The following is a 121,896-nucleotide window of genomic DNA, read 5'->3' as shown; positions in this document are numbered from 1 at the left end:
CAAATAATCTTCCTGTTTAGGGAGGTAGAGGAGTGCAGTAAAGGTAATCCTGGCGCTCTGTTGCTGCTGCATGTTGCAATAAACTTCTTAAAGTAGTTGAATTCAGTCAATAAGTAGGCCGCCGCCTAAATGCACTTTTTGTATCATTGTCTCATCTGTATGACTTCCTCTGGGGAAACTATGTCTCTCTGAATTTGTAATAAAAACAACAATGACTTTTCACTATAACGATTACAGTTTCTGAGCTTGGTTCCTAGTTTTAGGAAATATATAACTTAAACTGGTTTACATATAATCTGAAACTAAAGTGGAAACATTCAGGACTGTTACTCCAACATAATATACATGTATTCAATCACTGTACTTTACTACACTAAAACTTTGAGTACTTCTGAAACTGAAACTACTTTCTACTTCACCACATTTTAGAGGAATTGGTTGTTTCTTTTATATTTCACAAGATTTATCTGACAGCTAGGGCCTTCTCATTGCAGATTTAGATTATCAAAACATAGTATTTAACAAATTAAATGATGCTTGTTTTCTTGAAAATTAGAAATGATCCCCACTAGCTGCAACATTAATGTACACACTAATGCATCCATCGCATGTAATAATATGGTATGTTCCTTTATTGCTATGCATTGCTTTTATTTTGAAGAGCATTTCTATATTTTTGCTGCTGTATGACTTCAGTCTCATCATCATCAACACTACAACAGTTTTATTTCTACGCACAGGGGGGCGTGTAGACTGTCACTGGTCACATGACCCGGAAAATGTGGGGTTTAATTCCTGTGTTGGACTGCTCCCAGCTGCTAAGCCTCTGCCCTTCGCAGTACAAACCCTCCATCGCGACCCCCAAGGCGGACTCTCCTCCTCACACCATGTCGGGTAAGATTCTCCGGGGCTCCGCGACACTCACAGCCGCTAACTGATACCGGAACCAGGCCCGTTTTCCGCGACTGGACCGGGGATGCGCATCCTGCCCGGTTCTCCCGAAATATCGCGAATTTTAGATCAAACGCTGCAGTAAACACCTGCTGCCACGCGCATGCACTGCTGCTGGCACGCGGACATAAACGAGGCGATGAGTTTTATTATTAGAGCTGTAATGTTATATCTTGCGGACATTGAAAAGGTATTTATGTTATTTTTTTGATATGATGAATTGCTGCTGCGGATTGGACCTAAGTAAAGCTGTCGACAATAAAAACGACACTTCCGGTTACAGTTTACTAGTGAAAATACAACTAATGTTGAGTAACCTAAAGCTGAAATGTAATAGTAAAGACTAGAGAAAGAAAATACAATCATTTTCTAAATTATATATTTTTTATTGTTTTTCATCTTTGCTCTATAATTTTGAATATTGCCTAACCACTACTGAAATCAATATTTGAGGGTTTAAATAATCAGATAGATTTTTTATTTAACACATAGCCATATTTCATATAGCAATCCTTAAACTTTGGTTATAAAAGATACCTCAGAGGTTGTATAAGTACTCGGATCTTGTACTTGAGTGAAAGTAGAAGTACCAGAGTGTAGGAATACTCTGTTACAGTAAAAGTCCTGCATTCAAAATGTTCCTCAAGTGAAAGTAGAAAAGTATTATCACCAAAATATAGTTAAAGTAGTGACAGTGAAAGTAGTCATTGTGCAGATTGGTCCATTTCAGAATAATATGATATGTTTTATAATGATTGATCATTAAAGTGTTCTCAAAGCTGGTAAAGGTGCAGCTAGTTTGAATGACTTTGTATACTGCAGGGTAGCTTGTGAATTTACTCCAGGTGGAACTAAAGTCTGATTTAACACTTGATTATATTTCACATCATTCATCCAAATCTGTAAAGTAACTAAAGGTATTAAATACATGTAGTGGAGTAAAAGTACACCATTTACCTCTGAATTGTAGTGAAGTAGAAGTACAAAGTAGCATAACATGGAAATACTCAAGTAAAGTAGAAGTACCTCACATTTGTACTTAAGTACAGTACTTGAGTAAATGTACTTTGTTACTTTACACCACTGGATACTTGCAGATGTAAAAGCAGGAGTATACACGTGCACAGTACTGTCACTTAAAGTATCTCAATCATATCTTTAATTTCTTTAACATCACCAACATTTATTATAACTAATATGATCACACTGGCGGGTGTTGAACTAGATCTGATGTTGAGTTAAACGAAGTCAGAGTGGAAGTGCAGATTGTGAAACTGCCTGTCAGGTTGTGGGAAAGTGGAAATGATGTAGGCCCGCATTGCATCACCAACATTGATGATTTCTCCATTGAAATTTTATCCGGTTAGCTAATCAAGACAGAACAGCAGCAGTATGCAGCTTCATTATCTTCAGCACAGTGCTATGAGTGAAATAGATTTTAACTGATCGACTCACTCACAAGAAAGCAGATAATCTAATCTCCCTAAATGTTGCACTATTCCTTTAAAGTGACTCCTGCATTGTTACACAATCTTGAGGAATAAATACATTGAATCAAAAACTGTGTGTTTAAAGGATTAGCTTATTCATTGAATAGTCTACCATCAAGAAAGTCATCTGCAATCATTTTACTGTCATTTATGATCAGTAAGTCAAACTGGTTGTAGTATAAACACAACATTTTGAATTTACATTCAACATGATTTCATTTAAAGAACATGTATTGCTGTTACTGAAGCTTATGGTAGTAAATGAAATGTGTATTATATATTTTGAGTAGTTGGTCCAACCCAAACAAGCAATTTAAGGAAGAATGATTTAGCTTTGGGAAAATGCTATTATTCACTTTTTTCAAATTGACAGCTTGATAATATAAACTACTTTTAACAATTAAACCCATATCTCACTTTTGTTTTATTTTGTAAAGTAGACCCTCTAACTTCCTGGGTTAATGTGAGGTCCTTAAAGTAACTTGACATGTTGTTTCTCAGTGCGGACGTGCGCCACAGTGCGTGGCCTTGAGGTTTTTGTTTTTTTTACATTACGAATAAAAGGCTCTGGTGTAACACCTCTTACTGTATTACTATTAGACATCCCTAAAAAAGTATAATTAGGAAAATAAACGGTTTGCTCTACTAAAGGATGTATAACAGTAACTATACAGCCAGAAAGAGAGTACTACATTAGCATCATATTAAGATTAAGTTACATACAGGAAACAATGTGAATGTCTTTAAATAAAACTTACCATTCAATCTCTAAGCATTGATTTGCACACAGTAATACATTTGACACATAACATAGAATATACTGGATATAAATGTCCCATATTGTTCGTTAAATACTCCATTGTATTTTATATTGGTGCACTCATGCTAGATAACAATATTGCTAACAATTTAAACAAACTATACTTAAAAATATCTGTCCTTGTGATTTTAAAAGGCATCAGACCCAGTAGTAGGTCATATGGCTTTCCTGTACGTAGCCTCAGACGACTCTGTGGGAACTCGACATGTTTCCTGTTTGGCCTGGTATACTCTTTTGATAGTTTATAGTTCCTCGAAACAGACCCTAGCAACCGTGCGTCTCAGATTAGGTTTCCCAGAAGCCCCCGACCGCAAACACATTCAGCTTGATGAATACTACACTATTTGCTGGCTCTGGACCAACTCTCCGTGGAGCAGAAACACAGAGTGCCCCCTGCTGTCCTTAATTTATGCATGGGGGGCACATCAGACACTGAACTTCATACAATAGGCCTGACGAGGAATTCATTAGGACAGAATGAGACCGTGAGTGTCACGGTTCATGTTTGTTCTGGACGAAAAAGCGGAAAAAAGAGCGCTGATTTCATGCAGTTTACTGTCAAATTAGGAGACAGAGGCACTGATGGTTTGAGCGGAAAGTCTGTGGTGGAAAGTACACAACATTTAGCTTTCTACTATTCCTGTCTGGGGGAAGTTGACCTACTTTAATACCAAGTTGAAATGCTCAAAGCTCGCTGCAACAGTCCTGTGTGAACAACACAGACATTATCTTTTGAGGTTATAAAAACATTTCTAACTTAACTGGGGTTTATGTGAACATTAAAGTTCGGCTGTATTCCCCTTGACCTCTCTTATGGGAGAAGATGTTATAAATAGTCTGCTGTGGAATTTAGTGGTTTTAATGCTTTTGCAAACCATCCAGAAATGTTTTCCCTTATGAAATTCATGAGTTGTTGGCTGTTGTAAACCCATATTTTCACCAAAAATGCCAAACAACATTTGACTGATTACTGAGGTTGCTGTTCTGCAATATATGATCACATTTGACACCTTGATAATCCGAATAAACTGCATTTGTGTGTGTGTGTGTGTGTTTCTCCAAGCAGACCAAGCTTTTGTGACGCTGGCCACAACAGATAACTACGCCAAAGGAGCGATGGTTCTCGGTCAGTCGTTACGAAACCACAACACAACCAAGAAGCTGGTCGCTCTCATAGGGCCGCATGTTGCAGAACCTTGCAGGTAACACACACACACACACATGGCTGAAGGTTGGTGAAAAATTGTCAAATGGCAATATCCGACTAACACAAATCTCACCTTCTGTGTTGTAGAGATGTACTAGGAACCATTTTTGATGAGGTGCGTGTGGTGGACGTCTTGGACTCGGGCGATGTGGCTCATCTGTCCCTGATGAAACGTCCGGACCTGGGAGTCACGTTCACAAAACTGCACTGCTGGACCCTCACACACTACAGCAAGTGTGTGTTCATGGACGCAGACACAATGGTGAGAAAACAAAGCTGACAATAGCAGAGAGCGTACAGAAGAAGCGACAACAAATTAAATAGTCTTCATTGTCCTTTGATCACAAGATTCAACAGAATGGAATTCGGACTTTTTTTCAGATCCTAATTTTGCGTCACAACATCTCCATTTGCAACAAGACAAGAATTAAGTTAACAGACTTTGGACATAAATTACAATCACTAAGGACAATGTTTTCAAGACTCTTTAAGATAGATTTGACCTAGAATTAACTTTGCATTTAATTTGAATATTGACTAGTGCACAAGAGTGCTTCAGTCTTTTTTAAATCAAGGGACCATTTCATATCCAATTCATGGCACATTGATATATATCTGATATCCTTGCAGTGATATAATCGTTCAGCTGCATGACAACTGGCTTCAAGTTTAAACACCTGTCTCAGACTTGAATGAAGCTCCTTATATTTGCAGGTGCTGTCAAATATAGATGAACTCTTCGAGAGAGAGGAGTTATCAGCAGCGCCGGATCCCGGTTGGCCAGATTGTTTCAACTCCGGGGTGTTTGTCTTCACACCGTCCAATGAGACGCACGAGAAGCTGATCACGTTCTGCAGTGAAAACGGCAGCTTCGACGGTGAGTGTTTCTGTTCTGTTGCACACGAGAACATAATCTGAAGAGAGTAGAGGAATGCATTCAAGTGTAAGCAATATGAAGGATAACTCACTAGTGAAATACTCTTGGACTGCAACGTACAGTATCTCTGAGCAGGGGTGACAGGCTGGACAGAGCTTATTTGAATAAACAAGAGTATATTACTTTATTCCATTGGTGAGGACCTGAGACCTGAGTCTATTTGACATGAATAACTCGTGGCTTCCCTTGGCCTTCTGACTTATACATATTTGATAGTTTGTTTGGAGCCCGAGGTTTAACAAGTACTTTAAATCTCTGTCATTTCGATTCTTTCAATCGAGTTGCAGGAGAGAACCTTAAAGCCCAACGAGTTACGTTACTGAGTTTGAAGCATACAAGATCTACATGGTGAACAACAAATTGTAGTAATGAAAAATTGCACTAGATTGGGTGAATAACCTAAACTTGCATAGGACAGAAAACTCACAGTTTAGGACTTGTCAGCCTTGATTTGGGCCGTGAGTGCAAAGACTTGAAACAAACCAAACTCTGATATATTCCACAGTTTTTATAAGCCGTGGTTTTATTTCGGCAGTGTAAACATGAACCAGTTAACTGCAGGTGTGTCCTCAACCATTTGTAATGAGAAAAGCATATATTTGTTAATAAATAATGCATACAAATGTCCTGCAACCTCTCTTTCTCTTCCCACACAAACGTATAGTATAGTATGTCCTCATTTCAATCTGACCTGGTGTGACCTTGTCCTCACATTGCCTCCTCCCCTCTGTTTGTCTGCATTCAACTCGTTTACATAGATCAGCCATCTGTAACATAGATCTGCATTCCTCTCAAGGCTTTGTCAGCATTCTTTTTCTAGTTATACGAGTTGGAAAAGACACATTGTTTGGGAATGAGTGTGGCAGGTTGACCATTCAGGAATTCACTATAGTTTGAATGTGTTTCTGCAACCACAGAAGACAAATCTGATCAAACAAGCTGTCTTTGAACTCAAGCAGAAACATTTTAAATGCATTTGTGTGTGTCTTCATGTCTGCAGGGGGAGATCAGGGGGTCCTCAACAGTTACTTTAACACCTGGGCGACGAAAGATATTTCCAAACACCTTCCCTTCATCTACAACCTCAGCAGTATCTCCATCTACTCCTACCTGCCAGCTTTCAAACAGTCAGTACACACACACACAACACGTTGAACATTTTCATACGTTCATGTGTAGCCTTGAGTAACTTCAGGGTGCTTCTTGTGTTATGAGGCATAACGCTTATCCAAGGGTGTGTGTGTGTGTGTGTGTGTGTGTGTGTGTGTGTGTGTGTGTGTGTGTGTGTGTGTGTGTGTGTGTGTGTGTGTGTGTGTGTGTGTGTGTGTGTGTGTGTGTGTGTGTGTGTGTGTGTGTGTGTGTGTGTGTGTGTGTGTGTGTGTGTGTGTGTGTGTGTGTGTGTGTGTGTGTGTGTGTGTGTGTGTGTGTGTGTGTGTGTGTGTGTGTGTGTGTGTGTGTGTGTGTGTGTGTGTGTGTGTGTGTGTGTGTGTGTGTGTGTGTGTGTGTGTGTGTGTGTGTGTGTGTGTGTGTGTGTGTGTGTGTGTGTGTGTGTGTGTGTGTGTGTGTGTGTGTGTGTGTGTGTGTGTGTGTCAGACAAGAGTTGTCAGGTCAAAGGTTGTGTGGGGGTGGGTCTTGAATTACAAGAGTTGCTTTAACTTAGGAAGGTGTGTGTGTTACAAGAGTTGTCAGGTCAAAGGTTGTGTGTGTGGGGGTGTGTGTGTGGGTGGGTCTTGAATTACAAGAGTTGCTTTAACTTAGGAAGGTCAAATCCCATTTTGCCACAAACTAATTAAAAAAGTGGGACGACTGTACACTTGTTTCCTTTCTGTTAAAATCTGTACTGCATGTGTCTTTCTCTTCGACAAAGTTTAAATAGGTTTGCACTCACAAAATTAAGTTTCACAAAACTAAGACTCTTTCGTCCCTGCCGCCTAAAATAAACAATGCCTGTTATGTTTTCACAGGTACGGCCATGACGCCAAGGTGGTACACTTTCTGGGAAAAGTGAAGCCCTGGAGCTACTCCTATGACAACCAGAGGGGCGAGGTCAGAGGTCACTCCCTGCCCCCTGACCAGTGCCAAATGCACCCAGACTACCTGCTCCTGTGGTGGCAGCTGTACGCAAAATCAGTGCAGCCGTTACTGCAGCATGCCTACGGAGACTCTCTGTTCACGAGTGGCTTCGTGGAGGGCAGCGAGGAGGTACGTGATGTTTGAGTGTGTGAGAGAGCCAGAGATGGCAAAAGTACACACATCCTTTACTCAAGTAGAAGTACAGACACTCGTGTTTAAAAATACTCTGGTAGAAGTAATGACACATTTCCTTTACTCAAGTAAAAGTAAAGAGGGCTTTGAAATGTACTTCAGTAAAAAGTACCCATAACTACCAGCTGTTTTAAAGAGTACCTGACCTCCCTTTATATTAATAGAACAATAATGTCATTGTTAGCTAATGAATGTTTCCATGCTGAACAACGGCAACATGACAACGTTTTCATTGGTCCCTCTTCTTTAGAGAAGACCAGGAAATGATGGATACACGGATCGTGTTCAAATCAATAGGCACGCAATGACTCTAAATAATAATGATCACGCCACCAGACACACATTCAAACTAAAGGAACCAGCCTGTTTGGAAAATGTAAGAAGTAGAAAGTACAGGAATTTGTGTTCAAAATGTAAGAAGTCAAAGTAAAAAGTCGTTAGAAAAATAAGTAGTGGAGTAAAGTACTGATACCAGAAAAATGTACTTAAGTAAAGTAACGAAGTATTTGTACTCCAGAGAGAGCGATCGGTCGTAGGCTGTGGGGGATGAATGTTTCCAAACCTAGAGGAGCATTCTGGCTGTGATTGCGTGTTTCGCCTGTTGCATAATTATGACTGTGGTGAAACCTGTTATTACGAAGTGAAGTCTGCTTTCTCTGACACATCTTCAAAATGTGCAAATCTATCATTCAATGTTCCAATCACCAAGGGCCACATGATGACGCCTCTTTCACTGGGGCTTAAAATGAAAACACTGGCTACTTGAGGTTGCGACAAAAGCAAGAAAAAGTCGATTTGTTCCACATTCCTCAGCACCGATCCGTTGCCAAAAGTGAATGAATGAATAGCTCACTGTTGTCGATGAAACATGCAGGATGCTCGGTCTCTAGCAAATATTCACAACTTCACAGAGGACCAGGAAGTTACCAGGCGGTCTGTCGTAACAAGGGCGGCAGTGAAATGATTTGTCAGAACCTGCAGAAGTTTCCTGAAACTGACTGTTTGAATCTTGTGTCACACCGACAAGTTTATACCGGCCCATCATGGGAAAGTCCTTGAGTCTATCAGTGGCTTTGGCTGTGTGTTTTAGTGTTTAAATAAAGGTGTTTACACTTGATTTAAGTGGGGCCAAGAGTGGTAAATGCGGAATAACGGCGCAATAAGTCAGTCAGTTTACCAAAAAAAGGCATCAATATTAATCAACCTGACTGAAGCTGAGTGACAATCTGTGTCATTACTCATATTACAAATTCATATCATTGTAAAGTTTGCTACCATGTTACCGGTCATATTAGACCAGTTTGGGCTGTAGCAGCAAATCCCCTGAGTGTATAAGGGAGGTTTTGTTGTTTCTTTCAACATGTACACATAGTCAAGATTTTAAGTCCACCTCTATTTAAAAATGGGTTTTAGAGAGTACGCATTTATCTGCTAAGGTGGCAAAAGTTTCTTTGTGTTCAGAGTTGAGGAAGTGTACTGTTTACCAATATGTTACTTGCAGGAGTTAAGGTGTCTCCAGTGCACATACACTTTTGAAACTAACATGATTAGGGTATTTATAGATTCTGGATTTTCTAGGTGGAGGAGTAAGTCAGTAGGTAGTAAGTCAGCAATATCCAGGATTTGTTTACATATTTGAACTTTGTTGTGGACTCTTTTCTCCCTATGTAATGTCCATTATGTTGGGATTGGTATTCACCTATTGATCTACTATAGAAATCCAGATGTTATGTAAGGATAAACCGCTTTTATCATCTGAGAAATTCCACTCTTATCTTAAGAGTGTTGTCAAAGGTCTTGTTTGTACTTCGACCGCCCTGACGAAACGCCTCCATGAACTGATTGTGGTTAGAAAACAGCGGTCAGTTGAGCATGGCTGAGTGTGGGGAAACCTGTCCTTATAGAGTATTGCTGCAGTCCTGTTTAATTCAATCATTCATTCTCTGTCCGTCACGCAGGGAGAGCTTCACCAGGATGTGAGAGAGCACCCGGCACCTCCACCCCCCCAAAAGCTTTCATCAGATGAGAGGAAGCAGCGTTGGGAAGCGGGCCAGATCGACTACATGGGTGACGACTCCTTCGCCAACATCGAACGAAAGCTTGACTCCTTCCTGAAGTAGGAGACCGGGGATGGAGCACGACGGACAGAGAGTGTGTGTGGGTGAAGATGTAAGCACTGCTCGGCCAATCACAGGGGCTCGAAGGGCAGGTGACTGGATGAATGCCTGTGTGCAACATCCAGCCTCACTCTCTGCATCCTGTCTGTGTGTGTGTGTGTGTGTGTGTGTGTGTGAGAGAGAGCTGAAATTTGAAGATTCCCATGCACTTCCACCATTCATTCTTCCCTCAAAAATAAGTCTGATATTTCAGGGAAACATGCTCAGTCGCTTTCTCGCAGAGAGCTAGATGAGAAGATTGATACCACTCACATGTGCTAATTATTAAAGGTCACCGATATGCAAAATCCACTTTTTCATGTCTTTTCTACATCAACATGTGTCCCCTCTGTGTAAAGAGATTCTGAAAGTTTCAGGAAAAAAGATTCTCTCTCTTTTTGTCCTGATCCATTTATATAAAAACCTGTCTGAAAATGAGCTGATCAGATTTTGGCCACTTTATGATGTCATAACGATTTTTTGGCTTGTGTAACCATTAGCCAATCAGCAACCAAGGTAACCCCCCCCCACCTTATCACCTGAATCTCCTCCTAGAGCACCATTGTGTTCTTTTTATCCAAATATCTCTCAGAGGGGCGTGGGGAGGGGCTCCTTATTTTCATCTGAAGTAACAGACAGAGAATCAGCACTTTTGAAACAGGGCTGAAACAGAGAGGATTATGGGATGCTGCAATGATCTGTTTGGTGTTTCAGCCAATCAGAGACAGGCTGTGTGTATATCTGAGACCTGTAATATATTGATGAAAAACAGTATTATAGGGGACCTTTAAGCTAATGCTAGGAGCCTCTCCCATCTGTGGGCTCAGCACTGTGTGAGTGACTTCATTAACTATATCACTCTGTATTCAAACCTTAACGGAGAAAGAAACTGAATTGTTTAAGAATCCCACAGATATATGCTGTCTACACGGCAACAAGAAACGCTCACAAGACACAGTGTTCTTGTGGCTTCAACTTCTTGTGTTTCTCTAAATGTGTGTAAATGTCTTTTATTCTAAAATTGCACAACTGTCGCAAAACAAAATGTCTCCCTGGGATGAATAAATGAATCTAATTCGGATGATTCTGATTCGGCATAGCTATAAAAAAACGTTATCAATCACTACCACGTTGCATTATGTTGGATTGATCCGTTATTATTCGGTTTATCAGACTATTTATTGGCCGAAATCAAAGCAGAAAACATCCGTGTTCCCATCGTGGTATATTCTTCTCATCCAACTTAAGCAAAGCGAATAAGCGTACTCACCAAAATGTCGCTCTTGTCCTCTAAAGTGTTCTTGTGAAACAGTCTGGAGTCTTCCTAACCTGTGGGAACGTTAAGCCACAGCAGAAACAAAGAAGGAAAAAAAAATGTGCAGACAGAGCCTACTGTTGAAGGGAATGTGGATGATTTTGAACTCCTTTCTTGCAATAAGTCTCTTTATCTAACCCACTTAGATAGCAGATATGCAGCAACTGGCTCCCCCCCCCTTTTCCCCCAAATCATGTCAATCTCGCTTCAATCCGACAGAGTTCACCTCACCAGAGTACCTCTTATTCTGAGCCTCTGACACTCACCAGCTCCCTGTGTCTTCAGCTTTGTATTGTCTGGTTGTGTATTTAAAATGTGTTGCATGGCAGCATAGGTCAGTAATGAAGTACTTCCACACACATCCTTCAGGGATAGTTTCGTATTTATTTGTGTGGGATTTAACAATAGTGCGCTCCCCAGACATCTGTCATCCGTGTTATGTCCTCGGCAGACCCCTCATCGGTATATCATGGCCCCCATTGTAATCACTTCCTGTCTGTAGTGTTGCCAGCTGCCTTATTGCCACTGTTTACAAAACCTAATTTACTGTAACTGCTGCTAGTAGCACAACACATGTGCAGAGTCCCTCATTTCCTGTTACTGAAACCTCCTTACTTCACTCCAGCTGTGTGCCCTCGAAGAAACCAATCCCAGAAGCTCCTCACATGACTCTCCTCACTCCATTAAACTCCTACAGGAAGCTGGCATGGTTGAGATAAAAATCAAAATGTGATTTTTTTCCAAGCTTGTCCACCTGGTAAATCCCCAATATGCATGAGTGTGGACACGGAACAAATCGTAGTGACTTCAGTAAAAGCAGATCTGTCCTGTTCCCCATCCAGGAACTGTACATCCCTGTTAAAGCGCTAATAAAGAACTGATGGAGAATCACATTTTGTCCATAACCCCTGTCACAAGTGTCTTTTTTTCATGATCTATAGAATATTGAATACATTTAGAGAACTGCAGGAATGACTGAAACCACAAATGAATAAGGATTGCTGCCCTTTAGGTTCCTTCATCTCGAAGTCAGTGGATTTTTTGTTTGATACATAAAGTTATGGTCAATGGCTAACACAAGCTTAAGCGATATTTACATTTTCAGACATAAAATACGTTGGGAACGAGGTGTTTAATGAGATTTCATAGTGTGGGAAAATCCAAAAACTGTCAAAAACTGTGGTGTCATTTCATAAGCCTAATTTTGCTTTTTACCTCTGCCAATTTCACTCATGCTAACAATCATAAATATGAATTTGGGAATATTCTCTTGCTGGAATAAACGTGTAAGTATTATGAACGTCTTTTTGCCACAGAGTTATTCCATGCAATTATCCACAATCTATTCGATATCTTGATTTTTTTGTCGAGAGAGCTGGAGTTGGCTCACAAAAAATGGGCTGCAGCACGTTCCAAGATTTGTTCTTCTTTATATGCTATCTTTATATCGCTTGTTTGGTTACTTAACCCTTAGATGCACAAGTGGGTCTTTTTGAAGTATCTTTGCAATTACATTTTTTGTATCATTTCATATTCCAGCTATTCCTCAAAAAATATGTTTTGGATATCATGCCATTCACATTTTAAAATTTACATTTTAAGAAATTGTAGTTTTTGTGTTACTACCCCAAGCTTCCATAAGTGGGTCAAAAATGACCTGCATGCATTTTCTATGGGATCCTATGGGAACCTTTGATTCTTATCACCTGTTGCTGTCAGGAATACATTCACTGTAGACCACACAGACTACATCACAAGTGACACCTCTCAGGAAGATTATTTTACACAGCAAGATCTGATACCTGTCAGTATAATAAAGGGTTCATACACTTTTTCCCCAATGATTATCAATGACTTCTCCATGACCTTTACCTAATTTTCCATGACCAAAGAAATTACTCTCAGCGGTACCACTGAAAATGGTTTATTTTAACATGGAACAGGAAAATAAGGTCTGCATATGAAACATGTTGTGCCTATCTAAAACAAATCAAATAGTTGGCTTACTAGCTTCTACACGCTAAAGCAACTCAAATCTCTCACCAGCAAAATACCTCGTCAGTTAAATGCCATTTTACGTTTCATTACTATGCGATACAGTATTTATTATCATTATAGTATTACTATTTTGACAATTAGATAAAATATAAATTATATTTGATGCAACTTTAGTTACATTTCCATGACTTTTCCAAAACTTTGGGAAAAATATTGTTTTCCATAACTTTTCCAGGGCCTGGAATTAGCATTTTGAATTTCCATGACTTTTCCAGGTTTTTAATGACCGTAAGAACCCTGAATAATAATAATAATAATAATAATACATTATATTTGTATAGGGCTTTTCAAGGACTCAAAATCGCTTTACAATATAAGCGAAGGTTAGGGTGGGGGGTATAGGACTATCAAACTTGATCAACCGGCATGGATTGATGGGGGGTGGGCTATGAGTAGACAAGAGGAGAAGAGATGAGTTTTGAAAAGGGACTGGAATACTGTGAGGGTCTCAGAATAGCGGAGATCTTTGCATCGATATGTTCAAAACGTTTTTTCTTTCAAAATGTAAAAAAAATGTCTAAAATTATACATAGTGAAAAATTACATATAAAATATTTCTAGTGTGAACCAAAATATAATACTAAATATTATACAAGTGATTTTTCTTAACCAAAATGACAAACATGGCATAAAAACACATATTATTCTAATACGGGTCCTTTGTGACCCACTTATGGAAGAGTGTAGGGTCCAGTCACTCGTGCATCTAAGGGTTAATCAAACTGAGTCATTGTTAACCAGAATTGACATATTGATAAAATCAGATGCACACGATTGTGTTGTTAACAGATGTTTCTTTAATTTCATGTTTTTGGTTAGAAAAACACAGAAGTTCTGAAAGCAGCTCTATGTAGAAACTACAAATGTACAATATCAGCAGACTGCATTGAATCCAGAGATGGTAAAGAAATAACAGACAGGACATTTACATCTTCATGGCTGTTAGATTTTGCATCTCAACAACTCAAGGTGGGAAAACAGGTTTTCCTCAGTCTTTACTTGGTAACAAAAGGAATTCATTTTTCAACTAAATCCTTATCAACCGGATAATCACAGCTTTGTCCAAGAACAACTCGTATTAAGCATCACAACTGAACCGAAACAACAACTTGCAAATGGGTTCGTCATGTAAACACTACAGAAACTTTAACCGTTAAAGAAAACAACATTTGATAAACTATGAATGCAAAATGTTAGCTTTACAAAATGTGTAAAAAAATCTCCGCAGCCCTTCAGATGCGAGCAGTCCGACCGTAACGACATTTAACATGTGAACAATACAAACAGTAGAAATGTACTCGAGTCCTCTACAGCTCCATCAGAGCTTTGATGTCATCAATGCGAGACGTTTTCCTGTCCGTGTTCGTGGAGCCAAACGCCTTGTCCACCAGCTCCTGCTTCTGCTTCTGGATCTTCACCATGGTCTCCTCCACTGAGTCCTTCACAAGGAACTGCAGCAACAAACAGAGGAAACATAACATATATATATATACATAATGAATACATGTAAGTCTTAATGGTATAATAAGTATAATTAAACGGCGCATACTGGAGCTGCTTAGGAACATGTGAGATACACTGAGCTCTGCAGCAAAACACTAAAACAAAAGTACTAAATAAACTATAGATAGATAGATAGGTAGATAGGATAGATGGATGGATGGATAGATGGATAGATGGATAGATGGATAGATGGATAGATGGATAGATGGATGGATAGATGGATGGATAGATGGATAGATGGATAGATGGATAGATGGGATGGATAGATGGATAGATGGATTCGATGGATAGATGGATGGATGGATAGATGGATAGATGGATAGTGGATGGATTAGATAGAGGCATAGATGGATAGATGGATGGATAGATGATAGATGGATCGATAGATAGATGGATAGATGGATAGATGGATGAATGATGGATGGATAGATGGATAGAATAGTGGTATGCGATAGATGGATAGATGGATAGAGATGGAAGATGGATAGGATAAGATGGATAGATGGAATTGATAGATGTGATGGAATAGATGGATAGATAGATTAGAGGAATGGATCGATAGATAGATAGGGATCGATTTGGATAGATGGGATAGATGGATAGATAGATGGATAGATGGATAGATGGATTAGATGGGAAAGTGAGATAGATAGATCAGATTAAGATGGATAGATGGATATAAATCGATAGATGGATAGATGGATAGATGGATGGATAGATGGATAGATAGGTAGATAGATAGATAGATAGATAGATAGATGGATAGATGGATAGATGGATAGATGGATAGATGGATAGATGGATAGATAGATAGGTAGGTAGATTGATAGATAGAGAGATAGATAGATAGATGGATAGGATAGATAAAATAGCATTACAATACAATTAAAAAAGTTAAAGAATATAAAATAAAAATATATATAGATGGGGAAATACACATTTCAAGTGACTAGTTTTCAGTAAATAGTAACTCGTTTTCAGACCTTGGTGACGACCACTCTCCTGGTCTGTCCCAGGCGGTGGCAGCGGTCGATGCACTGCTCCTCGGTCGCAGGGTTCCACGCCTTAAACACAAACAATCGAAAGTAAACATGCAGCTTTTAACCCGGTAACATTTCCTCTGCAGGGTTTCTTCAGTTATTAAGAAAATGATGGCTCAAACAGAAGTTACTGTCATCAGTTATGGCATCTGATGTGTACAAAAAGAAACTAATTTGTTATGCTGTTTGCAGAGATCTTCTTTGTTTAATGCAGGTGATTTACTGCCTAGTGTTGTCGTGTGATCCCTGCACATATACTGCTGTATATACTGTATTTACGCTCAGTGTATTTATTCTTATTTATACATTTTACATCACATGTGTCAAACTCAAGGCCCGGGGGCCAAATCAGGCCCTTGGTGGATTTAATTTCGGCCCGCAGGATAATTTCTAATTACTATTAGATCTGGCCCGCCGGTATATTGCACGTACACCTTCACTCAATCCTGAGGGTCTCCTCAGCTCAGAGCCTGACCCCAAACATTGATGAACTTGCACCCAAGATGAGATGCCAAGTATCTGGCTTGAACTAGCATCACAGAGCAGCACACTGAGTTTACATGGACGTTTCCTTCTGCACTTTGTTTCTTCAGACAACAGGGCATGTTTGGTTTTTTCTTTGAGGGAAATAGTTTTGTTGAAGCTGTTGTTGGCCTGTGGAAAAATGTAATCATAAGAAATGACTCTGCAGATAGAGCCATAAGAAATGAATGCAACTGATTATTTAATGTTTAATGTTGTTTTTATAGGCAATCATTTAAGCTTTGTTAGTTCCAGGTTTAATATGTGCAATAAGTTCATTTCAATAAGTTCTGCAATAAACATTGAACCAGTCCGGCCCTCAAATAGTACCCATTTTTTAATTTTGGCCCACTTTGTATTTGAGTTTGACTCCCCTGGTTTACATCTATTTACCTTTACTTGTATCATTTATTTTGTACAGACTGCTGATAGATGTGTATACAACTGACTGTTTGCACTCTGGTTAGACCCTCTTCATTTCGTTACACTCTGCTTGCATTATGTTATGACAATAAAGTAATGTAATCTAAAAACACTGCAGAAGATTTTAAATCCGTGATACAATCTGAGTACACTGTTACACTACACCCTTAAGGAGGCACAAGTGCCATCAAATCATGAATATAGTGAATATAATGTTCACAATGCCAGTAAATACTATGTGTGATTATTATTACTTATGTATTCTGTTGGGGAATAATTTGCTTAGGTATTCAACCTTTGACACAGTTAATCATTTTCTCTCTTTACCGTCTCCTTCCCCACGGCATAGGTCTACGGCCTTGGGTATTGCTGCTATCTCTCTTAAGGAGGGGCAGCTTGGGCGCATTGTTGTTGCCAGTTTATGACCGAGCACAAGCCGCCATGAGGTAGTTTACTGTTCAGGGACGCAGGTTCCTTGCCGCACATTCTTTTCTCTGGACGACAGCTCTAGTTAGATTCAGGGTCCATATTTGTTTAGTCTCGCTGATAAAGAATGTTGATTATTACACTCCAACTAGTTAAAACCTGGAACTACAGAAAGAGGTCTTCAGAATTGATTGTGGCATCTCAACCGTGTGGTCAAACCGTGGCCCGTGACATGTCTTGTGAATTGTCCGGCCGAAGCTCCAAATAAACCGTCAGTGTTTGCCATCAAAGCTCCAGCTCTCCTCGTGTCTCTCCGAGTCCTGACTCCTATTGCTTCAGAAGTTTCCCCACACATATTCTATCTCCCATTGTAAAGCGTCCTTGGGGTTTCTTGAAAGGCGCTATCAAAATCTAAATTATTATTATTATTAATGTACTTACGGGGTCCATGAGGAACACATGAGAGGCGGCGGTCAGGTTAAGCCCCACCCCCCCAGCTTTGAGTGACAGCAGCATGATGGAGGGGCCGTCGGCTGCAGAGCTCTGAAACTCCTGGATCACCTGAGTCCTCTTCTTTTGACTCATGCTGCCGTCCAAACGCACAAAACTGAAACCTTGCTCTCTGGGGAAAGAGGAAGGAGGACAATAACGTTACCCCAAGAAACAAAAGGTTATTATTTGATATAATCTGTTTTATTATCTACCTTGACGAGCATAAATATAGAGCGGAACAAAACGAGTGTTCAGTAACCAAAGAGCAGAATTTTTTCATATATTAGTATATATTATTATTCATTCAGTATATTACATGATTTAATGGCCCGCTAAATAACTGGATGGCCTACCTGCCTGTCAGCCTTCCATCTGTGCACAAACTTATCTCGTGCCCTCATTGGTCATGGTGCGCGTTCGTGTGTGTTGGAGGAGGGGCTCTGTAAGGAAGTGGCAGATTTTTTCCGGTTGTGTATTTTCAAATTCTAGCGATCTCGAGCTGGTTTCTCCAAAATTACCTACCCCACCTTTAATATATATTAATACAAGTATATAACAACAACCCCTACTTCCACTATGGTTATTGAGTTAAATAAAAACAATTGTTTGTACATCCGAGAGCTATTTGAAGATTGAATTTCCCATCCTGCACCCTCCTGTGAATGTGTGTGTTACCTGCACGTCTCCTGTGAATGTGTGTGTTACCTGCACGTCTCCTGTGAATGTGTGTTACCTGCACTGCACGTCTCCTGTGAATGTGTGTGTTACCTGCACGTCTCCTGTGAATGTGTGTGTTACCTGCACCTCACCTCTCCTGTGAATGTGTGTGTTACCTGCACCTCTCCTGTGAATGTGTGTGTTACCTGCACCTCTCCTGTGAATGTGTGTGTTACCTGCACCTCTCCTGTGAATGTGTGTGTTACCTGCACCTCTCCTGTGAATGTGTGTGTTACCTGCACCTCTCCTGTGAAAGTGTGTGTTACCTGCACGTCTCCTCTCCTGTGAATGTGTGTGTTACCTGCACCTCTCTTGTGAATGTGTGTGTTACCTGCACGTCTCCTGTGAATGTGTGTGTTACCTGCACCTCTCTTGTGAATGTGTGTGTTACCTGCACCTCTCCTCTCCTGTGAATGTGTGTGTTACCTGCACGTCTCCTGTGAATGTGTGTGTTACCTGCACCTCTCTTGTGAATGTGTGTGTTACCTGCACCTCTCCTCTCCTGTGAATGTGTGTGTTACCTGCACCTCTCCTGTGAATGTGTGTGTTACCTGCACCTCTCCTGTGAATGTGTGTGTTACCTGCAGCTCTCCTGTGAATGTGTGTGTTACCTGCACCTCTCCTCTCCTGTGAATGTGTGTGTTACCTGCACGTCTCCTGTGAATGTATGTTACCTGCACCTCTCCTGTGAATGTGTGTGTTACCAGCACGTCTCCTGTGAATGTGTGTGTTACCTGCACCTCTCCTGTGAATGTGTGTGTTACCTGCACCTCTCCTCTCCTGTGAATGTGTGTGTTACCTGCACCTCTCCTGTGAATGTGTGTGTTACCTGCACGTCTCCTGTGAATGTGTGTGTTACCTGCACGTCTCCTGTGAATGTGTGTGTTACCTGCACGTCTCCTGTGAATGTGTGTGTTACCTGCACCTCTCCTGTGAATGTGTGTGTTACCAGCACCTCTCCTGTGAATGTGTGTGTTACCTGAGTGGGGTCTCCAGTATGGTGAGGAAGCGTGTGAACTGAGAGATGACCAAACACTTGATGGTGCTGTCTTCACATCGAAGCCTGAGCAGGTTTCCCATCAGCGCCTGCACCTGCAGACACAAAAGCACACTTCAAAAAGGAGGAAAAAGCCATTTCTCACAGGGGAGAATATTCAGCCATTTCCCACTACTTTTTAGAGTGAATTCTATATCAATTATTAGAGATGACGTCACAAGAAAAGGATCAGAAGAGCAAGTTGAGACACTTGCTTTTGACGGCGCGCTATGCATGGGGCACCCTAGAGGGGGTTTCCAGACATGTCATTGCAGCTGAGATGAGAACTCTCCATCGCATTAGTCCTTAGCAATATGCTGCGCCTCTCCCCATGTAGGGATGGGTACCGAGCCCCGGTATTAAACGGGCCCCGGGCCGGAATTATTAAAGACAGTGGTAGAGACATTTAAAACATATGTCATATGTATTATTGCTACATGAACATTATATTGCAGTTTTAGTTTCGCCAACTCCGTTTCTAATATGCAATAAGACTACAAAATGCGTCTATGATGTATTTCGATCTTTCCAATCCAGACGAGAGAGCTCTCTCCTGTGTGCGAGGGGGCAGTTTGTAAAGGTCTCCTGACTGTGTTACAGACTGTCATCCTGGTTAGTGGTTACTCTGGGTTCTGTCTTCAGGACAGAGTGTTGGATTTTTGTTGTTAATCGGATGGGACTTGATTGGATTCAATATTAGAGTAACTTTCTCGCTGCTTCAAATATAGCCTACACTTTGATGTTTTGGGGTTAGCTGTCAGTTCAATCCGGCAAATTATGGAATTTAATCTTTCATCTTCCATTGACAGTTTATTGATCATTGATCAGATGTTGATCTTGTTAACACTAGAACCGCCAACGGGTACATTTTACCCGCAGCTGTTTCTTGATTGTATGTAACTTTTTTTCAATAAAATATTGAAGTCTCCCAGTCTGTGACTTTTCCTGAAGGTGTGTTATGTATAGGGTTGCAAAGGGGCGGAAATGTTCCGCCCCTTTGCAACCCTATACATAACACACCTGGAAAGTTTCCATGGGAAGTTAAGCTGGGGAATTTTGGAAATATTCCATGCAAAATTAAACAAAAAACATGACATTTCAACAGATCTTTTTTTATTTTTTTTTTTAAGTAGAACAGAACAAGTTTTAATTATTTTATTGAACAATTAATTGTTTCATTTAAGAACGAAAACAGGAATGTTGAGTTAAATATTACTCATCTGTGCATGTGATGGAGGAATGCACAGTACCTGTAGGAGGTGTGGTCTCAATAGCCATGCAGTAAGCAGTGTGCTATGGCATGGATATTCAAGTGTACTTTAATGGCATCTGTTTGTTTTAGTCAAGATTATGCTAAAATATACTTTCCCCAACTATATTTAAGTTCCCTACGAAGAGCCAACCTTCAATTTAGAAAATTCCCAATTTATTTCCATGGAAAGTTTCCATCTTTGAAAATTCCCGGAATTTTGCAACCCTAGTTATGAAGCACCCTATGTTGTTATGAATGCTCAATATGAAGTCAGATTGAAAAAATTGCCCAAAGAATTGCCATTTATACCCATCAGCGCCAGCGGGTAATATTTACCTTATAGAAAATGTAGTGATTTTCGCGCTATTGATCTCGCGCGAAAACATAAACATGACGTGTTGCTATAGCAACGCCTGTTGTTTACTGCGGTTCCTTATAGATAGAAAGAGAGATAGAGAGAGAGAGAGAGAGATAGAGAGATAGATAGTTATAGATAGATCGAGAGAGAGAGAGATAGATAGATAGAAAGAGAGATAGAGAGAGAGATAGAGAGATAGATAGTTATAGATAGATAGATCGAGAGAGAGAGATAGATAGATAGAAAGAGAGAGAGAGATAGTTATAGATAGATAGAGAGAGACACTTTGCACATAACTCACGGTAGCGATCTTTTACACTTCATGCTATCTGCATGAAGTGTAAAAATATGAAAAGCTGAGAGTCCACAGATTCTATTGGTATAAGTTTCATCACTGTGCGATCAGAACTCACTGTTAACCCTGTGTTCTAGTATGATAAATAAAAGAACATTGTACCTTGAAAATCAATGCATTCTTATAGCGGGTACCCGTTGGCGGTTTTAGGTATACAGCGACCCCTGGCGGTACTAGTAAATATAAATAATGAAATAGACTAAGTAAATAATGCTGCGTTATTAAGCACACCATTTCATACATCTGGTAAATATGCTATTAAATGATGATAAGAATGTTAAAAGCTTCAAGGCAAGACTGAAACGATACACACAATTGATCAGAAAACCAGCCGTCCAGCCTCAGAGTGTGCGGTGTACCTTCGAGCTCGTCCTCCACTTGTCAGGGTTTGCACATTTCTCTTCCTCCATTTTCTCCTGTGGAAACTCCACCAGCTCATTGGCCTTGATCTCAGTCCGACAGAGAGGACAGCGCGCGTTCTCCTACACACACACACACACACACACACACACACACACACACACACAACACACACACACACACACACACACACACACACACACACACACACACACACACACACACACACAACACACACACACACACACACACACACACACACACCACACACCACACATCACACACACACACACACACACACACACACACACACACACAACGCACACACCACACACACACACACACACACACACACACACACACACACACACACACACACACACACACACACACACACACACACACACACACACACACACACACACACACACACACACACACACACACACACACACACACACACACACACGATTAGCAGCTAAATAGTTGATTACATTATAGTTAAAACTAACTGAACATCAGAGGTGGGAAGTAGTGAAGTACAAATACTTCGTTACTGTACTTAAGTACATTTTTCTGGTATCAGTACTTTACTCCACTACTTATTTTTCTGACGACTTTTTACTTTTACTTCTTACATTTTGAACACAAATACCTGTACTTTCTACTTCTCACATTTTCCAAACAGGCTGGTTCCTTTAGTTTGAATGTGTGTTTGGTGGCGTGATCATTATTATTCAGAGTCATTGCGTGCCTATTGATTTGAACACGATCCGTGTATCCATCATTTCCTGGTCTTCTCTAAAGAAGAGGGACCAATGAAAACGTTGTCATGTTGCCGTTGTTCAGCATGGAAACATTCATTAGCTAACAATGACATTATTGTTCTATTAATATAAAGGGAGGTCAGGTACTCTTTAAAACAGCTGGGAGTTGTGGGTACTTTTTACTTAAGTACATTTCAAAGCCCATACTTCTTTACTTTTACTTGAGTAAAGAAGTTTAGTCAGTACTTCTACTTTTACCAGAGTATCTTTAAACACGAGTATCTGTACTTCTACTTGAGTAAAGGATGTGTGTGCTTTTGCCATCTCTGCTGTCAGCTGACACTTCTACTACACCCCCTGCCGTGCATGTACCTGCTCGCTGCTGATGACCTGGGCGATGCAGGGCCGGCAGTAGACGTGGGCGCAGTGTGTGATGACGGGCAGACGCACAGACTCCAGACACACTGAGCACTCCTCATCGGAGCCGCTGGCCAACACCGAGCGCAGCTTCTCTATCAGACGCTCCCGCAGCTCTGCAGGCGTCGCTGCAGCACCTGCACACAAAACACTGCATTTCAGACGTTTACAAGTGGAAATCAACAAAAACAAAATACATTTTCTCGGACATGATATGAGGCCAGGGCTGGGGCTACAATTAAGGACACAAACACATTTTTATGTTTAAGAAAATGTATAAAGAAAGCGTATTTAGACAGTATGGAGTTGACTTTTGATTGTGTTCTGGTTTTATGTTTCAGTATTTGTAAGCAACTGTGACTGAAAGAATATTGATTTTATTTGACTTTTTAATAGTTACTTCATTATTTTTTGTTGTTCTTTTTTTTAAGGAGGGGCAGGTAAAATACGACGTTCTTCTCCCTGCTCCTTTCCACCATGCGCTATAAAAAAAACAACCAGTATAAGTGTACATGTTTTGTAAAGTGTACATGTTTTGTTTTAAAGGTCCCATGTCATGGCCATTTCTACTGATCATAATTCCATTGTTGAGGTCTACTAAAATAGATTTATATTGTGCAATTTTCCAAACTCACATTGGGTTCTCATACAGCATCTCTGTATAGTATGTGTATTCACTCTCTCTCCTAAACGGCTTGCTGGAGCTCCTGCCCCCCCCCCCCCTCCCTGTGAGCCCAGTGGCCGTCTGCGAGACAGCGAGACACAGCGAAACCCAGCCCGAACACACACACACACCCGCAGCCTGGCTGGGAGTTTGTGTGTGTGCCCAGGCTGAGTTCCGCGGTGTCTCGCTGTCTCGCCGACCCCACACCAGTGAGCCAGCTCACAGTGTCCCGCTCCTCGCAGCAGCGAGCCTCGCAACGTCCCGCCGAGTGTGTGTGTGAGGAAGTCCGCGGATTGGTCCAAACATAACGGCTCTGCTGACGTAACGTAACGGCTCCGCAGATTGGTCAATTTGGACCAATCTGCGGAGCCGTTACGTTACGTCACTATACCCGAAATACGTCACTATACCCAAGAAGTAAACGATGGAAAAAGAGAAATCCCCAACGAGGCGTTCTGGGGCAGCATAGACAGGTCTTTTCTCTGGTAGAGTTTTACTCGCTACAGGGTGTACTTTGAGGGTTTGGGACTCTGCAGACCGTTTACATGCAGAAAAAGCTACATAACACACAAGGGGACGGGTAATAACCGGAAAAGCATGACATGGGACCTTTAAAATAACTGCCATGTGTGGAATAAACAAATAAATAAATAAATGTTATGATAAATGTATGGTTTAATTATGACACAATAGGAAGTTTGTATTCTAAGATTAAACACGTAGGGTTGGTTAGTTTTTTTCACCTCACAGTTTATCTGCTAACAAAATAGAGTCAGTGTTTTTCTTGCCTCAATCTTAACTTTTTCCCCATGTTGTAGTAAATGTGTCTCCGGTGCTCCATGACAGCGTACAGCAGGACAATCTACGCATCTATAACTGGCTATACAGAGGTGAACTGGAGTCTTTTTTGACATAAAGTATAATATATCAACCAAACAAACGATTCACAAGAAATGTCCAGGCAGCCTGTTGGGTTCAGAAACTACACTACACATTATTCTTGCATGACACGACGGGTTTTACCCAGGTCTGAGGATGTTTTTGCCAGCAGATCAGGGTGGCAGCAGTGCTGACGAAGCCTCATCAGGATGGCCAACACATCGGCATAATTCCTCAGGACTGTCCCTTCAGCTACGTACCTACACACACACACCCACACACACACACACAACAGTGCACAGTGGAAAAACAATGTCTAACAAACTTGTATTACCAGCTGCATGTTCTGTCGAAACAGCCACACATCAGTTCAGATTAGTCAAATCATGTTGTCGAATTATTTACGCAACGCATGCACAGTGACACGTACCTGCCGATGGTGTTTCTTCCCTCGTTGCGTGCCAGCTCGTACTCCTCTCTCTCGGTCTGGCTCAGCTCCACCTGCTCCACGCTCACTGTCTTCTCCGGCAGAGACACCAGGGGGCGCCCGTCCTTCTCACTGCTCTTCGTGCGCCTCAGGGTGATGCACTTCACCAGGGTCTGAAGGTTCCTGTGCACAGTATCGACTGCCTGAGACTTGAGCTGTGAATTACTGCTTTTACAGCTTGCTCTGTCAGTTGGTCAGTCTATAAACATGTCCCCTCTTTTGGCGGCTACATTTTAATGACTTGGCATGGAGATCAAGTGTTTGTGAGGGTGTGTGTGGATGATGCATGAACGCATGGATGAATGCTTGTATGTTGTGTTAGCTATTAAAAAAATCACGCCTGTTTGATATCTGATAGAATATGACAAATACTAACTTAGAAACTTTCATCCAACTCTCACTCAGTTTGCTACACCAGGTAATCAATACAGTTTGTCTAGTTTGATGTCAAATCAGTTATAGAAGAGCTTTGAATGTCATAATATTGACGCCTGATAATCTGATTTCCTTGACACTGAGTGTACACAGTACGTAGCGCCCTCTGGTGTCTTATTACTGCATTGCATCAGTGTAATATAATTTAAGATAAGATAAGTTTAAACTTTTTAAACTTTATTGATGTATGGATCTGTGAGCACTCACTGCAGGCCGGCTCTGTCCCCCTGAGTGACGGGTCTCTGGATCACTCTGTTCCACCACTCTTTCACATCGAAGGGCTTCAGGCGCAGGAAGGCCAGCAGCATCCACAGGTCCTTCACACTGTTCTGGATAGGAGTACCTGGAGGGGAGAGAAGAAGAACATATAGAAACATTTGGTGGCTGCCTTAAAGCTCCCCTATTATACTGTTTTTCATCAATATATTATAGGTCTCAGATATATACAAAACATGTCTCTGAAGTGTTTGGCTCCAAATACCAAACAGATCATTGCAGCATCCCATAATCCCCTCTGTTTCAGCCCTGTTTCCAAAGTGCTGATTCTCTGTCTGTTACTTTAGATGAAAATAAGGAGCCCCTCCCCACGCCCCTCTGAGAGATATTTGGTTAAAAAGAACACAATGGTGCTCTAGGAGGAGATTCAGGTGATAAGGTGGGGGGGGGGGGGGGGGGGGGGGGGTTACCTTGGTTGGTGATTGGCTAATGGTTACACAAGCCACAAAATCGTTATGACATCATAAAGTGGCCAAAATCTGATCAGCTCATTTTCAGACAGGTTTTTATATAAATGGATCAGGACAAAAAGAGAGAGAATCTTTTTTCCTGAAACTTTCAGAGTCTCTTTCCACAGAGGGGACACATGTTGATGTAGAAGAGACATGAAAAAGTGGATTTTGAATAATAGCTGACCTTTAAAACTGAGGCTATCTGTGTGTACTTGAGTATGTCATTTAAACATTCAGGCAGAATACGTCTAAAAGTTATAAAGAACGAAAGTTGTATTGAATTTTGAGCATGATTATATGGAGTTGATGATCAATGTTTCTGTATCTGTATGTTATGTACTCTGTGTGTGTGTGTGTGTGTGTGTGTGTGTGTGTGTGTGTGTGTGTGTGTGTGTGAGTGTGTGTGTGAGAGTGTGTTAGGTGAAGTTATACCTGACAGAATCCAGCGCCGCTGAGCTTTGAGGTCGAGCACAGCCTTGCTTATCTGTGCATTAGGGTTTCTGACAACATGTCCTTCATCCAGCACAACCCTCAGCCAATTGATCGCATGCAGGGGACTCTTATTCTAAAGGAAGCAAAAACATTATATCTGTTAGTAACAAATAATGACATTTTCCCCAAGTGTGTATTGACACGTATTAAACACAGTCCAGGAGAGACATTAATAGGTTGCCATTTGAGATTTTTCTGATGAAAATAATTGAACGCACAGTCAGCTCCACCGTATTAAGTGTCCTCCATGTTTTCCTCTCTGTCTGGACACCTTGACTCACCTTACAGCTACGGAAACACATACGACCGGTCTGTACTCACCCCAAAGTCAGCAGAGAGGACGTTGTAGGTCGTGATCACCACATCCTGAGAGGACAGAAAGTTCTTGTTCCTGTTGCGCTCCGGCCCGTAATACAGATACACGTTTAGCTTCACGTCAGCACGCACATGCTGCTCAAACTGGTCCTGCACACACACAAAGAAAGGAACTTGACACATGCTGACTTTGGGAATGATATGGAAAGGGAACAATGAGTGAAGCATCTTCATCGTCAAAAACAATAATGGTCATCCTTTATTTGCTGTTCAATGTGATATGGTATTGATATGGATTTTTTTTTTTTTTACCAGGAGCAGCAAAGACGTTTACTTTTCACTTTATTCACCTATACTTGTCACTAAGCTAATAAGAAGGATTACATAAATGTATTTGAGTGATAGAAAGTGTCTTGTTGTGTATGTTTTGTCTGCAGTCCTACCAGCCAGTTGCTGATGACAGAGAGCGGGCAGATGATGAGAGTCGGGCGAGCTGATAGGTCCTCTGCACTGTCAGTGATGAAGGATTCCTCACCTGCACATTAACCATGAAAACAAACTGAATGAATTCATACATCTGGCAAAAGAGGATTTGAAACACCCGGTAAAACAGAGTAAGACTCACTGAGTGTGGGAGTGGCCTTCTTGCTGGTTTTCTTCTTCTTTGTGCCGGAATCTGCTGCTGAGCCACCAAGCGCTGCAGCAAAGTCCAGATCCTCCAGCAGCACTGGGGCCTCTGCACATTCAACACACACACATCTTCATATTTGAGAAGCTGAAAATAGCATTTCCTGCCATTTTTCCGAATAAAGAATTGCTTAAAGGTCTCCTATTATACTGTTTTTCATCAATATATTATAGCTCTCAGATATATACAAAACATGTCTCTGAAGTGTTTGGCTCCAAACACCAAACAGATTATTGCAGCATTACCCATAATCCCCTCTGTTTCAGCCCTGTTTCCAAAGTGCTGATTCTCTGTCTGTTACTTTAGATGAAAATAAGGAGCCCCTCCCCACGCCCCTCTGAGAGAGATTTGGTTAAAAAGAACACAATGGTGCTCTAGGAGGAGATTCATGTGATAAGGTGGGGGGGGGGGGGGGGGGGGGGGTTACCTTGGTTGCTGCTGATTGGCTAATGGTTACTCAAGCCAAAAAATCTTTATGACATCATAAAGTGGCCAAAATCTGATCAGCTCATTTTCAGACAGGTTTTTATATAAATGGATCAGGACAAAAAGAGAGAGAATCTTTGTTCCTGAAACTTTCAGAATCTCTTTACACAGAGGGGACACATGTTGATGAAGAAGAGACATGAAGAAGAGGGGACACATGTTGATGTGGGAGAGACATGAAGAAGAGGGGTAACATGTTGATGTGGGAGAGACATGAAGAAGAGGGGACACATGTTGATGTAGAAGAGACATGAAGAAGAGGGGACACATGTTGATGTAGAAGAGACATGAAGAAAAGGGGACACATGTTGATGTAGAAGAGACATGAAGAAGAGGGGACACATGTTGATGTAGAAGAGACATGAAGAAAAGGGGACACATGTTGATGTAGAAGAGACATGAAGAAGAGGGGACACATGTTGATGAAGAAGAGACATGAAGAAAAGGGGACACATGTTGATGTAGAAGAGACATGAAGAAGAGGGGACACATGTTGATGTAGAAGAGACATGAAGAAAAGGGGACACATGTTGATGTAGAAGAGACATGAAGAAGAGGGGACACATGTTGATGTAGAAGAGACATGAAAAAGAGGATTTTGCATAACAGGTGACCTTTAAGTGATTAACCCATTATTGTGATTGTTGCATCTCTACTGTTCCAATACACTCGTCATGTACCTTTACTGGGCTGTCGCTTGGTGGCTTTCCTCTTCCCTTTGCTCGTACCTGTGAGTAGAGCAGACAGGTCAAATGGATGCAAGCCACAAATCCAAGGAAGGCCAAAAAGACAAGCACAAAGCGTGAAACAAAAAGTTAAAGATATGTATGTCACAATTAAATCTTACTTTTTTCTGACTTGACAGCAACCTCTTCCGAATCAATCACCTCCACCTGAGGACTGACCCACACAGGATAATGTCAGACATATACAGAGAGAAAGGTCAAGTCAGTTGTATCAATAATACCACTGATGGTCCCAAAACATTATTACATTTTAAAAAACACATGACTAAATGTATGGAAAATATATAGTGATATTTAACAAACATGGGACAATACAATCTGCCCAATTCAATCAAGTCACACTTACAGGTCTGAGCAGAGAGAACCAGCTGCTTGATCGCCTGCACTGCTTCCTGAAACAAAGACACTTCATGTTAGCGCTCTGTTTCTGTTTCACGCACACTCTAAAGGAAGATAAAGGAAAAACGTGAACAGTAAAGTACATATTGAAAGTTGAGAGTACCTTCCAGTTTGGAGGCCATGTCTGGTTTAGTTTTGGCTTTGAAAGGTGAAGACCGCTCCTTCTGCACACATGTAAACAAACACTTTATTTTATTTATTTGTTTATTTGGCGGGGACATTAAAAGGTAGGGTAGGTAAGAATGGAGAAACCAGCTCGAGTGCGCTAGAATTTGAAACTACGCAGCCGAAAAAAATCTGCCCCTTCCTTCAGACTTCCTTACAGAGCCCCTCCTCCAACACACACGAACGCGCACATGACCAATGAGGGCACGAGATAAGTTTGTGCACGAGATGGAAGGCTGACAGGCAGGTAGGCCATCCAGTTATTTTAGCCGGGCCGGCTAAAATAATTGGTCGTGCTTTTTACAGTACTACGGCTTCCACAGAAGACATTTTTTTATGGATTTTTTGTCAAAGCATTTAATGTATTCATTGCTATCGGGATGTTAAGGGTAGGGTAGGTAAGTTTGAGAAACCGGCTCGAGATCGCTAGAATTTGAAAATACACAACCGGAGAAAATCTGCCACTTCCTTATAGAGCCCCTCCTCCAACACACACGAACGCGCACATGACCAATGAGGGCACGAGATAAGTTTGTGCACAGATGGAAGGCTGACAGGCAGGTAGGCCATCCAGTTATTTTAGCCGGGCCGGATAACGTACTTTTTACAGTACTACGGCTTCCACAGATGAAATCTTTTTATGGATTTTTTGTCAAAGCACTTAAGATATTCATTGCTATCGGGATGTTAAGAGCATTCCATGGAATATAACAAAAAGTGTATCTCGAGCCGGTTTCTCAAACTTACCTACCCCACCTTTAATGAACACTTAAAACATGAAATATACCAAGTGTAAATATGCCGGGTTTAGCTTTGAGCTACTTTCCATCCGCAGTCCCTCACATAAAACATTACGAAAATGAAAATTACAAACATAGCAGTACAAATACATAAAATGCAAGAAAAGTGCAAGAGTAAGAGTAGAATACCCAAGTTTTTAGTACATGGTAATACAATATAGCAGCATCGATACACAAAGTGCAAGAGAAGATACCCCTGTTATGATGAACACAAGTCATTCAGACAGTGAATGGAGTGAAAGGAACACACACAGCTACACTTACACATATCTCCACAGGCAGAGGCTTTCCTTTGTGGAAGTTAGTGAGGATCAGAGCAATGGTTGTCAGAGTTTCCCCTGGAGAATAAAAACAGGGGCTTTAGTGTTGATTCACGCCTGCCAGCCTCCCTTTGTACACATTTCAAACCATGAAGACTCAAATACGGGTATATGAGGCACAGTTGTATATATTAGCCTACATGTTTTTAGTGTAACACATATTTGTCCCAGTTTTCTCCACTATATACAGCAAAAAGCGACTGACCAAACATTTCATCATACGTTTCTGTAGAATAAACTAATAATTGACTGATAAACATGTTATTTTTACTGGTTATCATGTCACATCATATGAGTTTTTACTCACCAGTCCCATGTCATCTGCCAATATTCCCCCTCGAATTATCTCTGGTATTTCTTTGGCAGAGAAGCATGTGAGAGTGTTGTAGTACAGCTCGCCTCTCTTCTCCCAAAACGGCGGCAGGGTAGATTTGTTTTCTCGAGCGCACATCCAGGACAGCGCCTCCTTCTGGTGAGGCATGAGAGGAGTACCTACAGACTGCAGAGGAGAAGAGCTGCGTGTACAATAAAGCTGCACGAAACATGACTAAAACAACACAGAAACAACTATAAGTGCAAGTAGGTTACAACCCAGAAACAATAGGCAGTTTATCCACGAACCGTAGCAAGAAAAAGAAGTTAGAAAGAAAGAAAATTCTTCTTTGATTTATTGTACATTATAATGATATACTATTCAAAATAACTGACCACAAACGACAGATAAAGAATCAAAAACAAACCTCGGCCGCTTGTTTCTCTCCGTCTTTACTCTCCATCAAACCATCAAAAAGGTTGTCAAATGCATTCTTCAGCTGAAAGTCAAAGAAAAAACAATGTGGCATAATCCTTAAATATATAGTTATACAATGAAGTCCTAACAATAATGATGAATAATGCCAAATGTTGGATTACAGTTATATATATATATATATATAATACACCAAGATCATTGAAGTGCATCACCTCCTCTGCAGACAGAGCGGTGGTCAATCCTTTTTTAGATGAGTACGCACGAGCACCCTGCCCTTGAGTATATGAGTTCTGACTTGTACCTGAAATCACAAACACACAATAAACAGTTACGTTGTTTAACAATGCATGAACATTATTTTTTGTATGTAAGGCTAGGTGGACAAGTATGAGAAGCTTTCCATTAGGAGGCAGCTGAAATGGGACGGTTGAGTTTGTTTGTACCTGTTGCTTTGCTTGCACCTGAGTTTAGTTTAAACCCGCGGCGTGACATGCTCTCCATCACAGCATTTTTATTTTCTTCTTGGCCCCAGAAGGACAGCATCACTGGCATGGTGAAGGAGTTTTTGGTCCCTGAATGCACCACGCTGACACAGCAACAACACAACATTATACACAAACAACAAACAAACGACATCCATAACATTCATCTGGCTGCAATTTAGAAATTATTTATCTAATATATCATATTCCAATCACTTGTATATAGACTCTTATTGCACTATTTTTCTTTTTGTATTTACTTGCACTATTTTTTCAGTTTTATTGTGTTGTGACCGAAGATTTTCATCGTCATGACTACACTGTAGCTATGTACGTATGACTAATAAAAGCCTTGAACCTTGAAACACATTTTAACCAACAGTAATCCCAGTAAACCTGACCTACTGTAAATAAGTAGAGAGATTATTTAATATTTTAAAAAGAATCTAATCAAATGCAGATCTTTATGTGGAGAGACAGTCAAAAGCAGCCTTTGATGTCCATGTTTAGAGTAAGTAAGGTTGCTGGGAAGATATTCTGATAAGAAATGTGCAGGAAATGACACCGACAGACGCAAATAACACTCCACTCACCCCTCTACTTTCGCCAAATTGTTGTCCATAACATGAGCCATTGCTGCCGCCAGCTCCCGCTTAATGTGACCCACTTGGTTGCCATAAATGTTGGACACCATCACTGCATTGCGGTCGTATGGATTCTGGGGCTGTCGCACCAAACCGACCATTTCCCCTTGATTCACCTGAAAAAGTGAGTAAAACACAGAAACTTTGAGGTATTAGTTCTCATTTGTGAATCAGCGCATTAGAGCAGGGGGGTCCAAACTGCCCACAAATGAAACTTGTGCTTGTCTTGTATTGTATTGTACTTCTTAAATATATATGTAAACAAATATTACACTGTATTCATGTGTTAATAAGCCAACTTTTAAAATAAATTCAGTCAATTACATTTGAAAACATGTTCTAACAAATCTAACTTGATAAGAAAAAAGCCCAAAAATGTATTTGTATAACAAGCGTGAAATAAACCCTTCATATTTCCCCTAATTATAACAATCTGAGGCTCCTGTTTTAAGGGATGAGCTGCCAACTAAATAAATGAAACCCTCTGGAGAGCTGGGATCGAGGCGGTTTTTTCTTAAAGCATATTCAAGTAACAAGCATAATTGACCTACATTTGATTGATGTTGCTGACTTATAACTTAACTTATGAGGCAATACACCTCACCTCACCTAGTGGCCCAGCCCTTCTTATAGTTTTGTTTGTGGCCCTCTGTGAAAAGTTTGGACACCCGTGCACTAGAGGAATAAAAGTGATCTATCCTCACCACCCCTGTATAGAATCTGAGGCCGACCACAGTGCCCTGCAGGTGGCCAAACGGCACGCTGCCGTCTGCGTCCGGCTCCTCAGACGCAGCGGCTCTGATGGCCTGCGAGAGCGTCTCTGCACTGGCGTCATAGCGGTCTGTGAAGAGGTCCACCTCACTGTAACTGTCCCAGCCGAACCCCCACCTGCGAGAGAACATGACGCCTGGAAAACACCCACAAAGAGACAGCATTAAAGATCTCCGACTCCTATTATACTGTTTTTCATCAATATATTATAGCTCTCAGATATATACAAAACATGTCTCTGAAATGTTTGGCTCCAAATACCAAACAGATCATTGCAGCATCCCATTACCTTGGTTGGTGATTGGCTAATGGTTACCAGAGATGGGGTCGTTACTAAAAAAAAGTAATATATTACATATTACATATTACTTTAAAAAAAAGTAATATATTACACTACTTCGTTACTCTCTACATAAAGTAACTCGTTACTTTACTCGTTACTTTACTCGTTACTTTACTCGCAGGGCCGGCCCGCCCCTCCATGCAGGCAGATCACGCAGACTGCTAAAGTTTCAAATGTTCTCTTTAGTTCAGTTTCCATTGTCGCATAAGACTGATCCAGATATCTCTGACTATGGCTGTCCTCTGTCTCCTGCTATCTGTATTTTGCGCAGTATATCTCTGAACGATGCGATGGTGATTCCACTGTGCAAATGGGCAACATTACCTCTACTATGAAGGATGCTACAAGCCTGTCCATCTCTGCTTTGGTTACCGGTCCTCCAAATTCTAATTTGTGCCGCTTCAGAGTCGGCGGCGGCGCACTCACAACATCCTCACTCTGGGTTCGGGGGGTCCTTAGCTATTAGCTTCACCTTAGCATGTGTTCTTTGCAGGTGTTTGTTGAGGTTTGACGTGGGTGTTTGCAGCAGTGGATAACAGCTTCTGGCCTGGACACAGTTTGCACCTCACCGTCACATTCCTGTCTATTCTTCGGACGAACTCAAAATAATGGGCATACCTCCACCCCTCGAAAGTTATCGCTGACTCAGCCATGTTTATGCAGCACTGCACGTGGAGATGTGGACGCGCAAGTCGCGCAGATTACGTACATATAAACCTGCGGCGGAAACCCCTCTTGTCTGTCAGTGTGATTATGACTGATTTTATAAAAGTAACGAAGTAACGCGTATCGGGGCAATGTTAGTAACTGTAGTGTGATTACTGAATTATAAAAGTAACGCGTTACACTACTCCGTTACCGACAAAAGTAATATTATTACAAGTATTACTTGTACACGCGTTACACCCAACTCTGATGGTTACACAAGCCAAAAAATCGTTATGACATCACAAAGTGGCCAAAATCTGATCAGCTCATTTTCAGACAGGTTTTTATATATATATAAAAAAATATATATATTTTATCTTTTTTCCTGAAACTTTCAGAATCTCTTTACACAGAGGGGACACATGTTGATGTAGAAGAGACATGAAGAAGAGGATTTTGCATAATAGGTGACCTTTAAGGAAATACCTTTTGACAGATGATAAAGTGACAACATGAGCAATAAAAAAACACTTTTATGGGGGCACAGTGTTGAAGCTGCAGGTAGGGCTGGGCATTTATCATATGACAACCCTATTGTGATATGAGACTAGATATCTTAGTTTTTACATATGATAATATTGCAGTATCTTTAAATGTCCTGGTCTGCATCAAAGTAAGTGGATGTAAATAAAACTAGCTGCACCTTTCACCAGCTTAAGGAATTATATTTAAAACAATATGATACATTATTCGCTAAGGATTGGCATTCGTTCACATTAATGATTAACTTTTACTTTTGGTAACTTAAGTATATTTTGATGATAATACTTTTGTACTTTTACTTGAGTAACATTTTGAATGCAGGACTTTTCTGGGAGTATTCCTTAACTCTGGTACTAGATCTGACTACTTCTCCCACCTCTGGAAAGCAACCATAGTCATCATCCCTACATTAACGGTGCGATATCGAGGTATTTGATTTGAGAAGTTACACTACTACACACCTGTTTACTATCAGGAGAAGTTAGACAGAGGTGGAAGAAGTACTCAGATCTTGTACTTGCCTAAAAGTAGAAACACCAGAGTGTAGGAATACTCTGTTACAAGTAAAAGTCCTGCAATCAAAATGTTACTCAAGTAAAATTGCAGCAAGTACTCGCATCAATTGATTATACTTATGAATGCATTCATGTGTTTATCAAAGCTAGTTAAGGTGCAGCTAGTTTGAATGACTTTGTGTACTGCAGGGGAGCTTGTGAATTCTCTCCAGGTGGAACTAAAGTCTGATTTAATCAGTAAATAGATGTAAAGTAAGTTAAAGTTATGTAGTGGAATAAAAGTAGACTATTTACCTCTGAATTGTATTGGGGTAGAAGAACAAAGTAGCAAACAAATTAAATAGTCAAATACAGTACAAGTACCTCAAAATTGTACTTAAGTTACATGTACTTGGTTTCTTTCCAACCGTTAATGATAACAAAGCTAGCTTTCTTCTTCTTCGTTCCTGTTGTTTTAATTAGCGGTTGGCAAACAGCTTTAAGGTGCATTCATGTAAGCTAGCTAATAGATGAACGTTATTTAACGGTAGCTAACTGCCGGTTTTAGTTATCGTTAGCTTTAAGTACGCTATCGTGTCAGCAATACGTCAATGTTAAAGAATTAGAGACAGAGTGTGTGATGTATCTGTAATAAGCTTAGACTGTCTGTGTGTATATATATATAAAGGTAATTAGCAATGTCTTACTGTTTATCTGCTCCTCCGCGCCTGTCGACTTTTCTAACAGTGGATTGTTGTTTCCGGTTGTAACCTTCAAAATAAAATCTTATTTTGGGATATTTTATAATGATCTACAAATTGTTTGTTATCTGCACATTTGTTTATATTATTAATTTGATTCAGGGATTTAAATATATATTCTTTTTCATATTTATTGAGGGGGAAATCCCTTAGTGTTTATTTATTTGACAAGGGACCTTAAGTGGGTTTATTGAGTTAATTGATAAAAATGTACCTTGACAATGTCACATTTTAAATTGATGTTCAATTTTGGGGGACTGACGATGAACCACACTGGTGGTCCAGAGGTCTATGCATTGGTTCTCCATGCAGGTGCTTGAGGTTCAATCAACACCCAGGGGTGGGGTGCATCTTATGTCTTCTGCTATGCTGATGTAAAATATAGTATAGACTCTTCTTGCACTATTTCTATTTTATTTGTATTTACTTGATCTTACAACATTATCTTGCACTATTTTATTTATTTTATGTTATTTCTTGCACTGTTTTATTTGTTTCATGTCCTATATATATTATGTTGCATTGTTGGAGGAGCCTCACGTTTTGTATTGCCATATCTATACTGTAGCCAGGCCCGTACCCAGGATTTCGTATACCGAGGTCCAAAACATGCTAGGGGAGCAGGCCCATTTTGGGGATTTTCTAGATATCTGTTTTCAAGTCCTGTGGGGGGCACAAATTGGATGATATATTGATTTCAAACCATGTCAGTGGGCTGCAGCATAACTTATATTTGAAAGTGTAATGCATGAGAATCAGTTGATTGTTACCAATAATGATCTACATTATAACCTGGACATGCAGAAGTGCTCACAACATATTGGAAAAGTAATCTCTCTGTCGTCTTTCTGTTTATTACTCTTTCTGTCCTCTACTAATCCCTTATTGTGTATGCTCCTCCTCACTTGTCGCTCCTGCCAGTGTATTACAAATCATTTTATAAAGCTCTCTAGCTATTTGATTCACGCAATTCAAACCAAAGTATAGCCTATAGCTCCAATATAAGTTATTGTGCATGTTGTCGTACGTCCACTGACTAACGTAGTGCGTTAATTCACACAGGATCTGCTGGTCATATGATGTCCTGATCAACAGAAACACAAATCAAGCCTAACGAATAATTACTTCAAACTGGCTTTACTCACTTGAATTGCTCCTTAGAATGTAATTTTCTCTGTGGTTCTCTATGCAACACATTTTTGTATTGTAATGCCACTCGTATTTTATTTATTTGTGTATTGTAAGGTGATATTGAATGTTTTGAAAGGTGCCCTCAAATAAAATGTATTATTGTTACTGTATCTGTGCCTCTCTCACACTGTTAATGTTCTTCTTTTTTTCGACAAGGTTAATCCTGGTGTCCATAGGGAAGATCTGCACGGTTTCTCTACAGCCCATGTTCAGCAGAACAGGCGGTGCAGCTGCCTGGTTTGGCACCCCCACTATAACTTTGTCCAAGGTGGTCGTACTCCCACCAAGATCACACTGGTGTTTGCTGTCCCCCTCTAGTTTGTGCACACAAAAGCATTTTACTCTGGGCTCAGCATGTGAGAAACTAAAGAGGGTCTTCCACATGTGGCAGACCAGTGCCATGTACTACGAATCCAGTTCAACATACCCTGGATATGTTTGAGTTATCTGGCTTAACTAACCCTAACAAACGCAATCTCGCTAAGCGGTCCTACGACGCTGGTTATCAACTCGGTAAATCAACCCAGGGGATGTTTCTTAATGTCGAGGACGCATCCTTGGTAGGACATGTCCTTCCGAGTCAGGTCCTACAGAGGCTAGGCAAGAATCCTTCCTAGCATTCAGAGAACGAAGAATGGAACAGACTAGCAAGTGTGCAGGTGTGCGTCATATGCAAGGCCCCGTCTTACATTGAGCGCAATTTGTTTGAAGACTCATAACTGATTTTGCGAAGATCGAAGATGGTACTTGAGTAAACTGTATTTTGTAAAATGATCATCTCTCCAGGACAGAAACACTAAACTAACATAAAACGTTTCTCCTTCTGTTTGCAGCCATTGAAAAAGTCCTGGATGATAAGCAGCCATAAAGAAAATCATTAAAATCACCATCAACCAATTCAATAACATTTGTATTCATATATCATACTTGATGTCTGCAAACCTTTTTTTAAACATATTGGTGCACATTGTAGCATAAACCATAAATATCAACAAAAGAGGCAAAGTCAAAACAAGGTTCATTTTAATTATTTAGGTGCAAAATGCTCTAAGGTCTCATTCACACCTAATAGTCCGCTTCTCTGGTGCGCACCAGAAGACAGTTTGTTACATTGTTTCATTTTTCAGAAGGTTCGGTTTGCGTTCACACGGGTAAAACTCAAACGGCCTATAAACTGTAAACACAAGTCATGTGCACATTTACTACGCCACTGAACATACTTACATTTAAATGTGTGCTGCCTGGATTCAGCCATTTTCCGCCAAAGATTTTGGAAATTGGTCCGTGTGCAAAGAATTGTGGGTAATTTAAGACCGCCGAGGAACCACATGAGCAGCCTCGAAATTTCCCGCAACGAAGGACTCAGTCCTCGGTAGAATTCCAAGGATCCTGTACATTGGAACAGTCCTTCAGCGGGATTCGATGACTATCCTTGAAATAGTGGCTCTGAAGGATCCTTCCTTGACATTAGCCGCTTTCAAACCAAGTACTTTGCGGTACTTAGTTCCCGGTACTTAATTCCCCCGAACTCTTTAGTTCCTGCAAACTGTCCTAGTAGATCGTGTTCACACCGGAATAAGTCCCTGAGGGAGGAGTTACTGCAAATTGAAGCCGCTGACGTCACTTCTTCTTCTTCTGCTTTGGGTTTACTGGCAGGAAAACACCTTCACCACGTCGAATGCAATAGCAATGCTGTTTTTTCTTTTTGTGTTGCCATAAGTTAGTCCTCTCTCCGTTTGGTGCGCTGGGCTAATGCTAATGCTAATGCGAGCTAAATAAAATGGCAGCGTCACAGAACTTTTCAGAGTTTTACGAGGCGTGGTTTTCAATTCGCCAGCCAATCAGAAATGTTAGTGTGGCCGACACCCACGAACCTTTTTCTCCCCAGGAAAGTCCCCTGCTCTCTAGCAGGAAATATCTCGGGGTGAAAAGGCTTGTGCAAACTAGGGACTAGGCCCAGATCCTTTTTAGTGTGAAAGCAAAATCCCAAGAACTATCAGAACTATTCCTGGAAAAGTACTCGGTCCGACCGGCCCACTTCGGTACCGGCCGCCACCGGGAAAACTCCCGGTATTCCCAATGGCCAGTCCGCCCCTGGTGTTCAGCATAAGTTACCATGGAGATCTACCCCGGTGAGAAGTGAACCAGCGTCGTAGGACCGGAAACCCAGAGTTAACCCTGAAGTTACCTCGCTAACCGAAAATCCTGCTTCGTAGTACACGTGACTCACGTGACTTTTAGCAGTAATACTCCGTGACGTGAGAAGAAAAAGTTTTGCACTTGTAAAAGAAAATGTAATGCGTTTGTTTGATAGATAAGTTTTTTATTTGCAAAACTAAATGCATTAGTTTGTAGATGGTGTTTTGTATTTGCAAACCACACTGTGTTTGTAAGTGAATCATAAGGCATTGTAAAAGTTTGTTTGTGGAGTTGTTGGCAGGAAATTAGCTCCATAGTTTGTTCTGTTTTGCACATCCTTCTATTAATATCTTTGTACACTCCGGCACTAAACTGTTTTATTCTAGATATAATTTACAGTATCTTCTTGATATTTTCTATTCTATATTTCTAGCATTGACCTTCTACTTTCCCCCTATTTTGTATGTACTCTTAATATTAAAATGTTTTCATAAAATATAACACATTCAACCAAAACATGCAGCAGACCTTAGGCAGGCAAGGCAGGTTTATTTATATAGCACCTTTCAACACAAGGCAATTCAAAGTGCTTGAAAGACATTAAAGGTCCCATGTCATGCTTTTCCGGTTATTACCCGTCCCCTTGTGTGTTATGTAGCTTTTTCTGCATGTAACGCCTCTGCAAAGTCACAAAACCCTCAAAGTACACCCTGTAGCGAGTAAAACTCTAACACAGAACGTGCTAGTGGAGCCTCGAAACTGGCGCTTGCACTAATAGCGCCGCATAAGCGCATAGAGGTGCGCCGCTTTTGCGCTTCTGATGAGGCCCCCTCCGTGAGGAAACGACACCAGTAATACAGCTCACACTGCAACGTCCCGCCAACACGGCACTCAGACCCCACGCAGCATTCTCATATGTTTGTCATTACTGGTGTCATTTTCTGGTTGCTAACAAACGCCATTGTAACACATAAAATACATACATGAATACACATACTATACAGAGATGCTGTATGAGAAAACCAATGTGATTTTGGAACATTGAACAATGTAAATCTATTCTAGTATACCTCAACAATGGAATTATGATCAGTGGAAATGGCCATGTCATGGGACCTTTTAAGAAAAAGGCATTTAAAAACAGTCATTAAAAAGCAACACAATCGACCTGCATTGCAATTACTCTAAACGTGTAATAAGTAAGGGATAATGTGCAGCGAGGCCTTCATCGTGATCAGCCTGTCGGGTGTTATTTTACCCATAATGACCAAGTTGCTGAACATTATCCCGCTTATTACGAGGCCACATTCTCAACAAAGTAACGACATGACTCCCAATATTAATTGAAATGCTTTTATTGATTTATTTTTTCCTCTGGTCTTCTAGCCTTAAAGTTTGATGTCCATCATGTTGTGATCTTGGCTGGGCGGCAATTTAACGATTTTCTCTTGACTCTGATTTGTGAATCTGATTTGTTAGTTGCTATGGATGGGGTCTCGGAATAGCATTGGTTTCAAATGTAAGTTTTCGCTATCTTAGGGTCTAATTCTCCCCCAATAATAATGGTTTTATTGTCAAGAGGGCTATAGTTAAAAAAAAAAATGCATGAAGTTCCCCTTAAAAACCACAGCCCTGGTCTGTAGGGGTGCCATGGTCTATCATGTGCATGGCTGGTACATGGTGTGCCAGTTCTGTCGTTCAGACTTGTCACCGTTCTCCTGCTAAAAGTCACTCTCTAGTTCTGCTGGGTTCTATTGATTTCTTCACTGGTTTGAGACAAGTGGCCCTATTGGTGACACCTCCCTTTGTAGCCAGACTTTACCACAGCAGAGTCGAGTTTCTTTCTTTAGGCCTGAACAGCTCCACAGTCAGGTGTATCCAGGATGGTGTCTCTGCTCCTCCAATTGCAGCTGGTGTAGACAGGAGCACTTGGTAGGGACCCTCACACTTGGACGAATGCCAGGTTTTCCTCTTCATCACTCAGATGAAGACCCACTGTCCTGGTCTCACTGGCTGTGTGGGGGAACAACAACACTTGTGATCTCTTTTCATCTCAACATTTTAGCCATATTTTCTACTGTGTTTTCTCCAATGTTTTTATCTTCTCTTAAAAATTATTTTGGCTCTGGCAGATAATACAGATATTTCGGTTCAGGTGTTTTTACTCTTTTTGGTCTAAACTGTCCCTGAGGATTTATAGAATAATTATTATAAAATAAAAGTGTTTTCTTCAGTAGTTTGTTAGCTAATGCTACTAACACCTTTTGAATAACATTCAACATCTCCCTCCTGTTGAGACATATATGGCTCAATATAGCTAGATATCGAAATAGGCTTCTGGGCTTCCCATAGGCTTACATGTGTGCATAGATGTGTTCCATAGTATCTTATCTAATGTGTTTAGTTCCAAATATCTAATTCTTTGTCCAATGTTCCGGTGTTATCATTAAGGTCGGTGTCTTTGTCGTCAGAGTCTGAAAACTCATTTAATATACTCCCTCCGTGTGTGTGTTGTGTGTGTGTGTGTGTGTGTGTGTGTGTGTGTGTGTGTGTGTGTGTGGGTGTACATGACCTGATTAAGAACATTCAGTATTTTCCCAACATGTATAAATTAACTTTAGCCTGACTACTCCGTAATACGTTATTATTAGCCAACTACTCTCGCTAGCTAAACTTACAAGACTAACTAAACTTCCTGTTAACTACTAGCAAGACAACGCAACACATTTCAGCCAAGGTGCTAAAGCTTGTTCGACTCAAATACACATACAAATATCACATTATCTTGTATCCTATTGTATCAATCAATCAATCATCTATAAATTGTAGAAATGAACACAATTCGTTTTGAAATGATTTTATAGTATAAAAGCACTTCTTAAAGGAAAGTTGGGTTGAACATTTATAATCCAACATTTAAATGTGTATGTGCTTGTGTTTCATACCTTCCACATGGGGCTGTATGATTGCAGCCAGTTGTTGATCTATCTTCTGCAGTATCTCATGCAGCTCACGCAGATTGGTGTTCGACAGAAAACCAATCTTTTCCATTTCAGCAAACACATCCAGTGCTGTCTGCAATTAACAGAGGAGAAATCCTGAAATTATTATTATGACTTCAGTAGTAGTATTGTTGCAGTGCACAAAAACAATCAAACTATATAAATACACAGTAAAAATGTTCCAAGAAGTCAGTATTCATCTCCAGCGCTTTCGAGCGGCAATGGCCGGTGTCAGTACCATATGTGTTCGCCCTACCATGGGTGTTTCTCAATCGCGAGTACGCTTGCTTGGTAGCACATGTCTGCCGAGCATCTTGCTTCAGAAGCGAGGCAAGAATACTTCCTGGCATTTGGAAAACAAAGGCCGTTTCTCAATCGCGAGGATATTGGCTTCCAAGCCAATATTTCAAGGATGCTACGTCATCGAGTGCCGCCGAAGGACTGTTCCAATCTCCAGCATACTTGGAATTCCACCAAGGCCGCGTCCTTGGTTTGGGGGAAATTTCGAGGCTGCACATGGGTAGACTTCGCGTCCTTAAAATCCCCACAATGCTTTGCGCACGGACCAATTCCCCCAAATCTGTGGCGGAGGATGTAAGGCGGGGCCTCTCATATGACGCACACCTGCTCACTTGCTAGCCTGTTCCACATTATTCAGAGGGCTATCACAATATATTGTCATGCATTTCTTTATTATCAATGCATGTGTATTTGTTTTATCTCCCCCCAAATAATAGTAAATAGCAGCATTTTAATATTGTGGTTTATCATGATTATCTGAGTTTGTTCTCACCTTGCATGCCTCAATTTTGTTTCTGCCCAGCTTGTCACTCAAAAAGAACTTCAAATCTTCAAAATGTTTCACAGTCATGTCCGCATAGATTTTGTACAGCACCACCCTGACAGAAAGAGGAGTATAGTGAAACACAAACAGCAGAAACAACCAGACACATTTAGGATACAGACTTTGCCGAACAAACTGTACTTTTGTAATCCTGTTATTTCCCCCGGTTACTGTAAATATGTACCTGTATTCTGACAGCACGGGATTTGCGTTGGTTTCTTCTGGTCGCCTGCTGTCCGTCTCCAGGAGGCGGAGGAGATCGGGTCGCCGGATGGTTTGGAGCAGCTGACGGAGGTAGGAATAGTCCTTCAGCAGACCTTGTTCTTCTAGTGTCACAAAGAGCCTTTTTGCATCATTGATCTGTGTTAGAACAACAGAGAAACACAAAAATAAACTTTGGAGAAAAAGATGCAACAGCTGAGAAAGTTGTCTTAGCTAATGATTGAAGATAAGTTATGGACCCAAAGGAGCTTCTCACAGTGTTTATTTTAGTAAAAAGCAAGTGAAGTGGGGGTTTGCAGGTAGAGAAATAATTTTTCGCTCAAAAATTAATAAATGTTTACTGTGTCTCTACTTCTTTAATTTGTGTTGAATATGAAGCATTTTGTGGATTTTGCTTGATGAAGCTGACATTATTATATTAAAGTCATTATCAATGTTAAAATGAAAAAACTATTTGCAAATATTTTACAATTATAAAAAAAAGCCAAAAGTGTCCATAGTTAGGGGTCAATAAGACAACTTTTCCTCAGAAGCAGGGTTGAGACAAGTGGAGGAAGTGCACAGATCCAATACTTAAGTCAAATCACTTATACCACATTGTAAACATTGAAAGAAAAAGTTGGGCATTGACAAAGTTACTGATTAAGTGTTAAAGTACTCACTAAAGAAAAAGGTCCCCTGTCATTGTTGTAAAAATCATGTAAATGTAAGAAAAAAAAGACCTGGATTTACAAAATACGATAAGGCCGGTTTATTTGTCTTATTTCATTCATACTTTATGCAAAACATGAAGTTTGGATTCTTAAGTAAATGTATGGACAAACTTAATAAAAGGATATATCAAAAAGTGTATTATTTCCTCAATGTTCCTGTTTTTGTTATTGCAGTTCTGTATACATTTCTCTGCAATCATCTTAATTTGTAGCGTAAATAATGCTGTCAGACAAATAGAGTGTAGTAAAATACCATAATTCTCTCTGAAATGTAATAAGTGACAAGTAGAAAGTGGCATGAAAATAAATTACTCAAGTACAGTATCTACAAATCGTATTTAAGTACAGTACTGTTCTGAGTTACATTCCACCTCTGAGTATCAGATAAGTTGAGCTCACCCCCTCCAGGCGTTTAATGTTGACCACATCCCGAGACAGGAAGATGAGAGCTTTCACCTCGGAGGACACCAGCTGCTCATCGATGTGATAAAGCGTCAGTCTCTCCACCCTGATCACCATATCATCTAAAAGGTCTACCTGCGTGACTGGACTAATAGTTGTCATAATTTTGAAATTCTTCAATCTACCGATTAATCTTTCAATGGGTATTCTCACGTTAGAAGAACGCCTTGATGTGTCCACTTCTTGCGCAGAGAGCTTCTTCTTAACTTTGGTCAAATTAGGGATCTTAAGGGTGGCAAATGTATCTCTGATGGTAAAACCACGATCAGCTCTTATCTTATCATTTCGCTCAAGGTAATAAAATCCAATAATTTGTTTATCAGAATCCCGCCCACCCCAATCTGGTGACAGAAAAGTAATGGCTCCTGCAGGTGACATGCCAACCAAAGACTTAACAGTGTTGTGGCTTTTATAAGTCGAATATGTCTGTGCTCTGGAGGTAAAATGTGTGAGTTTGTTAATAAAATTCTCTTTGCAGTCAATAATGCGCCTGCAACGTTTGTATTTAGGTCTAAAATATTTTGGCATATTCTTTAAAATTGCATGCTTGCTTGGCCACTTGAGAGGTTCTAAAGTCTCAGACATAACAAGGAGCCAACTTCTCAACCTTTTTGAGATGTTACATTCTGTGACATTAAATATGAATGTAATATCTTTGTTGCTAAGCCCTAACCAGAGTTTCATTTTGCTCTTGATAGAGCTAAAAAAATGGGTGTTTCTGGATGTCTCTTTTAGTTCCTCATTTTGAGATCTGAGTTTGTCATTCTCTGAACGCAGGCTGACATTCTCTGCAGAAAGTTGGCGGTACTCGAGTTTGAGGTCATCATGGAGAACCTTCGGGACCGTGGCTTCTGAAATAGAGATTAAATTGGAGTTTAAACCACTTCAATTCTAAAAGATGCATCTGATCGCTATAATTATTGGACATATGTTTTTAGACTGTATGTGCTAAAGAAAATAATGTTCAACTTCAAACACAACACAGTCCTGCTGGATTGGATAAATGTATAGTGTAGTGTACAAATGTCTAATAGTAACTGCCCTGTAGGAGCCATTTAGGGGTGGTGTTGTTATGTCAGTTTACTTTATTTATATTTTATACTGCAATACTATTTTGAACACTTGGTGGCGGTGTTTAGCTGCACCGGGTGTATAAAGGGGTCACGGGTGACAGGAAATGATGAGGACACAGGAGGAAGAGAGCATACCGATTCCACCAGCCCGGCAGATGCTAACCACAACCATATAATTTAAACCTTGGTATGTAAACGCTAAATAAACATCATTATAAACTGCACCAAAGGACCGGAAAGTCATCTGTTTGTGTCTACGTCTGGATCACTCTCCAGCCCTCCTTTGAAATGGCAAAGGATATAGGACATTGGAAGAATAAAATTGCCATTACAAGAATAAAATTGCCATTACATGCCCTATTTCAGTTATGATATTTGAAGTCCTTACCAGTGCAAGGACCAGCACAATGCTCCATTCTGCAGTCATCTGAAGACAGGCAAGCGACTGCTGATTCCGATATAACCTCATCAGTGGCTTTTGTGGACTGGTGTGCATTCTCTGGTGGTCTGGGGGTATTTTCATCTCTTTTTTTCTTTCTCTTAAATCTGATACCAACAGAAGAGAACAAGCAGTTAATACCAAAACAGTTCATTGAGCAACAATAAGCTTAGGCCAAAGATTTGTATCAGGTCCCCAAATCAAGTCAAGTGTTAATCACATAGCATGCCTCAAAGGGCCTTCCAAGACAATGCAACATAACAGAAACGATCTGGTCTAAGAAATATCTTCCAAAAAAAAAATGCCACATTAAATTACTTTCCATACCATATCTGCATGTCGATGCATGCTATGCGACCCCAATGAGCAGCTAAATAAGGTGAAAGTGACTATACTTACCTCTTAAGTTTATCGCCTTTGATGACATCAGACAGGATTGAGAAGAAAATGACAGACTGGGCAAAGTTGGGACTGTTGAAGTCCATGGATACCTCTCCTGTAAAAATAAAGTTTATCCTGGTGATTGACAATACAATATAGTGTATACATTTACTTTAGCCTGACTACGCCGTAATACGTTATTATTAGCCAACTACTCACGCTAAGCTTACAAGACTAACTAAACTTCCTGTTAACTACTAGCAAGACAACGTAAAACATTTCAGCCAAGGTGCTAAAGCTCGTTCGACTCAAATACACATACACAAATCACATTATCCTGTATCCTATTGTAGGTTAAGAATACAACCCAATAATTATATCAATCGCCGTTTGTTGTTGTGAGCTAACCCAAGTGATGACTGATTTTAGCGTTACCAGAGGCCTCTACTACGAAGCCGGATTTTCGCTTAGCCGGCTAACTTCAGGGAAAACTCGGGGGTTTCCGGTCCTACGACGCTGGTTCTCTTTTTAGCGGGCTAGATCTCCATGGTAACTTATGCTGAGCGGCTAACCTCCTCGGGAGGAGGTTAGGTTGCAGGCTAAGAGATCAACTCAGTGAAAGCACCGTCTGCTGACCAATCAGAGCTCAGTGTGCGGAGTTTAAAGCGATCAATTCATATTACAGGAGAAAGGAAATACAGAAAGACGGCCGCCAAAAATCAACAGACTGTGTGAACGTGACAATGAATAGAATATCCCCTCCCATCTTCAGAGCAATCTGACTATTATAACATTAGCGTTAAGAAAGCTTACTTAAATATCTGCCACAACATAAGTAACCGGATCAAAGTAACATTAAGTACAGTCCGCGGCACTGTGAGTGCAGACGGCGATGTGTCCCATTATCATTCATATCATATCACACTCACAGTGTCACATACTGTATGCAGAAGTATTATTTTAAGCAACACATTAAGTTGACGAAACACTCAAGTCAAATTCTCCTAATTAAAGTCAGATCCACTCGTGTCTTGGACGGGGCAGTGATTTCATGAACCTGTTAATGTACGCATTCAAACACTTTTTCTTTTACCAGCTGTATTCACCTTGCAGGTGCAGCTATGTGGCTTTTATCCTGGATAAAGTGTTTAAGTCATGGATGTTTAAAGTTTAACTTCTTCATATTTGACTAATATTAAAGTTCACTTTTCATTCAGGAAGTATGACGCTGCGCTGTCAGTACGCTTGTCCATGTTTGAGATTGGTCGAATGCTCCAAATACCACCCCTTTCATGTGAACGCGCACCTAACTAGATAGGACACGGCTGGCTTGAGCGATCCACTTGATAACCAGCGTTGTAGGACCGCTTAGTGAGAGCGCGTATGTTTTGGATTAGGCCAACCGGCTAACTCAAACATATCCAGGTTAGGTTGAACCGGCTTCGTAGTACAGGCCTCTGATATGAAATGCAAGCTGCAAAGTAGGGCATTTTGAATTAGGTCCTCGTTCCAGTCGGTTCTTCGGAGGGCTTGTAACCGAAGACGTCTGCGGTTAGCATTAAAAGGAGTGTGCTTTGATGGTATTCGGTAAGAATTAAGAAATCTGTTAACAGATTTATGATTCTGGCATCCCACAGCACAACACGACATGTTGCAGGAAGTCTTTTGCAACCGACATGCGCAGTTGAACCTACGTGACGTCAATGTGATGTAGGGTGATACTTCGTCTATAAATTGTAGAATGAACACAATTCGTTTTTGAAATGATTTTATAGTATAAAAGCACTTCTTAAAGGAAAGTTGGGTTGAACATTTATAATCCAACATTTAAATGTGTATGTGCTTGTGTTTCATACCTTCCACATGGGGCTGTATGATTGCAGCCAGTTGTTGATCTATCTTCTGCAGTATCTCATGCAGCTCACGCAGATTGGTGTTCGACAGAAAACCAATCTTTTCCATTTCAGCAAACACATCCAGTGCTGTCTGCAATTAACAGAGGAGAAATCCTGAAATTATTATTATGACTTCAGTAGTAGTATTGTTGCAGTGCACAAAAACAATCAAACTATATAAATACACAGTAAAAATGTTCCAAGAAGTCAGTATTCATGTCCATGAACATTTCCATATAATTTATCAAGGGGGCGTAACAAGTCTGACACGTATTCACTACGTCATCCTGGGAGTTTCCCTTTCATCGAGGGCCTACTACATACCTGCCATGGCCCAGCCCAAAATGACGCGCTACATCGGTAATTGTGAAACCATTATTCCTACTCCCCCAAAGCAATAAATACTAGTTATGAAATACGGCTTTTTATTTATTTAAACTCTTTCACACCCAGAACCTCGAGTAGTCAGTAACATTCAAAATAAAAATGGTAAGTGCAACATTGTGCAAATGTGAAAATCTGAGTATTTCTATTCCATTTCTATGTAATTACTGCTATATTTTACTATATTTTTTATTATTTTTAATGTTATTATAGTTTTCTTAAAACAGTTCTCTATCTGTGTTTTTTATTCTTGTTTTACTTTTATGTACGCACCATGACATCAAGTCAAATTCCTCGTACGTGTCAACCTACCTGGCAATAAACCTGTTTCTGATTCAAAATAGGAATTATATAATATATTTATATGGAATTAAGAAATAACTCCAGTGTAAATAGCAGATCTAACTCAAAAGGTGTACCCTATGTCTAGAAGACAGTTGTTGATTGATAGTAAGTCTAATGGATTGTATCGGATTATACTTTTTGTTTTCCCCCTGTGTAGCACACATTATTCAGAGGGCTATCACAACAGCTTTGTCGATGGGGTTTAGCTTAGTGTCGGAAACTTGTTCTATGCCAATAATTAAGAAATCATGTAATAATAAAGTAAAAGATCCTCAATTTTCTCTTTCCAGTTTGTCATGCATTTCTTTATTATCAATGCATGTGTATTTGTTTTATCTCCCCCCAAATAATAGTAAATAGCAGCATTTTAATATTGTGGTTTATCATGATTATCTGAGTTTGTTCTCACCTTGCATGCCTCAATTTTGTTTCTGCCCAGCTTGTCACTCAAAAAGAACTTCAAATCTTCAAAATGTTTCACAGTCATGTCCGCATAGATTTTGTACAGCACCACCCTGACAGAAAGAGGAGTATAGTGAAACACAAACAGCAGAAACAACAGACACATTTAGGGATACAGACTTTGCCGAACAAACTGTATTTGTAATCCTGTTATTTCCCCCGGTTACTGTAAATATGTACCTGTATTCTGACAGCACGGGATTTGCGTTGGTTTCTTCTGGTCGCCTGCTGTCCGTCTCCAGGAGGCGGAGGAGATCGGGTCGCCGGATGGTTTGGAGCAGCTGACGGAGGTAGGAATAGTCCTTCAGCAGACCTTGTTCTTCTAGTGTCACAAAGAGCCTTTTTGCATCATTGATCTGTGTTAGAACAACCGAGAAACACAAAAATAAACTTTGGAGAAAAAGATGCAACAGCTGAGAAAGTTGTCTTAGCAATGATGGAAGATAAGTTATGACCCAAAGGGAGCTTCTCACAGTGTTTATTTTAGTAAAAAGCAAGTGAAGTGGGGTTTGAAGGTAGAGAAATAATTTTCGCTCAAAAATAATAAATGTTTACTGTGTCTCTACTTCTTTAATTTGTGTTGAATATGAAGCATTTTGTGGATTTTGCTTGATGAAGCTGACATTATTATATTAAAGTCATTATCAATGTTAAAATGAAAAAACTAGATATTTTACCATACAACATTTGTTTTGTAGTCAATGTAGCAAATATTTTACAATTATAAAAAAACGCCAAAAGTGTCCATAGTTAGGGGTCAATAAGACAACTTTTCCTCAGAAGCAGGGTTGAGACAAGTGGAGGAAGTGCACAGATCCAATACTTAACCTGTTTAGCCCTGAGCCTGTTTTTCAGGTCTCAGGCTCGAAAATGACATTCCCAGAACAAATGACCATATCTTCCCTTCTAAAAGGGTTAAATTAATAATCTTTTTTCTCAAAGTAATGATAAACCTGTGAGTTGGATGTAGAAAAGTCAGAACAATATAGATGTTTTTTATTTTAAAGAAAATTCAGATTTTACATAGTAAAAAACTGTAAATTATAGTGTCCGTCCAATTTTTTTTTTTACTTATAGTGAAAACTACCCTTGGATGATGGTAAGGTAGACTAAAAGCTTTACGAATCCAGTACCCTGTATCAAGATTGATGTAAAACAAGTGACATTTGACCTTTTTAGAGAGGTTCAGCAAAAAAAACTCCACCTCTGAGGTGATTTGGGTGGAAATGGGGGGTTTTACCGTTTCTCTGGAACCCATTGGTCATTGACATCTCTTTCTGACCGTTAGAGCAAATAGAATCGAAGGGGGGTTTTCACATAGACTCCAACGTTAACACAAAAAGGTGGGGGCTTTGCGCATGTAGTTTTGCATGAGTGAAGCTATCTCTCGCTCTGACATCTAGAAATGGAAAAGCAGTCTTTTTGCTCATGGATTATCAGAAATCATTTCAAAGGGACACAGACACATTGGATTAACCTATGGATTAACTTCAGCCGCGTTTTTATCGTTTTAATGCCATTGAAGACCACTTTTGAGCAGACTACGACACAAGGTAACCATGTTAGCATTTTTAGCTACCTAGCGCCACATGTTTTGATGTCGGTTTTTGTTTATAAAGTCGCGATTTCGTATAACTGAGTGATAATGAGGCTACCCTTCGATTCTGTGTCACCTCACGATGTGAAACGATGTCATGGATGTGCAGAAAAGATAAATAATAAGGTTTTGTGAGTGAATTTCGGTGCAGTAATCTGTTAGCATTTTTCGCTCGTTGCTAATTCAGAGGCTCGGCGTTAGCATTGTGGGTTTTATTTTGAAAAATAAATAAAAATGATCAGTTAGATGAGTTTCTTCCCGTTACATGGATATAAAACATTCATAGATTATTAAATGAACATGCCCTCAGACACTGTTTCCTGCAAGATGTTGTGGCAGTGCCCCGGTACCGGGGTCTCTCGGGCTTAACAGGTTAAAGGGGACCTATCATGCAAAATGCACTTTTGTACGTCTTTTATACATGAATATGTGTCCCAGGTGTGTCAGGGAACTTACCAAGTGTCAGAAAACACAACCCAAAAAGGGGTGCTCCGCCTATATGGGCAACTCTCCACCTATCAGGGGAATGAGAGACCGCTCATGTAGTACATATGCCAGGCCTGTAAGTGGCGCTGTAGTCTGCCACAAAAGCAGAACCAGCCCTTGCAAAAACAGGGCTGGAAAAGAGGAAATAGAGCGAAATGAGGCATGGCTAAAATGCATGATCTGTTTGGTATTTTGAAAAAAAAACTTAACAGACATGTTTTATATAGGTATGGCCCTACAATATATGTTTGAAATATAGCATGATAGGTCCACTTTAAGTCAAATTACTTATACCACATTGTAAACATTTGAAAAAAAAAATTCGGCATTGAAAAAGTTACTGAAGTAAAACTATGAAAGTGTAATAGGGAAAACATAATTAAAGTGGACCTATCATGCTATATTTGAAACATATATTGTAGGGCCATACCTATATAAAACATGTCTGTGAAGTTTTTTTTTCAAAATACCAAACAGATCATGCATTTTAGCCATGCCTCATTTCGCTCTATTTGCTCTTTTCCAGCCCTGTTTTTGCAAGGGCTGATTCTGCTTTTGTGGCAGACTACAGCGCCACTTACAGGCCTGGCATATGTACTACAGCGTCTCCAGCGCTTTCGAGCAGTCTCTCATTCCCCTGATAGGTGGAGAGTTGCCCATATAGAGCACCCCTTTTCTGACGTCAGAAAAATTCAAATAATAATCCCCGTTTTTAGAGATTTGGGTATGGAGGAAAAGAGAGAGGGTTGTGTTTTCTGACACTTTGTGAGTTCCCTGACACACCGGGGACACATATTCATGTATAAAAGACGTACAAAAGTGCATTTTGCATGATAGGTCCCCTTTAAGTATTAAGTGTTAAAGTACTCACTAAAGAAAAAGGTCCCCTGTCAATCATGTAAATGTAAGAAAAAAAAGACCTGGATTTACAAAATACGATAAGGCCGGTTTATTTGTATTATTTCATTCATACTTTATGCAAAACATGAAGTTTGGAATTTTAAGTAAATGTATGGACAAACTTAATAATAAAAAGATATATCAAAAAGTGTATTATTTCCTCAATGTTCCTGTTTTGTTATTGCAGTTCTGTATACATTTCTTGCAATCATCTTAATTTGTAGCGTAAATAATGCTGTCAGACAAAAGAGTGTAGTAAAAATACAATAATTCTCTCTGAAACGTAATAAGTGACAAGTAGAAAGTACAGTATCTACAAATTGTATTTAAGTACAGTACTGTTCTGAGTTACATTCCACCTCTGAGTATCAGATCAATTGAGCTCACCCCCTCCAGGCGTTTAATGTTGACCACATCCCGAGACAGGAAGCAGAGAGCTTTCACCTCGGAGGACTCCAGCTGCTCATCGATGTGAGAAAGCGTCAGTCTATCCATCCTGAGCCACCAGCTGCAGGCCTGCTGCTCAGCTCACTGCACTGCTAGTAAAGACACAGACACAGGAGGGGGTTAAAAGTAAATTGGGCATTTGTAAGAAGAAACGAGGAAAATAATAAATAACATGAGCATGAAATAATGGCCAATTACAAGCTTTATACTAAATGTGGCTGTAATTATAGAGATTCTTATTTTTTACACCATTAACATATCAGGAAGTACAGTAAGATCATTGTAGACATGGTGTACGAGTGTTCAACACTTATAAAGCCTTTAAATGTTTACTTGTACGCAGTAACAAGTCCCACATCCTGGGAGTTTCCCTTTCATCGAGGGTCTGCTACATACCTGCCATGGCCCAGCCCAACATTTCTTCTTAAAATAGTTCTCTATCTGTGTTTTTAATTTTTGTTTTACTTTTATGTACGCACCATGACATCAAGTCAAATTCCTCGTACGTGTCAACCTACCTGGCAATAAACCTGTTTCTGATTCTGATTCAAAAAAGGAATTATTTAATATATTTATATGGAATCAAGAAATAACTCCGGTGTAAATAGCAGATCTAACTCAACAAAAGGTGTACCCTATGTCTAGAAGACAGTTGTTGATTGATAGTAAGTCTAATGGATTGTATCGGATTATACTTATTTTTTCCCCCGTGTAGCACACATTATTCAGAGGGCTATCACAACAGCTTTGTCGATGGTTTAGCTTAGTGTCGGAAAATTATGAGCAGGGGTGAGCAGTCAACTTCCTCAGGCAGGTACTTTAAACAATAACAAATATATTTTAATGTGTATTTGTGTGATATATATTGGTTCATTAATAATAATACCCCTTTTCATCACTTTATTTTGTTCATGATTTTTTTTTTTTTTTTTTTTTTTTTTTTTTTTTTTTTAAATTGTACTGTTTATGTTGTTATAAGAATATCCAAACAACAGTCTTGCCATATGAATTGATTTATTTTTCTCTGGTTTTGCAGTTTGATTTTCTTTTCCAATAGTATACTTATTTTTATAATGAAAAAAGTGATGCAGAACAAGTGGAGACGAGTCCCGGAATTAGAACGATTTTGATCAGAAAGTTAAAATCAGTAAACTCATAAAAGAAAAAATAAGATACATCTTGTGACAGACTTACACAAATACATGTATGAATACATTGTAGCTACTAACATGTATTTATTTGTTACAATTGTATGACTCAAAATAGCTGACAACCTAAATGTAAAACAAATTTAAAAGATAAGGGTGGAAATAAGAAATGTAGCGTTGTAAAAAACAGAATTCCCCTAACAGGACCTTAGCTGCTAAAACCATAAAACTCACGGTGTATGGCGCAGTGACGTCACGGAAAACACCAACCCTTTTCTTTTTTTACTTAAACAAAATAATAAATAAATAAAATAAGTACATTTTGACTTAGTCCTTGATAGCACCACAACTGTAACATAAAGTCAAACCAGTGTAACTTTGACATAATGTTACAGTCAAAGCTTGTTTACCGTTTACATCACGACGCTGAAGTTGGCTTCCGATTCAGAGCTTCCGATTCGGCAGTTAAGGGGAAAGTTAAGGGAAATTTAATTTACAGCGCTGAGCAAACAATCCTCCGTGTTTGAACCTCTTAAATAGCTGCATAGCCGATTTATTTGGACTGGATTATCCCAGAGTCTAAAGATTCTTTATAACACAGTTTGAGATTTGTGAAACCTTAATTCTATTTGTGAAAATCCAAAAAAGGGAGATTTCAGTGCTTTTTTCGCATCGAGACCACATAAGACCAGGTCCTGACTAAAAATTAAAAAAAATGTGTGACCAGTTGGACTCATTAAGGCCATTGTTTCCCTTCATAAGTGCAACTACGGAAGTGGATTGGAGTCTTTCAGAGCCTGTCACAGTTTCAGATCATACCAGTGTAAAGCTATATGTACATTAGTAATCATAGTTTTTCTATGTCAAAAAAAGTATAAACAGCATGCAACAATATCAAAACTTGCTCACTTTATATTTGTGTTGCAAAGGTCATACCACAGTCTGATAAGCATAACTTGTTTAAGAATTCAAAATGCAGCCCCCACTTCAATCCATAAAGCATTCCAAATATATATATATCATGTGCAGTGCTCATTAGTAGCCGTCATCCCATGTAGTTTAAATATACTGGGGCAAGGCAGCGTTACACTGGTGAGTACATGTGAAAGGATTTCAGGAGCCTTTTGCTTCATTTACATAATTTTAGTGGTTTGAGTAAGAGTACTTTTTAGAAATTCTAACAATGTATTTTTTTAAATGTATGAAACTAAAAAAAGTCTCCATACCTGTTAAATAACAAACTAACTTTCTACAAATAAATTCAAGATGTTTTTTAAGATAGACTACATACATGTTCTGAAGCCACTGTGGCCTCAGGATGCTTCCGACACAACATCATAGCTTTAGCCAACGAGCTGCTGGGTCAGGTGAGGCTGCAGCAGCTCTGTGCCCTGATGTGAGCTACATAATCTGTCTTTTGGAGTATGTGGTGTTCTAAGGCTCTGTGCCTGTTAGCATGTTAGCCTAGCTCCTGCTGGGTGACAGACACTGCAGTTTGTGATGGACTCTTACCGCTGATGCACTGGCAGAAAGAAGATAATTGCGAGGCCTGGTCTCCTGAAAAGCAGGTACAGCCTACAAACAAGAGCAGGGAGGAGGAGACGCATGTTGGCACAGTCATGCATTACAATCATAAAGCAGAACAATAAAAACAGTTAGCCAAAAGCAAAGCTGGATCATTTATTAATTGCTGTTAAAGCATAAACAGTTAGAATGCTTTAGTAAGTTTTGCTTTAACTTTAATAAAATGATCCTGTGAGGATAATACGTTAATTTGAAGCAGACTCAGTGTCAGGGTTGGGGGAAAATAGGACCCAAATGCAGTAAAAGGACTAAAAGGTCAGGTAACAAAAAGCGAGCTTTATTTCCCAAAGCTGAATGACAAAAGAAAACAAGGAACAACTTAACATACCAAAACCGGGGGAGTACAAGGAAGGATCAAGACAAAAAACCTCAGGAACAAACATGGAGCGTGACAGGTAGCATGGACAAGAGCAACAGGTATCGACGAGACACGACGACAAACAGACATGGAGCACAGGGGGAAGACAAGATTCCAGTCCAGATTTGATGAGTCTAGGTACAGTATAGTGGTTTTAGATCAGGACCTGGTCTTCTGTGGTCTAGATGCAAAAAAATCACTGAAATCTCCCTTTTTTGTATTTTCACAAATAGAATTAAGGTTTCACAAATCTCAAACTGTGTTATAAAGAATGTTTAGACCCTCTGGGATAATCCAGTCCAAATAAATCGGCTATGCAGCGATTTAAGAGGTTCAAACACGGAGGATTGTTTGCTCAGCGCTGTAAATTAAATTTCCGAATCGGAAGCTCTGAATCGGAAGCTAACTTCAGCGTCGTGTTTAACATCTACACATATATATATATATATATATATACATACATACATACATACATACATACATACATACATACATGCATACATACATACATACATACATACATACATACATACATACATACATACATACATACATACATACATATATATATATATAATAGCTAACATTGGAGTACAGGCTGTGTACATTAGCAAAACACATTAGACAACTTGTGACGTTAACACTTACCACTGTCAGTCTACGTCCTCGAAGCAAAAAATGACTGTAGGGTATTTTAGCTCTGAGCTCAGGATTAGCTGAAAAGAGTTGTGGATGTTCTTTGTTCAAAGTCCATGAGAAAGTAAAAAAAGGAGTGACATCTCAGGAAGTTTTAAAAGAATATTTAATAAAGTAACGTTGTAGTGGATCTGGCAACAACTTATCACAGCTGTGAGGGGAAGAAAGAGACCGGGGTTGCGTTCGAATACTCCAAAAAAACAGCTCCTAAGTTCTAACCCTATCGTCTATTCCTTGACCTCGGAGTGAAACGTCATGGGGTTAAGGGATAGTGGATAGGAGAATTCAAAAGGATTTAGGAGAAGACACTGCGGCACTTTAGAGAATCCGACTGCACTTTCACTATCCGACGTGTTTATGATGCGCCAGCGGAGGTCATAAATGTGCGCCTGCTGCTGTGGGGAAACTATGGAAACTACAGTTTTCTATACAGCGGACTACAACATGGATGTTTAATAAGAACGAGGGACTACTGTAAACTCATCTAGAGACTCTGCACCTGCTCTGATGCTGTTGTTTTATGCTTTATGAACAGGGACAACAGAGAAACATATTCTTCATGACCAAAGTTGGAATTGAAATAAAAAAGGAAAGTGAAACTTATGCTCGTCACCCTCTCCCTCCGGTCCACATTAATACAAATGATCCCAATACGTATGATTGTATGAAAAGATCTTAAAATCAATACAAATGTATTTATTATAAACGTTAGTCCTTAACATCTATCACTGTGTATATCACCATTCAAACATCTTTTAAAAGTTGAACAAACCCCACACAGCTCAGTAAAGACTGTGAAATGTTGACTTTATTTGATCATTTCAGTAAAAACTAACGTTCATATTTCTCTTTTTGATTATAATACTGATGAACGTTCAAAACAAAGCACTTTGGCAACTTACCACATACGTTTTAAATTGCTTAATAAGCACCGTAACTTTATACCGATATCATTTCTCGTTCATAATCGGTTGTTTCCGTGAACGGCCGACTGTTGTGTGACGGCAAATGCTGCGGCCGCAAGGCATTGTGGGGCAGCATTTTCTCCTCTCCTTTCGGTTAGGGAGGTCCAGTGGTTCCTAGGCTAAAGGAGGTTATAAAGGAAGTTTGAAACCTCCTTTCCTTTTAATTTAGAGAATTCGAACGGCACTTATCATGGCTGCCACTCAGGGACTTCCGGGTCATTTCACTCCGTTAGGAAGGTTCCTAAGCTAAATGGACTATTCGAATGCAACCCGGATTTCTCTGTGCATTTGAATCAAGCAGCAAACTCTGGGGAAGAACAGGTGTTATGCCGTAGATTGAAGTCCTGTTCGCGGGGACGAGCAAAGTGACGTCATCGCCTGTATTGAGCGTTCGCCTAGTTTTCTAAGCGGAAAAACGAAAGATACTATTTACTTTCTCTCTTTTGAATGATATATTTCCCATCAGATTAAACAACAAACGGCTGAATAAATAATGTGCATACAATTGCGTGGAGGCTCGTTTTAAGGACACTTTTCAGATCTGTCACAATCTTCGTATTGGAACAAACTTCCGTTTTTGAGTCCACTCTGTTCTGTTCCTCCTTCCTACAGAACAGACAATGACAGGATAATATGTCATTTGTCAGTATAGTCCTATTTTTTAAAACCTTCTCTGTTGTTTAAGTGTCTGATAACCACGAATAGTAAGCAATGATATAACAGTAATTATATAACATATATCAGACACTGTGTTATTTTCAATCAAGCCTAAAAGATTATAATGTGTTCAAACTGGCTTCACTCGCTTTAATTGCTCCTTTGAATGTAATGTTCCTCTGTGGTTTCCTACTCAACACATGTTTGTATTGTAATGCCACTCATATTTTATTTTTTATTGTATTTTAAGGTGACATTGAATGCTTTGAAAGGTGCCCTAAAATAAAGTGTATTATTGATCTTATATCTGTGCCTATATCACACTATTAATGTTCCTTATTTTAGACTAGGTTAATCCTGGTGTCAATAGGGAAGATCTGCACTGTTCTCTACATAACATGTTCAGCAGAGCAGGTATTTCTCCTGCCAGATTTGGAACCCCCCCTATCATTTTGTCCAGGATGGTCATAGACTCACCAAAATCACACTGGTGTTTGCTGTTCCCCTCTAGTTTGTGCTCGCAAAAGCATTTTACTCTGGGCCCAGCAGGTGAAAAACTAAAGAGGGGCTTCCAAATCCGGCAGACCAGGTGCTGCCAGATATGGCACCCCCACTACAACTTTGTCCAGGACAGTCACACTGTCACCAAAAGCACACTGGTGTTTGCTGTTCCCCTCTAGTTTGTGCTCACAAAAGAATTTTACTCTGGGCCCATTAGGTAAAAAACTAAAGAGGGGCTTCCATATCCGGCAGACCAGGTGTTGTAGCTGCCGGATTTGGAAGCCCCCCTATATCTTTGTCCAGGATAGTCACAACTTCACCAAAATCACACTGGTGTTGCCTGTTCCCCTCTAGTTTATGCTCACCAAAGCATTTTACTCTGGGCCCAGCAGGTACAAAACTAAAGAGGGGCTTCCATATCCGGCAGAGAAGGTGTTGTGGCTGGCTGCCAGATATGGAAGCCCCCCTATAATTTTTCACCTGCTGGGCCCAGAGTAACATGCTTTTGTGAGCACAAAGTAGAGGGGAACAGCAAACACCAGTGTGATTTTGGTGAGTCTATGACTATCCTGGACAAAGGTATAGGGGGGCTTCCAAATCCGGCAGCTACAACACCTGGTCTGCCGGATTTGGAAGCCCCTCTTTAGTTTTTCACCTGCTGGGCCCAGAGTAAAATGCTTTTGCGAGCACAAACTAGAGGGGAACAGCAAACACCAGTGTGATTTTGGTGAGTCTATGACCATCCTGGACAAAATGATAGGGGGGGTTCCAAATCTGGCAGGAGAAATACCTGCTCTGCTGAACATGTTATGTAGAGAACAGTGCAGATCTTCCCTATTGACACCAGGATTAACCTAGTCTAAAATAAGGAACATTAATAGTGTGATATAGGCACAGATATAAGATCAATAATACACTTTATTTTAGGGCACCTTTCAAAGCATTCAATGTCACCTTAAAATACAATAAAAAATAAAATATGAGTGGCATTACAATACAAACATGTGTTGAGTAGGAAACCACAGAGGAACATTACATTCAAAGGAGCAATTATAGCGAGTGAAGCCAGTTTGAACACATTATAATCTTTTAGGCTTGATTGAAAATAACACAGTGTCTGATATATGTTATATAATTACTGTTATATCATTGCTTACTATTCGTGGTTATCAGACACTTAAACAACAGAGAAGGTTTTAAAAAATAGGACTATACTGACAAATGACATATTATCCTGTCATTGTCTGTTCTGTAGGAAGGAGGAACATAACAGAGTGGACTCAAAAACGGAAGTTTGTTCCAATTTGTTCCTTAAAACGAGCCTCCACGCAATTGTATGCACATTATTTATTCAGCCGTTTGCTGTTTAATCTGATGGGAAATATATCATTCAAAAGAGAGAAAGTAAATAGTATCTTTCGTTTTTCCGCTTAGAAAACTAGGCGAACGCTCAATACAGGCGATGACGTCACCTTTGCTCGTCCCCGCGAACAGGGCTTCAATCTACGGCATAAAAACACCGGGGTTGCATTCGAATAGTCCATTTAGCTTAGGAACCTTCCTAACGGAGTGAAATGACCCGGAAGTCCCTCAGTGGCAGCCATGATAAGTGCCGTTCGAATTCTCTAAATTAAAAGGAAAGGAGGTTTCAAACTTCCTTTATAACCTCCTTTAGCCTAGGAACCACTGGACCTCCCTAACCGAAAGGAGAGGAGAAAATGCTGCCCCACAATGCCTTGCAGCCGCAGCATTTGCCGTCACACAACAGTCGGCCGTTCACGGAAACAACCGATTATGAACGATAAATGATATCATGAAAGTTACGGTGCTTATTAAGCATTTTAAAACGTATGTGGTAAGTTGCCAAAGTGCTTTGTTTTGAACGTTCATCAGTATTATAATCAAAAAGAGAAATATGAACGTTAGTTTTTACTGAAATGATCAAATAAAGTCAACATTTCACAGTCTTTACTGAGCTGTGTGGGGTTTGTTCAACTTTTAAAAGATGTTTGAATGGTGATATACACAGTGATAGATGTTAAGGACTAACGTTTATAATAAATACATTTGTATTGATTTTAAGATCTTTTCATACAATCATATGTATTGGGATCATTTGTATTAATGTGGACCGGAGGGAGAGGGTGACGAGCATAAGTTTCACTTTCCTTTTTTATTTCAATTTCAACTTTGGTCATGAAGAATATGTTTCTCTGTTGTCCCCGTTCATAAAGCATAAAACAACAGCATCAGAGCACGGTGCAGAGTCTCTAGATGAGTTTACAGTAGTCCCTCGTTCTTATTAAACATCCATGTTGTAGTCCGCTGTATAGAAAACTGTAGTTTCCATAGTTTCCCCACAGCAGCAGGCGCACATTTATGACCTCTGCTGGCGCATCATAAACACGTCGGATAGTGAAAGTGCAGTCGGATTCTCTAAAGTGCCGCAGTCTCTTCTCCTAAATCCTTTTGAATTATCCTATCCACTATCCCTTAACCCCATGACGTTTCACTCCGAGGTCAAGGAATAGACGATAGGGTTAGAATTTAGGAGCTGTTTTTTTGGAGTATTCGAACGCAACCCGGGACGCCAATACGGAAGTGCCACAAACTGCAGTTCATATATTGGCCGATAGGCGATGACTGCAGAAAGGAGCCATTTCCATAGACCCCCATGTTAAAATGCCCAATTTTACAGCAGAAAAAAACATGTTTCTACCCCTGGATGCAATACATATTATTATTGATATAGTTAGATTCCACCTTCATGATTATGAATCTGTGAGTGAATTGTTTTCTAACATGACCCTTTTATTTATATTAGGTCTTAAAGTTTTTGCATTAGGGCGTGGTCACATTGAGTGACAGCTCTGTCAAGTGACTGCTGCTGTTAGCTTCTTGTCTCTCTGCTAGGTGCTCCGTCTCCGTGAAGCTACAGGCTATATAAACCAGTGGATTTGTGAAAACGTTGTGGGTTTGTGAGTAGAGAGAGGTTAGAGACAGAGAGAGATTAGAGACAGCGAGAGAAAACAGTTAGTCAGAAATTAGATAGAAAAAGATCAGAACGTGCGTGAGTGAGTACTGAATGTGATAGAGTGTTGGTCCTTGTGAGTGAAATAGTATTGTGTGTTTAATTAAGTGAGTGATTGTTGTTTGCCTGTGTGTGTGTTTGAGGGAGAGCTTAGTACTAGGGCTACATAGGAGTGAGTGGATCCAACAAAAATGGAGGCAAGACTTGTGAAAGAGGTGATGGATTTCAAACTCCAGAACGTTTTTCCTGAAGGTTTATCAAGCCATCAGAGGTTTGTGATCAAGAGAAGAGCTGAGACCTTCAGGATTAAAGGTAAGAGTGTGTGGCCTTCAGAATATTGTGTGCTATGATAACACTCAATGAATATATAACTATGACATTTCAATACCAGATGGAGAACTGCATTACATATGCAGAAGAAAAAAGGCCTCAGAAGAAGCTGACAAGCTGTTTAAAGAGTTTCACTGCAGCCAACTGGGAGGACATTTTGCTGTAGAGAAAACACACGGTGCCATCATCAAACGGTTTTATTGGCCTGGCATGGTGGAAGACATCCGCAAGTGGGTGAGTTATAAAATAATGAAATAACAGAGAGACCACAAGCTGTACGGGTCAACAATAACACCTCAGACACCCTCATACTGAGCACGGGGGCCCCCCAAGGATGTGTGCTCAGCCCCCTTCTCTTCACTCTGCTGACCCACGACTGCAAACCCACCTTCAGCACCAACCACATCGTGAAGTTTGCAGACGACACTGCAAACAACGCTGATGGGTCTCATCAGCAACAACGATGAGACTAACTACAGAAAGGAAGTGAACCAGCTGGCCCTGTGGTGCCAAAACAACAACCTCTTCCTCAACCTGGAGAAAACAAAGGAGATAGTTGTTGACTTCAGGAGAACCCACCGTCGACCCCCACTCCCCCTGACCATCAACGGCGCTGCTGTGACGCAGGTGACCAGCACCAAATTCCTTGGTGTGACCATCACTGAGGACCTCACCTGGAAAAACAACACCACCGCACTAGCGAAGAAAGCCCAGCAGCGCCTGTACTTCATCCGGAAGCTCAAGCGAGCCGGAGCGTCACCCCCCATAATGCTGTCCTTCTACCGAGGCGCCACCGAGAGCATCCTCAGCAGCTGTATCACGCTGTGGTTCGGAAGCTGCACCGCCGCCGACCGCAAGAGCCTGCAGCGCATAGTGAACTCTGCCGAGAGGATCATCGGTGCCTCACTCCCCTCACTACAGGACATATACAACACCCGCCTCACCCGCAAAGCACTCAGCATTGTGGGTGACTCCACCCACCCCTCCAACAGCCTCTTCAGCCTACTGCCTTCAGGAAGAAGGTTCCTCAGCCTCAGCTCGCGCACCTCCAGGCTGGGCAACAGCTTCCTCCACCAGGCGGTCAGGATGCTGAACTCTCTCCCCTCCCTCCCTCTCTCCCCCTCTCTGACATCTCTCCCCTGAACTCTCCACCCTGCCTCCGACCTTTCTCCCCTGACCCAAATGGTCCTGGACTCTAACCCCCTTAACTCAACTCACTTTTCTGCCCATCTCCGCTGCTACTGCACTGAAACTGTACTTTGAACACTTAAATTATATTATTAACATTTTAAACTGTATACCCCGGTTATCTAGGCCCTTTGTTTTGTTTAATGTATACCATGTTTATCTAGGCCTTTTTTGTTTGATGTATATATGTCACACTGTAGGACTGCGGGAAACGATATTTAGATATTTCTGGATGTACAACATGTAGAATTATTGACAATAAAGCTGACTTTGACTTTGACTTTGAGGTCAATTATACATTATGGTACAAAAGTGGAGCACAGAAAAGTGTATGGTGTGTTTTTTTGTCTTTTCCAGATTGCTGAGTGTCCCCAGTGCCAATCAAAGAGGGCAAGGATCAAAGAAAAGAGGGAGTACACTCCTATTGAGGTACAAGGAAACAATTCCAGCCAGTTTGAGCTTTGGAACATGTGAACTGTGGTTTACTGAAATGCACATTTTCTTTTTTTCTTCTCAGGTAACAGAGCCTCTGGAGCTCATTGGGATGGACCTAGTGGGTAAACTCACAGTAACAGATGGTGGCAATCAATACATTTGTGTCATGGTTGATTATTTCACCAAATGGGCAGAGGCATACCCACTTAAAAGCAAAACAGCAGATGAGGTGACCAATTGTATTCTTGATTTCTTTTACAAATTTGGTGCACCTAAAAGACTGCTAACAGATCAAGGCGGGGAGTTCTGTAATAAGGTATACCCTTGAAGCATCATGACTCCCTATTATGTAACATGTCTGTGCTAAGTTTTTAGTGTGAATGCAAAATTCATAAAAATTCACCAACACATTTTGCAGTTTACAGCATTCATAGGCATTTTCAGCAGGAGATGCATTTTATTGTTTCATTTTTGTCCCAATGTTTCCTTCAAGGTGAACTATAACCTTTGTGAGAGGCTGGAAATCGAAAGAAGCCTGTGTTCCCCATATCACCCACAGACAAATGGGCTTGTGGAAAAATTAAATGGAACAATACAGAGGTATGTTAATTAATATAAATAACATTATATTTCCTACATTAACAGTAATCACAAATTATACCTAAATAAAACAACAAGAGTAAATAAATGGGTTGCTTTATCATATATTCGAAACCATTTTGTCTTCTACCTTCTTGTACTTCTTGTACTTTACCTGAATTTAGGTCCCTGAACAAACTGGTGACGGGTGAGCCCAAGCGTTGGGACCAATTCCTGCAGTCCACCATGTTCAGTCTGAGAACCAAAACTCAGCTGACTACAAAGTTCAGTCCATATTTTCTCATGTTTGGGAGGGAGGCGAGGTACCCATCAGAGGTGCCCAAGGAGTACAAAGTAAGATCCGGTTATTCTCTCATCCTGTAGCATGATTTTTATTTCAAACATGTATGTTCTCTACATTCTAACCGTTTTCTGTGGCAGATAACAGAAGACAAAGTCAATAGGATGGTGGAAAGGGAAGATGTCTCGGAGGGACTTCAAAAACAGGAGGCCGTTTTCACGCTTGTCAAGAAAAACATGAAAAAAAGCCAAGAGAGGGTCCGCAAGAGGAAACTGGAGAAAGGGCAAGCGGACAACTTCCAAGTGGGGGACTTGGTTTTAAAAAAAAAAAAAAAAGGTTGGAGCAAAGAAAAGGTGGAAAACTAGACGTGGAAATGCAGGGACCTTACCGGGTTGTGGACATTGAGGGGAAAGTTGCTGAAATAGTTTCAGAAAAGGGAAAGAATAAGATGAAAGTCAACATTGACCACCTCACACACTATGTCCAGCCAGAGGAGAGGATCCCTGCTAAATTGAAAAAATTGTTGGATCCTTCTCCTCTGGCTGGTCCACTCACCTCCACCTCCACCTCCACACCCACACCCACACCCATACCCACACCCACACCCACCTCCACCTCCACCTCCACCTCCACACCCACACCCATACCCATACCCACACCCACACCCACCTCCACCTCCACCTCCACACCCTCGACATCCTCCCAAACCCTGGCTCCATCAAGTAAGGCAGAAGGAGCATCTTCTGAGGTGGAGACTTGTAAGTAAACTGACACAAAGTACACCTCAAAGTATGCATTTCCTTAATAACTAACATGCCTTATCTTTTTTTTTTACAGTCATCCGAGACATATGGGCAGGGAGGAGGAAGGAGACGCTGTGGGCCAAGTATGGCCCATACAAGGTTTACAGCGAGAACCTCATGGTCTTGGCCCCAGGACAGCAGTTGGAGGGAGAGGTAAGCCTTATAAGACAAAAGTACATATGCAAACTGGTAATTCTTTATCAAATGGGATAAAAACATCTGTTGTATTTATAGATTGTCAATGCCTATTTGTCATGGGTGGGTGCAAAAGCTGGGGCTTTCATTTTGGACTCGTACCTCATGACTTCCCTCTGGCAGGGAACACACAAAGGCGGTTTAAGAAAGGTGAGTAGAGTAGGACTAGAAATAAGTGTATATATGTACATATGTATGTACTTATGTACTTAAGTGTGTACAAATATTTTTCAGTTGGACCTGACAAAACACCATGTGGCAGCTGGAGCCGTCTGTTCCGGGGCACACTGGCTACTCATTGTAAGTAATCTAAAATGTTAATGGGTCAAGATATTTCTTTTTATTCAACACTTGACACTTTGTTTAATTTGTTGCACTTCCATAGATCATGTATCTGAGGGAAAACGGGTCCCTTTTCTTGGACCCATTTGGGGCCACCAAAGAACAGATAAGCCGCTGCAAAGACCTGACACTGTAAATCAAATATCAGCTGTAATGTCTTTACTAGATATATTCATGCATTCAGGATGTGGGATTATATTAAGGGAGCAACACAAAGCCACATAAATAATGTTCCTGATTACTGCTGTTTAACTTGAATAACATAAGATTGTCCTGTGTGAACATTCAGCTGTTCTTGACTTAAAAAGGATTGTATGTCCAAAACATTATCTGTGTTCCCTGTGTAGATCGCTGGTCCGCAAGACAAACCCAGCTGTTGGGAGATGGGCATGCAACAGCATGGATCATCCGAAACAGCAGGACACAACATCATGCGGTGTATTCATTTGCAAGGTAACATTTATGAATGTGTATATATAACCATCTGTCATTAAACAATAATACGAAGATACTTATCTCAGACTTTGTTAGCTTGCAGAGCAAATACTATTGGACCAGAAGGTCCAGTACCCTGTTGACCAGGCGGGTGTGGCCTCAATGAGGTTCGACATGGCAATGTCCCTGGTGAACAATTCCGGTATACAGGACTAAACCAGAGAAACCGAAATATCCTGTATTTTTTGGCATTTCACTACATTTATGCCGGAATTTGTTTTTTACAGATGACCTATCCCAGCTGTGTCGGGCCTGTGGGGAACTTAGTTCAGGGTTGACCAAGGGTGACCAATGGGTAAGACGTTGTATTAATTTCCTGACCAACATTTGGCTGGAAGACTGGGATACACCCTGGATAGGTTACCTCAACATCACCGGGTGAACACTATAACAGATATTGAACATTTTTACTTTAATTCACCAAACTTGCATGTCTTTGCACTATGGGAGAACACTGGTGCAGTGGAAGGAACTTGTGAGCACGGAATCTACACAGAAAGGACCACAGATAAGATCCCAACCTATACATTGCTTGTTTAGTTAAATGTTAACAGCGTGATTGTAAAGCGTACTCTGGATGAGTGATGTTAACCTAAAAAACGTTTGTCCATATTCTAACATGTATTATTTCTGTTTCTTTTCAGATTGAGTGCACCGGCTGTACCAAATGGTACCACACAACATGTGTTGGGCAGCCCTCTATCTCACTGGACTATTACTGCAAAGCCTGCACTTTATAAACACACACACACACACATACGCACAAACACACAAATTCCTTGTTTATGTGGTCCAGGCTGTTGTCATCGCACACTTAAAAGAGGTAACCACAAAGCGATATTTAACTGAAAATACTAGGGAAATGTTTACTCAGAATTTCTCATCCACACTTGCCCCTGCTAACATCTCAGTAAATGAGCTAGTAGATCATTTTAATTCAAAATTAAAAATGTTATAGATACCATTGCTCCAACTAAGGTAAAGGAAGTGATTAGCAAGAAAATATCTCCATGGAGAAAGGCCATGACCGTGAGAACAGAAAAAAGAGAGTGTCGAAAAGCTGAACGTAGGTGGCGAAAAACAAATCTCCAGGTTCACTTTGAAATCTATAAAGAGAGACTTGGCCTTTATAATTTGGAATTGAAAAACGCACGACAGTCTTTCTTCTCTGACATCATTACCAAAAACAAAAACAACGCACGTGCCTTGTTTGCTACCGTCGACAGACTAACTAACCCCCCAGTGTCAGTAGCCTCTGAATTTCTATCCACCAGGGCGTGCAATGATTTTGCCTCCTTCTTCACTGACAAAATTCAGAAAATTAGACAAGCAGTCAGTGCCTCTACATCAGGTACAGCAAATGTTTTGTCCCTATGTCCACCTAATATCAATTCAAACACCATGACACAATTCCATCAGATTAATGGTAAAAACTTAGAGGACATTATTCAACTTCTGAAATCCTCCTCCTGCTGCCTTGATATTATTCCAACAGGATTTTTCAAAGATGTTTTTCCTTGCATGGCCTCAGATCTACTTCATATAGTAAACACATCTCTTCACTCAGGTATTTTTCCAGAGGCCCTGAAAACTGCAGTCATTAAACCGCTCTTAAAAAAGAATAATCTAGATGCCTCAGTAATGAACAATTACAGGCCAATATCAAACCTGCCATTTCTAGGTAAAATCATTGAAAAAGTAGTATTTCAACAGTTGAGTAACTTCTTGCATTTAAATAACTGTTTGGATGTGTTCCAGTCAGGATTTCGTCCAAACCACAGCACTGAGACTGCTCTTGTAAAGGTCTTCAATGACATCCACTTAAACACAGACAGTGGCAGAACTTCAGTGTTAGTATTATTAGATCTCAGTGCTGCATTTGACACTGTTGACCACAACATATTACTAGACCGACTAGAAAACTGGGTGGGACTTTCGGCAACAGTTCTAAATTGGTTTGAGTCCTACTTAAAGGACAGAAAAAACTTTATTTCTATAGGTAAATACACATCTGAGTTGACAAATATGACATGTGGGGTACCTCAAGGCTCCATCTTGGGGCCTCTTCTCTTTAACATCTACATGCTACCACTGGCTCAGATAATGAAAAACAACAAAATAAGTTACCATAGCTATGCGGATGACACACAAATTTACGTAACAATTTCACCAGGAGATTATGCTCCAATTCAAACACTGAGTAAGTGCATTGAACAAATCAATGACTGGATGTGTCAGAACTTTCTCCAATTAAACAAAGATAAAACTGAGGTAATGGTTTTTGGAGCCAAGGCAGAACGTATAAAAGTTAGCGCTGAGCTTCAGTCTGCAATGTTCAAAACAACAGATAAAGCCAGAAATCTAGGTGTAGTCATGGACTCTGACCTGAGTTTCAACAGTCACATTAAAACAGTTACTAAATCAGCCTACTATCACCTAAAGAACATATCTAGGATTAAAGGACTAATGTCACAGCAGGATTTGGAAAAACTTGTCCATGCTTTTATCTTCAGTAGACTCGACTACTGCAATGGTGTCTTTACAGGCCTCACTAAAAAATCTATTAGAAAGCTGCAGCTAATTCAGAACGCCGCTGCTCGAGTCCTCACTAACACTAAGAAAGTGGATCACATCACTCCTGTTCTGAAGTCTTTACACTGGCTTCCTGTGTGTCAAAGAATAGATTTCAAAATATTGTTGCTGGTTTATAAAGCTTTGAATGGTTTAGGCCCAAAATACATGTCTGACCTACTGCTAAATTATGAACCATCCAGAACCCTCAGGTCTTCAGGGACTGGTCAGCTTTCTGTCCCCAGAGTCAGAACTAAACATGGTAAAGCAGCATTCAGTTATTATGCTCCGAATATCTGGAACAAACTCCCAGAAACCTGCAGGTCCGCTGCAACTCTTACTAGTTTTAAATCCAGGCTGAAGACTTTTCTTTTTGCCGCTGCTTTTAATTGAACTATTCACATCTTAAACTGCACTGTAACTTTTAACTTTTATTCATGTATTTTTTCTTTTAATGTTTATTTTATTATCTTTCCTTTTTAATGACTGATTTTAAATGCCATTTTTAAAATGTCTTCCATTTTTGTAAAGCACTTTGAATTACCTTGTGTTGAAAGGTGCTATATAAATAAACTTGCCTTGCCTTGCCTTGCCTTAAAGCTAAAGTATTACGTTTTCAAAGGCAACTTTTATATATATTTAAAGAAATGTACATATATTTGTGTGTATACATACATACACACCTGTACACCCACTGTTATATATCATTTGGAATGGAATCTAACATACTGACATGGCAAATGGTGGAATGAGCTCCCCATTGAAATCAGGACAGCAGAAAACCTACACATCTTCCGGTGCAGACTAAAAACTAATCTGTTTCGACTCCACTTCGAGCAATAGAATTACTAACAAAGCACTTGTATACTAATAAAGGACTGGCTTATCTAAAGCCAGTTGAGTAGCACTTGAAATGGTTTGGCTCTATGAAACCTGATGGACTTATATGATTCTGTTTTCTTCAAGTTTGTATCTTCCTGGTCGAATGCACTTATTGTAAGTCGCTTTGGATAAAAGCGTCAGCTAAATGCATTATGTCATGTAATGACAATAACTGTTTGAATGTTGAAAACACTTTTCCAATAAAGTTGTTTCTGAAATATAACTTTCACTGTTGTTTTTCCTTCTATAACAGTAATGTAGGTTAAAAATGTATGTAAACTAAACTGACATTTGGGAACCAAAAAGTGAATGTTGCAACCTAGGCAGTTAAGCATTTGATATCATTGGGTGTTAATGCTGCAAGAGTGGGAAGGTAGACATAATTGCTTACACGTATAGGCTAGAAGTGATGATAGAACAACTGTATTCTATGGATTTAATTTGTTATTTTCACAGCAATAACATGTGAAGTCTGCAAACATCTTCGATGGTAGGCTACTGTTTCACAAACAACCCAGTGCATAGTTGTTCGTTTGATGTTGCTATGTTTTCAAATTGTCAATTTACATTCAATTGTAATAAAGACACATCTCTGATGCACAGTGTAGAGTTGTGTGAGGGATACAGGTATAGGTATTTAATAAAAACATTGATCGCTTGAGAATGGCTGGAGAAGTTGTATCACCATTTATTCGGAGCGGATCACAGCTTGCCACAGATGACAGTCATCTCCAGTCTGCTTTCGGGCTGTGAGTAAACAACGTGTGTTTCACATAGAGGCGGTCTGAAGGTATGGACAGCTATCAAAGCTACTATACATCACATTAAGAACGATGTACAACTGAAACTCTGACAAAAATATATTGTTAACACGATTTATTAAAGTTCGCAATGTTTTGCACAGGCATCCCCACAGTCACCTACTTTGTCATTTTCTAGTCCTCACTGTGAGCTTCACGATATCAGCCTCTCACCCACAACCTCACATACGCCTACTGAACGTGCATCAAAGTGTTCCTATTCAGTAAGATATACCAAAACATGAATTTGAAAGACAGGCGAAGCGATCGAGATGGTTCTTTCCCGGTGAGTCAACATGGGTCCTCAAGGTACACGCCCCGATACATCTGTCTAAAATAATAGAATATCACCAGTTGTTCGGCCCACAATTTGTTCGGAAACATGGCTAAATAAAACTATTTTGGCCTCTGACATATCCTTAAATGGCTATAATGTGTATCGTACCGACCGGCCTAATAAAGGTGGTGGAGTTGCCATTTATGTTAAGAATAAGTTCAGTGTAACCACATTGATCTCCAAATCTGTCAGTAAGCAATTCGAATTTTTAGCCTTAAATATAGAAGTGGCAAAGGGGCAACAAGTCATGGTGGTGGGGTGTTACAGACCCCCCTCAGCTGTCAAGGACTCCTTGTCTTCACTAGCAAAACTTTTATCACAACTAGACTACAAGGAAATAGTGCTACTTGGAGATTTTAACTGGGACTGGTTAACTGCAGTATCAGAGGATTTTAAAAACCTTTGTATCTCTCTGAATGTTACTCAGATTGTTGACAGTCCTACTCGCCCTAACGTTAAGTCCCCTAATAAATCATCCCTAATTGATCTCATTCTAACTAATGTTCCCTATAAATACCCATCTGTGGGAGTATTTGCAAATGATGTGAATGACCACTGTGTTGTAGCCACAATTAGGGACACTAAGGTCCAAAAGGTTAAACCCCGTATTATTATTAAGAGACACATAAAACATTTTGTGGAGCAGGGTTTTGTTCATGATCTGTTTGGGTTTGATTGGGGAAAAATCGATCTGTGTGCTGATGTTGAAACTGCATGGTCTTATTTTTATCTTGGTTTTATGGAAATTATAGATAGACATCCACCCCTACGTACTTTTAGAGTAAAGGGACGAGACAATCCTTGGTTTTCTGCTGAACTGTCCAGTCTCCTACATGAGAGAAACAAGGCCTGGGCAAAGGCTAGGAAATCAGGCTCAGATGTTGAATGGCTGCGTTTTAGGCAACTGAGAAATAGCTTCACTTCACAGGTCAAAAGTGCTAAGTCGAAGTACTATTTGTCAGTTACTACAGAAAACCTAAATAATCCTAGGAAATTTTGGAAAGCCATAAAATCGCTATCCACCGGTGAGATCCGAAATGAGCTACCTCCGTGCATTACCACAACATCTGGCTCTATATCGGACAGGGGTACTATGTTAAATTGTTATAATGAGCATTTTGTGTCCTGCGGTTCTATGTTTGATTCTGTGACAAACTCTGCTTCTGTGAACACCACAGTCGGTGACTCTGAACAATGTGGTCTGGAAAACCCTTTCAGTTTTACTCCTTTTACTGTTGATGTTGTTCGTGAAGCTTTAACCAAGTTAGATCCTAAGAAACCGGCCGGCCTGGACAACGTGGAACCTTTCTTTTTAAAGATAGCTGCAGATTTTATTGCTCCACCTCTCACTACTCTTTTTAACCTCTCCCTCAGCACTAACACAATTCCAAAACTGTGGAAGTCAGCATATGTCCTGCCTTTGCTGAAAGGAGGGGAGGCAACTGTTTTAAATAATTATAGGCCCATCTCTAAATTGTCAGTTCTGGCTAAGGTTCTTGAACGCCTAGTGAGTGAACAGGTAAAGGTGTTTTTATGTACAAATGACATCCTGTCAAAACATCAGTCAGGCTTCAGAAAGCAACATAGCACCATCACTGCCACAATGAAAGTGGTGAATGATGTGGCGAGTATTTTAGATAATAAGCAGAGCTGTGCAGCTCTATTTATTGACCTTTCCAAAGCGTTTGATACCGTCGATCATCGCATCTTAAAGCAGAGGCTACTCAGTATTGGCTTATCCAGCCATGCAGTGGGGTGGTTTGTGAACTACCTCTCTGAAAGGTCCCAATGTGTTCATTTTAATGGGCTGTCTTCTGAGTGGTTAAACATGACTAATGGTGTTCCTCAAGGTTCTGTTTTAGGTCCACTTTTATTCTCCATCTACATCAATAGTTTAGGTGAAAATGTCGATGGAGCAACCTTACATTTTTATGCGGACGATACCGTTATGTACTGTGCATGTCCCTCCATTAAGGAGGCTGTTGTTGAATTGCAAACTGCTTTCAACATTATTCAGACTCAACTCTCTGAACTAAAGCTTCTTTTAAATGTTGATAAAACCAAGGTAATGCTCTTTTCAAAAGCCAAAAAGACACCAGAGCCTGTTTTAGATATTTTAACTACGCAAGGAATAAAACTTGAAGTGGTTGCCTGTTACAAATACCTTGGTATCTGGCTTGATGAGTGTCTCACTTTTAAACGTCATGTCAATAACCTGCTTAAAAAACTGAGGGTTAGACTAGGTTTCTTCTACAGGAACAAGTCCTGTTTCTCGCTCGAGGCCAGAAAAAGGCTAGTCTCTGTGACCTTTTTACCTGTGCTGGACTATGGTGATCTGATTTATATGAATGCACCTGCCAATTGCCTGGTCAAGTTAGATGCTGCGTATCACAGTGCACTGAGATTTGTGACAAACTGTAAAGCATTAACTCATCACTGTACCCTGTATGCAAGGGCTGGTCTGCCTTCACTAACTGTACGGAGGCTCAGTCACTGGTACATTTTTATATATAAAGCCATGTTAGGGAAACTTCCATCCTACATGTGCTCCCTGATCTCACGGCGAATTGTAAGTGGCTACTGCCTGAGATCGCATGCTGTGGTTTTATTAAATGTGCCAACTGCTAGGACTGTCTTAGGGAAAATAGCATTTAGATGCGCAGCTCCACTGTCCTGGAATAGTCTGCAATTAAAATGGAAACTGAGCAATCTGGTGCCACTAAATGTTTTTAAAGCTCGGTTGGATGCTACTGAATCGGAAGCTGTTGGTACCTGTGCATGTGGATAGTATGTCATTTGTAATCCCTGTAATGCTACTGTATGATGTCCTTTTGTTGTTCTGTTTATGTTTTTAATGTTTCATGTGGAACCTACTTGAGCAGGTCTCCCTTGAAAAAGAGGTCAATGATCTCAATGGGATACAACCTGAATAAATAAAGGTTTGAAATGAAATGAAATGAAATGGTAACACCGGCAGCCATGGGTAAAGCCATAAACACATTTGCTTCATTACATTGGTACTGCCTATCGTGTGAACCTGCTGCAGTCCAAGCTGCTAGGTTACCTTGTTCTACCAAGGAACTATTTAGCCAACTGTTGGTAGGCAAAACAGCTGAGGCGATATCGAAAATAGTGTCCCAAAAAGTAGAATGTCTCCTGGCAGACGCAAAACAGCAGATACAAATCTCATATGCCGACACAGTGAAGACCTGGGCAGAAATGACCAAAATAAGTGAAACATCTGCACCACCAAACTTTAAGAAAATAATGAAAGAAGCTAGAGATGAACAGTTGAAGGAAACAGATGACCGTGAATCCAGAGAGAACAACCTGATCATATACCAAGCAGATGAAAGTACTGAAGAAACCCCGGTAGAGTTCTTTGACAGTCTTTGTGAAAACATTCTTGAAATAGGGAAACTTCAGACCAAACAGGTTATCAGACTAGGAACACAGGCTACCCAGGGCCCCAAACGGAACAGACCATTACAAATTGTCCTCAACAACAGGGATGACAAAGAGAAAATATTCAAGAATGTGAGGAAACTAAAAAACGGTGAAAACAAGTATCAGAGAATAAGCATTTCAAATGACTACAACAAGAAAGATTGTGAACTCATCAGGAATAAAGTCGAGGAGGCCAAGGCAAAAACAGCAGCCGATGAGTCAAAAAACGACGTCTTCCGAGTTCGCGTTCCACCCTGGAACCTGCGACTAGTCAAACTAAGGAAGCAAGAATAGATCTCAATCCCATAACCCAATATAGAGAAAACGAACACCCAGCAACCACCAATAACAATGTAATATTGACAACTGAAAACCAATCTGAAATCAGTGGCCACGAAGTGAGTGAAAGCCTGTCAACCATAAACACAACCTCAGCGGATGACTCAGCCGACAACATGGTAGGGACCACAACCAACAGACATAATCAATGGCGAACAATCTTGATCAACTGTGGTGGTGTAAAGGGCAAGACCCCAAACCTGCATGCTCTCATCGATGACACCAAACCAGATTGCATAATTGGGAACGAGACATGGCTAGATGAAACCATAAAGCAGGGGTGGGGAACCTTTTTCCTCTCAAGGGCCATTTCAATTTTTTCAACATCCTCCGAGGGCCGTACAAATGATTGACCTCTGCTTAAAAATACTAAAATCACAGCCCATTAATTTCGCCTTTCTTTCATGCTGTGCAAAGAACAAGCAACCTCTTAATCCAGATATCTTACCATGACTCGCGTATGCATGCACGTGCACGGTTGTGGCATGACCACCAAAACAGAAAGATATGGACACAAGATGTCTGCAAATGTATTTAGTTTCCTATCCATGTGGACATGATTTAAGTGGGGGGGGGACCTAACCTCCTCTAGGGGGGTCCCATGCTCCCCCGGGAAGATTTTTCTTTAAATGTTGAAGTTAAAAGCATCAATCTGGTGCACTTTGAGAGCAACATTAGGAGATCTATGGATACATCTCTCAACATCCATATGAAACAGAACTGTAAACAGATTTCTTTTTCTTTATGGATATTTTACAAATCACTCCCCTTTTAAACTGTCTTTACTGACTTTTTTTTACTGTCATATAGTATTTTATACCTGTTTACTTTATTCTCTTATTTTTTTATAACTATAATGATCATATAAAGATGTGCCTTTACCTCACTGGTTGGAGAAAAAGCTTCTTATATTCGTTAGCATAGCTAGCTAACCAGATGCTAATAACAACAAAGTTATTGACTGTATGATCAGTATGACAGATGAACAGATCGCCACTGGGTGTAGCGGCGATGGCTCATCAAAAAAGGCCATTCATGGAGCTTAGCAGTCAGAGTTCCCAACGCGTGTTGTGGTGAAGGATGAGGTCCACCATGACGTAATTTGTAATGCTTTTATTTATTTGTCCACGGTTAAAATGTTCTTTTAAAGGGGACCTATCATGCAAAATGCACTTTTGTACGTCTTTTATACATGAATATGTGTCCCGGTGTTCCAGGGAACTCACCAAGTGTCAGAAAACACAACCCTCTCTATTTTCCTCCATACCCAAATCTCTAAAAAAGGGGCTGCAACGGATCTGATAAAAACTGATCCAGATTTGAACACTGTCCTGACGTCAGGACGGTGGCGCTACGGCTATTGGGCCAACTCTAGCAATCAGGAGGAGACAGCCACAGCCATTGCCGTTCGAAAGCGCTGGAGACGCTGTAGTACATATGCCAGGCCTGTAGGTGGTGCTGTTCTCACAGAATCAGCCCTTGCAAAAACAGGGCTAAAAAAGTGCAAATTGAGCGAAATGAGGCAAGGCTAAAATGCATGATCTGTTTGGTATTTTGAAAAAAAAAAGTATAAATATGCCTTATATAGGTATGGTCCTACACAGCGGCGGACTGGGACTACAAACTAGGGGGTGCTAGTGACTTATCCGACCGGCCCACATCGTCCGATCGGCCCACTTCAGTACCGGCCCATCGGGATTCGTCCCGAACGTCCCGATGGCCAGTCCGCCCCTGGTCCTACACTATATTATTAAAATATAGCATGATAGGTCCACTTTAAGTCTCACGTATCTAAAATATTGTTTAAAACATAACGATCACGCACACGCTCAGACACAAACAATCACAGTCGGTTGAAAAACGTGTGGCTTCCTCTCTAACCTCTCATCCCAGCTGATCACCTGTGCCCACATATATAGGTTAATTACCTCCCGTGCTCCCAGGTGCGCAGATTGGATGATGACGCGTTCACACACACATAGACAAACCCCGTGCACAACCCAAAGCAAATTGGCTCCAACACACCGGCCCCTAATTGTGACTGTATAATAAAGTGACAATTCCACCAAAACACCAGTGGAGTCAATTATTAGTAAAGAGCACAAGAGTGTCTCAGTCTATACTGTCACTCCAAAAATGTCCAAAAAGGGAAAAAGTAATCCGAACATAGGGATCTATGTCAGTTCTTCATTCAGCTTCCTGGAGAAGACAGATCATGGTGACTGGTTGTTCCAGTATACTGCATTTTGTCTGGACTTTAACAGACCACACCAGTCGATGTGCGTCAGGAAAGGTCTGCAGTATTTTCCCTAGCAACCAAGATCCACGGGGGGCAGTAGAGTCTGCAACGATGACGATGTCTCCTGTGACGAAACTCCTCTTCTCCTTTGTCCACCGTTGACGTTCCTGTAACAGTGGTAAGTACTCCCGGATCCATCTGCTGCCAGTAAGAAGATGCTCAGCTTTCATGCCACGAGATGCCTCATCTGCTGGATTTTGCTTCGTACCAACGTACCTCCATTGTGAGATATCAGTGGCATCTCTTACAGCAGAAATCCTATTGGCCACAAAGGTGTGAAAACGCTTTGTTTCATTCCTAATGTACTTCAGTACAGCTGTGCTATCCGTCCAGAAGGTTGAACCTTTCAACTCTAGCTGCAGCTCAGCTCTCAGCATCTTGTCAACTCGCACAGCAGCTGTTAATTCCATTCTCGGGATTGTCACTGTCTTTACTGGAGCAACTTGTGCTTTTCCTAGCAGGAAAGCTAGATGAATGTCCTTCCGTTCATTCTGCAACCGCAGGTATGAAACTGTGCCGTATCCATGCTCACAGGGATCAGAAAAATTGTGTAGTTGGGCACTTGTGGCCTGTCCAAAATCTTTAGGTTTGATACACCTTGGCACACTGAACATGCTTAGCTTTTGAAGGTCTTCCAGCCACTTCACCCACTGCAGCTGATTCGTTTGTGGTATTTGATCATCCCAGCTGAAGCTTAATCTGCACAGGTTTTGCAGCAGTAGCTTGCTGTTCAGTGATGTCCCTTTAAACTTTAAAGCTTGCGCCGCAATCGAACACAACTCTCAAGGTTCCCTTTTTAGGCTGATGCACGCCATGATGAGGGATGTACCAGACTTTTCCTTCTCTGCCTTCCAGCAAACCAACATGTTTTAGACATAGCCAAAGAATACTCACTAACACAAGTACAACTCGAAAACAGAACATATCAGACTTGATATTCACTTCAAATCAAACGCTCGTGCAAAATGTGCAAACAATACCAGGCATATCAGATCACTGTGCTGTCATGATAGACTCTTGTATCCATCCTGTATATACAAAGAAAGCCCAGAGAAACATTTACACATTTTCATTAGCAGACTGGGAAGCCATCCAAACTGGACTGAATATGCTCCGAGACGAATTGTTTTCACAGATGGATAAGCATATCCCGACCAAGTTCACTACCACACGGCACAACCTGCCCTGGCTCACTCACTGCATGAAACGTCAAATAAAAAATAAAAATAAGTGATATAACAAAGCCAAGCGATCAGGCAAAACTCGTGATTGGGAAAACTTCCGCAAACAAAAGAAAAATGTTCAAAATAACCTTCGCAGTGCACACTGGGATTATATCGAAAAAACACTCACCCAGAGTCTTGCTGAAAACAACACCAGACTATTCTGGAAATATGTCAAAGAGTTTGGAGCGGACAACATTGGGATCACCCCTATTCGAGAGGGTGAAGACCTCTACAGTAGCAGCAAAGACAAGGCTGAACTAATCAACAAACAATTTAAATCTGTATTTACTAAGGATGATGGTAGCCAGCCCTCTATATCAGGAGATCCATCCCCGCAGATAGAAGACCTGATCATCACGACTGAAGGAGTGACCAAACTACTGGCAAATATTAAGATCAACAAGGCTAGCGGCCCAGATGGTCTACCCAATCGCATACTCAAAATGCTGGCTCACCAAATAGGCCCACTGCTCAAGTGCATATTCACGCAGTCACTGCAAACAGGAAATCTACCCAATGACTGGCTGCAGGCAAACGTTACGCCTATATTCAAGAAAGGGGACCAGCACACAGCCGCAAATTACAGACCAGTTTCCCTGACAGTAGTATGTTGTAAACTCCTGGAACACATCATTTGTAAACACCTGTTGAATCACCTGGAAAGGCATAATGTCCTCACCCCGTTCCAGCATGGATTTCGACAAAACCATTCGTGTGAAACTCAACTACTCCTAGTCACAATGCATAACCTGGCAAAATATCATGACCAGAAAATACAAGTCGATGTGGTAATCCTTGATTTCTCAAAGGCTTTCGACACAGTCCCACATAAGCGCCTGTTGCAAAAGCTGGCCCACATGGGTATAACCGGCCCAATACTTGATTGGACCACAACCTTCCTCATGCAAAGAAGCCAACAAGTAGTCGTAGAAGGGGTGGAATCAAGTACAGTTCACGTTGACTGTGGTGTCCCACAAGGCACTGTGTTGGGTCCATTGCTTTTCCTATGCTACATTAATGAAATGCCGTCACATCTAGCATCCACAGTGCGGTTATTCGCGGATGACTGCCTGCTCTTCAGGCCTATTAAAAATGGAAGTGACCAAGAAGACCTACAGGGTGACCTGACCAGACTTCAGGAATGGGCTAACACTTGGGGAATGTGCTTTAATGCTAGTAAGTGCTACGTCCTACGAACAAGCAGATCAACAAACCCGCACACTAAAAACTATACTCTATGTGGCCAGGTGTTAAAAGAGGTGACCCACCAGCCTTATCTTGGGGTAGAAAGTCATATTAACCTGAAGTTTGGCCAACACATTGGCCAAATTGTAACACAGGCAAACTTCCTACGCCGGAACCTGCGACGCTGTCCCCAGAAAACTGAAGGAGACAGCTTTTGTGGCCCTAATACGCTCTAAACTAGAGTACGCCAGCTCGGTCTGGGACCCCTACACTGATAAAGACAGTGATGCCCTGGAATCAGTACAAAGAAGAGGTGCAAGATTCATTTTTGGAGATTATGAATGGGACAGCAGTGTCACCATAGGCGGCGCGTGAGGCTCAGGTTTGGGAAGGCTAAATAACTTGTTTTACCTGACGCTGCCCGCCTCTGGCGTCTATAGAAAAGAGATCAACTCAGTGAAAGCACCGCCTGCTGACCAATCAGAGCTCAGTGTGCGGAGTTTAAATCTATTAAGTCATATTACAGGATAAAGGTAATACAGTTTAAACTGCCGTATGCAGGGAAGACACCAACGTGTCGCACGTGTCGCACTTATCATTCATATCACATCATCAATCAGATCATCGATCATATAATATCATAATATATCATATATTTCTTTATCTGAGTCAGCTTCTCGAGCCGTATCTGGCCGTGCAACACTTACATTGTCACATACTGTATGCCAGGGATGGGCAAATGGCGGCCCCCACCTCCTCTTTTTGCGGCCCTCAGATTAATTTATAAACAACGTAATTAATTAAAAAAAAGAATTTAAAAAAAAAAAAATGTTTTACTTGTAGTACTGATACCGTCCACTAGACTCCTAGTTACGTCGCAAGCTACGTACATGATTTCGTTCGGCAGCCAAAACCGCGATATAATCTGTGACGCGTTTGTGTGTATTGTGTTTGTTTCCTGGGGAAACACTCACAAGAAACACCGGCTGTTGTTATGCCTGCTGTGACGTTAAATTGCCGCTTGTAATTATGCCTTTACAAGCTTCAAAGTTGTATTTATCATCTGAATTTGGCGAAACAAGTTTAATATTCTAAAAACCAAGACTTTGTTTATTTGAAATCAGATGAAAACAAACTGTCACGGACCCTGCCCTGTGATCTATGATTACTATACGCTTTTCATTCATAATTTCAGCGGGAGGGAGGGGGAGCGGCCCTGAGGAACAGCAGAGTGTGGGTTGACAGGTGTCTGTGTTGACATTCCCCTTATTGTGCGTCAGCAGAGACAGGCTACAAGTGTCTTAGGTTCATGTTTGGGTTAGTGTTCATGACTTGATGTTTATGTCATCTTAATGTTTAATCTTGATGCACACACATTTTCCGTGCTTTCCAATAGTTTAAAATAGTTTTATTCCACTGTTAAATAGCCTGTTCAATACAAACATGCCACTTGTAAAATTGAAATAACATTTCTGTGAACTGATATTTGTTTAGTGAGTTTATTAGCCTGTTAAGCCCTGAGCCTGTTTTTCAGGTCTCAGGCTCGAAAATGACATTCCCAGAACAAATGACCATATCTTCCCTTCTAAAAGGGTTAAATTAATAATCTTTTTTCTCAAAGTAATGATAAACCTGTGAGTTGGATGTAGAAAAGTCAGAATCAATATAGATGTTTTTTATTTTAAAGAAAATTCAGATTGAACATAGTAAAAAACTGTAAATTATAGTGTCCGTCCAAAAATTCTTTTTTACTTATAGTGAAAACTACCCTTGGATGATGGTAAGGTAGACTAAAAGCTTTAGGAATCCAAAGTACAACATATAATAAGTACCCTGTATCAAGATTGATTGAAAAACAAGTGACATTTGACCTTTTTAGAGAGGTTTAGCAAAACAAACTCCACCTCTGAGGTGATTTGGGTGGAAATGGGGGTTTTACCGTTTCTCTGGAACCCATTGGTCGATTTTGGTGATTGACATCTCTTTCTGACCGTTAGAGCAAATAGAATCGAAGGGGAATTTCCCCACACACACACATGGTAAAAAAAAAAGGTGTGGGCTTTGCGCATGCAGGTTTGCATCAGAGTGAACCTATCTCTCGCTCTGACATCTGGAAACGGAAAAGCAGGTTTATTGCTTATGGATTATCAGAAATCATTTCAAAGGGACACAGACACATTGGATTAACCTATGGATTAACTTCAGCAGCGTTTTTATCGTTTTAATGCCATTGAAGACCACTTTTGACCAGACAACGACACAGGTAAGCCATGTTAGCATTTTTAGCTACCTAGCACCACATGTTTTGATGTCTGTTTTTGTTTATAAAGTCACGAGTTCTTATCATAGAGTTAGATGAGTTTCTTCCCGTTACATGGATATAAAACATTCATAGTTTATTAAATATTAAGATGCCCTCAGACACTATTTCCTGCAAGATGTTGCGGGAGGGCCCCGGTACCGGGATCTCTCGGGCTTAACAGGTTAAAGGATGTTCCCTGAAAGATTGTAAAATGTCAATGAAGATGTCAGACTTAGTATATTTGTTAATAATTACATACAATACATGGAATTTGTGTGTGTCTGTGTTCCAAGTGAATCTGCAGCCCCCTGGTGGCCCCCACCGCCATCCAAGTTGCCCATCCCTGCTGTATGCAGAAGTATTATTTTAAGCAACACATTAACTTGACGAAACACTCAACTCAAATGTAATTAAAGTCAGATCTTAGATGGGGCAGTGATATCATAAAACTGTTGTACGCATTCAAACACTCGGTAGTTTATTTATTTTTTAACCAGCTGTTCTATATTCACCTTGCAGGCGCAACTATGTGGCTTGTATCCTGGATTATATGTTTAAATCATGGATGTTTAAAGTTTAACGTCTTCATATTTGTCTAATATTAGTTTACTTTTCATTAATGAAGTATGACGCTGCGCTGTCAGTACGCTTGTCCCTGTTTGTGATTGGTCAAATGTTGCTAACCCCGCCCCTTTCACGTGAACGCGCTCTGAGCTGGACAAAGAAACCCTGGGTTGATTTAACGAGTTGATAACCAGCGTCGTAGGACCGCTTAGCGAGATCTCGTTTGTTAGGGTCAGTTAAGATAACTCAAACATATCCAGGGTATGTTGAACTGGCTTCGTATAGGGCACAGGTGGCTGCATAGCAGCGCTAATTGCAAAGACAAAAACATTATACATTACATTACATTACATTACATTGCATTTAGCTGATGCTTTTATCCAAAGCGACATTATATTTTTATTTTACCAGGATGCAGTGACACAAATATTTGGGAAGGCTTAGCCTTCCCTAGCCTACAGTACCTGCCGCTCCTGAGTGTCACAGAAATGCTCAAGCGGTTGAACTGGGTGGAATTGAGTGAAAGGCGGCGATTGGCTCGTTTGGTTCTGTTCTTCAAGATTGGCCATAACATCTCAGCCATTGATGCATCAATGTACCTAGAGCCAGTTAGAAGTGCAACCCGCAAAGCCAACTCTTTGAACTTCAAGCGAATTTTCGCTACTAGTGATACTCTTAAATACTCGTTCTTTCCGAGAACAATCAGAGAGTGGAACTTGCTACCAGAAGAAGCTGTCATCGGAGAGTCCGTGGAGTGCTTCCGGCAAAACTTTCATGGGAGCCTGCCTACAGGCCTCCACTCTCAGGACAGTTCCGGTGTAGGCTCCACCCTCAGGACACCTCCACTCTCAGTACAGGAAGTGACGATTCTGACGAACACGTTTTTTTCCCGCCCCCCGAAGGACTCGTCTGACTGAAGTTTTCAAATCACAATGGAGACTCATCACAGAGGTGATGAGTCCGCTCACCATGCACTTTGGGTCGGCCTTGGTCAAGCCCTTTTGACCCCCCCAGCCTGGTTCTCGTAAAAGTTGACTTAGCCATTTTTCGCTCAAATGACACCATGGAGGAATGTAACGGGAGTTGACAGGGGACTCTGCCCGCCTCACGAGTGCCTATTTTTGGACCCTTTTTGAACTTTTCCCCCTATTTTCCCCGGTTCTATACATTTTTCTTTTTTTGGCTATTTCCCCCGATCCTTCTACTGGGGACACTGCCCGGTCTCGGGTGTCCCCCCACGGCCTGTGTCCAGCCGTTTCCCACCCCCACTCATCCATATATTAACGGATTTTGACCATTTTTGTTGCATTTTTCTCCTCTCCTCTCACTGATCGAATGGCAAACGCGACACACCATTGGAGGGCCTCCATTTTCTGCATTCATGTGTTTATCAAAGCTAGTAAAGGTGCAGCTAGTTTGAATGACTTTGTATACTGCAGGGTAGCTTGTGATTTTACTCCAGGTGGAACTAAAGTCTGATTTAATCTGTAAAATAGATGTAAAGTAACTCAAAGTTATGTAGTGGAATAAAAGTAGACTATTTACCTCTGAATTGTATTGGGGTAGAAGAACAAAGTAGCAAACAACTGAAATAGTCAAATACAGTATAAGTACCTCAAAATTGTACTTAGTACTTGAGTACATGTACTTGGTTCCTTCCCACCGTTAAGATAACAAAGCTAGCTTCTTCTTCTTCTGTTGTTTTAATGGCGGTTGGCAAACAGCTTTAAGGTGCATTCCTGTAAGCTAGCTAATTGTTTAACGTTCATTTAACGGTAGCTAACTGCCGGTTTGAGTTATCGTTAGCTTTTAGTACGCTATCGTGTCTAGCAATACGTCAATGTAAAGAATTAGAGACAGAGTGTGTGATGTATCTGTAATAAGCTTAGACTGTCTGTGTATATATATATAAAGGTCATTAGCAATGTCTTATTGTTTATCTGCTCCTCCGCGTCCGTCCACTTTTTTTCAGAGTGGATTGTTGTTTCCGGTTGTAACCTTTAAAATAAAATCTTATTTTGGGATATTTTATAATGATCTGAAAACTACAAATTGTTTGTAATCTGCACATTTGTTTATATTATTCATTTGATTCAGGGCTTTAAATATATATATATTTTTTTTATATTGTTTTTAATATTTATTGAGGGGGAAATCCCTTAGTGTTTTATTTTATTTTGACAAGGGACAACAAGGGTTTATTGAGTTAATTGATCAAAATGACATGTACCTTGGCAATGTTAAATTTGCTCGTCTCTGTTATACATCATTTTTAATTGATGTTTGATTCTGGGAGACTGACGATGAACAACGGATAAAGATATTCCCCATTTATATTATGGTATTATAGACAAGACGTATACGTATGACGCTGTAAGCTTTTGAAATATTTATTGAAGAGAAAAGAGTCACTGGGTACAACACAAAGCTTCCAAATCAAAGGGGGACTGGTCAGAAGAAGTGAAATAAAATATTATGGCAACTCAAAGATATTGATAAAGACACGTGCACAACTTTCAGAGCAATTGAAAGTACAATTGTTATAAATGCTGTTGTATCCACAATACAAGGCAACCGAGCAGAACAACACTGTGTGAAACACGCACAGACACAGAAATTAACAAATATATTAATGTTTGTAAAAATAAATGTAGAAATACATTAAATATATGTGTGTTCTGTTTTATTCTCAACTTATATTTTTTTAGTTATACATTTATTTATTTATTTAGTGTTTATTTATTCCTGTATTTATTTCTAAATTAATTAATTTCAGTTTTTTCCTCATGTATTAATCCTGTATTTATTCCTGTATTTATTCTGTATTTATGCATTTATTTACGTGTCACTTATGTCATGTATTGTCCTCAGTACCTGGCTGCTCGTTGTGTGCATAAAGGTTCAAATTCATTCACAATCACAGCAAGACCTATAGTTTTCTTAGCCCTGGTGCACTGAAGCAACTGCATTTGATATTTCTTCACACTCATTTCTTCACGTTTCTATCATGAGCTACCTCTTTTAATATCTGCACGGCTTTCCACGTTTCATATGTGTATACAGACTCTTTTTGCACTATTTCTATTTTATTTGTATTTACAAACATCTTACATCATTCCCTTGCACTATTTTATGTTATTTCTTGCACTTTTTTATTGGTTTTATTTGTTTTATGTCCTATATACAGTATATTATGTTGCATTGTTGGAGGAGCCTGGGACTTAAGTTTTTTATTGCCATATCTATACTGTAGGTGTAGCTACTGTGCATATGTCAATAAAGCCTTGAATCTTAAAAAACAAAAGTGAATCATACCAAATATCTTTTATCTTATTCTATTTAATTTTTACGATTATTTTGTCATATTATACTGTACATAATTTTTTGGTATATCTACATTTTACATTCTTATTCGATTTCTTATTGAATAATCCATTCTTGCACAATAATATCTTGCATTATATTTGTTACTGGAGATTTGTATTTCCACATGTATTAAATATATTGGACTGTTTATTTCTATCTCTCTCTCTCTCTCTCTCTCTCTCTCTCTCTCTCTCTCTCTCTCTCTCTCTCTCTCTCTCTCTCTCTCTCTCTCTCTCTCTCTCTCTCTCTCTCTCTCTCTCTCTCTCAAGGCAATAAAACTGTTTCTGAACATTTTACTTTGAAATCAAAGTGAACTCGTTTCCGGTGTTGTGTCCGTCCTCTTTTACAGTCCGACGCAGTGCAAACACACAGCGGCCGCTTTTCACCAGCTGCACTTTACGCGCCTTTTGCATTTTGCCCATTGGGCGCTACGGAAGCCGTGAGGTTCCAATTCCCCGGTTGGTTTTCTACGAGGTTCCGCTTCCTCTCCGCCAAGGCAAGTTCCTCCCCGGGCCGAGTAAAGATCCAGGCCGAGAGTAATCGGGGGGAGAAAGACAGGATTTAAGTGTGTGTGATTATAAACGATATCGTGCTTCACACCTCCAGGAAGTTCTGGGTGAAATCTGAGCGTAAAATCTGGTTTTTCAACGGAGCGAATATCAGAAAACACGGGGCGGATTTTCTCGAGTTAAGCCGGAGTGCGGTTGAGTTTTCTGCGGTTGACAGCAACCGGTGAGTTTACATTTCTTTATTCTACACCAACAATCAATCAGTCTTAAATACAAGTTACCAAGTTATTTGGTTAAAGCTGTTAACTACTTTATTGTGGCATTCATTGTTCTTCCATATCTGTTAATGGGACGATTGTGTTCGATCTTAGCTGGGATAAACACACGAGATCAAGAGCCTAATGTTAGTGGGATTTGTGGCTTGACTGTCTGATTTTTAATGTAAACCAAAGAAAGAACAGCCTTAAGGCACACTATAGTATTGTACAAATGTTGATACAACACATCTACAATACCAGCTTACAAAAGTCTGGCCTTCTTCGCTAAAATAGGTCTATGAATATCTAACAGAAGCTGATTTCATGACATGTAAGTGAATAAAGCAGAATATTCTGTCACTTCAAGTTGTTCTGTATACAAATGCAGAGCAAACACACAGTATAGTGAATGTGTAGCTACAATAAACACTTGGAAATTATCAGTTTTGCTGTGTTGAAGTGGAAGTTCAAAGTATACAGGCCAAACTATTATCCTGAAATCCTCAACATATAATCAAAACACTTCAAATCCATTGAAACATGCTGGAGATGATTTAACACGCATCTTGTTAGGAAACGACTTCATTGCATCACAGATACATCCCTTTTTAATTAAATCAAACAATCTTGAATAATTAAACATAAGGTCCCCCTACGTACTTAAATGAAAACAAACGTCGTGTGAGTTTGTTCCTTTTTTGTTATAATTCCTGTACCTTAATATCACGCTATATTTTTAACTTCCATGATAGGGTATATACAGCTATACAGATATACAGATATACAGATATACAGCTGTATTTAAAATTAACCATGTTCTGCTTTTTTTTTTACAGCAATAACATTCTCTTGTATTGTACCACCTCTACTACCTAAATAATGTATACCTGCAAACTACTGCTGGGGACCAGAGATTTGTGTATTCATAGAGAATTTTTTTTAGGGATATCCCTGGGATATTTCAGACAATCTGTGTTACTAGTCTTGCCTTTGGCCTTGCCTGCAGATGCTACAAATCAGTGTTTAAATCTGTGACTCCTCAGTCCAGACTGATCATGCTGCAGCTACACTTAAACATTCATCCATTTGCCCTGAAGCTAACAGACGTCCACTGTGAGTCCTGAGCCTGGATCTGAACCTGGTCCAAACTGTGGAGTAAAGTTCTGCCAGCGACCCGGGACTCCAGGTTGCCAGGTTGGTGATTTGTTTCGTCACAAAGTTGACACAGGGGGAGGCAGCTGTTTGAATAACAGGATAAGGTGCTCGAGTGTGGGTGTGCAGCTGGGCAGTGTGTTTACGCCTCATTCACTGCCAGACCCATAATCAGTGAAGTCACTGTAGAGGGAGTGTGTGTGTGCATGATATAGCACAAATGTGTGTGTGTGTTTGTATGTTTCTGTGTGAGTGAATGAAAGGGGTAACAGTGGTTTTGTGTGTGTGTTTGCTTCATCACTGCTTCCAGGAAGTCCTGTGCAGAATTTCCTTTTATAGAAGCCGAATACAAAAGGCTTGCTGTCCACTTCCTGTAAACAGCTCCGGGGCTGTGTTTGCTGCGTTCTGGTTGGTCGGCGCGGTCCTGTGAGCCTCTGGCGCTCGGGGAGTTCCAGGATGAGGAAGTGGGCTTCCCTTCATGGCGGACAGCCACAGGGAATAGAAAGTGCTCTGATGCAGCGAGAGGGCGCAGAAAGAGGAATAAGAATTATAATAAGCAGAGGGATGTGACATGCTCCGAGGCACAGGGAGGATGAAACGTTTGTGTGAATTCAAAACAGATGAGGGATGGAGTAAGGCGGTCTCTGGATGGCAGAAAGTGTGGTTCGGTGACTGAGCATGCAGGGTTTGAGGAAACAAATATAAGAAGCTTAGGGACAGGGATGTAAAGAAAGTAGTCAATTGAAAATAAAACATTCATTCATCAATTCAACACCTTCAAGTTTCATCAACAAGGCAAAAATAGGTCAACGTTTTTACATCTTAAACTAGGGAAGGTTCAGGTTCTTTATTTGTACCCGTAGGCAGATAAAAAGACAAGGGATCCATCCTGACACACTCTAAAAACAAACACAGACAACAGACACATCTCTAATAAAAGTACACCCTGCTCCGTCAAATCTCAAAAATATTTAAAAACACTTAAAACAAAAACACTAGTACAAACATGGACATTCAAAATTCATAATTAAATAAATAGGGGAATACGTTGATCTGATATTTTCTCTTTTAAATAATGAATATGATAACTCAATTTGCCTGTAGACACAGAGTATCAACACAACACCAGTGTTCTTTTATGTGTTTCATCAATGTCTGTACAGCGGCTCTCTCAAGTGATCACATTTCTGAAGCTGTAATCTTGCAAATCTTTGGCTTCTTTTAGAAATAAACCTTTAACAAAAGATGGATGAAGAGATTGACAAGGTGAATATTATGTAGTATAGATAAGATAAGATAAGATGGACCTTTATTAACCCCCGTGGGGAAATTCAGTTGTACAAAGCAGCAACAGGGTAAGCGTGAAAAAACAGGACAGCACAGATTCACACAGATTAATAAAATAAAAAATAAAATCAAGAAGAAAATTAAAATAATAATGATAATAATAATAAAAGACTATGAAATAGGAGATGAGTAAAAATAAGAGTAAAATAACTGTCAGCATATGGGTCATTCCAGAATTGGAGGACAATTTAGACACCAACATTTTTGAAAAATGAACCTTTCATTTTATTATTTTTTGTTATGTATTTAGGAAAAACAGATAATAAACCATCAAAAAAAGTGATTTGCCCAGCTAAGGCATCAAATGTATATTTTCCAATGAAGAATTAACCCTGTTACTCTAATTATAGTAACAGGGTTGCAAGTAACAGGGTTGAAAATCAATGCTAATTTTAGCTTTTACCTCAGGAATTAATGCTAGCTGCACAATGTAATGTTATTGTCAAGGAATGGACACACTTAGATATTTAACTAAAGAAAGATACATTTGAAATTAATTTGTTTTAGTCTCATAATTTGAGTAACAGGGTTGCGTTTGTATGAGTGCCACACTCCTTCAAGAGTGACAAGATTGGAAATATATTACAAATAAAAGAGAGGACTTAGTTTTGGTCTACCCATGGTAGTAGCACATGGCTTGCTGATGTCCTTTCCACTGTGTCATGCGACAAACAGTTTTTTCACTTCCTCTGCCAAGCTAAAAAGGTTTCGGTAACAGGGTTGCACGCATGTTGAGGGACACACCTTCTGTGCAAAATTACTGTTATTTAAAATGTGTTTATGATTTAACAAATTGATTTTACCATTACAAGACACATATATCAATAGAATAATACCAAAAAAGTAAATAAAAACCCTATTTTAAATGTTATATTTGACATGCAAGTTGGTCACCAAGAAGCTGGGACAAGAGAAAGGGGCAATTTTAGGGGGTGTTCGAGAGCTATTTGATATTTTAAATAATATTTTGAACCCACTTTTTCTACAACTTTATATGCATCTTGTCTCAAGACAAGTATATTTAACACAACAAGTGCATGTCTTAGCTTTTTGGGCATGGATTATTAGATTTTTTATATGGGGGACATGAAATGTCTTCCAATTCTGGAATGACCCATATATACATATTTGGTCATCTAAATTATGAAGTACGAAATGAGTTCAAGTGAAAAGTGAAAATGGACATCTGTACATATAGTGACATGTCTATCTACATATTTGGTCTACTACTAATATATTAACATGGGTTGTGGAAACAGTGTATATTTATGTATAAATATATAAATAGCATAACTAACTAACGGGACCTAGCCATTTCTGTCTGAAGTTCTACGGGGGGTTATGTTCCTGACTATCTCTGGGCCTTTAACTTCAGAGTATTCCCAATAACTGGTCCTGGCAAAGATCCATACCCCCTGTTAGAAAGCAGAATTGTTATGTTTTCAGGTTAAGCTAGGCTAACTTAATGCTAACTCCAGCTACACCTTTATCACACAGACAGGAGAGTGGTATTGACCCTCGAATCTACTTCTAGGAAGGTATGTTTTCCAAAAATTAGAAGATTAAATAAACCTTTAAAGTCTCCATTGACAAGCTACTTAATGACTCTGTTAGTCATATAATAAGTATTACTAGGGTGTGTTATACATAAACACAGGAGTGTGTACCCTGCAGTGCTGCTTTTTAAGTGTGCACCTGCCTGCTCCTCTCAAAAGAAAATGTTCTGGTGTGCTTAGCAAGCTTAGCTTAAAGCCACATAAAAGAGTTTCGAGGACTCACAATGGAGCCCCTGTTGGCAAGGAGGAGTGTTTTACTGCAGGGAATGAGGAGGAGCCGCGTGTGTGTGTGTGTGTGTTCTGTCTGTGTGTGTGTGGGTATGTGGGTGTGTGTGTGTGTGGGTGTGGGATGGACAGGAGAACACGCCCAACCCCTGCAGCCCTGAAGCTAAGGAATTCCTACTGAGAGACAACGTGTCTCAGCCTGGCCAGCCAGCACCCAATATTTAGTCCAACACACACACACACACACACGCACACACAGAACACACACACATTCTGACTTTGAAAAAAGACATTAAGGCTGGACGCGGTCTAATTTTATCGTGCCGGGGCAAGAATACACTTGTCCGATCCAAGATCACTGAGGAATGAGGCAGCTTGCTAAGACCTGCCCTTAGATGAGAGGTAGAGGGCAGAGCAGTAAAGACTGAGCTGAGTAGTTAAATGAGCTCTGGAGACAGAGGCACGCACACTAGCCGGGAATACAAAAGTTTTTATTGTCTACCTTATCTTCTGTAAGACGCAGAAGAGGCGACAAACAGGTCAGTATTTAGCAGCTTATATAGAAAAGGGCAAGTTGGTGAAAAGATACAGAAAGATTGGAGAGTTTTTGGTGTCCTGTAAGTGGGCGGATTTGTTTTAGAATCATTTTCCTCACTGTCGAATTTGAAGTTACCTGATTTAACATCATGGCTATCAGTAGAAGAGATAGCTGCCGCCCTGAAGCGTGAGACTTAGAGTACAATGAATGTATCAGAAACTATGCAGGGAGGGAAACCTTGAGTCAGGTTAGTGCTGATGTGTCTTCTGGCACGAGCACTCGTTTATTACACATGACAAATCACCTTATGTGAACTGAGTTTCGTTAACCTCAAAGACCTAATGTTCTTTGTGCTGGTTAATGTGTTAAGAATATGAGCCTGCATCAAGATATCTTCACAGGTTCAAAGTTCATTTATTGTCCTTGTACAACACAGGGTTACACAACCAGACTCAGTTGTAATCCCTTTATACTACCACAAGACAAACAAGAGAGAAGCCGATGCATTCCTGTAGGGAATCTTTGGAATTTCAGGAGGAAAGTAAATGGGAGATACAAAAACACTTTTCCTGGGCAGATAATATGTCCTTCATCTTTAAAGTAGGGTGGGTAATGTGGTTTAGGAACATATTTAGTTGTTTAAATTATCTTCACATCCCGAAAGCAATCATTTAAATCAAATGAGACCTGACTGTCTGCCTGTGCGTTTTCAGAGTCTTCCTCAAGCTGCCAACTAGACGTTTTGGGTACTAACAATAGCCATGTTTGTTATTTAGGTTTATTATAACGTGTTGTGTACACAATGTTAATTTTGGGCAAGTGGGTGAAGAGAAGGCCTGAGGAGACGGGTTGACCGTGTGGCCAACTTGGCAAGTTCTCCATTAGATTTAGTGGCTTTTGGAGTTAGTGCCCTCATTAGAAAAGAGTTGGTAATATTTTCTAATCTGTTTTACTCTTGCTGGCTTCTCCAATGCTACCTACCCAAGCTTTAACAGTTACGGCCCCTACACACGGCGGCGTGCGTTGACGCTTCAACGCTTCTGCCCATTCACTTTGAACGGGGTGACGTCACGCTTCGCCGACCTGCATTGTTGCGTTGCTCGCTTCAAAAGTAGAGCAATGTTCTACTTTTGAAGCTTCGACGGAAGCGCCAGCCAATCGAATCACATGCCAGTACAAGCTCTGGCCAATCAAACCGCGTGCTTGTGTGTCCGGGGCGGGAGATTCAGGTGATTGGTTGTTGGTCTAGCTTCAGACATGCCCGCCGGCAAGCGTCAACGCCCGCCGGCAAGCGTCAACGCACGCCGCCGTGTGTAGGGGCTGTTACAATTCCACATCAGGGAAACAGTGTCCATTAACTTTGAGTTCACTTTGAGTTTGAGTTGGCCAGTAAAGTGCAACACCCTGAAGACTCGGCGAGTTCAGAACCAAGAGTTCTTCATTAGATTGAGCGACTTTTGGAGTTAGTGCCCTCATTAGAAAAGAGTTGGTACTATTTTCTAATCCGTCTTACTCTTGCTGGCTTCTCCAATGCTACCTACCCAAAGCTTTAACAGTTACGGCCCCTACACACGGCGGCGTGCGTTGACGCTTCAACGCTTCTGCCCATTCACTTTGAACGGGGTGACGTCACGCTTCGCCGACCTGCATTGTTGCGTTGCTCGCTTCAAAAGTAGAGCAATGTTCTACTTTTGAAGCTTCGACGGAAGCGCCAGCCAATCGAATCATATGCCAGTACAAGCTCTAGCCAATCAAACCGCGTGCTTGTGTGTCCGGGGCGGGAGATTCAGGTGATTGGTTGTTGGTCGAGCTTCAGACATGCCCGCCGGCAAGCGTCAACGCACGCCGCCGTGTGTAGCGGCTGTTACAATTCCACCTCAGGGAAACAGTGTCCATTAACTTTGAGTTCACTTTGGGTTTGAGTTGGCCAGTAAAGTGCAACACCCTGAAGACTCGGCGAGTTCAGAACCAAGAGTTCTTCATTTAGATTTAGCGACTTTTGGAGTTAGTGCCCTCATTAGAAAAGAGTTGGTACTATTTTCTAATCTTGCCTTGTCTTGCTGGCTTCTCCAATGCTACCTACCCAAGTTTTAACAGTTACAATTCCACATCAGCGAAACAGTGTCCATTAACTTTGAGTTCTAAACCTGTGCAGATGAGCACTTTACTGAGTCGGCCAGTTAAGTGCAACATCCCGAAGATGTGGGCACCACTGTCTCCTTTTCCTGATTTAAGTTATGTTGTGGTGTTATGTATCCGAGGTGACTCAGGCCCGCAGAGCTGTGTGAGGAAGAGGTCATAGGTTTGCCTCCTGTTACCTGAGCTTAGTCTTTTATCCAGGTTAAAAAGGTGGCGTGTCATTGGGCGGTCAGACACAGGAAGTGAGGAAACCTTTGTTTGCTTCCTGTTTCCTGTCTGTGATGTCACCAAGAATGTAGGCTGCAGCTCACAGTTGTTTAAACCGCTTGCTCTGCAGTACTGGAAGAGGTGCTTTTGTGCATGTGTGTGCATGCGTGTGTGTGTCTGCAATGTCACCATATTAGGGTAATGGATTACCCTCAGAATGTCTACCCATGGTAAAGAGGAAGCACCCAAATCAAGAAGTAATACAACCGTTTCAAAAAACTCCATTATAAGTACAATTCCTTCATCTAAAATCCAACTTAAAATGGACAAAACTATGGCTGCACGATGTATCATGTTTTTATCATCATTGCTTTACAAACACATTGTGAAAGACTGCAACATAGCAATGAGGCATTTATTTAGTCAGTGAAAAGAGAAGTCATTTGTAGAGAACTGGACTAAATAAAGCTGCCGTTCCCTTTTTGTGTTTAATTATTCATTTGCTCAGTAAGAGAATGTTTGAAATATCTTTTCATAAGATGGCTTGTTGTTGTATTTCAGCAGTCACCGGAAAGCAGCAGTATGGCGCACCTCACTGCACATTGATACTTGTTTATTTATTGAAGGAAAGATCTCACATTTTCCTCATTGTGCAGCCACATAAAAAACAAGCCAAAGATACCTGTAAAACACTGGTTTATTGCTACGTATTTCCCAAGCATATGTAATATAAAATACTCAAGTGAAATGAATACAAATTTAAGAACAGTATTTGAGTGTTTACATCCGTGTTTCTGAGGTTTCACAGCTTGGTTTTCCTTCTCATCGAGCTGCTCCTCGCTCTTATCCCTTTGCCTTGCCATTCTCAGTCTCTCTCTCTCTCTCTCTCTCTCTCTCTCTCTCTCTCTCTCTCTCTCTCTCTCTCTCTCTCTCTCTCTCTCTCTCTTTCTCTCTTCCCCCCTCTGCCGCTTTTCCTTCCTCATTCATGTGTTACGAGACTCAACACGTCACTTTGCCCATTCAGCGTTGCTTCCTGTTCACACTCTCTGTTCCCTTCGCTCCAGCCTTCAGTCTCACCCACAGATTGTGGCATGGATGGATTTGTTAGGTCCGTGTGAGTCTTTCTGATTTTGTTGTAACGTTGTTTCGTTCTCTGTGAAATGTAGGCTAAGCTTTTACTTGATTTTGAACCGTCTCTTAGTAGCATTCAGGAGCTAACGTGCATGGTTTTAGCTGGACTTGTGACATCTAAAAAAAACAGGAAGAAGTGAGCCAGTGTTTGAGGGCACAACAGACTTGCTGTGTCTCTTCTAATTCGTCCGTCTCCTCTTGTGTGTGTGCAGGTGTACGTGTGTGTAGATGTGTGACAGCGGAGTGTGTGAGGACAAGCCCCCCGCCCCCCCTGTCAGGATGAGCAGCCAAGGAGGAGCCAAGGACCCGCAGTCGGCCAATCACAACTCTCGCCCACTGCCGTCTGTACCGGAGGAGAAGAAGTCCAGAAACAAGATCATCTCCATGTTTGCCTCTGAGAAAGGTAAGGGGATGTGGAGCATAGACACACACACACACACACACACACACACACACACACACAATAAAACAACAACAAACACACACCCATCATCGCAGTGGATGACCAACTTCATCTCTACCTGCAGGAGGCAGGAAGAAGGACCGCGACAAGGACAGACCCGAGATCTCCTCGCCCTCAGACTTTGAACACACCATCCATGTGGGCTTCGATTCGGTCACTGGAGAGTTCACTGTAAGTAAATCAAATCAAATCAAAATGTATTATCGCCCCAAATCACAAGAAATGCCTCAAAGGGCTGTACAAAGCAAAGACAAAATCAAATTACAAACTTCATAGCATAATAATTATAAAAACATTATACATCAACAGAAGTATTACCACGTGATAAAAGCATGTGACTGAAGTGATGCTAGATGGAAACTAGGTGATGGAAATTAGTTTACAAGGAAGGCAGGTGCAAAAATAAACACCAAGATATGGATACAACATTTAAAGTGTTACATAAACACTTTAAATGTTGAAGGTACTTATCCATATCTTGGTGTTTATTTGTATACCTCATTTTGTAAAGCACTTTGGATTGCCTTGTGTTGAAAGGTGCTATATAAATAAACTAGCCTTGTTAAGATAAAAAAATGATGGAGTAAATATGTAATTATACTCCCTAACCTAAGAATGAATCAGGTTTAAATTGAAAGGAAACACTAAAACTAAGCTTGGACAATTAACTTAGCATCAATAATAATAATCAGAGAGAAACGGCTATCCTGTCACGGTCTGAAGTCTAACTCATTTCCAGCTACATATGTGGACATGAGAATCGTGTTGATCTTCATTGAATTGTTGAAATATCTCATCTAGGAAATACTTTAGTAATATCTTACATTTTTGCTATATTAATATAACATCAAGAGCTCTGTTTAATGAAAGGAATCAAATATGTGAAAAGGAAGTCACTCCAGTATCACAAGCTGTAAAACAAATACTGCAAATAGTTTACACGTAGCTACAGGAGCGCCACATTGACCTAGATATTTTTGTCTTTGTTTTATGGGCCACGAGGGGCTAAATAAGGGAAGTTAAACACTTTGGCGCACTCAAACAATTGCTCTACTACTCCTTCCGTTTGGTTTGACCATTTGTTACAGGAAAAACAAGCACAAATACAATGTATCCAGACAATGATAACCTTAAGTGCGCTGACGTTGCCACTGATGGTTAAGGGTAATGCGGTGGAACATTTTTGCAGGACTTTAGTACACATTTCACCCCCTCCCTCTCTTTCCATACCAAACCACACTGAGCAGGTGAGCGCAGCCAGGTTCAACTACCACTTAATACCACGTAATAAATAGAAACACATATGTGGCTCCTACAGGGCAAGGCAACTCAAATGCAGCGACAAAAAGATACGTTTTGAGTCTGGGTTTAGGTAGATCTCTGTATATGTTTTTCAACGTGTGTGTGTGTGTGTGTGTGTCCAGGGCATGCCGGAGCAGTGGGCCCGTCTCCTGCAAACCTCCAACATCAGCAAATCAGAACAGAAACAAAATCCTCAGGCTGTCCTCGATATTCTCAAGTTTTACGACTCCACCAGTGGAAAACAGAAATACCTCAGTTTCTCCGCCTCGGGTCAGTTGTCTTTTGCTCAACATATTAATAAAAAGTCCAATGTTGTGACTGCACAGATTCCTCATTCTGTCCTTTCCCTCTGCTTCTTTCAGATAAAGACTCGCAGTCGGTAAGGGGTCCCTTTCATCGTTTCCACTCTCATTCATCACATTGCATACGTTGTGCTTATTCTCACTGTCACTCTTTAATATATGTTTGCTGTTGCAGTCAGGAAAGCAAGGTACAGCCACCTCCAAATCAGGAGGAAAGGATGGAGACGACGATGACGAAGACGACTCGCCTCCTCCAATCGTGGCCCCGCGGCCAGAACACACAAAATCAGTGAGTCCAAGTGTGTTTTGTGATGTTTTTGATTTTAAAACCTTGTATATTACCTTACATAGTATTTTTACTATATGTACAGCACTTTGGCTCGACCAAAAATCGTTTATAAATGTGCTATATAAATAAAACTTGATTTGATTTTGATTTGATATGTACAATACTATTTCATATTTGCAAGGCAAGGCAAGTTTATTTATATAGCACATTTCAACACAAGGCAATTCAAAGTGCTTTACAAAAATGAAAGACATTAAGAAAGATATTATGAAATGACATTTAAAAACACTCATTTAAAAGCAAAGACACATGAATAAAAGTTACAGTGCAATGTTGAAATGTTTAGGTCTGACTCTCAATCATTGCTAACTTTTTAGCAGTAATAGTTTTCTTCGACCTCCCTGTCTTTCTACTTTCTTGTTTAACTTATCCGTTAGTTATGTCAAGTGTTTCATGCTAAACGAACCCCCCTTTAGAAAATTCTAATCTGACCCCATGGTACCTTTTTAGTTTGAGCCGAAACTATTCCTCTTGCACATACTGTTACGTTAGATGTTAGTCCTTATTGCTTGAGAGTAAGATGAATTTCCAAATGCATGATTTACAAGCAGCTCATAATAAAAAGGGGAGTGATTCGAGAAGACAAAATGGAAGAGACATCCACTATTAATCATTGGACAAAAATACGTTGTATGGAGAGATTGTAGTTTTCCCTAAAGGCCAAATATGATTTTGGACCAAGAGATCTGAAGATAGTAAACCAAGTCAAAGTTGATCTGACTTATAGAATAAACGAGTGAGAAGAACATGTGATTTATATTACTGTATCGCCTCCAACAGTGTCTTCTTTGTTTCTTTTTGAAAATCTAAGATAAGCGCTTCCCATGGTCAATTGTAAATATTTAAATCTTATTTTATAAAGAAAACATCTGGAAGTGCAAGATGGTAATGGTTTGTTTTACTTATTTACTGCCAGTAATACTAATACGGTGTCAAATAATAACATTTCAAAGGTCACCTATTATGCAAAATCCACCTTTTCATGTCTCTTCTACATCAACATGTGTCCCCTCTTCCTCATGTCTCTTCTACATCAACATGTGTCCCCTCTTCTTCATGTCTCTTCTACATCAACATGTGTCCCCTCTTCTTCATGTCTCTTCTACATCAACATGTGTCCCCTCTTCTTCATGTCTCTTCTACATCAACATGTGTCCCCTCTTCTTCATGTCTCTTCAACCTCAACATGTGTCCCCTCTTCTTCATGTCTCTTCTACATCACCATGTGTCCCCTCTTCTTCATGTCTCTTCTACATCAACATGTGTCCCCTCTTCTTCATGTCTCTTCTACATCAACATGTGTCCCCTCTTCTTCATGTCTCTTCTACATCAACATGTGTCCCCTCTTCTTCATGTCTCTTCTACATCAACATGTGTCCCCCTCTTCTTCATGTCTCTTCTACATCACCATGTGTCCCCTCTTCTTCATGTCTCTTCTACATCAACATGTGTCCCCTCTTCTTCATGTCTCTTCTACATCATCATGTGTCCCCTCTTCTTCATGTCTCTTCTACATCACCATGTGTCCCCTCTTCTTCATGTCTCTTCTACATCAACATGTGTCCCCTCTTCTTCATGTCTCTTCTACATCAACATGTGTCCCCTCTTCTTCATGTCTCTTCTACATCAACATGTGTCCCCTCTTCTTCATGTCTCTTCTACATCAACATGTGTCCCCCTCTTCTTCATGTCTCCTCTACATCAACATGTGTCCCCTCTTCTTCATGTCTCTTCTACATCAACATGTGTCCCCTCTTCTTCATGTCTCTTCTACATCAACATGTGTCCCCTCTTCTTCATGTCTCTTCTACATCAACATGTGTCCCCTCTTCTTCATGTCTCTTCTACATCAACATGTGTCCCCTCTGTGTAAAGAGACTCTGAAAGTTTCAGGAACAAAGATTCTCTCTCTTTTTGTCCTGATCCATTTATATAAAAACCTGTCTGAAAATGAGCTGATCAGATTTTGGCCACTTTATGATGTCATAACGATGTTTGGCTTGTGTAACCATTAGCCAATCACCAACCAAGGTAAAGATGTCCCTGTGTCTGTATCCCTGAATTGTTCTGTGTTGCTTCAGGTGTACACGAGGTCGGTGATTGACCCGATCCCCGCTCCAGAGACGGACGGCGCCGCTAAGGGGGCTGACCGACAGAAGAAGAAGGCGGGTGGCAAGATGACTGACGAGGAGATCATGGAGAAACTTAGTATGTGAAACACACGCTGGAAATGACACATCGCAGGCACTGCCGCATCTATTTCTGGATCGAGTAGAGCTGACTAAACAATTTTGTATGTCTCCTAGGAACTATTGTCAGCATTGGAGATCCTAAGAAGAAGTACACTCGCTATGAGAAGATCGGCCAGGGGTGAGTCTAAATTAATCAGTGGCAACATCGCAAATTGTCAGGATGGGTTGCTGGCCTAAATCGACCAATAGGGAAACGTTTTAATATGTAATTGTGGAGGAAATTCTTAAAGGTCCCATGTCATGCTTTTCCGGTTATTACCCGTCCCCTTGTGTGTTATGAAGGTGTTTCTGCATGTAAACGGTCTGCAGAGTCAAAAACCCTCAAAGTACACCCTGTAGCGAGTAAAACTCTAACACAGAAAATACCTGTCTATGCTGCCCCAGAACGCCTCGTTGGAGATTTATTGTTTTCTTCCTGGGTATGGTGACGTGCCCATACCCAAATGGACCCATTGGTCCAAATGGACCAATCCGTGGAGCCGTTACGTTATGTCCGCGGAGCCGTTACGTTCCTCACACACACACTCAATCTTTTCTTAGCTGCAGCTCCGCCGATTTCTCCTCCCTGAGACGGCGGGAGGCTGTGAGTCGGTGTGTGAGCACACACACAAACTCCCAGCCAGGCTGCGGGTGTGTGTGTGTGTTCGGGCTGGGTTTCGCTGTGTCTCGCTGTGTCTCGCTGTGTCTCGCTGTGTCTCGCTGTCTCGCAGACGGCCACTGGGCTCATAGGGGGGGGGGGGGGCAGGAGCTCCAACAAGCCGCTCCAACAAGCCGCTTAGGACAGAGAGTGAATACACATACTATACAGAGATGCTGTATGAGAAACCAATGAGATTTTGGAAAATTGCACAATATAAATCTATTCTAGTAGACCTCAACAATGGAATTATGATCAGTAGAAATGGCCATGACATGGGACCTTTAAGAGAAACTGATAAATGATTAATGGACAAAGTTTGTCTTTTGTTATATTTAATAAAGTAATAAAAAAAAGTCAATATACAAGTGAAATCGATCTCAAATGCAGGAACAGAGCAACTTCCTCCTCAAAGGAAAAAATGGCTTTGCACCAAGAGCACAGCTTACAGTCACACTATATAGTAGAGAGAATAGCAAACTTGTCCCACCCATCAATTCTTTTAGGCATCATCTAAACATCCCCACCATTAAACCATTAAACCCTCCAGTCCTTAACCATTTGCAAACCCATCTTTTGCACTTCCTGAAATGTAAATCCTGAACACATGTCTCTGTTAAACACATATAAGACTACAAATACAATTTAACAGTGTAAAAGGCAACCAGAGTATAAGACTATATGTTTTAAATGATTATATGAAAATTTGACACGACAGTAATTACTGTTTTTTTTCACTTTCAGGGCATCTGGCACAGTTTACACAGCCATAGATGTTGCTACAGGACAAGAGGTAAGGTTACTTCATTCAAAACACAGCAGTGGTACTGTTAGATTTAAGTAATTCATATTACAACTGCTGCTGATTCTGTTATATTACAGTTATCACGACATTTTAAGGTCAACCTGAAGTTACGAAGAAGCATTACTGCCGTTTGAAGAGGGCGACTTTGTACTACTACTTATAATAAGAGAGTTATCTTCCTCTTGCAAGAAGATCTCTATTCAATATAAATATTAAAAACTGAATTACTCTCTATAGATCTGTATCTATGTTTCCTTTTTGCAACGTTATGTGTTCCTACTTTGACAGTCCAGTATCCAGAGTATATTGTAGTAGCATACACGTACATTATTTCTTCCTTGCAGTCTCCCCTATAGCTTGTGTGTACATGTGTTAGCACTATTAAAGCATGTTGTGTTCTGCAGGTGGCCATCAAACAGATCAACTTGCAGAAGCAGCCGAAGAAAGAGCTGATAATCAATGAGATCCTGGTCATGAAGGAGATGAAGAACCCCAACATTGTCAACTTTGTAGATAGGTAACGCTGACCCTAACACACACTGTACATACAGACATACCGTGAGTTCACTGTGTTGTGGTTGACTGTGTGTGTTTTCAGTTTCCTCGTAGCAGACGACCTCTACGTGGTGATGGAGTACCTGGCGGGTGGTTCTCTAACTGATGTGGTGACAGAAACCTGCATGGACGAGCCTCAGATCGCCGCCGTGTGCAGAGAGGTAGGACTCTTCAAAGACGTTTTAAAAACTGCCAAAGCACGTCATGATTTATACATCATGCGTACAATGAAGGGCTCAATAGATCCCATCTATTTGATCTTTTCTTGAATATAATTTACCTCTGTTATGTATTTGTTTGTTTATTTGTCTGTTTATTTATTTGTTGTTTTATATTTTTGTTTTGTTTTTGAATAACAAATGTATTTCTTTAAGAAAAAAGAAAGAAAAAAAAAATATTAAAATGTTAGTAATTTAGTTTTTGGGAGAAGGGGTGGGATTATACATAATTTAGAATCATTAATATTTTTGTATATCAATTTGACACTGATTAATTTTGTATTGTATAATAATTCTCATATTCATTTTTTGTATTATTGTTTTACACATTCGAAATAAATCAAATCAAATCAGATTTTACAGGACAATGGAACAACATGTTAACATTTACTAACCTACCAAACCGTGGGAGAATCCAAACTTTATTCCTTCTCATAAAACATTTGCAAAGACAATTTTGTATTCAATGTTTAGAACCTGTGTTGCTTACATCCATGTTTACTAGCTTGCAGTCAGATTTGTATTCCCTGCATTTGCCTGCATATTGCTGTGATCCTTGCTCACTGCTGCCACCTGTAGGTCACTTGAATTGTGTGCACCGTGCTTTTAAAGGTCACCTATTATGCAAAATCCACTTGTCCATATCTTTTCTACATCAACATGTGTCCCCTCTTCTTCATGTCTCTTCTACATCAACATGTGTCCCCTCTTCTTCATGTCTCTTCTACATCAACATGTGTCCCCTCTTCTCCATGTCTCTTCTACATCAACATGTGTCCCCTCTTCTTCATGTCTCTTCTACATCAACATGTGTCCCCTCTGTGGAAAGAGATTCTGAAAGTTTCAGGAAAAAAGATTCTCTCTCTTTTTGTCCTGATCCATTTATATAAAAACCTGTCTGAAAATGAGCTGATCAGATTTTGGCTACTTTATGATGTCATAACGATTTTTTGGCTTGTGTAACCATTAGCCAATCAGCAACCAAGGTAACCCCCCCCCCCACCTTATCACCTGAATCTCCTCCTAGAGCACCATTGAGTTCTTTTTAACCAAATATCTCTCAGAGGGGCGTGGGGAGGGGCTCCTTATTTTCATCTAAAGTAACAGACAGAGAATCAGCACTTTTGAAACAGGGCTGAAACAGAGGGGATTATGGGATGCTGCAATGATCTGTTTGGTGTTTGGAGCCAAACACTTCAGAGACATGTTTTGTATATATCTGAGACCTATAATATATTGATGAAAAACAGTATAATAGGGGAGCTTTAAGGATCCTCACCTTCCTCTCTCTCTTTGCGTCCAGGTCCTCCAGGCTCTGGAGTTTCTCCATGCCAACCAGGTCATCCACAGAGACATCAAGAGTGACAACGTCCTGCTGGGGATGGACGGATCAGTGAAACTCAGTGAGGGAGAGCACTCACACATAGCACAGTTTTTCATTTGCATGGGTACTTTTAATCTTAGCTGTGGTAAGGACCATGGATGAAATGATCTAAAGCAGGCGTGTCCAAACTGCGGCCATTTTGAATTGGCCCTCAGCAATTTCTGAAAGTATAATGAAATATGGCCCACAAATGAAACTTGTGCTTGTCTTGTATTGTACTTCTCAACTATACATGTAAACATATATTACACAGTATTCATGTGTTAATAAGCCAACTTTTAAAATAAATTCAGTCAATTAAATTGGAAAACATTTTCGAACAAATCTAACTTGATAAGAAAAAAGCCCAAAAACGTATTTGTATAACACGTGTGAAATATACCCTTCATATTTCCCCTAATTATAAGCAATCTGAGGCTTCTGTTTTAACGAATTAGCTGCCAACAAAATAAATGACACCCTAAGGAGAGCTGGGATCTAGGCTGTTTTTAAGCATATTCAAGTAACAAGTATAATTTACCTACATTTGATTGATTTTGCTGACTTAACTTATGAGGCAATACACCTCACCTCTGTATGTGGCCCTCGGTGAAAGAAGTCTGGACACCCCTGATCTAACGATATTTTTATTTTTATTTATTTTTCAGCTGACTTCGGCTTCTGCGCCCAGATCACCCCCGAGCAGAGCAAGCGCAGCACCATGGTGGGCACCCCGTACTGGATGGCTCCGGAGGTGGTGACCAGGAAAGCCTACGGGCCCAAAGTGGACATCTGGTCTCTGGGGATCATGGCCATAGAGATGGTGGAGGGAGAGCCTCCGTATCTGAACGAGAACCCTCTCAGGGTGAGTGTGTGCTGGGAGAAAGAACAGACACTATATGGCTATATTGGAAGCAAGTCACAATTATTTTCACGATCCCAAATCTGGCCAAATTGTATTTACATTTGGCTTAAATAAATAACATTCAGAAGTTGTTTAGCATTGGGCAGAACCAGGCTAGCTGTTTCCCATGTTTTCACCATGGATGTATAATAAGAACTGGATACAGCGTGGGAGGCGGGGGTCTCGTTCTTTCCTATGAGAGCTGCTCATCGGCGCATGAGGACAAAATGGCCCAACTTTTGAGAGAGCGAAACGTCACAGATTACCCATCATGCCTGGCTGTCAGAGCAGAAGAACCCGTATGTGCGCTCACAGAGCATGCGCCCTTTAAGCCCCGCCCCCCGAGCGCCCACTCTCGGCTCAGTAGAATGAATGGAGAGAGAAAATAAATCTAGATTCGGCTTTTAGTGCATTTTACAACTTTAAGGAGATAATGATTCTATAAGATAGTTCATATTGAGTAGTTTATTTAGTTTAAAAAAAATGATGTCTCTTTCCCAATGTTAGTCAATGGGAAAAAGTTGTTTTGGGCCGGGTGACGTACGGACTGATACGTGAAGTTGCAGTACCACCGTTTGGACACAACGAATATTGGCACAGAGTCCGGTGCAATTCCTGGGGGCTTGGTTTTCACCCTTTGTGCTAAGCTCAGCTAACTTGCTTCAGCTTCGACAGATTTGGGGGTGGTATCCATCTTTTTTTTTTTTATGTTGTAAGTGGCTATTTAACATTTTTGTTCAGCCATCTAGCCTTTGTAAAGTCATACAAATTCCCTTAACCAAAATATACATTCCTTCCTTATCACTTATGTCTTGGCAGCCCTCACATTGTACAGAGTAAGGTATGAGTATTGCTGCCACACCTTTGTTATTCAGACCGTTTAGCTTAAGTCATACCACTTTCACGCTCTTAAATGCCATCATCAATGCTCAATGTCACAAGTATCCATCTTCTAGTCAAAAAAGCAAATTTCCAAAAATGTTGGAGCTATTTACTTCCAATGGGAGAGGTAGTCCAAAGTGAAGTTTCTATTGATGTTTTGGTTTCCTCTTTTATCATCAATTACCGCATCCATATCATTATTAACCAAATGACTGAACAAAACCACATAATGAAATATTTATTTATCTTTGTCGGAACCGCTTTTTTTGACCATGATATTGTGCTCTCCTCAGGCTTTGTATTTAATCGCCACCAATGGGACTCCGGAGCTTCAGAGTCCAGAGAAGCTGTCTCCCGTCTTCAGGTCCTTCCTGTCCCGCTGTCTGGAGATGGACGTGGAGAAACGAGGGTCAGGCCGAGAACTCCTGCAGGTATGAAAGCACTACACTCACACTGCTTCAAATTTAGAAAGTAAAGGGTAGGTGCTTGCTCGTTATGATGACTAAGTTCAAGGTGATTGTTGGGAAAATACTGAATGTCCTCTTCCAATATCAGAGTCCACATGATAACAAAGGTATCCCAACTGTAGCTGTGTACATGACAGGATGTATGATTACCTAGAAGAGCATCAGGACTGTTTTAGGCATATGATAGCTATGTGATTAACATGATGATTCAGCCTCTATGGAGATAGACATATGACAAGCATGATCATTTCTGACGTGGAGCTAATCTGAATTAAACATTGAATACTGCTTTCTATTCCTCCATCTTGTGACTGTGTAACTGCCTCTCTTGTCAGAATCAGAATCAGAAACAGGTTTATTGCCAGGTAGGTTCACACATACTAGGAATTTGACTTGATGTCATGGTGCGTACATAAAATATAAAAAAACAAGAAATCTAATATAAAACACAAAATCTTTTTTACACCGTAATAAAATACAGTTAAATAGCAATAAGATAAATAAAGCAGTAGTTTGCATGGAAATAGAATGCTATGAATGCATTTTTGCATATAAACTAAGAATTGTGAAATCAGAATATGTGCAGAAAGGAGTAGGAACATTGTGTGCATTAATGTAATGCATATAGTAATAATAATGCGTATATCAGCATGTGAAGGACACTGTTCAGGAACTAGTTGATGCTCTGTATGTGATGACTACTTCCATTCTGGAGAGGATAATAAATACATGGATCCTGATATTGAAGCTCAAGCCGATGACGAGTGATGTATTCAAATTTCTGACTAATGGCTGGAAAAACCCAAAAATGTGATAAAAATGTTACAAGACAAAATAATCAGCAAATCCTTACATTTAAAAATTCAGCGTTAGAAGTTTAAATGTTAAAAGTTCAAAAATATGCCTCCTTTACTACAAAATCTTTTGAATTGCATGAAGGACAATCTGCTTTCCGATTAGGCAAGCATGAAATAATCATAACGATAAAGGCTTTGAGCGTCTGGAAATGGTTGGTTTAGGTCAACACAGTCTCACTTCCAACTTGTCCTGTATGTCAGGATCCTTTGGCGTCACTTTCAAACGCTCTGGGAAGCCCTTTAGCGTCGACTTTCAACTATCAGGGTACTCCCATAGACTTGCATAGAGCTCCCTAAACGTTGGTAATAGACGACTTGAGATGGCGGAGAAATGCTCTCTGATAAACCAAGTGTCACTGCGTTTATCAACTTGTCTCTGACTCAATATCAAGCCACAATTATTGCTTTTACTTCTTTATTTTTAATTGTTTTATGTCCGTCTTTTTGCCGTCAGTGAGGAAGAGAGTCGGGGCTCAGAATACTGAAATCTGTATTTTCTTATCCTTTTTTATTCTATTCTAAACCACACACTTATTTACTCAACAATAAGCCACAATTATTCTTGTTTTTATTTATTTGTTTAATTGAATAATGACGGATCCTGGCCAAACGTCAATATTGTTTAGGTAACTTTTTAACATTTTTAAAGAACCACATTCTTTCGACTTATTCATCATTTAGGCTACCAGATGTCATAAACAAGTGTACATAGAAATGTCAACAACAATGACGTCTTGGAAAAGTGTGTTGTCTCCGACCACCAGTCAACAACCTGAAAATGTGCAAAGACCACAGCACATGTTAGTCGTTTGTGCTTGTCACCTGCGTTAGCGTTTTAAATGTTATTTTTCGTGTACTCTGACCTTATTATATTTCACGTCTTCTCTCCTCTGTCTCTCTCTCTAGCACCCATTCCTGAAGCTGGCCAAGCCTCTGTCCAGCCTCACCCCGCTCATCCTGGCAGCCAAGGAGGCCATGAGGAGCAACCGCTAACTGTCTGCACGGACTTTAAGATGCCACTGACAGGGAAATCATCCAGCCTCTCCTACTGGTCGACGCATGACGACCATCGGCAAACTGCTAGTGTTATAATTGTTTTTCAAAGGGTCACAAAATGCCTCTCCACTTTCTTCCAGTGTTTTCTTACCTTTGGTGCCTTGTTCTAAAGCTGCATAAAGCCATTATGTGTTTTCCATGTGCTGCAGCCAGAGTATGTTTATTTGGTGGGTTTTACTCTGGTTACTACAGTACGCGATCCAGAAATGTGGTTTCAATGTTGCAAAGGTTCAAGACTCTTTACATGCTAAGGGGCCATATTCATATACACTAGGAGTCCTCGGAGAAGACGCTTTAAAAAAGAGTTTTCTCAAAATAACAACCTGCTGCTGAGAGCTAAAGAAGAAACTGGGTATGGCCTTTTCCTATAAGACATATGGATTAATACATCCACTCGTTTCTCTACAGTGATTGGTTGACAGGTCTGTCAGTGAAAAAAATCAGGCAAAGACATTTCTATTTCTTCAGGGCTGCAATCTAAACATCCTCAAATAGTGGCATGTTGTGCAAAGCATCGTCTGTTAGTGAGTGGGGCTTTTTCATTCTTGTGTTTTTGGCCCATCAGGTTATGACTTGTGAGCGAGATCTCGTGCTGATTTGCCCTCTGAGTTTCTTGTTGGGGTCTTAAAATTTGCCGTTATTTTTTATTTCTTACGACTCAGAAAGTTTGGAGCTAGTTTAAGAATTTTTTTTAATAAGGAAATCATCATTAAAATGTAGTGTCATGTAAAGGTTTTTTTAGGACAACACAAGATATGAAGAGTGGGAAATGTCCATGTGTGTGGAGAGATGGAACTTTTGCAACTGGTTTCTATGGTTGCTCTTTCTGCTGAGACACGTGCATCCAGACTGGGTCCAATAGTTAAATATTAATTAATAGCTGTACTGTGGCCCTCAGCATGGGACACTGGTCTTTGTGCAGAAGAGAAGCCATTATCAGGGTGTCCTCATATCTAATTTCAGTCAAATGAATTGATTTTCAAAGTAGTTTGACGTTCCGTTTTTTATAGGCAATATAAAAAACTGGCGTCTTTGGGTGTATCAACCCCAGAATATAATTAATTTAACTTCACACACTTCTGCTATCACACTCTTTGTGCAGGTTGTTCTACAAACTATGCAGAACACTGTAAAAACATTTCTATCGATGTGCTTGTCCTTAGCTGTGCCTTTACAATAGATGCCTTACACACATACTGTATCAGACTGTCTGAACGTGTTGAACTGGAGGTTGCTTCTTTGTTTTTTTTTGTATATTATGTATTGGTGATGTCCTGTATTTGTTAACAGCTTTTGAAAAGTATGTATTGTTTTATATTTGTAACTAACACAACAGAAGACCATTTTTTTTCCCCCCCCTGAACATTAAAACTTTTGATAAGCCTGAGACAATCAAGCCAGACTTGAGTCGAGATGTATTAAGAACGTATTGTTTAACCGGCTTTGAGTACCACATGAGTCTTGGTTTATACCTCTGTTTCAACACGTTTAGGAAACATTTAGTGAACGTGCCTTTGTCAGATTCATCGTGAAACCCACTCGTATGGTACTTAACAGGTTGACACACAAACTGAGTACATTTAAATACTATGAACAGGCTGGGAAACACTGATATGTGGCTTTTTGACAAGAACACACATTCCAGTTGTATACATAAAATATGAATGATTGAAAAGTCTGAAATGAGTGTGTTGTTGTTAATCATAAAAACAACAACTTCTGGCGTCAAATATCATCAATACATTATGTAAATTATTATTAAAGGTGGACTTAAATTGGTTTGTGTGGATTTCTGACCGGGCCAACTGGGTTTACGGGCGACGACCACAGAATCAGACAATTGACTTAAATGCAAGACTAGAAAACTCACACAAGCAGACAGTATTTTGAAAGTATTTACCTGTTGTCCAAACGCTGGTATAAAACTAGACTAAGACCGGGGGATAAGGAGCGACAGATGAAACAATCACACAATGGACACACACATGGGCAGGAATGAAAGAATCTACAATGAGACAAATATATACAAGACATCACAGGAAACTGCAAACAGAGAAAGCATTACCGGAGACGATAAGAGGACGTGACACGTTAAAGTGACCGTTAATAATTGTTTGAAAGTCAATCAAACCACTACAATTTAATACAAAATCCACTATAGAACTAGCAGACACAAAATGAAATGTAGATACAACAACCTCACATTTATAAAGCCATGGAAAGAGATGCACGATGCAACTTAGAGACAAAATCACAAAAGAGAGAAAGGAGAAAATAGACGCAACAAGTCCACAAAGAAATGCAAAATGATGAGAAAGAGGCATGACGCCACAAAGAAGTGCTAAATTACTTCATAAAGAGGCAAAACAACTACAAAGAGACCCAGAAAGACTCTAGATTGTTATACAGGGCGACTGCAAAGCGATAAAGACTCAAGAGAACTTTGCTCCGATAAAGAAGGGACTTTTATGTCTCTGTATCTCAGATTCTGTGCATGATGTGAAAAATTCAAATGTCTCTACATTCTCCTATGTTGACACAAGAGGGCAGCATTGTTGTTTTTTATGCAGATGTAACACAGACAACTCTCACACTATAAAAACTCAAAATCTTCAGAATATGACTTTACACTCGATATAAGACCTAATAACTGAAGAGGTAACAATGCAGTGAGAAATAGGCTCTTGTTTTTAGACAATGCATCTTCAAGACTCTTGAAAACATCTTATTTTGTTTCTCAAATGAAACAAGTGTTTTAAGCTGTTGTGGTTTTTGTAAAAGATCGTTCATCTTGTTTTAACAAATACATTTGACTTGATTTAAAAAAAAAAACTCATTCTTATTGGAAAATCAACAACTAACATCAGACAACTGAAAACCTTTGAGCATTTCAGGCTTATATTGTAACACAACATTTACTGATCCTGGTAAGATATAGTTCAAAATAAGTTTTACCAGCTAATCACAAGATCTCCTTTATCTAAAAATCCCGTCTTATTCCAATAAATCTAGCCAAGCAAATGTTCACTTGTTCTATTTGCAGATTGTTTTACTTATTACAAGTGAAAACAACTTGTTTTCAATATTATTTTACTTGATTTTGGAGCAGCATCTTTTACAGTGCAGAGAAGATTTGTTGGGCTTGATGCACAATTATCCAGTTTTTAAATAAGGTTATTGCTGTTTTTACTGCTGGTACTGGTAGTCTACATCCAGGGTGAGATACTGATTTGAGTCTACAGAGAGTGCATTAACCAGCCTTTACATACATCGGGTTAGTTTAGTTTAATGTTCAAACTGTTCTTCATATAAAATAGTTTGCATTCAGTAGCTATGTTTTATTTCTCTGTCTCTGGGCTGTAGTGGATTTGAAATAAATTCACTCTGAAGTTGAGCTGAAGATGCATGAAGTGACTGCTGTATGGGAGCTAATGTGGGCCTCATATAGTCATGCAAGAACCTCCCTCGTATGAAACAGCGTACAGAGTGCTGAGCTGTGACCTGACCTGAGGTTCTGATACGCACCACCGGCACAAACGTACAGAAACTACATGAGCCCCAGTCAGAGGGGAAGTGAAACTCAAATGTTCCCCTTTCCTAATCCAGATGTTCAATTATATACATAGTCACTAAGAACAAAAGGCCATCTCTGATGAGAGATGAATGTAAAACAGGATCTACAGTGTGACACTATGTGACTAGTACTGTGTTGCACATTTATTAACCAGGCAATACAATTAAATGCATAGATCAGGGGTGTCTTGTACATTTTTTATTGACCCTAAGCCAATTCTAAAAGTATAATGGAATATGGCCCACACCTGAAACTTCAGCTTGTCCTATATTATACTTCTTAAATATAGATGTTGACATATATTACACATTAGTATTCATGTGGTAATAAGCCCACTTTTCAAATACATTTAAGTTGAAAACATTTTCTAACAAATCTTACTTGATAAAAAAAGCCCAATAACTTATTTGCATAACAAGCTTGAAATATATACTTCATATTTCCCCTTATCTTAAGCAATCTGAGGCTTCTGTTTTAAGGGATGAGCTGCCAACACTTGTTATAACAAAATAAATGAAACCCTATGGAGAGCTGTGCGCTTTTTTTCTTAAATCATATTCAGGTAACAAGCATGATTTACCTACATTTGGTTGACTTTGCTAACTTATAACTTAATTTATGAGGCAAAATACCTCACCTCTAGTGAGTGGCCCAGCCCCTTGTATGTGTTTCTCTATGTGGCCCCCTCATTGAGTTAAAATCAACCAGTCTTGACAGACCTGTTAGATATTAGATGTCTCTCTGTTGCATGGCATGCTGTGTCTCTATTCAGTGGATTTGATAACAAGAAGGGACATCCTAGTGAATCAAACACTCAGTGGATATTGTGTTCAATGTAGATGGATTTGCCAGCGGGGGAACTGTTAAACTGTTCATGAGATACTTAAGAAAGAAGTGGAAACAAGGAGAGATGTTTGCAAAGAAAAGAACGTACCTAGAAGAGCATTACCCTCACATTTAAGAGTGACTCTGAATGACCAAATGATGTTCAAGAGATGTTAAACCGTAACTAAAACTCACCTCAACTGCATTTTGGTTTCACAAGGACAGGTGTCTGCTTGACGTGTGAAAGGTCATTTGCATGATTGTAATGCTTCACTGCTCCTCACAGTTTTAAGGTCTTGTGTCACGTAGAGTCTGAACCGTGTTCCTGCACTCATCCTGAAAACTGGAGATCATGTTGTCAGTAACTCTGCTTGTCATGTTGGGCTTTCTGTGTCAGGGTGAGAGACTTTGAAAATGTATCATCTGAAATGATAGGAGTAATGTATGTGTGGTACAATGTGTGTCTTTCCTTTTCATGTTTGCATCCAATGTGCTTTGTCTATAACTCTTTCTATTATAATTTAAACTGCTGCTCCATGTTGTTGGTTATTTAACATTTCACTTCTCATTTCAGAGTCTTCTGCCAACAATTTCCTGACTCAGACTGACACATCCAAGTCTGTTAGTCCTGGAGGGACTGTGACCATCAGCGCTACAGGGAGCTCAGATATTGGTGCTGATCTCAGTTGGTATCTTCAGAAACCTGGACAGGCTCCTAAACTTCTTATATACTCATCATCAACTAGGTTCTCTGGAACTGAGCCTAGATTCAGTGGTACTAGAACTGGTACTCAGTACACTTTAACCATCAGTAACGTTAAGGATGGTGATGCAGGAGATTACTATTGTCTGGGTAATCATGGTGGAGCATTCACACAGTGATTTAGAGCCGTACAAAAAGCTCCTTCAGTCTGAAGTAAAGCGTCCTGCTGCAGCTGCAGAGGGGAAGAGACTGAGAGGAGGGAAACTGGTCCAGTGAACACAAGAGTCATCAAGCAGAACCACCATGAATCCAAATAAAGCTGAAACACACTCACAGACACTCTTCAATACCCTGTTTAAACTATATTATTGTCATTCAATTCAGTCTCTTTATGAGTGAGCTGGGAAAATTAGATTCTTGTTGAACTATAGCCACTGATATCAACATATATTTAACAGTAACTTTATGAATGGCTGTACAAAACAATTAATTATATAACCGCAGTCCAAACATAAATAATTTGAAGTACTGTAAACACACAATGTTGTTGTTTACACTCCACTGTGTATTTTAATAGATTGAGTATTTAAAAAACTCAATCTATTAAAATGTGTTGACATAGTAAAGCTTAACACAGTACTGATTATGCACAACATTTTCCATAACAAAATGCCTACTAACATTCAAAAGCAGTTCCAAACCACAGTCAGGAAATACCCAGCTAGGCATCCTAACTGGTTGTGTAGCAAGCCCTGTAGAACAACCATCAAATCACACAGCTGATCCATAAACGGAGTTAGAACGTGCAATGGACTTCACCCAGACCTTTCAAGTATCACTTGTCATCAACAATTCAAAACTAAATTAAAAAAAAATTCTATTAGCAGATTACTCCAGCTAACAAATATTGGGTATTCCCGGAATCCATTTTTTTCATTTTATTATTATTATTTTTTTAACTAATACCTTCTCAGTTTGTTTATTTATTTAATATGGTCAACATTACTTTACATTTTTATTCATATCGTTATGGGGTTGAATTATTATTTCAGCCCTGGAAATTGTCTTGCAATATTTGTATTGGTGTATATGTGTGCATTTGTGTACTTATACACTTGAACATGTGTATATTTTGTGTATGTGTGAACATATGAATGTAAAAATAGTCACTTGAAAATAAGTGTTCATAATGTTTATCTGCATATATTATTATTATCATTATTCATTTGCCAAGTACAAGTGTACATATGTATATATTTATACATAGTATTTTCATTTAAAAAAATGGAAGTTGAAACTGCTATTGACATGTGCAGAAAATGACCCTATAGTTTTACTTATATATATATATGCATTTATTTTTTTCTTACCCTAACTTTTACTTATTTTTTTCTCCAGTTTTCTTTAGTTTTCTTTATTTCTTTGTACTCCTTCATTTCTATACGTTTTTGACGCAATAATGCCAATGTTATATTAGGATGATTCACAGGAGGGCTACTTCCCATAAGCTATGCTTCAGCCCTCCCGCTTCTACTAATTTTGTTTATCTTTGTGTGTATGAATTATAATTCTTTTTTTTGTATGAATTTAGTAGAATAAAATAATTACAAAAAATTAAAAAAACTGTCCCACAGTCATTATAAATGATATTAATATAATACAAGGTTTCATACTGAAGGTATTAATACATCTTTCTCACAATGAACATGAATGAAAGAAATACAAAGACACTGTCTCATTTTAATCAGCATTTTTATTTAATGATGGTTTAAAGCTCACGCCACATTTGAGATGAATGATGAGTTTCTGTTGGAGTGAAACAAATGAAATCCAGTTGAATTGTGAGCTGATGAACAAACAGGAGAATATGCAGGAAGTGAGGATTAGAGAGCAGCACTAACAACTGAACAGAGACAGCAGCAACATGTGAGCAGAGGAGATGTGTGTCTTCATGAAGATCTCTACCAAAGAAGCTGCTTCCTCTCCAGACAGGAAGTGATGCTCTACTCCGAGCAGCGGGCAGGGTCCAGGCTTTGAGTGACAGGGCTCTGTCCACTCAGACTGGCCTCACAGCTCACTGAGCCCGCCCCCCTCCAGCTCTCTGCAGAGAGGCTCAGGGTGCTGCTCCAGCTGTAGCGGCCGTCGCTCCCCAGGACCTCCGGGCTGTGGGACCCCCCTGAGGAGCTGCTGCTGCCCCCCAGCTTCCAGCCCAGCCTCCAGGCGGAGGGGAAGCCCCCGCTGGCCAGACACACCACGGTGGCACTGCCCTGCTGCAGCTCCTCTCTGGAGGGGGGGAGGACGCTCAGGGTGGGCTGCTGCACACCCACTGGAGCGGGGAGGGAGGGGGGGGAGGCAAAGGAAGACATTAGAGTGAAAACTGGATTATAAGGTCCTTTTTTGATGTTGTCATTTTGCTGCTGTCAAATCCTTGTGTCAGTACTTTACGATACCAGTCACCTCTGTGGAAACATTGGTATCACTGCCTTTTCTAATTTACATTTGAGTGTTGTACGTCTTTTAAAAATGGACCTTGAGTCTCTTCAATAAAGCTGATGATGATGATGATGATGAGGAAAGTAATAAACTTGTGTTTTCTTTTAAAAGAACATCCATAACATTCATCTGTTTGCAACTTACACATTATGTATCTAATATATTATATTCCAATTACTTGTATATAGACTCTCCTTGCACTATTGTATCTGTGTTATTGTGCTGCTCTGTGGGAGGAGCCTGTGACCTAAGATGTTCACTAACATATCTGCACTGTAGCTCTGTGGGAGGAGCCTGTGACCTAAGATGTTCACTCACATATCTGCACTGTAGCTCTGTGGGAGGAGCCTGTGACCTAAGATGTTCATTCACATATCTGCACTGTAGCTATGTACACATGACAATAAAAGCCTTGAATCCTTGAATCCTTATATTTCATCAAATAAAACAGAATAAGTTGTGCTGCTGTTACTCTCATAAATCACTCAGGATCAGACCCCCACATGATTCAAGTGTGAATGACTGACTTTGTGTAAAGTGAGCAAGCTAAAGATTCATTGATAATAATGATTGAATATCTTCATATGTGTGATGATGTTCTTTAAACTGACAGAGCTGAACGTCTCAAGTGAAAACAGTTCAAACATTTATCATCTGTCTCTTTCACTTCCTTTTCACTGCATGTCAAATCAATGAACCGTGAACACGACGACAAGCTGCATTCACTGATACAATCACACGTTTCAAATGAATCCATATTTAACTTGAATTCAACAAAATAGTTCATATTTTAATAGACAATAGATAAATAATGTAAATAAATACAATATTGTGAACTACAAATGTAAAACTGAATGTGGCGGAGACGTCACGCTTTAACAAATCTTAATAAATAAAAATATTGAATATAAAGTTGTTATGATAATAAAATATAATATAGAAAATATACAAGTTATTTGCTTTAAGAAATGTATTTGTAAGAAACTAACAATTAATATAGAAGTCTGCAAAGGTTCCTTTCAGATTACAAGAGGAGCTTAATACAAATATAAAAATGGAATCTAACATTTTTTTAAGTTGAGTCTCATTTAATAATTAATGAAAGTTATATATTTGCTATAAGTTGTATAAAATACAAATCTCTGGTACTTACAGTCAACGTTGAGTTTGGTTCCTCGACCAAAAGTGTACCACAGTGATACAAACTCATTAAGTGGCCGTACAAAAACCTCCTGCACTGTCAACAAGCATGTATCCACTGAGAAAGCTCCCTGATCTCACTGATAACAGAGACAAATATACAGGTTTCAAATTAACAAAGCTTTTCTAAAGATATGGATTACATATCTGGAAGAATTAATATGATTTATGTCATTTTTCATCACTTTTCTACACCTGGCAGAGAAACCATTACAGTCTTCTACACAACTAACTTTGTCAGTTTTATATTAGTTTCTACATGGTTAAATGAACATGAGGCTTTTAAATAATAGTTATTAACAAATGTATTTGAAACAGAACTGAAACATGTTATTTATCTACAGTGAATCTCTGTATGTATGTTAATGTCAGACAAACAGACATATCATACCAACCACAGTGGACACAAACTCAAATCCTCATCTCCACTCCTGATATAAATATGTTCTTCCATTCAGATGATAGACGGTGTAAATCCAGACAGCTTTCCTCCTGGTTTCGTGTCCCACGTTGCCTTCAGTGTGCTGAGAGCAGAGAAATCATTTCCATAGAGAGGAGGCTTTGCATGGTCAGCTGATCCTCCAGTGAGAAGGTTTATAGTCCTGTGAGTTCAACACTGCAGGACTCACATCTGTCAGTCAGCAGAAAGCACCATGACTCTCATCACCATCCTCATCTGGACGCTGGCCTGCTGCTGTTTCACAGGTTCATTCACTCAGCAACATTTCAAACATCATGTGCTGCCTTTCCTCTCCTTTCTTTCTGCTGAGAAATCAATGATCTGTTTTTGTGTGCAGGATGCAGCGGTCAGGTGACTGTGACTCAGCCTGCAGTCGAGACGTCTGCTCCAGGATCCACCGTCACTCTCTCCTGTAAAACCAGCACAGATGTTTACGCAGATGGCAATGGTCAATATATGTTCTGGTATCAACAGAAATCTGGACAGCCTCCAAAGCTCCTGATAAAACTAGTGAGCACACTTGAATCAGGAACAGAACCTCGGTTTAGTGGCAGTGGAAGCGGCTCTGACTTCTCTATGACCATCACTGGACTGAAGGCTGAAGATGCAGCAGTTTATTACTGTCAGAGTTTCCACGTCATAAACAGTGCTTTGCAGTTCACACAGTGATTTGTAGTCGTACAAAAACCTCCCTCAGTCAGACTGCAGAGACTCTGAGCTGTTACAGCAGGAACCACCTGCAGCTGCTGAAGAGGAAGAGACTGACACAGCCCACTGAACTCAGAGCTGACAGGAACCCACCCAGCACTATTCACTTCTTATTCTTAAATATACATATGTTAATGGATTAATGAGATTAAACCCAGTCCAAAACACATTATATGTAAAAGCAGCATTATACACAAACCTTATTGTGATCTCTGCTTCCCCGAATTAAAACAACAAACGCTCTTTATCTTTTCCCCACATGTCTCCACTCGGTGTGCTTCACAGCAGGAGCATCTCTGGCCTCTCTGGAGTTATTATTTCATCATTATTATAAAGATCCTGGTTAAAAATGACAAAGATCAATCTAATGAGGTCTTTAAAATGTTAAACGGTGGCTGATTAAAACCCTCTTATTCACATCAATCAATGAACTTATCCATTAGTTAACCTCAAATTCACATCTTAGTTAAAAACTTCAGGTTTTCTAACAACCAGTTTCATTGAAGTTTCCTGAAATGTTTTTTTGTTCCATTATTGAAACCAAAAACAGCAGGAACATCCAAGAGACGTTGAGTTTGAACATGATTTGACCCCTGACCCCCCCTGAGACCACCAGTGCAAAGCAGAGGCTTTAGGACTAGCAGACGTACATCACAATCAGAATCAAGTTTATTACCAGATACTTTGACACATACAAGGAATTAGCTTTGGTGTCTGGTGGTACGAACACAAACAATCTAAGAAAAGAAGTTGCCATAGTAGGTACAAAATATAAAGGAAAAAAAATAAGTATTTACACCAAATTTAAATGTAAAAGACCTTAAAAGCTAAAAAACTAAAACACTTACGACAATTAATATGTGACAATATATGGCAAACTAGTGAATTATATTTAAAGTGGAGGGCTGTGCAGACATGTGAGCAAACATGTGTAAAATGCAGTCAGAGTTGAGCATGAACATGGCTCACAGAATTAAGAAAGGAAAAAGAACAAGGTGTTGTTCACATGATGTGCAATAATGTAACTCTGTGTGACTGGCGAAGCCACACACAGTCTACTATTCGACATACTTATTAGTGTGAATGCTGTTCAACTATTGTTCTTCAAATCTTTATTCTTCCACATCTTATTATTGTGCTTTCTTCCTGTAGTTCCTGCCTGTGTACATGACACAAGCTGCTCACAACCAATTGCCCCTTGGGGGATTAATAAAGTTGTTGATTGATTGATTATTTCAACCAGATTTCACCGTCTAACTACTTCAGCATACTTTCAGCTACAGAGACCATTCACATATTAAAATGTTCAGCTCCTTCAGGACATGTGTGCTATGACTTTTCTTGTTTTTGACATTTATACTTTTTAAAATATACCGCTTTTTAAACTTTTATTTGTACAATGTAACCCAATGGGAGTATCCTTCAAATCCTCTTTTACCTACACCGTGTTTAAATGCTGCTCCTTCAGAATACTTTCAGCTACAGACTTCATTCCAACTTTGAAACGGTCACAAAACATTCAGCTATTACATTTGTATTCAGCTTTTTGATATCTTTTAGAGTTTCTCACTCATCAACGTTTAAGTGTTGGTAAATGTTCAGGCCGTTTTAGATTATATAATGGTTGTCTATGGGATGGACTCTTCAGGGCTAGAGTGCGTGACATCATCACTTAGAGTGTAGAGGGTGGTGCAGCTGCCTGGTTTGGCACCCCCACTATAACTTTGTCAAGGGTGGTCGTACTCCCACCAAAATCACACTGGTGTTTGCTGACCCCCTCTAGTTTGTGCACACTAAAGCATTTTACTCTGGGCTCAGAGTAAACTAAAGAGGGGCTTCCACATGTGGCAGACCAGGTGTTGGTGCTGCCGGATTTGGCACCCCCCCTATAACTTTGTCCAAGATAGTTGTACTGTCACCAAAATCACCCCCCGGTGTTGGTTCTTTCCATCTTATCTGAGAAGGTTTTCCATCTTCTGTCTAATGTTATGTTGGTGTCTCGTTTCGGTCATAACGCCATTTGCTGGTTTCAGAGTTATCTAACCGACCGTACTCAATGCGTCAGGTTGGGTAGTACTGTCTCTGACCCTGTCACCTTGGAGAAGGGAGTTCCACAGGGCTCTGTTTTGGGGCCCTTGCTCTTTTTATTATATGTAAACAATATTTGTAATCAGATGCAATTTTCTACCTATCATATGTATGCTGATGACACTATTGTATACTCATGTGCTCCTTCTCTGGATATGGCCGTATCCAATTTAAAATCTTTTATTTTATCACGCTGCAGCATGCGCTTCTTGATTCTAAACTGCTATTGAATGGTAAGAAAACCAAAGCACCATGCTGCTCTTGCATTAATAAGTAGTGCACCTTTCTTACTGTCCCAAATGTGCACAATATAGTGACTGCTTTTCGTCTTTTGTTTACTTAGTTGTGTTCTCTGTATTTTAAATGTCTGTGTTATGTGTAAGAACGTGTAACATTGCTGCCTTCTTGGCCAGGTCAGCATTGTAAATGAGATTTTGTCTCAATATTTTAATCTGGTTAAATAAAGGTTAAATAAATGTAAAACATTTTTTATAGAGACATGGAAAGAGATGCATGATGCAACTTAGAGACAAAATGACCAAAGAGAGAGAGGAGAAAATAGACGCAACAAGTCCACAAAGAAATGCAAAATGATGAGAAAGAGGCATGACGCCACAAAGAAGTGCTAAATTACTTCATAAAGAGGAAAACAACTACAAAGAGACACAGAAAGACTCTAGATTGTTATACAGGGCGACTGCAAAGCGATAAAGACTCACAAGAGAACTTTGCTCCGATAAAGAAGGGACTGTCACTATATCTCAGATTCTGTACATGATGTGAAAGATTCAAATGTCTTTACATACTCCTATTTCGACACAAGAGGGCAGCATTGTTGTTTTTTATGCAGATGTAACACAGACAACTCTTTGTTGGGCTTGATGCACAATTATCCAGTTTTTAAATAAGGTTATTGCTGTTTTTACTGCTGGTACTGGTAGTCTACATCCAGGGTGAGATACTGATTTGAGTCTACAGAGAGTGCATTAACCAGCCTTTACACACATAGGGTTAGTTTAGTTTAATGTTCAAACTGTTCTTCAGATAAAATAGTTTGCATTTAGTAGCTATGTTTTATTTCTCTGTCTCTGGGCTGTAGTGGATTTGAAATGAAAGTCACTCCCACCACCAAGAGCTGAAGATGCATGAAGTGACTGCTGTATGGGAGCTAATGTGGGCCTCATATAGTCATACAAGAACCTCCCTCGTATGAAACAGCGTACAGAGTGCTGAGCTGTGACCTGACCTGAGGTTCTGATACGCACCACCGGCACAAACGTACAGAAACTACATGAGCCCCAGTCAGAGGGGAAGTGAAACTCAAATGTTCCCCTTTCCTAATCCAGATGTTCAATTATATACATAGTCACTAAGAACAAAAGGCCATCTCTGATGAGAGATTAATGTAAAACAGGATCTACAGTGTGACACTATGTGACTAGTACTGTGTTGCACATTTATTAACCAGGCAATACATTAAAATGCATAGATCAGGGGTGTCTTGTATATTTTGTATTGACCCTCAGCGAAGTCTAAAAGTATAATGGAATATGGCCCACACCTGAAACTTCAGCTTGTCTTATATTATACTTCTTAAATATATATGTTGACATATATTACATAGTAGTATTCATGTATTAATAAGCCCACTTTTCAAATAAATTCAGTCAATTTAAGTTGAAAACATTTTCTAACAAATCTTAGTTGATGAAAAAAAAGCCCAATAACTTATCTGCATAACAAGCTTGAAATATATACTTCATATTTCCCCTTATCTTAAGCAATCTGAGGCTTCTGTTTTAAGGGATGAGCTGCCAACACTTGTTATAACAAAATTAATGAAACCCTATGGAGAGCTGTGCGCTTTTTTTCTTAAATCATATTCAGGTAACAAGCATGATTTACCTACATTTGATTGACTTTGCTAACTTATAACTTAATTTATGAGGCAAAATACCTCACCTCTAGTGAGTGGCCCAGCCCCTTGTTTGTTTTTCTCTATGCGGCCCCCTCATTGAGTTAAAATCAACCAGTCTTGACAGACCTGTTAGATATTAGATGTCTCTCTGTTGCATGGCATGCTGTGTCTCTATTCAGTGGATTTGATAACAAGAAGGGACATCCTAGTGAATCAAACACTCAGTGGATATTGTGTTCAATGTAGATGGATTTGCCAGCGGGGGAACTGTTAAACTGTTCATGAGATACTTAAGAAAGAAGTGGAAACAAGGAGAGATGTTTGCAAAGAAAAGAACGTACCAAGAAGAGCATTACCCTCACATTTAAGAGTGACTCTGAATGACCAAATGATGTTCAAGAGATGTTAAACTGTAACTAAAACTCACCTCAACTGCATTTTGGTTTCACAAGGACAGGTGTCTGCTTGACGTGTGAAAGGTCATTTGCATGATTGTAATGCTTCACTGCTCCTCACAGTTTTAAGGTCTCGTGTCACGTAGAGTCTGAACCGTGTTCCTGCACTCATCCTGAAAACTGGAGATCATGTTGTCAGTAACTCTGCTTGTCATGTTGGGCTTTCTGTGTCAGGGTGAGAGA

General features: G+C 40.2%; 5 protein-coding genes and 2 gene segments (V, D, J or C); 4 read left to right on the top strand and 3 right to left on the bottom strand.

Moving 5' to 3' along the window:
- Nucleotides 1–753: 753 nt before the first annotated feature.
- gyg1a (glycogenin 1a) lies at nucleotides 754–10,136 on the top strand. Of its 2 annotated transcripts, none has more exons than XM_034144388.1 (7): nucleotides 754–894; nucleotides 4,328–4,463; nucleotides 4,556–4,730; nucleotides 5,183–5,345; nucleotides 6,406–6,532; nucleotides 7,370–7,607; nucleotides 9,629–10,136. In XM_034144388.1, the coding sequence occupies exons 1-7, from the start codon at nucleotides 768–770 to the stop codon at nucleotides 9,788–9,790; spliced, it is 1,128 nt and encodes a 375-aa protein (XP_034000279.1). In that variant the 5' UTR covers nucleotides 754–767; the 3' UTR covers nucleotides 9,791–10,136. The 2 variants fall into 2 exon arrangements, with proteins under 2 accessions (XP_034000279.1, XP_034000278.1); XM_034144387.1 differs by having other exon boundaries at nucleotides 4,325–4,463.
- A 3,840-nt stretch (nucleotides 10,137–13,976) lies between these two features.
- hltf (helicase-like transcription factor) lies at nucleotides 13,977–35,904 on the bottom strand. The gene is made up of 25 exons (XM_034144386.1): nucleotides 35,855–35,904; nucleotides 33,053–33,255; nucleotides 32,298–32,464; nucleotides 31,666–31,808; nucleotides 31,435–31,523; nucleotides 31,212–31,283; nucleotides 30,775–30,970; nucleotides 30,416–30,489; nucleotides 29,290–29,350; nucleotides 29,134–29,179; nucleotides 28,889–28,941; nucleotides 28,722–28,769; nucleotides 27,493–27,603; nucleotides 27,311–27,402; nucleotides 26,874–27,017; nucleotides 26,493–26,625; nucleotides 25,540–25,675; nucleotides 24,841–25,020; nucleotides 24,555–24,670; nucleotides 22,823–23,004; nucleotides 21,683–21,805; nucleotides 19,302–19,414; nucleotides 17,555–17,735; nucleotides 15,686–15,766; nucleotides 13,977–14,650 (listed from the first exon to the last, which is right to left on the bottom strand). Exons 2-25 carry the CDS (start codon nucleotides 33,248–33,250, stop codon nucleotides 14,507–14,509), a joined length of 2,883 nt encoding a protein of 960 aa, XP_034000277.1. The 5' UTR covers nucleotides 33,251–33,255; nucleotides 35,855–35,904; the 3' UTR covers nucleotides 13,977–14,506.
- Nucleotides 35,905–40,575: 4,671 nt separating this feature from the next.
- LOC117493799 lies at nucleotides 40,576–56,929 on the bottom strand. Of its 4 annotated transcripts, none has more exons than XM_034144383.1 (13): nucleotides 56,629–56,929; nucleotides 55,551–55,613; nucleotides 52,831–52,982; nucleotides 49,641–49,816; nucleotides 49,408–49,513; nucleotides 48,231–48,360; nucleotides 46,393–46,489; nucleotides 45,943–46,100; nucleotides 44,419–45,332; nucleotides 43,269–43,444; nucleotides 43,034–43,139; nucleotides 42,184–42,313; nucleotides 40,576–41,251 (listed from the first exon to the last, which is right to left on the bottom strand). In XM_034144383.1, the coding sequence occupies exons 3-13, from the start codon at nucleotides 52,936–52,938 to the stop codon at nucleotides 41,181–41,183; spliced, it is 2,172 nt and encodes a 723-aa protein (XP_034000274.1). In that variant the 5' UTR covers nucleotides 52,939–52,982; nucleotides 55,551–55,613; nucleotides 56,629–56,929; the 3' UTR covers nucleotides 40,576–41,180. The 4 variants fall into 4 exon arrangements, with proteins under 4 accessions (XP_034000274.1, XP_034000275.1, XP_034000273.1 ...); XM_034144384.1 differs by having other exon boundaries at nucleotides 52,831–52,979; nucleotides 56,629–56,928; XM_034144382.1 differs by lacking the exon at nucleotides 55,551–55,613 and having other exon boundaries at nucleotides 56,629–56,928.
- Nucleotides 56,930–65,314: 8,385 nt separating this feature from the next.
- Nucleotides 65,315–67,384, top strand: LOC117493867. The gene is made up of 8 exons (XM_034144433.1): nucleotides 65,315–65,421; nucleotides 65,501–65,619; nucleotides 65,701–65,811; nucleotides 65,896–65,961; nucleotides 66,047–66,135; nucleotides 66,351–66,456; nucleotides 66,535–66,640; nucleotides 66,726–67,384. The coding sequence occupies exons 2-8, from the start codon at nucleotides 65,584–65,586 to the stop codon at nucleotides 66,878–66,880; spliced, it is 669 nt and encodes a 222-aa protein (XP_034000324.1). The 5' UTR covers nucleotides 65,315–65,421; nucleotides 65,501–65,583; the 3' UTR covers nucleotides 66,881–67,384.
- An 18,877-nt stretch (nucleotides 67,385–86,261) lies between these two features.
- Nucleotides 86,262–109,068, top strand: LOC117493783 (serine/threonine-protein kinase PAK 2-like). Its single transcript, XM_034144357.1, has 16 exons — nucleotides 86,262–86,548; nucleotides 87,680–87,776; nucleotides 95,090–95,280; nucleotides 95,405–95,511; nucleotides 96,765–96,912; nucleotides 97,005–97,021; nucleotides 97,120–97,233; nucleotides 99,375–99,501; nucleotides 99,600–99,663; nucleotides 100,927–100,975; nucleotides 101,392–101,504; nucleotides 101,586–101,703; nucleotides 103,064–103,163; nucleotides 103,792–103,988; nucleotides 105,203–105,340; nucleotides 107,140–109,068. Exons 3-16 carry the CDS (start codon nucleotides 95,106–95,108, stop codon nucleotides 107,224–107,226), a joined length of 1,554 nt encoding a protein of 517 aa, XP_034000248.1. The 5' UTR covers nucleotides 86,262–86,548; nucleotides 87,680–87,776; nucleotides 95,090–95,105; the 3' UTR covers nucleotides 107,227–109,068.
- Nucleotides 109,069–114,124: 5,056 nt separating this feature from the next.
- On the bottom strand, nucleotides 114,125–116,295 carry LOC117493826. The segment is given in 3 exon segments: nucleotides 114,125–114,717; nucleotides 116,038–116,160; nucleotides 116,280–116,295. Coding segments are annotated over 3 exon segments (462 nt in total).
- Nucleotides 116,238–117,499, top strand: LOC117493777. The segment is given in 2 exon segments: nucleotides 116,238–116,789; nucleotides 116,882–117,499. Coding segments are annotated over 2 exon segments (384 nt in total).
- Nucleotides 117,500–121,896: the final 4,397 nt, after the last annotated feature.

This window comes from Trematomus bernacchii, unplaced genomic scaffold, assembly GCF_902827165.1.
Source record: "Trematomus bernacchii unplaced genomic scaffold, fTreBer1.1, whole genome shotgun sequence".
NCBI lineage: Eukaryota > Metazoa > Chordata > Actinopteri > Perciformes > Nototheniidae > Trematomus > Trematomus bernacchii.
This window is presented reverse-complemented; position numbering and strand designations above follow the sequence as displayed.

Excerpts from the sequence above, each read along its gene's own strand:
- hltf (XM_034144386.1), bottom strand. The coding sequence starts at position 33,250 with ATGTTCTCTCGCAGGTGGGGGTTCGGCTGGGACAGTTACAGTGAGGTG. Across the intron at positions 31,284-31,434 it reads CCGCTCTGTCTGCAGAGGAG|CTGAAGAATGCATTTGACAA; the intron begins GTGATGCACTTC and ends TTTGACTTTCAG. Across the intron at positions 28,942-29,133 it reads GGTTCTCTCTGCTCAGACCT|TCCTCAGGTGGAGGTGATTG; the intron begins GTAAGTGTGACT and ends TGTGTGGGTCAG.
- LOC117493867 (XM_034144433.1), top strand. The coding sequence starts at position 65,584 with ATGGTCTTGGCCCCAGGACAGCAGTTGGAGGGAGAG. Across the intron at positions 65,620-65,700 it reads GACAGCAGTTGGAGGGAGAG|ATTGTCAATGCCTATTTGTC; the intron begins GTAAGCCTTATA and ends TTGTATTTATAG. Across the intron at positions 65,962-66,046 it reads GGGCACACTGGCTACTCATT|ATCATGTATCTGAGGGAAAA; the intron begins GTAAGTAATCTA and ends GCACTTCCATAG.
- LOC117493799 (XM_034144383.1), bottom strand. The coding sequence starts at position 52,938 with ATGGATAGACTGACGCTTTCTCACATCGATGAGCAGCTGGAGTCCTCC. Across the intron at positions 49,817-52,830 it reads ACATTAAACGCCTGGAGGGG|ATCAATGATGCAAAAAGGCT; the intron begins GTGAGCTCAATT and ends GTTCTAACACAG. Across the intron at positions 48,361-49,407 it reads ACAAAATTGAGGCATGCAAG|ACAGCACTGGATGTGTTTGC; the intron begins GTGAGAACAAAC and ends TGTTAATTGCAG.
- gyg1a (XM_034144387.1), top strand. The coding sequence starts at position 768 with ATGACCCGGAAAATGTGGGGTTTAATTCCTGTGTTGGACTGCTCCCAG. Across the intron at positions 4,464-4,555 it reads CATGTTGCAGAACCTTGCAG|AGATGTACTAGGAACCATTT; the intron begins GTAACACACACA and ends TCTGTGTTGTAG. Across the intron at positions 7,608-9,628 it reads TCGTGGAGGGCAGCGAGGAG|GGAGAGCTTCACCAGGATGT; the intron begins GTACGTGATGTT and ends TCCGTCACGCAG.
- LOC117493783 (XM_034144357.1), top strand. The coding sequence starts at position 95,106 with ATGTGTGACAGCGGAGTGTGTGAGGACAAGCCCCCCGCCCCCCCTGTC. Across the intron at positions 99,664-100,926 it reads TATGAGAAGATCGGCCAGGG|GGCATCTGGCACAGTTTACA; the intron begins GTGAGTCTAAAT and ends TTTCACTTTCAG. Across the intron at positions 100,976-101,391 it reads ATGTTGCTACAGGACAAGAG|GTGGCCATCAAACAGATCAA; the intron begins GTAAGGTTACTT and ends TGTGTTCTGCAG.